At 47.5% G+C, this 144179-nt stretch overlaps 1 protein-coding gene across 4 annotated transcripts; it reads left to right on the forward strand.

Moving 5' to 3' along the window:
* Nucleotides 1–31626: 31626 nt before the first annotated feature.
* On the forward strand, nt 31627–97028 carry LOC146867851 (non-selective voltage-gated ion channel VDAC2). Of its 4 annotated transcripts, none has more exons than XM_085608557.1 (9): nt 31627–31807; nt 47598–47669; nt 60332–60381; nt 61255–61407; nt 61493–61545; nt 81949–82176; nt 83023–83173; nt 83678–83735; nt 96503–97028. In XM_085608557.1, the coding sequence occupies exons 2-9, from the start codon at nt 47603–47605 to the stop codon at nt 96592–96594; spliced, it is 852 nt and encodes a 283-aa protein (XP_085464683.1). In that variant the 5' UTR covers nt 31627–31807; nt 47598–47602; the 3' UTR covers nt 96595–97028. The 4 variants fall into 4 exon arrangements, with proteins under 4 accessions (XP_085464683.1, XP_085464680.1, XP_085464682.1 ...); XM_085608554.1 differs by lacking the exon at nt 31627–31807 and adding an exon at nt 31918–32016; XM_085608556.1 differs by lacking the exon at nt 31627–31807 and adding an exon at nt 32181–32249.
* The last annotated feature ends 47151 nt before the right edge of the window (nt 97029–144179 follow it).

Consider the following 144179-nt stretch of genomic DNA (forward strand, 5'->3'; position numbering starts at 1 on the left):
CCGGTCCAGGGAAGGCATGGCTTGGCAGTTCGGGCTGGACTGTTCCCATGAGGCACAGGGTCAGACTGATTTGCATATGGCCAAGTCTGAACTGGGGTGGCAGAGTGGGCTAAAGAACGTGATGGATCAAACCCAGATCTGTTGACTGGGTGAGAGTGTTTGATTGGTTCTGATGCTCCGTCCATCACCACCCTCTTTTGTACCGCTTTGTTTGCCATAAGTTGGCAGGGTATGCTCAGAGGTGAGTCCCTTGCTCACTTTGCCACTGGATTCAAGCAAGCCTGGCTGAAGACGGCTGAAATGCCAGAAACCGGTCCTAGGTAGCTTGTTTCCGGTCCAGGGAAGGCATGGCCTGGCAGTTCGGGCTGGACTGTTCCCATGAGGCACAGGGTCAGACTGATTTGCATATGGCCATGTCTGAACTGGGGTGGCAGAGTGGGCTAAAGAACGGTGATGGATCAAACCCAGATCTGTTGACTGGGTATGAGTGTTTGATTGGTTCTGATGCTCCGTCCATCACCACCCTCTTTTGTACCGCTTTGTTCGTCATAAGTTGGCAGGGTATGCTCAGACGTGAGTCCCTTGCTCACTTTGCCACTGGATTCAAGCAAGCCTGGCTGAAGACAGCTGAAATGAAAGAAACCGGTCCTAGGAAGCTTGTTTCCGGTCCAGAGAAGGCATGGCCTGGCAGTTCGGGCTGGACTGTTCCCATGAGGCACAGGGTCAGACTGATTTGCATATGGCCATGTCTGAACTGGGGTGGCAGAGTGGGCTAAAGAACGGTGATGGATCAAACCCAGATCTGTTGACTGGGTGTGAGTGTTTGATTGGTTCTGATGCTCCGTCCATCACCACCCTCTTTTGTACCGCTTTGTTCGCCATAAGTTGGCAGGGTATGCTCAGACGTGAGTCCCTTGCTCACTTTGCCACTGGATTCAAGCAAGCCTGGCTGAAGACGGCTGAAATGCCAGAAACCGGTCCTAGGAAGCTTGTTTCCGGTGCAGGGAAGGCATGGCTTGGCAGTTCGGGCTGGACTGTTTTCATGAGGCACAGGGTCAGACTGATTTGCATATGGCCATGTCTGAACTGGGGTGACAGAGTGGGCTAAAGAACGGTGATGGATCAAACCCAGATCTGTTGACTGGGTGTGAGTGTTTGATTGGTTCTGATGCTCCGTCCATCACCACCCTCTTTTGTACTGCTTTGTTCGCCATAAGTTGGCAGGGTATGCTCAGACGTGAGTCCCTTGCTCACTTTGCCACTGGATTCAAGCAAGCCTGGCTGAAGACGGCTGAAATGCCAGAAACCGGTCCTAGGAAGCTTGTGTCCGGTCCAGGGAAGGCATGGCTTGGCAGTTCGGGCTGGACTGTTCCCATGAGGCACAGGGTCAGACTGATTTGCATATGGCCATGTCTGAACTGGGGTGGCAGAGTGGGCTAAAGGACAGTGATGGATCAAACCCAGATTTGTTGACTGGGTGTGAGTGTTTGATTGGTTCTGATGCTCCGTCCATCACCACCCTCTTTTGTACTGCTTTGTTCGCCATAAGTTGGCAGGGTATGCTCAGACGTGAGTCCCTTGCTCACTTTGCCACTGGATTCAAGCAAGCCTGGCTGAAGACGGCTGAAATGCCAGAAACCGGTCCTAGGAAGCATGTTTCCTGTCCAGGGAAGGCATGGCTTGGCAGTTCGGGCTGGACTGTTCCCATGAGGCACAGGGTCAGACTGATTTGCATATGGCCAAGTCTGAACTGGGGTGGCAGAGTGGGCTAAAGAACGTGATGGATCAAACCCAGATCTGTTGACTGGGTGAGAGTGTTTGATTGGTTCTGATGCTCCGTCCATCACCACCCTCTTTTGTACCGCTTTGTTCGCCATAAGTTGGCAGGGTATGCTCAGACGTGAGTCCCTTGCTCACTTTGCCACTGGATTCAAGCAAGCCTGGCTGAAGACGGCTGAAATGCCAGAAACCGGTCCTAGGTAGCTTGTTTCCGGTCCAGGGATGAGCTCCTGTCTAAAATTGAATGATGACAAAACTGAGCTGATGATCCTGGGCACAGCCTCCCCCGTCTCCATAGAGCCGAGCTGGCCGTCAAGCATGGGAGTGGCTCCACCCTCTAGAGATAACATCAAAAGCTTAGGGGTCTGGCTCGACAAGTCTCTGAGCTTTAACACACAGGCCACTAAGATCTCAGCCACCTGTTTTGGCCTCCTCAGAGTGATCAAGAAAGTCCTTCCCCTCCTCTGCTTCGAGGCCAAACAGATAATTATACAAGGCCTTATCCAATCCCGCTTGGATTTTAATAACGCCTTATACCTAGGGGCCCCGGACTACACCCTACAGAAGCTCCAACGCACCCAAAACTGTGCTGCCAGAGCACTGTTGGGCATCCCCCAGAGGACCTCAGTGAGAACCAGCTTGAGGACCTTGCACTGGCTACCTATCAGGGACAGAGTAAGATTCAAATCGCTCTGCATTGCCCACCAGACTTTCTGGGAAACGGGCCCAGACATCAACCGACCCCTGATTTCTCCCTATAGGCCAAATAAATCCCTCCGGTCTTCTACAGCATTCCTGGCTGAGATCCCCAGAACTCGCAGAGTTAGAGCAGGAGGACGCTCCTTCTCGTATAACGTCTCCAAACTCTGGAACTCACTCCCTTTGCAGTTAAGAAACAACCCCAACCTGACCACTTTCCGTAAACAACTAAAAACCTTGCTGTTTAATGCTTAGCTAGTAACCTCAAGAGGGTCCCATCTGTCCCAGCGCCTGGACGCCTCAGGGCAGCTGTAGCGCTTAATAAATCTAATTTTCATTTCATTCATTTCATTTCATTCATTCAGGGAAGGCATGGCCTGGCAGTTCGGGCTGGACTGTTCCCATGAGGCACAGGGTCAGACTGATTTGCATATGGCCATGTCTGAACTGGGGTGGCAGAGTGGGCTAAAGAATGGTGATGGATCAAACCCAGATCTGTTGACTGGGTATGAGTGTTTGATTGGTTCTGATGCTCCGTCCATCACCACCCTCTTTTGTACCGCTTTGTTCGTCATAAGTTGGCAGGGTATGCTCAGACGTGAGTCCCTTGCTCACTTTGCCACTGGATTCAAGCAAGCCTGGCTGAAGACAGCTGAAATGCCAGAAACCGGTCCTAGGAAGCTTGTTTCCGGTCCAGAGAAGGCATGGCCTGGCAGTTCGGGCTGGACTGTTCCCATGAGGCACAGGGTCAGACTGATTTGCATATGGCCATGTCTGAACTGGGGTGGCAGAGTGGGCTAAAGAACGGTGATGGATCAAACCCAGATCTGTTGACTGGGTGTGAGTGTTTGATTGGTTCTGATGCTCCGTCCATCACCACCCTCTTTTGTACCGCTTTGTTCGCCATAAGTTGGCAGGGTATGCTCAGACGTGAGTCCCTTGCTCACTTTGCCACTGGATTCAAGCAAGCCTGGCTGAAGACGGCTGAAATGCCAGAAACCGGTCCTAGGAAGCTTGTTTCCGGTGCAGGGAAGGCATGGCTTGGCAGTTCGGGCTGGACTGTTTTCATGAGGCACAGGGTCAGACTGATTTGCATATGGCCATGTCTGAACTGGGGTGACAGAGTGGGCTAAAGAACGGTGATGGATCAAACCCAGATCTGTTGACTGGGTGTGAGTGTTTGATTGGTTCTGATGCTCCGTCAATCACCACCCACTTTTGTACTGCTTTGTTCGCCATAAGTTGGCAGGGTATGCTCAGACGTGAGTCCCTTGCTCACTTTGCCACTGGATTCAAGCAAGCCTGGCTGAAGACGGCTGAAATGCCAGAAACCGGTCCTAGGAAGCTTGTGTCCGGTCCAGGGAAGGCATGGCTTGGCAGTTCGGGCTGGACTGTTCCCATGAGGCACAGGGTCAGACTGATTTGCATATGGCCATGTCTGAACTGGGGTGGCAGAGTGGGCTAAAGGACAGTGATGGATCAAACCCAGATTTGTTGACTGGGTGTGAGTGTTTGATTGGTTCTGATGCTCCGTCCATCACCACCCTCTTTTGTACCGCTTTGTTCGCCATAAGTTGGCAGGGTATGCTCAGATGTGAGTCCCTTGCTCACTTTGCCACTGGATTCAAGCAAGCCTGGCTGAAGACGGCTGAAATGCCAGAAACCGGTCCTAGGAAGCATGTTTCCGGTCCAGGGAAGGCATGGCTTGGCAGTTCGGGCTGGACTGTTCCCATGAGGCACAGGGTCAGACTGATTTGCATATGGCCAAGTCTGAACTGGGGTGGCAGAGTGGGCTAAAGAACGTGATGGATCAAACCCAGATCTGTTGACTGGGTGAGAGTGTTTGATTGGTTCTGATGCTCCGTCCATCACCACCCTCTTTTGTACCGCTTTGTTCGCCATAAGTTGGCAGGGTATGCTCAGACGTGAGTCCCTTGCTCACTTTGCCACTGGATTCAAGCAAGCCTGGCTGAAGACGGCTGAAATGCCAGAAACCGGTCCTAGGAAGCTTGTTTCCGGTCCAGGGAAGGCATGGTCTGGCAGTTCGGGCTGGACTGTTCCCATGAGGCACAGGGTCAGACTGATTTGCATATGGCCATGTCTGAACTGGGGTGGCAGAGTGGGCTAAAGAACGGTGATGGATCAAACCCAGATCTGTTGACTGGGTTTGAGTGTTTGATTGGTTCTGATGCTCCGTCCATCACCACCCTCTTTTGTACCGCTTTGTTCGCCATAAGTTGGCAGGGTATGCTCAGACGTGAGTCCCTTGCTCACTTTGCCACTGGATTCAAGCAAGCCTGGCTGAAGACGGCTGAAATGCCAGAAACCGGTCCTAGGAAGCTTGTTTCCGGTGCAGGGAAGGCATAGCTTGGCAGTTCGGGCTGGACTGATTTCATGAGGCACAGGGTCAGACTGATTTGCATATGGCCATGTCTGAACTGGGGTGATAGAGTGGGCTAAAGAACGGTGATGGATCAAACCCAGATCTGTTGATTGGGTGTGAGTGTTTGATTGGTTCTGATGCTCCGTCCATCACCACCCTCTTTTGTACCGCTTTGTTCGCCATAAGTTGGCAGGGTATGCTCAGACGTGAGTCCCTTGCTCACTTTGCCACTGGATTCAAGCAAGCCTGGCTGAAGACGGCTGAAATGCCAGAAACCGGTCCTAGGAAGCTTGTTTCCGGTCCAGGGAAGGCATGGCTTGACAGTTCGGGCTGGACTGTTCCCATGAGGCACAGGGTCAGACTGATTTGCATATGGCCATGTCTGTACTGGGGTGGCAGAGTGGGCTAAAGAAATGTGATGGATCATACCCAGATCTGTTGACTGGGTGTGAGTGTTTGATTGGTTCTGATGCTCCGTCCATCACCACCCTCTTTTGTACTGCTTTGTTCGCCATAAGTTGGCAGAGTATTCTCAGACGTGAGTCCCTTGCTCACTTTGCCACTGGATTCAAGCAAGCCTGGCTGAAGACGGCTGAAATGCCAGAAACCGGTCCTAGGAAGCTTGTTTCCGGTCCAGGGAAGGCATGGCTTGGCAGTTCGGGCTGGACTGTTCCCATGAGGCACAGGGTCAGACTGATTTGCATATGGCCATGTCTGAACTGGGGTGGCAGAGTGGGCTAAAGAACGGTGATGGATCAAACCCAGATCTGTTGACTGGGTGTGAGTGTTTGATTGGTTCTGATGCTCCGTCCATCACCACCCTCTTTTGTACCGCTTTGTTCGCCATAAGTTGGCAGGGTATGCTCAGACGCGAGTCCCTTGCTCACTTTGCCACTGGATTCAAGCAAGCCTGGCTGAAGACGGCTGAAATGCCAGAAACCGGACCTAGGAAGCTTGTTTCCGGTCCAGGGAAGGCATGGCTTGGCAGTTCGGGCTGGACTGTTGCCATGAGGCACAGGGTCAGACTGATTTGCATATGGCCTTGTCTGAACTGGGGTGGCAGAGTGGGCTAAAGAACAGTGATGGATCAAACCCAGATCTGTTGACTGGGTGTGAGTGTTTGATTGGTTCTGATGCTCCGTCCATCACCACCCTCTTTTGTACCGCTTTGTTCGCCATAAGTTGGCAGGGTATGCTCAGACGTGAGTCCCTTGCTCACTTTGCCACTGGATTCAAGTAAGCCTGGCTGAAGACGGCTGAAATGCCAGAAACCGGTCCCAGGAAGCTTGTTTCCGGTGCAGGGAAGGCATGGCTTGGCAGTTCGGGCTGGACTGTTTTCATGAGGCACAGGGTCAGACTGATTTGCATATGGCCATGTCTGAACTGGGGTGGCAGAGTGGGCTAAAAGACAGTGATGGATCAAACCCAGATTTGTTGACTGGGTGTGAGTGTTTGATTGGTTCTGATGCTCCGTCCATCACCACCCTCTATCGTACTGCTTTGTTAGCCATAAGTTGGCAGGGTATGCTCAGACGTGAGTCCCTTGCTCACTTTGCCACTGGATTCAAGCAAGCCTGGCTGAAGACGGCTGAAATGCCAGAAACCGGTCCAAGGAAGCTTGTTTCCGGTCCAGGGAAGGCATGGCTTGGCAGTTCGGGCTGGACTGTTCCCATGAGGCACAGGGTCAGACTGATTTGCATATGGCCATGTCTGAACTGGGGTGGCAGAGTGGGCTAAAGAACGGTGATGGATCAAACCCAGATCTGTTGACTGGGTGTGAGTGTTTGATTGGTTCTGATGCTCTGTCCATCACCACCCTCTTTTGTACCGCTTTGTTCGCCATAAGTTGGCAGGGTATGCTCAGACATGAGTCCCTTGCTCACTTTGCCACTGGATTCAAGCAAGCCTGGCTGAAGACGGCTGAAATGCCAGAAACCGGTCCTAGGAAGCTTGTTTCCGGTCCAGGGAAGGCATGGCTTGGCAGTTCGGGCTGGACTGTTCCCATGAGGCACAGGGTCAGACTGATTTGCATATGGCCTTGTCTGAACTGGGGTGGCAGAGTGGGCTAAAGAACGGTGATGGATCAAACCCAGATCTGTTGACTGGGTGTGAGTGTTTGATTGGTTCTGATGCTCCGTCCATCACCACCCTCTTTTGTACCGCTTTGTTCGTCATAAGTTGGCAGGGTATGCTCAGACGTGAGTCCCTTGCTCACTTTGCCACTGGATTCAAGTAAGCCTGGCTGAAGACGGCTGAAATGCCAGAAACCGGTACTAGGAAGCTTGTTTCTGGTGCAGGGAAGGCATGGCTTGGCAGTTCGGGCTGGACTGTTTTCATGAGGCACAGGGTCAGACTGATTTGCATATGGCCATGTCTGTACTGGGGTGGCAGAGTGGGCTAAAGAACGGTGATGGATCAAACCCAGATCTGTTGACTGGGTGTGAGTATTTGATTGGTTCTGATGCTCCGTCCATCACCACCCTCTTTTGTACTGCTTTCTTCGCCATAAATTGGCAGGGTATGCTCAGACGTGAGTCCCTTGCTCACTTTGCCACTGCATTCAAGCAAGCCTGGCTGAAGACGGCTGAAATGCCAGAAACCGGTCCTAGGAAGCTTGTGTCCGGTTCAGGAAAGGCATGGCTTGGCAGTTCGGGCTGGACTGTTCCCATGAGGCACAGGGTCAGGCTGATTTGCATATGGCCATGTCTGAACTGGGGTGGCAGAGTGGGCTAAAGGACAGTGTTGGATCAAACCCAGAATTGTTGACTGGGTGTGAGTGTTTGATTGGTTCTGATGCTCCGTCCATCACCACCCTCTTTTGTACCGCTTTGTTCGCCATAAGTTGGCAGGGTATGCTCAGACGTGAGTCCCTTGCTCACTTTGCCACTGGATTCAAGCAAGCCTGGCTGAAGACGGCTGAAATGCTAGAAACCGGTCCTAGGAAGCTTGTTTCCGGTCCAGGGAAAGCATTGCTTGGCAGTTCGGGCTGGACTGTTCCCATGAGGCACAGGGTCAGACTGATTTGCATATGGCCATGTCTGAACTGGGGTGGATCAAACCCAGATCTGTTGACTGGGTGTGAGTGTTTGATTGGTTCTGATGCTCCGTCCATCACCACCCTCTTTTGTACCGCTTTGTTCGCCATAAGTTGGCAGGATATGCGCAGACGTGAGTCCCTTGCTCACTTTGCCACTGGATTCAAGCAAGCCTGGCTGAAGACGGCTGAAATGCCAGAAACCGGTCCTAGGAAGCTTGTTTCCGGTCCAGGGAAGGCATGGCTTGGCAGTTCCGGCTGGACTGTTCCCATGAGGCACAGGGTCAGACTGATTTTCATATGGCCTTGTCTGAACTGGGGTGGCAGAGTGGGCTAAAGAACGGTGATGGATCAAACCCAGATCTGTTGACTGGGTGTGAGTGTTTGATTGGTTCTGATGCTCCGTCCATCACCACCCTCTTTTGTACCGCTTTGTTCGCCATAAGTTGGCAGGGTATGCTCAGACGTGAGTCCCTTGCTCACTTTGCCACTGGATTCAAGTAAGCCTGGCTGAAGACGGCTGAAATGCCAGAAACCGGTCCTAGGAAGCTTGTTTCCGGTGCAGGGAAGGCATGGCTTGGCAGTTCGGGCTGGACTGTTTTCATGAGGCACAGGGTCAGACTGATTTGCATATGGCCATGTCTGTACTGGGGTGGCAGAGTGGGCTAAAGAACGGTGATCGATCAAACCCAGATCTGTTGACTGGGTGTGAGTGTTTGAATGGTTCTGATGCTCCGTCCATCACCACCCTCTTTTGTACTGCTTTGTTCGCCATAAGTTGGCAGGGTATGCTGAGACGTGAGTCACTTGCTCACTTTGCCACTGGATTCAAGCAAGCCTGGCTGAAGACGGCTGAAATACCAGAAACCGGTCCTAGGAAGCTTGTTCCCGGTGCAGGGAAGGCATGGCTTGGCAGTTCGGGCTGGACTGTTTTCATGAGGCACAGGGTCAGACTGATTTGCATATGCCCATGTCTGAACTGGGGTGGCAGAGTGGGCTAAAGGACAGTGATGGATCAAACCCAGATTTGTTGACTGGGTGTGAGTGTTTGATTGGTTCTGATGCTCCGTCCATCACCACCCTCTTTTGTACCGCTTTGTTCGCCATAAGTTGGCAGGGTATGCTCAGACGTGAGTCCCTTGCTCTCTTTGCCACTGGTTTCAAGCAAGCCTGGCTGAAGACGGCTGAAATGCCAGAAACCGGTCCTAGGAAGCATGTTTCCGGTCCAGGGAAGGCATGGCTTGGCAGTTCGGGCTGGACTGTTCCCATGAGGCACAGGGTCAGACTGATTTGCATATGGCCAAGTCTGAACTGGGGTGGCAGAGTGGGCTAAAGAACGTGATGGATCAAACCCAGATCTGTTGACTGGGTGAGAGTGTTTGATTGGTTCTGATGCTCCGTCCATCACCACCCTCTTTTGTACCGCTTTGTTAGCCATAAGTTGGCAGGGTATGCACAGACGTGAGTCCCTTGCTCACTTTGCCATTGGATTCAAGCAAGCCTGGCTGAAGACGGCTGAAATGCCAGAAACCGGTCCTAGGAAGCTTGTTTCCAGTCCAGGGAAGGCATTGCTTGGCAGTTTGGGCAGGACTGTTCCCATGAGGCACAGGGTCAGACTGATTTGCATATGGCCATGTCTGAACTGGGGTGGCAGAGTGGGCTAAAGAACGGTGATGGATCAAACCCAGAATTGTTGACTGGGTGTGAGTGTTTGATTGGTTCTGATGCTCCGTCCATCACCACCCTCTTTTGTACCGCTTTGTTCGCCATAAGTTGGCAGGGTATGCTCAGACGTGAGTCCCTTGCTCACTTTGCCACTGGATTCAAGCAAGCCTGGCTGAAGACGGCTGAAATGCTAGAAACCGGTCCTAGGAAGCTTGTTTCCGGTCCAGGGAAAGCATTGCTTGGCAGTTCGGGCTGGACTGTTCCCATGAGGCACAGGGTCAGACTGATTTGCATATGGCCATGTCTGAACTGGGGTGGATCAAACCCAGATCTGTTGACTGGGTGTGAGTGTTTGATTGGTTCTGATGCTCCGTCCATCACCACCCTCTTTTGTACCGCTTTGTTCGCCATAAGTTGGCAGGATATGCGCAGACGTGAGTCCCTTGCTCACTTTGCCACTGGATTCAAGCAAGCCTGGCTGAAGACGGCTGAAATGCCAGAAACCGGTCCTAGGAAGCTTGTTTCCGGTCCAGGGAAGGCATGGCTTGGCAGTTCCGGCTGGACTGTTCCCATGAGGCACAGGGTCAGACTGATTTGCATATGGCCTTGTCTGAACTGGGGTGGCAGAGTGGGCTAAAGAACGGTGATGGATCAAACCCAGATCTGTTGACTGGGTGTGAGTGTTTGATTGGTTCTGATGCTCCGTCCATCACCACCCTCTTTTGTACCGCTTTGTTCGCCATAAGTTGGCAGGGTATGCTCAGACGTGAGTCCCTTGCTCACTTTGCCACTGGATTCAAGTAAGCCTGGCTGAAGACGGCTGAAATGCCAGAAACCGGTCCTAGGAAGCTTGTTTCCGGTGCAGGGAAGGCATGGCTTGGCAGTTCGGGCTGGACTGTTTTCATGAGGCACAGGGTCAGACTGATTTGCATATGGCCATGTCTGTACTGGGGTGGCAGAGTGGGCTAAAGAACGGTGATCGATCAAACCCAGATCTGTTGACTGGGTGTGAGTGTTTGATTGGTTCTGATGCTCCGTCCATCACCACCCTCTTTTGTACTGCTTTGTTCGCCATAAGTTGGCAGGGTATGCTGAGACGTGAGTCACTTGCTCACTTTGCCACTGGATTCAAGCAAGCCTGGCTGAAGACGGCTGAAATGCCAGAAACCGGTCCTAGGAAGCTTGTTTCCGGTGCAGGGAAGGCATGGCTTGGCAGTTCGGGCTGGACTGTTTTCATGAGGCACAGGGTCAGACTGATTTGCATATGGCCATGTCTGAACTGGGGTGGCAGAGTGGGCTAAAGGACAGTGATGGATCAAACCCAGATTTGTTGACTGGGTGTGAGTGTTTGATTGGTTCTGATGCTCCGTCCATCACCACCCTCTTTTGTACCGCTTTGTTCGCCATAAGTTGGCAGGGTATGCTCAGACGTGAGTCCCTTGCTCTCTTTGCCACTGGTTTCAAGCAAGCCTGGCTGAAGACGGCTGAAATGCCAGAAACCGGTCCTAGGAAGCATGTTTCCGGTCCAGGGAAGGCATGGCTTGGCAGTTCGGGCTGGACTGTTCCCATGAGGCACAGGGTCAGACTGATTTGCATATGGCCAAGTCTGAACTGGGGTGGCAGAGTGGGCTAAAGAACGTGATGGATCAAACCCAGATCTGTTGACTGGGTGAGAGTGTTTGATTGGTTCTGATGCTCCGTCCATCACCACCCTCTTTTGTACCGCTTTGTTAGCCATAAGTTGGCAGGGTATGCACAGACGTGAGTCCCTTGCTCACTTTGCCATTGGATTCAAGCAAGCCTGGCTGAAGACGGCTGAAATGCCAGAAACCGGTCCTAGGAAGCTTGTTTCCAGTCCAGGGAAGGCATTGCTTGGCAGTTTGGGCAGGACTGTTCCCATGAGGCACAGGGTCAGACTGATTTGCATATGGCCATGTCTGAACTGGGGTGGCAGAGTGGGCTAAAGAACGGTGATGGATCAAACCCAGATCTGTTGACTGGGTGTGAGTGTTTGATTGGTTCTGATGCTCCATCCATCACCACCCTCTTTTGTACCGCTTTGTTCGCCATAAGTTGGCAGGGTATGCTCAGACGTGAGTCCCTTGCTCACTTTGCCACTGGATTCAAGCAAGCCTGGCTGAAGACGGCTGAAATGCCAGAAACCGGTCCTAGGAAGCTTGTTTCCGGTCCAGGGAAGGCATGGCCTGGCAGTTCGGGCTGGACTGTTCCCATGAGGCACAGGGTCAGACTGATTTGCATATGGCCATGTCTGAACTGGGGTGGCAGAGTGGGCTAAAGAACGGTGATGGATCAAACCCAGATCTGTTGACTGGGTGTGAGTGTTTGATTGGTTCTGATGCTCCATCCATCACCACCCTCTTTTGTACCGCTTTGTTCGCCATAAGTTGGCAGGGTATGCTCAGACGTGAGTCCCTTGCTCACTTTGCCACTGGATTCAAGCAAGCCTGGCTGAAGACAGCTGAAATGCCAGAAACCGGTCCTAGGAAGCTTGTTTCCGGTCCAGAGAAGGCATGGCCTGGCAGTTCGGGCTGGACTGTTCCCATGAGGCACAGGGTCAGACTGATTTGCATATGGCCATGTCTGAACTGGGGTGGCAGAGTGGGCTAAAGAACGGTGATGGATCAAACCCAGATCTGTTGACTGGGTTTGAGTGTTTGATTGGTTCTGATGCTCCGTCCATCACCACCCTCTTTTGTACCGCTTTGTTCGCCATAAGTTGGCAGGGTATGCTCAGACGTGAGTCCCTTGCTCACTTTGCCACTGGATTCAAGCAAGCCTGGCTGAAGACGGCTGAAATGCCAGAAACCGGTCCTAGGAAGCTTGTTTCCGGTGCAGGGAAGGCATAGCTTGGCAGTTCGGGCTGGACTGATTTCATGAGGCACAGGGTCAGACTGATTTGCATATGGCCATGTCTGAACTGGGGTGATAGAGTGGGCTAAAGAACGGTGATGGATCAAACCCAGATCTGTTGACTGGGTGTGAGTGTTTGATTGGTTCTGATGCTCCGTCCATCACCACCCTCTTTTGTACCGCTTTGTTCGCCATAAGTTGGAAGGGTATGCTCAGACGTGAGTCCCTTGCTCACTTTGCCACTGGATTCAAGCAAGCCTGGCTGAAGACGGCTGAAATGCTAGAAACCGGTCCTAGGAAGCTTGTTTCCGGTCCAGGGAAAGCATTGCTTGGCAGTTCGGGCTGGACTGTTCCCATGAGGCACAGGGTCAGACTGATTTGCATATGGCCATGTCTGAACTGGGGTGGATCAAACCCAGATCTGTTGACTGGGTGTGAGTGTTTGATTGGTTCTGATGCTCCGTCCATCACCACCCTCTTTTGTACCGCTTTGTTCGCCATAAGTTGGCAGGGTATGCGCAGACGTGAGTCCCTTGCTCACTTTGCCACTGGATTCAAGCAAGCCTGGCTGAAGACGGCTGAAATGCCAGAAACCGGTCCTAGGAAGCTTGTTTCCGGTCCAGGGAAGGCATGGCTTGGCAGTTCCGGCTGGACTGTTCCCATGAGGCACAGGGTCAGACTGATTTGCATATGGCCTTGTCTGAACTGGGGTGGCAGAGTGGGCTAAAGAACGGTGATGGATCAAACCCAGATCTGTTGACTGGGTGTGAGTGTTTGATTGGTTCTGATGCTCCGTCCATCACCACCCTCTTTTGTACCGCTTTGTTCGCCATAAGTTGGCAGGGTATGCTCAGACGTGAGTCCCTTGCTCACTTTGCCACTGGATTCAAGTAAGCCTGGCTGAAGACGACTGAAATGCCAGAAACCGGTCCTAGGAAGCTTGTTTCCGGTGCAGGGAAGGCATGGCTTGGCAGTTCGGGCTGGACTGTTTTCATGAGGCACAGGGTCAGACTGATTTGCATATGGCCATGTCTGTACTGGGGTGGCAGAGTGGGCTAAAGAACGGTGATCGATCAAACCCAGATCTGTTGACTGGGTGTGAGTGTTTGATTGGTTCTGATGCTCCGTCCATCACCACCCTCTTTTGTACTGCTTTGTTCGCCATAAGTTGGCAGGGTATGCTGAGACGTGAGTCACTTGCTCACTTTGCCACTGGATTCAAGCAAGCCTGGCTGAAGACGGCTGAAATGCCAGAAACCGGTCCTAGGAAGCTTGTTTCCGGTGCAGGGAAGGCATGGCTTGGCAGTTCGGGCTGGACTGTTTTCATGAGGCACAGGGTCAGACTGATTTGCATATGGCCATGTCTGAACTGGGGTGGCAGAGTGGGCTAAAGGACAGTGATGGATCAAACCCAGATTTGTTGACTGGGTGTGAGTGTTTGATTGGTTCTGATGCTCCGTCCATCACCACCCTCTTTTGTACCGCTTTGTTCGCCATAAGTTGGCAGGGTATGCTCAGACGTGAGTCCCTTGCTCTCTTTGCCACTGGTTTCAAGCAAGCCTGGCTGAAGACGGCTGAAATGCCAGAAACCGGTCCTAGGAAGCATGTTTCCGGTCCAGGGAAGGCATGGCTTGGCAGTTCGGGCTGGACTGTTCCCATGAGGCACAGGGTCAGACTGATTTGCATATGGCCAAGTCTGAACTGGGGTGGCAGAGTGGGCTAAAGAACGTGATGGATCAAACCCAGATCTGTTGACTGGGTGAGAGTGTTTGATTGGTTCTGATGCTCCGTCCATCACCACCCTCTTTTGTACCGCTTTGTTAGCCATAAGTTGGCAGGGTATGCACAGACGTGAGTCCCTTGCTCACTTTGCCATTGGATTCAAGCAAGCCTGGCTGAAGACGGCTGAAATGCCAGAAACCGGTCCTAGGAAGCTTGTTTCCAGTCCAGGGAAGGCATTGCTTGGCAGTTTGGGCAGGACTGTTCCCATGAGGCACAGGGTCAGACTGATTTGCATATGGCCATGTCTGAACTGGGGTGGCAGAGTGGGCTAAAGAACGGTGATGGATCAAACCCAGATCTGTTGACTGGGTGTGAGTGTTTGATTGGTTCTGATGCTCCGTCCATCACCACCCTCTTTTGTACTGCTTTGTTCGCCATAAGTTGGCAGGGTATGCTCAGACGTGAGTCCCTTGCTCACTTTGCCACTGGATTCAAGCAAGCCTGGCTGAAGACGGCTGAAATGCCAGAAACCGGTCCTAGGAAGCTTGTTTCCGGTCCAGGGAAGGCATGGCCTGGCAGTTCGGGCTGGACTGTTCCCATGAGGCACAGGGTCAGACTGATTTGCATATGGCCATGTCTGAACTGGGGTGGCAGAGTGGGCTAAAGAACGGTGATGGATCAAACCCAGATCTGTTGACTGGGTGTGAGTGTTTGATTGGTTCTGATGCTCCGTCCATCACCACCCTCTTTTGTACCGCTTTGTTCGCCATAAGTTGGCAGGGTATGCTCAGACGTGAGTCCCTTGCTCACTTTGCCACTGGATTCAAGCAAGCCTGGCTGAAGACAGCTGAAATGCCAGAAACCGGTCCTAGGAAGCTTGTTTCCGGTCCAGAGAAGGCATGGCCTGGCAGTTCGGGCTGGACTGTTCCCATGAGGCACAGGGTCAGACTGATTTGCATATGGCCATGTCTGAACTGGGGTGGCAGAGTGGGCTAAAGAACGGTGATGGATCAAACCCAGATCTGTTGACTGGGTTTGAGTGTTTGATTGGTTCTGATGCTCCGTCCATCACCACCCTCTTTTGTACCGCTTTGTTCGCCATAAGTTGGCAGGGTATGCTCAGACGTGAGTCCCTTGCTCACTTTGCCACTGGATTCAAGCAAGCCTTGCTGAAGACGGCTGAAATGCCAGAAACCGGTCCTAGGAAGCTTGTTTCCGGTGCAGGGAAGGCATAGCTTGGCAGTTCGGGCTGGACTGATTTCATGAGGCACAGGGTCAGACTGATTTGCATATGGCCATGTCTGAACTGGGGTGATAGAGTGGGCTAAAGAACGGTGATGGATCAAACCCAGTTCTGTTGACTGGGTGTGAGTGTTTGATTGGTTCTGATGCTCCGTCCATCACCACCCTCTTTTGTACCGCTTTGTTCGCCATAAGTTGGCAGGGTATGCTCAGACGTGAGTCCCTTGCTCACTTTGCCACTGGATTCAAGCAAGCCTGGCTGAAGACGGCTGAAATGCCAGAAACCGGTCCTAGGAAGCTTGTTTCCGGTCCAGGGAAGGCATGGCTTGACAGTTCGGGCTGGACTGTTCCCATGAGGCACAGGGTCAGACTGATTTGCATATGGCCATGTCTGTACTGGGGTGGCAGAGTGGGCTAAAGAAAGGTGATGGATCAAACCCAGATCTGTTGACTGGGTGTGAGTGTTTGATTGGTTCTGATGCTCCGTCCATCACCACCCTCTTTTGTACTGCTTTGTTCGCCATAAGTTGGCAGGGTATGCTCAGACGTGAGTCCCTTGCTCACTTTGCCACTGGATTCAAGCAAGCCTGGCTGAAGACAGCTGAAATGCCAGAAACCGGTCCTAGGAAGCTTGTTTCCGGTCCAGAGAAGGCATGGCCTGACAGTTCGGGCTGGACTGTTCCCATGAGGCACAGGGTCAGACTGATTTGCATATGGCCATGTCTGAACTGGGGTGGCAGAGTGGGCTAAAGAACGGTGATGGATCAAACCCAGATCTGTTGACTGGGTTTGAGTGTTTGATTGGTTCTGATGCTCCGTCCATCACCACCCTCTTTTGTACCGCTTTGTTCGCCATAAGTTGGCAGGGTATGCTCAGACGTGAGTCCCTTGCTCACTTTGCCACTGGATTCAAGCAAGCCTTGCTGAAGACGGCTGAAATGCCAGAAACCGGTCCTAGGAAGCTTGTTTCCGGTGCAGGGAAGGCATAGCTTGGCAGTTCGGGCTGGACTGATTTCATGAGGCACAGGGTCAGACTGATTTGCATATGGCCATGTCTGAACTGGGGTGATAGAGTGGGCTAAAGAACGGTGATGGATCAAACCCAGTTCTGTTGACTGGGTGTGAGTGTTTGATTGGTTCTGATGCTCCGTCCATCACCACCCTCTTTTGTACCGCTTTGTTCGCCATAAGTTGGCAGGGTATGCTCAGACGTGAGTCCCTTGCTCACTTTGCCACTGGATTCAAGCAAGCCTGGCTGAAGACGGCTGAAATGCCAGAAACCGGTCCTAGGAAGCTTGTTTCCGGTCCAGGGAAGGCATGGCTTGACAGTTCGGGCTGGACTGTTCCCATGAGGCACAGGGTCAGACTGATTTGCATATGGCCATGTCTGTACTGGGGTGGCAGAGTGGGCTAAAGAAAGGTGATGGATCAAACCCAGATCTGTTGACTGGGTGTGAGTGTTTGATTGGTTCTGATGCTCCGTCCATCACCACCCTCTTTTGTACTGCTTTGTTCGCCATAAGTTGGCAGGGTATTCTCAGACGTGAGTCCCTTGCTCACTTTGCCACTGGATTTAAGCAAGCCTGGCTGAAGACGGCTGAAATGCCAGAAACCGGTCCTAGGAAGCTTGTTTCCGGTCCAGGGAAGGCATGGCTTGGCAGTTCGGGCTGGACTGTTGCCATGAGGCACAGGGTCAGACTGATTTGCATATGGCCTTGTCTGAACTGGGGTGGCAGAGTGGGCTAAAGAACAGTGATGGATCAAACCCAGATCTGTTGACTGGGTGTGAGTGTTTGATTGGTTCTGATGCTCCGTCCATCACCACCCTCTTTTGTACCGCTTTGTTCGCCATAAGTTGGCAGGGTATGCTCAGACGTGAGTCCCTTGCTTACTTTGCCACTGGATTCAAGTAAGCCTGGCTGAAGACGGCTGAAATGCCAGAAACCGGTCCCAGGAAGCTTGTTTCCGGTGCAGGGAAGGCATGGCTTGGCAGTTCGGGCTGGACTGTTTTCATGAGGCACAGGGTCAGACTGATTTGCAGATGGCCATGTCTGAACTGGGGTGGCAGAGTGGGCTAAAGGACAGTGATGGATCAAACCCAGATTTGTTGACTGGGTGTGAGTGTTTGATTGGTTCTGATGCTCCGTCCATCACCACCCTCTTTTGTACTGCTTTGTTAGCCATAAGTTGGCAGGGTATGCTCAGACGTGAGTCCCTTGCTCACTTTGCCACTGGATTCAAGCAAGCCTGGCTGAAGACGGCTGAAATGCCAGAAACCGGTCCAAGGAAGCTTGTTTCCGGTCCAGGGAAGGCATGGCTTGGCAGTTCGGGCTGGACTGTTCCCATGAGGCACAGGGTCAGACTGATTTGCATATGGCCATGTCTGAACTGGGGTGGCAGAGTGGGCTAAAGAACGGTGATGGATCAAACCCAGATCTGTTGACTGGGTGTAAGTGTTTGATTGGTTCTGATGCTCTGTCCATCACCACCCTCTTTTGTACCGCTTTGTTCGCCATAAGTTGGCAGGGTATGCTCAGACATGAGTCCCTTGCTCACTTTGCCACTGGATTCAAGCAAGCCTGGCTGAAGGCGGCTGAAATGCCAGAAACCGGTCCTAGGAAGCTTGTTTCCGGTCCAGGGAAGGCATGGCTTGGCAGTTCAGGCTGGACTGTTCCCATGAGGCACAGGGTCAGACTGATTTGCATATGGCCTTGTCTGAACTGGGGTGGCAGAGTGGGCTAAAGAACGGTGATGGATCAAACCCAGATCTGTTGACTGGGTGTGAGTGTTTGATTGGTTCTGATGCTCCGTCCATCACCACCCTCTTTTGTACCGCTTTGTTCGCCATAAGTTGGCAGGGTATGCTCAGACGTGAGTCCCTTGCTCACTTTGCCACTGGATTCAAGTAAGCCTGGCTGAAGACGGCTGAAATGCCAGAAACCGGTCCTAGAAAGCTTGTTTCCGGTGCAGGGAAGGCATGGCTTGGCAGTTCGGGCTGGACTGTTTTCATGAGGCACAGGGTCAGACTGATTTGCATATGGCCATGTCTGTACTGGGGTGGCAGAGTGGGCTAAAGAACGGTGATGGATCAAACCCAGATCTGTTGACTGGGTGTGAGTATTTGATTGGTTCTGATGCTCCGTCCATCACCACCCTCTTTTGTACTGCTTTCTTCGCCATAAGTTGGCAGGGTATGCTCAGACGTGAGTCCCTTGCTCACTTTGCCACTGCATTCAAGCAAGCCTGGCTGAAGACGGCTGAAATGCCAGAAACCGGTCCTAGGAAGCTTGAGTCCGGTCCAGGGAAGGCATGGCTTGGCAGTTCGGGCTGGACTGTTCCCATGAGGCACAGGGTCAGACTGATTTGCATATGGCCATGTCTGAACTGGGGTGGCAGAGTGGGCTAAAGGACAGTGTTGGATCAAACCCAGAATTGTTGACTGGGTGTGAGTGTTTGATTGGTTCTGATGCTCCGTCCATCACCACCCTCTTTTGTACCGCTTTGTTCGCCATAAGTTGGCAGGGTATGCTCAGACGTGAGTCCCTTGCTCACTTTGCCACTGGATTCAAGCAAGCCTTGCTGAAGACGGCTGAAATGCCAGAAACCGGTCCTAGGAAGCTTGTTTCCGGTGCAGGGAAGGCATAGCTTGGCAGTTCGGGCTGGACTGATTTCATGAGGCACAGGGTCAGACTGATTTGCATATGGCCATGTCTGAACTGGGGTGATAGAGTGGGCTAAAGAACGGTGATGGATCAAACCCAGTTCTGTTGACTGGGTGTGAGTGTTTGATTGGTTCTGATGCTCCGTCCATCACCACCCTCTTTTGTACCGCTTTGTTCGCCATAAGTTGGCAGGGTATGCTCAGACGTGAGTCCCTTGCTCACTTTGCCACTGGATTCAAGCAAGCCTGGCTGAAGACGGCTGAAATGCCAGAAACCGGTCCTAGGAAGCTTGTTTCCGGTCCAGGGAAGGCATGGCTTGACAGTTCGGGCTGGACTGTTCCCATGAGGCACAGGGTCAGACTGATTTGCATATGGCCATGTCTGTACTGGGGTGGCAGAGTGGGCTAAAGAAAGGTGATGGATCAAACCCAGATCTGTTGACTGGGTGTGAGTGTTTGATTGGTTCTGATGCTCCGTCCATCACCACCCTCTTTTGTACTGCTTTGTTCGCCATAAGTTGGCAGGGTATTCTCAGACGTGAGTCCCTTGCTCACTTTGCCACTGGATTTAAGCAAGCCTGGCTGAAGACGGCTGAAATGCCAGAAACCGGTCCTAGGAAGCTTGTTTCCGGTCCAGGGAAGGCATGGCTTGGCAGTTCGGGCTGGACTGTTGCCATGAGGCACAGGGTCAGACTGATTTGCATATGGCCTTGTCTGAACTGGGGTGGCAGAGTGGGCTAAAGAACAGTGATGGATCAAACCCAGATCTGTTGACTGGGTGTGAGTGTTTGATTGGTTCTGATGCTCCGTCCATCACCACCCTCTTTTGTACCGCTTTGTTCGCCATAAGTTGGCAGGGTATGCTCAGACGTGAGTCCCTTGCTTACTTTGCCACTGGATTCAAGTAAGCCTGGCTGAAGACGGCTGAAATGCCAGAAACCGGTCCCAGGAAGCTTGTTTCCGGTGCAGGGAAGGCATGGCTTGGCAGTTCGGGCTGGACTGTTTTCATGAGGCACAGGGTCAGACTGATTTGCAGATGGCCATGTCTGAACTGGGGTGGCAGAGTGGGCTAAAGGACAGTGATGGATCAAACCCAGATTTGTTGACTGGGTGTGAGTGTTTGATTGGTTCTGATGCTCCGTCCATCACCACCCTCTTTTGTACTGCTTTGTTAGCCATAAGTTGGCAGGGTATGCTCAGACGTGAGTCCCTTGCTCACTTTGCCACTGGATTCAAGCAAGCCTGGCTGAAGACGGCTGAAATGCCAGAAACCGGTCCAAGGAAGCTTGTTTCCGGTCCAGGGAAGGCATGGCTTGGCAGTTCGGGCTGGACTGTTCCCATGAGGCACAGGGTCAGACTGATTTGCATATGGCCATGTCTGAACTGGGGTGGCAGAGTGGGCTAAAGAACGGTGATGGATCAAACCCAGATCTGTTGACTGGGTGTGAGTGTTTGATTGGTTCTGATGCTCTGTCCATCACCACCCTCTTTTGTACCGCTTTGTTCGCCATAAGTTGGCAGGGTATGCTCAGACATGAGTCCCTTGCTCACTTTGCCACTGGATTCAAGCAAGCCTGGCTGAAGGCGGCTGAAATGCCAGAAACCGGTCCTAGGAAGCTTGTTTCCGGTCCAGGGAAGGCATGGCTTGGCAGTTCAGGCTGGACTGTTCCCATGAGGCACAGGGTCAGACTGATTTGCATATGGCCTTGTCTGAACTGGGGTGGCAGAGTGGGCTAAAGAACGGTGATGGATCAAACCCAGATCTGTTGACTGGGTGTGAGTGTTTGATTGGTTCTGATGCTCCGTCCATCACCACCCTCTTTTGTACCGCTTTGTTCGCCATAAGTTGGCAGGGTATGCTCAGACGTGAGTCCCTTGCTCACTTTGCCACTGGATTCAAGTAAGCCTGGCTGAAGACGGCTGAAATGCCAGAAACCGGTCCTAGGAAGCTTGTTTCCGGTGCAGGGAAGGCATGGCTTGGCAGTTCGGGCTGGACTGTTTTCATGAGGCACAGGGTCAGACTGATTTGCATATGGCCATGTCTGTACTGGGGTGGCAGAGTGGGCTAAAGAACGGTGATGGATCAAACCCAGATCTGTTGACTGGGTGTGAGTATTTGATTGGTTCTGATGCTCCGTCCATCACCACCCTCTTTTGTACTGCTTTCTTCGCCATAAGTTGGCAGGGTATGCTCAGACGTGAGTCCCTTGCTCACTTTGCCACTGCATTCAAGCAAGCCTGGCTGAAGACGGCTGAAATGCCAGAAACCGGTCCTAGGAAGCTTGAGTCCGGTCCAGGGAAGGCATGGCTTGGCAGTTCGGGCTGGACTGTTCCCATGAGGCACAGGGTCAGACTGATTTGCATATGGCCATGTCTGAACTGGGGTGGCAGAGTGGGCTAAAGGACAGTGTTGGATCAAACCCAGAATTGTTGACTGGGTGTGAGTGTTTGATTGGTTCTGATGCTCCGTCCATCACCACCCTCTTTTGTACCGCTTTGTTCGCCATAAGTTGGCAGGGTATGCTCAGACGTGAGTCCCTTGCTCACTTTGCCACTGGATTCAAGCAAGCCTGGCTGAAGACGGCTGAAATGCCAGAAACCGGTCCTAGGAAGCATGTTTCCGGTCCAGGGAAGGCATGGCTTGGCAGTTCGGGCTGGACTGTTCCCATGAGGCACAGGGTCAGACTGATTTGCATATGGCCAAGTCTGAACTGGGGTGGCAGAGTGGGCTAAAGAACGTGATGGATCAAACCGAGATCTGTTGACTGGGTGAGAGTGTTTGATTGGTTCTGATGCTCCGTCCATCACCACCCTCTTTTGTACCGCTTTGTTCGCCATAAGTTGGCAGGGTATGCGCAGACGTGAGTCCCTTGCTCACTTTGCCACTGGATTCAAGCAAGCCTGGCTGAAGACGGCTGAAATGCCAGAAACCGGTCCTAGGAAGCTTGTTTCCGGTCCAGGGAAGGCATGGCTTGGCAGTTCCGGCTGGACTGTTCCCATGAGGCACAGGGTCAGACTGATTTGCATATGGCCTTGTCTGAACTGGGGTGGCAGAGTGGGCTAAAGAACGGTGATAGATCAAACCCAGATCTGTTGACTGGGTGTGAGTGTTTGATTGGTTCTGATGCTCCGTCCATCACCACCCTCTTTTGTACCGCTGTGTTCGCCATAAGTTGGCAGGGTATGCTCAGACGTGAGTCCCTTGCTCACTTTGCCACTGGATTCAAGTAAGCCTGGCTGAAGACGGCTGAAATGCCAGAAACCGGTCCTAGGAAGCTTGTTTCCGGTGCAGGGAAGGCATGGCTTGGCAGTTCGGGCTGGACTGTTTTCATGAGGCACAGGGTCAGACTGATTTGCATATGGCCATGTCTGTACTGGGGTGGCAGAGTGGGCTAAAGAACGGTGATCGATCAAACCCAGATCTGTTGACTGGGTGTGAGTGTTTGATTGGTTCTGATGCTCCGTCCATCACCACCCTCTTTTGTACTGCTTTGTTCGCCATAAGTTGGCAGGGTATGCTGAGACGTGAGACACTTGCTCACTTTGCCACTGGATTCAAGCAAGCCTGGCTGAAGACGGCTGAAATGCCAGAAACCGGTCCTAGGAAGCTTGTTTCCGGTGCAGGGAAGGCATGGCTTGGCAGTTCGGGCTGGACTGTTTCCATGAGGCACAGGGTCAGACTGATTTGCATATGGCCATGTCTGAACTGGGGTGGCAGAGTGGGCTAAAGGACAGTGATGGATCAAACCCAGATTTGTTGACTGGGTGTGAGTGTTTGATTGGTTCTGATGCTCCGTCCATCACCACCCTCTTTTGTACCGCTTTGTTCGCCATAAGTTGGCAGGGTATGCTCAGACGTGAGTCCCTTGCTCTCTTTGCCACTGGTTTCAAGCAAGCCTGGCTGAAGACGGCTGAAATGCCAGAAACCGGTCCTAGGAAGCATGTTTCCGGTCCAGGGAAGGCATGGCTTGGCAGTTCGGGCTGGACTGTTCCCATGAGGCACAGGGTCAGACTGATTTGCATACGGCCAAGTCTGAACTGGGGTGGCAGAGTGGGCTAAAGAACGTGATGGATCGAACCCAGATCTGTTGACTGGGTGAGAGTGTTTGATTGGTTCTGATGCTCCGTCCATCACCACCCTCTTTTGTACCGCTTTGTTAGCCATAAGTTGGCAGGGTATGCACAGACGTGAGTCCCTTGCTCACTTTGCCATTGGATTCAAGCAAGCCTGGCTGAAGACGGCTGAAATGCCAGAAACCGGTCCTAGGAAGCTTGTTTCCGGTCCAGGGAAGGCATTGCTTGGCAGTTTGGGCAGGACTGTTCCCATGAGGCACAGGGTCAGACTGATTTGCATATGGCCATGTCTGAACTGGGGTGGCAGAGTGGGCTAAAGAACGGTGATGGATCAAACCCAGATCTGTTGACTGGGTGTGAGTGTTTGATTGGTTCTGATGCTCCGTCCATCACCACCCTCTTTTGTACCGCTTTGTTCGCCATAAGTTGGCAGGGTATGCTCAGACGTGAGTCCCTTGCTCACTTTGCCACTGGATTCAAGCAAGCCTGGCTGAAGACGGCTGAAATGCCAGAAACCGGTCCTAGGAAGCTTGTTTCCGGTCCAGGGAAGGCATGGCCTGGCAGTTCGGGCTGGACTGTTCCCATGAGGCACAGGGTCAGACTGATTTGCATATGGCCATGTCTGAACTGGGGTGGCAGAGTGGGCTAAAGAACGGTGATGGATCAAACCCAGATCTGTTGACTGGGTGTGAATGTTTGATTGGTTCTGATGCTCGGTCCATCACCACCCTCTTTTGTACCGCTTTGTTCGCCATAAGTTGGCAGGGTATGCTCAGACGTGAGTCCCTTGCTCACTTTGCCACTGGATTCAAGCAAGCCTGGCTGAAGACGGCTGAAATGCCAGAAACCGGTCCTAGGAAGCTTGTTTCCGGTCCAGGGAAGGCATGGCCTGGCAGTTCGGGCTGGACTGTTCCCATGAGGCACAGGGTCAGACTGATTTGCATACGGCCAAGTCTGAACTGGGGTGGCAGAGTGGGCTAAAGAACGTGATGGATCAAACCGAGATCTGTTGACTGGGTGAGAGTGTTTGATTGGTTCTGATGCTCCGTCCATCACCACCCTCTTTTGTACCGCTTTGTTCGCCATAAGTTGGCAGGGTATGCGCAGACGTGAGTCCCTTGCTCACTTTGCCACTGGATTCAAGCAAGCCTGGCTGAAGACGGCTGAAATGCCAGAAACCGGTCCTAGGAAGCTTGTTTCCGGTCCAGGGAAGGCATGGCTTGGCAGTTCCGGCTGGACTGTTCCCATGAGGCACAGGGTCAGACTGATTTGCATATGGCCTTGTCTGAACTGGGGTGGCAGAGTGGGCTAAAGAACGGTGATAGATCAAACCCAGATCTGTTGACTGGGTGTGAGTGTTTGATTGGTTCTGATGCTCCGTCCATCACCACCCTCTTTTGTACCGCTGTGTTCGCCATAAGTTGGCAGGGTATGCTCAGACGTGAGTCCCTTGCTCACTTTGCCACTGGATTCAAGTAAGCCTGGCTGAAGACGGCTGAAATGCCAGAAACCGGTCCTAGGAAGCTTGTTTCCGGTGCAGGGAAGGCATGGCTTGGCAGTTCGGGCTGGACTGTTTTCATGAGGCACAGGGTCAGACTGATTTGCATATGGCCATGTCTGTACTGGGGTGGCAGAGTGGGCTAAAGAACGGTGATCGATCAAACCCAGATCTGTTGACTGGGTGTGAGTGTTTGATTGGTTCTGATGCTCCGTCCATCACCACCCTCTTTTGTACTGCTTTGTTCGCCATAAGTTGGCAGGGTATGCTGAGACGTGAGACACTTGCTCACTTTGCCACTGGATTCAAGCAAGCCTGGCTGAAGACGGCTGAAATGCCAGAAACCGGTCCTAGGAAGCTTGTTTCCGGTGCAGGGAAGGCATGGCTTGGCAGTTCGGGCTGGACTGTTTCCATGAGGCACAGGGTCAGACTGATTTGCATATGGCCATGTCTGAACTGGGGTGGCAGAGTGGGCTAAAGGACAGTGATGGATCAAACCCAGATTTGTTGACTGGGTGTGAGTGTTTGATTGGTTCTGATGCTCCGTCCATCACCACCCTCTTTTGTACCGCTTTGTTCGCCATAAGTTGGCAGGGTATGCTCAGACGTGAGTCCCTTGCTCTCTTTGCCACTGGTTTCAAGCAAGCCTGGCTGAAGACGGCTGAAATGCCAGAAACCGGTCCTAGGAAGCATGTTTCCGGTCCAGGGAAGGCATGGCTTGGCAGTTCGGGCTGGACTGTTCCCATGAGGCACAGGGTCAGACTGATTTGCATACGGCCAAGTCTGAACTGGGGTGGCAGAGTGGGCTAAAGAACGTGATGGATCGAACCCAGATCTGTTGACTGGGTGAGAGTGTTTGATTGGTTCTGATGCTCCGTCCATCACCACCCTCTTTTGTACCGCTTTGTTAGCCATAAGTTGGCAGGGTATGCACAGACGTGAGTCCCTTGCTCACTTTGCCATTGGATTCAAGCAAGCCTGGCTGAAGACGGCTGAAATGCCAGAAACCGGTCCTAGGAAGCTTGTTTCCGGTCCAGGGAAGGCATTGCTTGGCAGTTTGGGCAGGACTGTTCCCATGAGGCACAGGGTCAGACTGATTTGCATATGGCCATGTCTGAACTGGGGTGGCAGAGTGGGCTAAAGAACGGTGATGGATCAAACCCAGATCTGTTGACTGGGTGTGAGTGTTTGATTGGTTCTGATGCTCCGTCCATCACCACCCTCTTTTGTACCGCTTTGTTCGCCATAAGTTGGCAGGGTATGCTCAGACGTGAGTCCCTTGCTCACTTTGCCACTGGATTCAAGCAAGCCTGGCTGAAGACGGCTGAAATGCCAGAAACCGGTCCTAGGAAGCTTGTTTCCGGTCCAGGGAAGGCATGGCCTGGCAGTTCGGGCTGGACTGTTCCCATGAGGCACAGGGTCAGACTGATTTGCATATGGCCATGTCTGAACTGGGGTGGCAGAGTGGGCTAAAGAACGGTGATGGATCAAACCCAGATCTGTTGACTGGGTGTGAATGTTTGATTGGTTCTGATGCTCGGTCCATCACCACCCTCTTTTGTACCGCTTTGTTCGCCATAAGTTGGCAGGGTATGCTCAGACGTGAGTCCCTTGCTCACTTTGCCACTGGATTCAAGCAAGCCTGGCTGAAGACAGCTGAAATGCCAGAAACCGGTCCTAGGAAGCTTGTTTCCTGTCCAGGGAAGGCATGGCCTTGCAGTTCGGGCTGGACTGTTCCCATGAGGCACAGGGTCAGACTGATTTGCATATGGCCATGTCTGAACTGGGGTGGCAGAGTGGGCTAAAGAACGGTGATGGATCAAACCCAGATCTGTTGACTGGGTGTGAGTGTTTGATTGGTTCTGATGCTCCGTCCATCACCACCCTCTTTTGTACCGCTTTGTTCGCCATAAGTTGGCAGGGTATGCTCAGACGTGAGTCCCTTGCTCACTTTGCCACTGGATTCAAGCAAGCCTGGCTGAAGACGGCTGAAATACCAGAAACAGGTCCTAGGAAGCTTGTTTCCGGTCCAGGGAAGGCATGGCTTGGCAGTTTGGGCTGGACTGTTCCCATGAGGCACAGGGTCAGACTGATTTGCATATGGCCATGACTGAACTGGGTGGCAGAGTGGGCTAAAGAACGGTGATTGATCAAACCCAGATTTGTTGACTGGGTGTGAGTGTTTGATTGGTTCTGATGCTCCGTCCATCACCACCCTCTTTTGTACCGCTTTGTTCGCCATAAGTTGGCAGGGTATGCTCAGACGTGAGTCCCTTGCTCACTTTGCCACTGGATTCAAGCAAGCCTGGCTGAAGACGGCTGAAATGCCAGAAACCGGTCCTAGGAAGCTTGTTTTCGTTCCAGGGAAGGCATGGCTTGGCAGTTCGGGCTGGACTGTTCCCATGAGGCACAGGGTCACACTGATTTGCATATGGCCATGTCTGAGCTGGGGTGGCAGAGTGGGCTAAAGAACGGTGATGGATCAAACCCAGATCTGTTGACTGGGTGTGAGTGTTTGATTGATTCTGATGCTCCGTCCATCACCACCCTCTTTTGTACCGCTTTGGATTGCTTATATTCATGATTGTCTCTTTGGCTCTTGGAGTATATGAGTACACAAGATTATTATTTTTTCTTTTCTTTGTGTTTGCGTTCCCTAACTTTTAATCTTTATTAATTTTCACGAATACCTCTATTTTAATTTTGACTTTTGTCTATCACTTTCTTTTCACTCTTTGGCCTCTAAGTAATACGGTTATGATGATATCATAATTTGGGTTTTTGGGTCTTTGTGACTTTACTGGTCTTCTCATTGGCACCTTTATTAAGATTCACTCACCTTGTCCTCATTGCACTGGTGTTTGCTGCAGATTTTTCACGAGGTGGTCCTACTTCTAGTATATAGCTGGTGTTGATTTTTGTCAATTGTTCTTATGAGTAATTTGTATATTTGTTTGTTGTAGCTCTGATGAAGTCTGAGGTTATAAACTTCTAGACAAAACATGTGTTGGCTCAACCTGTGGCTACCTGTTATATTGAAGGAACAAAGAACATTGTATTGGACACACATAAAAACGGAATAAATCTTCAAGAAAATGAATTAAGAAGATTTCAATACTATTACTTGGATTAATTACGTTCTTTTCTGTGAGTGTGGCTCAGGACTTTGACTTTTTGGTTTTCTATTTGAGTGTAGACTTGTCTACACTCTGTCAACAACGAGTGGCAGTCGTTGCTCAAATTCCTTGGAGCACTATCATAGATGAAATTAATATCATTGCTTGTTAATACTTAGTAGCATCGTGGTGCGCAGCCTATATACCACTACTGCCTTTCAGTTGCCTTGTTACCTATAGTGAGATGTTCCGCTTATTCTGATCAGACAGGTTCTTTTCTTTTTTGCTTTCTGTAGGTCCAATAGTTGATTGATCACATGGATATCTGGAATGGGAGAGCGATCTTTGGGACCACGCCGGACATCATCATAGTCGGATGTCAGCCGCCCAGGCTGGGGAGCTGATGTGGAGATGTGTCTATGGGGGGACGATGGTCAGACAAGGAACTACAGTTACATATCAACTGCTTGGAACTCCTGGCCGGATCCTTTGTGGTCAAATCCCTCCCCAGAGACAGAATGTTCTGTTGCATTCTGCTTCGGATGGACAACATCTTGGTGATCCAATACATCAATTGATTCGGAGGCACCTTATCAAGACACTTTCATATCTATGATTAAGCAATTCAGAAGCACCACAAATATTTAGTGATTGTGATCTGACAATGTCACAGATCAAATTTGTATCTATTTCAAACATTTGTATCTAACACTTGTTGTTACATGAATCACTGAACCAAAGTCTGTTGGTATAGATTAGCAAGCCACAATCTGTGATGACATCCATTTGCTGTTACTCAAAGAGCTGCTACGGGTGTTCATTGTAAACTTGAGGCTGACTGAAGCCTTTGCCTCTTCCTTTCGTTTCCATCCTAACTGGGGGTAACTTATGACAAGTTTAAGTTTCGGATACATCTGGGTATACACAGGTGACTGTGCTCTAGCCCATTCGGTCCTTGGGGCTCCAAGGACAGAATTGCTTATGTGCTTTGATCTTCAGATTGGAGAAGGCCTGGGCCCCTGACCTTCCTATTTTTTAAGAATTTCGAGCCTTGAAAAAGGTGTCAAAACGACAAAACACATGTCGGCTGTGAATATCATTTACTGACCTGCGTGTCAACAGATTGTGGCTTGTTGATCTATACCAACAGACTTTGGTTCAGTGATTCATGTAACAACAAGTGTTAGATACAAATGTTTGAAATAAATTAAAATTTGATCTGTGACATTGTCAGATTACATTCACTATATCTTTGTGGTGCTCTGGATTGCTTAATCATTTGTATATATGTGCTAGTTCTTGTTTCATATATTGTTTACACTATTGTGGTGGCATAGTGTTGATTAATTTGAGCACACTATACTCGTTTTTACATGTTACACTTACCCTAAACCTTACAGATGTGCTGGCAGTTCTAAGTTACCACTGCCATCGAATTTTTTCCTATTGGCCACACTTTCGCATCTGGTGAAGGATTTCTGGCATTACTGTCTTCAGAAACAGATTTTGGTGATGCTAGAGTGCCTACCAGGGGTACAGAATGCAGTACCGGACTGGAATTACAGGAACTATTTGGACAGCAGTGTTTGGCAGGTGAATCCCAAGATTTTCCAGGCATTGATGAACAGATGTGGTCCTTGCGATCTGGACCTTTTTGCATCTCAGTTGAACCATCAACTTCCATGTTATGTGCGCTGGAGACTGGACCCGGAAGCCATAGCGGTGGATGCCTTCCTCCAGGGCTGGGCAAAGGACCTCCCGTATTCTTTCCTACCATTCATGATTTCCAGGGTTCTGGCTCAGGTCAGATGACAGTCAGCCACCCTGGTGTTGGTCACACTGATATGGAAGTCACAGGCATGGTTCCTGACGCTGTTGGAATTGTCCAGGGACCTTAGAATTGCACTGGCCTCATCCCCTTCGCTTTTCTGAGACCCACAGGATTGCCTGAACCCCCTGGTCCTTGAAGGACGCCTCCCCCTGGGAAGACAAGCAACTTTTAGAGGATGCAGCAAGCTTTATCCAGCAGGCGTTGGCCTCAGGCACCATCAAGAGATATCGCTCGGCTTGGAGACAATGATATTGTTGGTGTGTGGAAACACATCTGGATCCCTTGGGGGCAGAGGTTACATACATCCTAAATTATTTGGCATGGTTGGTACATTCAGGGCTGGCATACCGTACCATTAATTATTTTAGGTCGGCCATAACAGCCGGACATAACACTATTGATAGCAAACCAGCAGTAGGAAAACCTCGAGTCTGTAAGCTGATGAGGGGTATCGGACTGTCTAGACCACCGGAGCCAAGATATTCAGGCCTATGGGATCTTAATGATGTCTTCCGGCTAATTCTTAAGTGTCAGAATAACGAATACTTGTCACGGAAGGAACTCTCTGCAAAATTGGCCATTTTACTTTGCCTCATTTCATGGAAAAGGGTGTCAGGTGTGAGGGCATTAGAACTGTGCTAGAATGTTCACACCGGAAGGAGTCACATTTACCCTTTCTAGAAGAACTCAGACTAATACCAGGTTGTTATCTTATCATTCATTCTCAGAACACCCTAAACTATGTGTAGTCAGATGCATTAAGGCATATGAGGAGATGACAGTGGACATTAGGCCGGCAGGTGAGAAACAACTTTTAATTGCCATGCAAAAAATGATTAAAGCAGTTTCATCTCTATCTATTGCCAGTGGGTAAGGTGGATCATGGCCGAAGCTGGTGCGAATGTGCATAAGTTCAGGGCCCACTCCACAAGAGGGGCAATAGAGTTTACGGCCATTCAGGTAGGTGGCAGACCATAAATGCTGCGAATTGGTAATCCAAGTTTACCTTCAAAAAGTTTTACTTCAAACCCATTTTGGGGGCCAACACTCTGGTAGTATGCTTTGAACATTCATAATCCTTGCCTCCGGTCCTGACATAGAATGAAAAATGTCCTAGCTAGCTGGATAGAAAATTTCAGTTCTATTAAGGACAAGGAGGTGAGGATTATCCCACCGGGGGACATCATGGAATGATCTCTGGACCCACCCAGGAACACTTCATTATCACTGAGTAATGGGATTAGTATGCGTTTATCTAATTAAAGGATTATGGATATGAACATGTTTTTCTCGAAAATTCGATAGAATATTGATATAGATATCATGGTTGTGATTGAAATCAGATTATGGTACAAAGCATTGGATAAAGGGTGTTACCTCTCTGTTGTAGAAAATTATCAGAAATTCGACTAGGAAAAGCGTTCAAGGTTGACTTACTTCAGTGAAGAAGAACAGGAAGGGACGTCATAATGTTATATACACCGGGATAATCCGTGATTGGCTATGGTTGGAGGATGTGGTCAGACGGCTAGATTGCCGACTTTGGTGTTGGAAACCAAGGTTCGAGCCTCAGGGTTATGTCCACATCCTGTGATTCTGGGCAAATCACTTAATCTCCCTGTGCCTTAATGTGTCCTTGTGTAACGTAACCGGTGTTCATGTAAAAATACCTTCGGGTCGAGTTTGCGTAATATAAATCTGCATTAAAAAAAAATTGCTACTCATGCCACTGTGGTTCATGGGATATGTAGTCCGCTGTTTTTTTTAATTGGTTCTTTAAAGTCTGCTAATTTAATAAAGTGAAGAAAGAAATACATAGTCCTCGCCTCCTTGTCCTTAATAGAATTGAAGAAATGTTTCATTCCTCATTCGTTATATTGCCAAGTTTTACGTAATACTCCAACACAAACATCTCACTTTTCACCTAAACCCATCCAGCGATGGTAGTTGCACAGAATGATCCAAAAGGTAAGACTACGGAAGAAGTCACGCCCAATAACGAAAACTTAGCAACAGGCTCCCACTACCAAGGTCACGTCTTTTCCCAAACTAATATGGCCGCCTCCGTGCTTCAAAGAGGCTGTTTCTCGGTGCAGCTCACAGGTGCACCTTAACGTCACACAAACCAGAACTCCCTGTACGAAGATAGACGGTCCATCACATAGGATCTACGCGACATTTGCAACGCATAAGACGCTATCAGTATCCAAGCAAGTGTGGTTATCAAAACACGTATGTATGGAATAATTCTTTTTACCCACGTATCATGGCCGCCACGAGTAAGACTATGCGCGAAAAATCGTATCCAGCATGCGCGTTTCTTCTCTATGTTGCGTTACACGACCAGTTAACGTGCCCACCCCTTGACGTCACTATCAAAGCACGCCAAACTGTGAGGGACCCGGAAAGCCCCATTCTGTTTCTCAGTCGCTGCCTGATAGGTGAGTATACGTAGAAATGGAGATTAACTGGGTGGGGGTCCTAGCAACAGGGATCTCGGACACTGTTACGCTAATTGAAGTCTTTAAAAAGGTAAAATAAATCCGCGAATCTGGCAGTTTAAAGACAGCCTTGGCCGGGGTCCTGCGGAGCGTAGTGACGGTGGCGCAGGGGCGGGCGCTTTCTCCTTCACTTCGCCCTCCAGTCGCCCGCACGCAGCTCATCTCGAGACCTGGTAATTTGGGCTAGTAGAGGGTTTTCAGGGACACGAAGCACGACAGCAGGATTAGGGTGTCCCCGGGTGTATACATAGACCCATTATTTTATAGATTAAGTTGAGAACAGTTATGCTTTCGCTGGAAATTCTCGTGGACTATCAGGGAATCAAATCCAGGCACTCTGGGCCTGGGTCACTCTAGTCTACCCTTTATGGTCTGTTAACTGTGGTGTTGGGGCGTAGCCCAGGGTTTTGGGTAAAAATAAAAAAGGCCGGTTCCCATACCGCGCCTGGTCGTCAGATTGGTAGAGTTGCAGGGCCCATTTCGAAGCGGAATTCCCCCCACACGTGCGGAAGGGAAAAATCAAGGAGAATAAAAGAAGCGGTGGTTGTCTACGTCTAGTACAAAGAGACAAAACTATTTGCATGTTGCACTGTTCAATGCGTGTATTCATTGTAATGCATTGTAGGATTTCTAAAAATTGTATTAACTACTCTACGCCGTAGGTCGGGATTTTTTTAAATGGTGTTAGACTCTCAAATGGCTTTAAGTGGTACTTGTAACTACCGCATCGTTTGCGTCATGCGTTTGTGAGTGCTGTAAAACAAACTCATTTATTTAATTAACAAATGTTTATTGGCTGACAATATAGTAATTAGGAACATGTAGTACATATAGCTATGACAAAAAAAATGGAATTCTTACTAAAAATGTAATATTTGAAAGTACATTGAGTAAAAATCGTTTTTAACTCCTGAATGAAGTCCTTTCATTTCATACATTGTTTCATCCGTCCTAGGTTTTAATATTTTCGACACATACTTTTTGTCTTAGCTCTTTTATCGCACGCGTTTTGATACTTAATTGCACTTGTCTTGTGTAACTTTTTTTCTTAAATCGGTCGCTAATTTGATGAACCATACTTTTCCAAACGCATACTTTTATCACAGTATTATTGCGCCTCCAATTTTACAACTCGACTGTGCTTGTTCTCGTGCAGATAATTTTCTAAAACGTTTGATAAATCAGAAATGCCGTAGGGGGCAGTTAATTGTACAGAGGCTGCTACGAAACTACATTCGACAGAACGCATACTATTTTCATATTTCCTTTTCATTGCCCTCCCCCGGGATGGAGTTAACCAGGGCGGAGCAGGCCTCTCCCCGAGGTCTAGCTTGTACATACCAGTCATTCTAGAGCACACTGACTTGTTACCAGGAAGCTGTCACCCGTTCATCTGTAACTCAGTCCGGCTGTGCTTCTTCCACCTATCTACCCAGCATTTGAATCTCAAGTTAAAAAAAAAACACTGGGGCATATAATCGAGAGATATATCGCCGCGTTTTCGGCACACAGTGGCGATTTTATCTCAATATTAGCAAGGCGTTGCTAACGTGCATTAGCGCATGTTAGCGCCCGAATCTGCAACGCATATCATGACAGCGATGGATATGGCTAATGAGATGCAAAGTAGGCGTTCCCTCCTAGTACATGTGACATGATCGCAAAACCAACATCGTGGTATTAATGCTTCCCCTGAAGAGCAAAGCGATGACAAAAGGCGCGCTAAGCCCACATTATCGCATGATTCTAACGCCTGAATAAAACCAGACTTAGCATTATTGCCTATGGGAGGTGGATTGTATGGTTAAGTGCACACTCCCCTATTAACAAGCTTTTCATTTCATTAGTGCTGTGAAATCATTGCTGGAGTTCCCACGCTAATGATCATTATCGCAGTCTATCGCTGGATTGTACTTCGCCTGTTAGCAAAGCGTTAGTAATACGCCGCTAACATGGCGATGTAATTCAGCAGTAGAGGGAGATAATGAAAAAGTGCTAATCACGATTTGCGATATTTATCGCATGTTCTTGATGATATGGCCCATTGTCTTTTTAGCTAGCCTATACTGGAGTGCTCACACGTTAGTAGGACTGACGAAAGCCTCTATGGTTTGCCCTAATTCCACAGTTGGTTGCTTATATCTGCAAATCATGCATGCAACTCAAACTGTACCTACCAGATTTGTATGAATTATTTGCTGCTACAATCTTACACTTGTTACGCCTTTTTAATGAATATAATTTAGCGGCAACTCGTACATTTAAGGTGTTTGCATCATGTATCCTTGGCCACCTTTTTAACACTTTTGGTTTTTCCATTTAACCTATATGCAGTTTACTGAAATACATGAGTGCGAAAGACAGGCTTTTGTAGAGCACGCCAGTGTTTACTATATGGGCTCGGCTTCAAAAGCCCACCCTGCAGTGAATCCCGTGATCTGTCATGCTTTAAACTGTACACACTGGTCAGCTTGTAATCGAACCTTTGACCGCCAATTGGATTATATTCTTTAAACTTCTTGGCATTGATGTCTCATATCTGGCTCTGAACAATCAGTATCTATCCAGTTTTGGGCCGTCAGTGTGGAATTATTTCCCACCTAGTGCTTTAAATGGACAGGTACTCAGTACAAGCACCTCTTTAAATTGGAGGCGGGAGTACTTGCACTTCGTAGTAGGGTTTCAAAACTTATAACTAGTGTACATGCTCGTCTGATTTACAGACAGGTACTCTGGGATGCTTGGTGCCTACACTTATATTTACATTTCAAGGACTGCTCCCATCAGAATGGAGATGACGAACTTGAGATGCACTCTGTCGAGGTGCCGCGTGCCGACTTATTTGTACTGACTGGAGTGCCCCGCACTGTAGTTTCCTATCACTTCATTTTATACGTTAAGATTCAAAGCTTTGCCCCGGGGAACGGAGTTAGAGGTCTGCCATAATGTAATAAGTGCGCTCCAAACATTTCTTTTCAGCAGTTTCCACATATTGCTGAGGCGTGGCCCTTGCTTTCTAGTAGTGCTGAAGACCCAGCACACTTTTTTGCAATTATCACACTTTTCCTTACTATGTTTTTGAAAAGTGAATAATCTTTCATCTGCTAACTTATGTTAGTGGTCATGTCCTAACAGTACAATGTATGGAGTCAGCCCGTGTAGGTAGTTGTAAAATACAAGGTGCATTTGTTGAATGAGTGTCTTTTCTTAAATACTTTCACATTGTATAGTGTCTGTATTGCTGTTTAAAAGTTAACTGTTCACTGAAATTTAATTCTTAACTACCCCTCAACATGAAGCATTTCTTCATGGCGTGGCGCTTTTTTTTTAGTAAAATAAACAAGGTGGGTTGTTAACTCTCTATTCTGTGCAGTCCTGCAATTTATGGAGCTTGAGGCCAGAGCTCCTTCAGGCAGCCCCTGTACAGCACAGCCCCTTTGCAATGGTAATTGCATTGTTGGCTTTCAAAGGAAAGGCTAGTTCTGCTGATGTTGTTCATGCGGTTTGCAACTCTGGGATGCTGTTTGTCCATCAGTTATTGGGTAATTTTTTCTTTTTTTGTGATTTTTCGAGCTATTGCAGAACTACTATCTCCCATTAGGAATTGCTTTTTGCTTAAACCAACTTAAGTTTGCAGCAGTGCACACTTCTATTTTGTTTGGTGTTGAGCATTGGAAAGGCCTTGTTTTATCACTGCTTGTAAGTGGAAAAAGCTTTTTCAGAGGTCCCAAATGTTGGCATATACTGTTCAGCCTGTGCAGAGCATATGAAAGCTTTGCAAGAGGACGCGAAGCCTCCTGGTATAGGATTTTGGTGCTGTTAGGCTGTCGCAACTTTAGCAAGACTTTTTAGTTCAATGTGTGAATCCCTCCTAGGGAAACTAGAATTCAGGGTTGGTGTTGATGTCTGATGAGATATATATATATATATATATATATATATATATATATATATATATATATATATATATATATATATATATATATATATATATATATATATATATATATATATATATATATATATATATATATATTCATTCAGGCTCGTGGTACCAAAACAAAATACCAGCACTCACGGGAACAGTGTCCTCAGTTTATTGAAGGACAAACCTCACGACAAAACGCGTTTCGGCTGCCGCCTTTGTCAATTGTGATCGGCGTGCGCGTTAGGTAAACATAAATACTTTACACATGTAATTGAAATGAACATAGGACTTCCATCAGTCATAGAATGGCAGCCATTATTAAACATGCAAAGTCTACCGCTTTCTTAGCATATACTGTTGTAAACATGCAAAGTCTACCGCTTTCTTAGCATATACTGTTGTGTTCGAACTAAAACATCCCGCCCTGGATGGGCGGGATGTTTTAGTTTGAACGCAACAGTATATGCTAAGAAAGCGGTAGACTTTGCATTTCAATGACGTGTAAAGTATTTGTTTACCTAACCCGCACGCCGATCACAATTGACAAAGGCGGCAGCCGAAACGCGTTTTGTCGTGAGGTTTGTCCTTCAATAAACTGATGACACTGTTCCCGTGAGTGCTGGTATTTTGTTTTGGTATCACGAGCCTGATTTAAACACGCGGTGTCCGTCACCGCTCTGAGAGCACCCGACCGAGAGTGAAGAGAAAAAGACGGAGCCCTGAGCTACGCGTTTCGGCTAAACAGCCTTGTTCACACGATGGGAATGCACACAATTGTCACCATTTTGTACACTGATCGTTATTCAGTTGTTGCAACATTACGAGGTTGTCTACATCACTTATATTCAAATCCAAGTCTAAGGCAGCACTTGTCCCGCTCGATTGATTGCGGGATCTTATTGGTTTCAATAGATGCCATTTTTTCAGTTTCAGTTTGCGAATGAATTTTTTCGCCGTTGTGATTCGGGCTGAAATGTGTTCGTATACCTATTTGGGATTAAACCTGTTGTTTAAGTGCAGAGGAGATGTGTGATACGTATCATGTACCTTATATTTTCCACGTTACATATGGGAGGTGATCCTATGGAACTATTTTCTCTTGGTGCGAGTTATCTAAACAAATGCAAAAAATCTTTATCACACAACTTTATTGAAAATGAAATGTAAATTTATGCATATATGGTATATACAAAATACATAGGATATGATGCAAGATATGTGGACATCCATAGGACATATGCAGTATAACCATTTCAATATGGCTGCGATATTTTCACCTGAGTTTATTTTCACCGAGAGGCTGTCCTTTGTGTTTACTACCCCATGAATGACGATCAGTGTACAAAATGGTGACAATTGTGTGCATTTCCATCGTGTGAACAAGGCTGTTTAGCCGAAACGCGTAGCGTGGAAATAAACGTCCTATTTATCATTTACTCTGGAGCCTGAGAGTGTATTATTATCGCATATTGACGGACTGAATATTGGAATACCGGGTGCTCTTCTGGTGTATACACCACCCTCCACGGGTCCAAGGTCTCGCAAGGAGCGATCTTGGTTGTATGTATATATGTGTGTGTGTGTATATATGTGTGTGTGTGTGTATATATATGTGTATATATATATATGTATATATATATATATATATATATATATATATATATATTCACTGAAAAAACCATAGGTTTCACACACGTTATAGTTAGGAATTAGCATTTAAAAAACCTTGCAAATTCACTGAAAAAACCATAGGTTTTCACACAAGTTATAGTTAGCGGATATTTTACTGATAAAAAACCATTGAAATTCCCCCGTTATAATTAGTGCAGGCAACTATAACTCACGCGACCGCAATCCTCTGCTGATGACATATGTGTCTTTATGAAAAAAAAATATTTGTAATATATGTATAGCTAAAAATTTATGGAAGAAGACATGGGTAAATAAGTGTCTAAATACAGTATTAGCATCAGCAGAGGATTGCGGTCGCGTGAGTTATAGTTGCCTGCACTAACTATAACGGGGGAATTTCAATGGTTTTTTATCAGTAAAATATCCGCTAACTAGAACTTGTGTGAAACCTATGGTTTTTTCAGTGAATTTGCAAGGTTTTTTAAATGCTAATTCCTAACTATAACGTGTGTGAAACCTATGGTTTTTTCAGTGAATTTGTACGTTTTTTTAAATGCTAAGTTACTTTACGCCATTCGTGGCGTGCGCGCCCACTTAACGCAGTTTTTTCAGTGAATTTGTACGTTTTTTTAAATGCTAAGTTACTTTACGCCATTCGTGGCGTGCGCGCCCACTTTACGCAGTTAGTGCCGTGCACGCACGGTGGGCACGCGGTGCGCTACGCGCACCGCGTGCCCACGTTACGCTGGATGGGCCATGTACGCACGATGCGCTTCGCGCACCGTGCGCACATGGAGGACATATTATGCGCTTCGTTGTGAAAGGTAATGTGGGATTATTTATGATTATAAATATGCCATGCACAAATGGTGCCCTTCGGGGAGCATTTGCGCACGGGGTGTGGAGAGTGTGGATATTTTATTTTTTTTTTACTTTTTTTTACCGTACGCGTACGGTAAGCGTAAACGGCGATTTTTCAAAAAAAAAATTTGAATTTTTGCCCTTGGGGGTTCTTTGGGGACACCATCAAGGCTAGGTGGTTGGGAGCAGTCTAAACAGCCCCTTTACATGTTTTTTGCCTTTGTATTTCCTCCCCCCCTCAGAGTGCGAGATAGAAAATGGCGGCCGCCGCTTCCTGGTTTCGACCGATTCGAATGTTTAGTAAGATCTAACAGCCAATCAGAATCGCGCTCGCGCACGGCACCGTACGCGTACGGTAAGCTTACCGTAAGCGCACCGTAAGCTGCCACAGATGTATATATTGATTTAAAGGCTATTTTCTCAGGATCTACTGAACAGATGTACACCAAACCTACAAAAGGCACTTCCTTGACCTGTAGACTACCTCTCTGCCAAATTTCAAGTAACTCTGTTCAGCCGTTCGGTCTGTAGCTGTGTCTAAAGGTCCTATGGAAAAATGCATGGGGAAAAACGCGTTTTGGGACCCCCCTTTTTTCTCAGCCCCCGCTTGACGAATCCCCCCGAGACTTTCAGGGTAGGAGCGGAGCATAGCGCCCCACCTATTTTGAAAATTTTGCGAGGATTCGTCGACCGGCGCCAAAGTTATTCCAAATAGAATGTTGCGGATTTCCTATGGAAAAGTGGTCCTAACTATAACTATCTACTGGCGGTCGCCAGTAGATAATATATGTGTGTGTGTATATATATATATATATATATATATATATATATATATATATATATATACATTTTTTTTTTCTTTTTCAGGTCTTGCTTGTGTGAGCATGCACCCTCGCTTGTGAGACTCGTGTTCTATAATGGGCTTGGAACCCACCAATTGCTTACCATTTGTTTGCAGCGTTTTACTTATCTTTGCTGCCTTTTAAATTGGGCAGTGCTTGTCAGGCGTCAGTACTTTATTTTCTTTCAGTGGCACATGTACCATGCAAAGATTAATTAACTTGAATTAGCATCCCTCCGCTGGCAATCTGCTCCTCGTGTTGAAATTCAGCTATTTTGCATTATTTATTTATATATATTTTTTTTAACTCTGACTTGGTTAACGCTGGCTTTCAGTGCAGTTTTTCCCTTGCCACCACCCTGTTTCTTCTCCTTTCACCTACCACCCTCCTGCCCGTCTGATTTTCGTCCCTCCTCCCTCTGGCAGTAGTAAAAAAAAAAAAAACAATGCCTTTTATGTTTTGGGTTTTAAAACATAAGTGAAAAGTGCAGTACCGGAAGCTGTTCCTAGAGGTCCCTAGTGAGCAAGGCACCAGCACTGCTTGTCTAGGTGCAGCACCTCAAGCTTGTTTTAGAGGTCCCTACTGAGCATCATAAACTTTGAAGATGTGGTAAATCTACCCTACCCATAATGCATTGCATGCAAGACAATACCACAACTACAGTCAAATAGCTATGTCCATATATACAATTAGTAGCCTTGAAATGTGACAAAAGAATTATATTGATTCCGGGTTAGGTTGTACTCTATGTGGAGCTGATAAAGGGAAATTTATAGAAGGTCTAATATAAATGTGAGATGTGATGGGTGCAGTACCTCAAGCTGCTACTAGAGGTCCCTAGTGAGCTAGGCATCGGCGCAGCCAGTACTGCAAGCTGCTCCTAGAGGTCCCTAGTAAGGAAGGCACCAGCACTGCCACTACCACAAGCTGCTCATAGATGTCCCTAGTGAGCGTCAAACTTATGGTCACATACATTACTCCCATAATGCATTGCATGCAAGAAGATACCACGAGTACATTCAAATAGCTATATCCATATATACAATTAGTAGCTTTGAAATCTGACAAAATAATTATTTTATTAATTCCGGATTAGGTTATACTCTGGCACTGATGAAGGGAAATTTATAGAACTAATATAAATGAGATGTGTAGGCGCAGTACTGCAAGCTGCGCCTAGAGGTCCCTAGTGACCATCAAACTTTGAAGATATGGTAAATACTCCCTACCCATGATGCATTGCATGCAAGACAGTATATTCAATATATACAATCAGTAGCTTTGGAAATGTGACAAAATAATTATTTTATTCCGGATTAGGTTGTGCTCCATGTGGAGCTGATGAAGGGAAATTTATAGAAGGTCTAATATAAATGTGAGATGTGCTAGCGAGTAAAGTAACCATTGCCAGCCATGTTTAGGACCAAGTGAGTGTCCTGTCTGAAGGCCTTTAAGAAAACAGTGCCTTGAGGCTGTAATTAAAACCTAGGGTGTAAAAACACATGTAATAGGGGGTGTCCTCATGAGAGGCTACAAAAAGAGAGAAGACAGTACTAAGGAGGGACTGCAAAGCCCAATGAAAAGCCACCATTTACAAAGGACAGGAGCCAATTAAAAAGTTGGGTGGTAAGTAGGCAGAGCTTTATGCACATATCCTGAATACAGCATGTCTCGAAGAGATAGTGCGAGCGCTGCCTAGGCGAGACCTAGAGTGATAAAGCCACCAGTGCTGACTGCTTCATATCACTTAAATAAAAAAAAATAAAAATAAAAAAAAAAAAATCCCATTACTCGCCCCCACCAGATTGCCAATAGCTCGCTCATAGGTGAGACCTATTGGCTTTGCCAATGCTAGTCTTGGACTTCCCGATACGATGTTGCACAACACAATTATTCAGTGACTTTCCCTAGGCAGTAATGGAATTAAGCCTCCTTCCCTTATGTGCTTTAATGTTGGGTGGTTGGTGAATGGTGGCTGTACTGCTGTAACTTCCAGTATAAAGTTGTCAGAAAAGGTTGCAGCAGATAACTGTCTTATTTATTTATTATTTTTTTCCTCCGGGTCATTCTAATGCGTACAAAGGAATGGCTGCCCTGGGTTGGCACAGTCCTGGTACAAATAGCGAAAACAATCCCTTATACTGTTTAGAGCCTTAAGTTGCGCTATCTCCAACTAAATAATGCCTAATGAGAACTTAAGTGGAAAGCTAAAGTTGGATGTGCCTATCAAAAAAAGTAGGAGGCTTGGTTACGTTTATTCACTTTTGTTCTATTACACCACACTGTCTTTTAGTCAATTCAAAATATATTGAGTGCTTAGACAGTGGAGTGGGGTTGCGGGAGAACATAATCAAACAATTTCTATGCAGAGACTGAGGTAGTAAGTGGGCAGAGATGAGGTCTTGAAAGTAAAATTGGGGGTGTGAACGGGAGGCATTTGAAGTAACATTTGAACACAGGAAGGAGGTGCACAATCTATTTCAACATACTGCTAAGGGGAAGAAGACCTATTGAAAGCAATATTCGGATATCAGTGAAGGTGAATTTAAAGCAGTATTGGAGTTCTTGGATTGGTCTTCAGCTGATGCTTTTTTCCCCAACCTTTTCTGTAATACAAGCTACTTATTTTCTATGAAAATTATCCCAATTTACTAATATTATTGGTTTGGTAATAGTGACCACATTGGTCAAGATCAAGTTGGTGGCCACCCCATGCAAGATTGTCAGCAGTGATTTGCTCAGTGCAACAGGCAGGCCTTGTTAGCAATACATAACCATCGCCGCAAAGCCCCTGGCACCAAGGTAAATGAGTATTAACTAAGTCTACCTATTGCAGCAATTCACTCTTAATGAGTTTAAAGTATTTTTTTCAACCATTTTTCTTAAAACCTGATACAAAATATTGGAGTTAAAAAAATGCATAGATTTTCATCTTGAACACACGCTTTTTAATTTAGTATAAATATATGAATTCCACCAAGGAGAATCTCCTGTATTAGCAGGAGACCTACCTACAGGGAGTACAAGAGCTACCAGTAGCTCACAAGTTACTTGTTGGAGAAGCCTGTCATAGACTGATCTTCTCTCAGTCTGGAATGGCCTGGCCTAACCACCTTGTGATCCAGATCTGGCACATGTATCTTTGGATTGCTGCTCTGGTGAGGCACCAATGCTTTGACCTTGTTGAGGGCCGTTGTCAAATTTCTGATCAATTGCAGGCTGCTGAGCAGGGAAAATTAGTCTTTTTTTACACTAGGAATTTGTGGATCAACAGGAGACCGCAGTAGAAAGCTGTACAATTTAAATGAGGGTAGACTTCGCAACTGCAAGTGGAGAACAGTAGGAGTTATTGAAACGTTGGGCGCACAGCTGCTTGGGTTGTCCCCTCTCACTGTCCTGTAACCTAGAACCCACTCTTGGCATACAAGCATCACCGTGGCTAAACTTCATTATATCCTGAAGTTGTTGAGGTTTTCCTTATTTCAGCAGCACATGGAGTGCGCAAAAAACTCAGCACTAGACTGAACGAGAGAGACTCTTCCTGCAAAAAAATCGCAGAAAAGACTGTCCTTTGGATGTCAGGATGAATGGTTGTTGTGTCGGAAGTGTTGTTGTGCTACTACCCCAATAATCTTCGTAGCCCTTAAAAAATCCTACTGGAATGTTTTTGTTTTGAAAAGACTGGAAACCACAGTTGTACAATTGCGTAACTTTTTTAAAGTAATACTTACGCTGCCAAGTCTTGATCCCTATGCCTTGACTGTTTTACGTTTAACAATACGTTCTGGATGGGCTTACACTTCTAGTGAAACCTCAAGCCTGTCATTGTATTGCTCCACCTTGCGCCCTAGTTCATTACATATTGTCCTCATCAGTGGATGCCAACTTGCAACTGACACTTTTTTGTCACCTATCAGATGGAATATGCCAGGGGTATGGAATTTTATAAAATATCTGCCTGTAATGGGATAGGATGCTCCATGAATCTTATAATGGTTACAAAAAAAAATCCACTTGTTGCCTTTTGGTTCCATGCATTAGGGTGACAGTTTATGGCAACATTTTTATTGAAGCAGACATCTGGAAATAGTCGTTATCACTATGCTCGGCCTCGCATTATACTGGGTTGGTGTTTTAGCAGTACCCAATTTTTTTTTTTCTTTGTTTATCTTTCTGCAAGTCTAGATACTGGAGCAGAAACTATCAATAAGTGATAGTACCAGGGTTGAAATGTCCTTTTGAGTCTGTGGGTGGCTACAAATGTGCACTTGTAATGGTTTTTTTGCCAACTCTTCTCACACTGGGACACGTTGGAAATGTACTCCACGCAAGGGGAGAAGTAAATACTTTTTCCAGAGTGGTGGTATAAAGGGGTTGTATTGAAAATAAACTTACAAACGCTCAGCAGATTCTCACATGAGCAAACATAAACATGCATATTTGCTCATGCAAAAACGCAGTTCACAAGGGAGTCCGGTTTCTAGGCCTCCTGTAAATACTTTTGAATTCATGAGCAGTAAATCTACACTAATGTGAGGATATACTATGGGAACTGGGAACTTTGTGACCCTTAAATAATTGGGCCCCTAAGCATCTCGATTTTATGAAATATTTTTTATCTATACACCTTCTGAGTGACAGTCTACTTTTTCACAAGGAGCACATCGGCACACAAAGTAGGTAACTTCAGTTCCATGGACGAATATGGCAATGTGTATTTTTTGCAAAATGCATATTGACAAACCATAAGCTTGGCAAATCCGCAGCCCAGACTGCTTCTTTGCCAGTACTTGTTCATTTTCATGTTTCCCATGAACTTGCCAAAACTGTTTTTAAACTAATTTTCCTTTATTACTTTGGGATTACTACTATGAATCCTACATTTTACAAAATAATGCCTCACAAAAATTGAACCTAAAATTGCCCAGTTTAGCAAAACGTTTTTCTTCTAGTTATTTTTGTGTGTTTTTTATTTTGAAAAAAAAGGAATCCTCATTCTTGCTTTCAGACTTCTGCAAATGCTTGCATTTAATCTAAGTAACAATAGGCTCCTTTGGAATTCTTCTCATTAAATTGTCCTCATTCATACGTACTCATTCACTCCAATGTATCCCTGTATGTAAATAATGGAATCCTAAATGTATTACCTTGCCAGTAATATAAAAATAACTTTATTTATTGCAAAATAAATGCTATTCCATGGATAGAAAGAACACAATTAAATCTTTAACCTATATCTATCCAAAACTGTTTGAGGGTTGTTTTTAACACTGTAATTGTATAGGCATTACATAAGAATAAGAATTCCAAAGGGAACAGCCTATTATTTGTCTAAACCCAGTTCCCTTTGTTGTTTTTGAAGGGGGTCTCTCTCCTTTTTGTTTGAATGCATTTAATCTAAGAGCATTATAGGTAGCCTCAAATTGTTAGTTTAAAATGTGTACGCATTTTTATACTGAAACCACTTTCAGTAGCGCAAGTTGAGCTCACAGCAGTTCCTTACAGCTCTGAATCTATTAAGAGTTGGCATTAGTGAACCATAACTATACATTCTAACTCCATGAACATATGCATGCGAATCTTACCTCCACTGCAGGCAGTGCTTTCACTGATCCATAATGTGGTACTGTGAATTTAGTTTGGAGGGGGGGGGGGGACTTTTCCAAACGACAAAATGGTCAGCTTTCTTCCTCTTCATGTTTTCTCTCTCTCCTGGAGCATGGACGCATTACTTGTCTTTAACCTGCTCACTTTCTAAGATGTTACTTTTTTATTGTGTTTAAGCCCTGTACCAGAATGAGTGTTTTTCATCCATCTCCCTTGTGTTCTTCTCCCCCTGTGTGTTCCACCCACTGACCCTCCACCCGCCTTCGCCCTGTTGTCGGTGTGGCCGCCCGCCTTGTTGTCGGTGTGGCCGGTCGCCCTGTCGTCGGTTTGCAACCCACCCGTCGTTGCTCTGTCGCCTCCCTCCACCTGCCGTCTGTCGCCCCCCACTGCACTGTTTGTTGCCCTGTCTGCGCTCTATTGCTGTGCAATATTACAAAGACGTAACTGCATAGCTGAGACCTTTTGGCTTTGCCAATGCTTGTGTTCCCCCGTGGTGACAAGTGAGTTCACTCACATCTTTAAACACTACTGCCACGCATAAAGTAAGAAATATTTTTATAATCACATTACTTATTTTTTAATCAAGTCCTAGTACTGTTATACTCTCGAACTTGAGTCCTAGTTCAGCACAGACTGCCCTTGCTGTAGGGTGTTGACGTCCAAGGGGGGCCTATTGGCACTTATCATATGAAACGTTCTCCTCCGGGTGTTGAAGCTTAATTCGAAGCATTTACTTCTGGTTCAGAGTTCACTGTAGTCCCTTTGTTGTACCTGTTACCATGACCACCCAGTTCTTTGTGATGCACAAGTGTTCTATGCCAGAATTCTCTTCCGTCCTCTCAACTGCCATGGCTACTTGGTCTGCTGTTTGACCAAAGGCATCGACTTTCAAAGGACAGTGAAAAGACCAGATATTTGATGACGTAGATCGAATTGATTTGACTTTAATGCTAGGGAGAGGATATGATGTCTAAAACTTCTAATCCCGAATGTCCTGTGAAGGTTACAGATCCTGTGAAGGTTACAGGTCCTGTGAAGATTACAGGTCCGGCGAAGATTACAGGTATGGTGGACTCATGGGAATGTGAGCTCTGTATGACTGGAATCTAAACTTTGGATTGGTCTTTACGCACCCCCTGGGTATGTTTTGCTAACCTTAAGATCGAGTTTGCTGCCCAGGATGAAAAAGAAAATGTTGGAGAAAGGCCATAGTAGTAAGTGCTAAGTATAACTTTTCACAAAAGTACTTTTTTCAAGTTTTAGTGGTGTATCTGGTGCCTAAACACCTAACGGTGGGCATCTTCCGGTTGCTTGAAGAGTTTGTATGTATGTGCTCGGGACAGGTGTACCTCGGAGGTTCATGACCAATCAGGATAGCGAAGATTAGGCCACTCAGTAGCTTAGCCTAAGCATGGTGTGAGTAAAAAGAAAGCGAGAGGCTCCCGTGGAACGTAACAGAAGGGAAAGATGCAAGAAGTTTTGCCTGGACGTAATGATGGAGTTGATATCTTCTTGAGTCCGTATTTGAATGCTTTTATTAGTGCTTGGGCTGCATCCTTTTCTCTTTTCATGTAGCACCAATGTGCTAGATCAGCTGATCATTACGTTTTAACTTGGTACACAGTACGTTTTTTTTTGCCTGTACATTGTCGTGCTTTTTTCCTATTAAACCACAATACTTTTATGTAGCCCGAACACTTTTGTCATGGAGGTTGTTTTTGAGAGGGTGAAAATACACTAATCCATCTTTAAAACACTCCCAGGCTTGCTTTAATTTCCTTATTTTTGCTATGGCATTTTTCCATTTCTAAAGAAATGGAATACAGCATTATGACCCTCTTTATTTCCAGTGAACGTGAGCCATATGTAATGTAACGGCATGTGCATATTGGTCATTGTCATTGGTATTCCCTCACTGTGCTTATTGGGTGTATGAGTTAGTGCCCCTCACACTTGTAAGGAAGGGTTCATTCATAGACTGGATTGTGATTCAACTAGTGATCTCAGAAGTGTGTGCGCCCTTTCCTCAGCCAGTGCTGGTTTCGCATTCATAGACTTTGAGTGAGCTCTTGTTGTCTGGAGTGATACAGAGCGCTTTGCCAAGGCGTGTTTTGATAGATTAGGTCAATAAACCTATCTATTGTTTAGTCTGGTGGGTGTTATTGGATGCCGATTGTCATCTGCTAGCTAATATTGTGTATATTGGATTTACGAGTAATACCAGACGTTGAGACCAGTGCATGTGGTAATACTAGAGGTCAGTGAATGTGTAATTGAGATGCACGGGGGGGGTAGAGAACGACCTGCAGAAGAGGGCACATAATATGGAATGCCCGTTAACCATCAGCTACATTCTAGACGACTGGTGTTGACCATAGGGTATACATATATCAAGACACCTCTTTTGGATTTGTGCTGAATAGACTTTTTAGATTGTGCCTGGAACTCCTGGCTCGTTCCGCGGACATGACTGTGGCCACTTAGCTTTTTGTCTTTCGGTGTAAATGACTGTATTTTGTGTTTTCACAAGCACAGTGGTAAGGCAGTTCTCATATTTTTATAGACACGTCACTACTGCTCTCATTGCGCATCAGTTTTGGCAAGGTACTTGTGATATTGCTGTTTCAATATCTTTGTCTTGTTTCTTCCAGATATAATGGCTGTTCCACCATGTTATGCTGACCTTGGCAAGTGCGCCAGAGATACGTTCAACAAGGGATACGGCAAGTTTCGATCTTCAAATAAATGCATGATTTGATCTTCAAATAAATGCATGATTTTGAATGTGAAGCACACCATTTATCAATCTCCGCATGCAGCGAGGTCGAAGGACATTGTCCGGAAACGTGACCTATTAAAGAGCATAGTCATTTTGGAAGAAATGACGACAAAACAAGGCAGTTCAACAGTATTGTGCAATGCTTCACTGGGGTTTGGACGAGGTCTCTGTTGGCAGGTTATCACTCAAGGGCTGTTGGTACACTGTATATAGGAGAGGGTTTTGGCATTTCTTTTGAACATTTGTTTGCATAAGTGTACACAATTTTGTTTTAATATTGCAAGGTTCAGTGTGCCATGTCACTCACTTGGCAAGCTTTTGTGCGACATGCATATCTTCAGCATGTCGTGTGTATTACAACTTTAGGGTGGGTTTGTGTGGTGTTGCTGTTATTGAGGGCCTCGAGCACTGACTAGGGCATTGTAGCAGCTACTGTCTGTGCACTAGATTAAATCTTGAGGAGGCGATGAGTGCTAAAACTTGAAAGTATGCTCTACACCTGATAAGGAGCTAAGGAAGTAGAGTTTTTCCACAGTTAAATTAATTTTCCAGTGAGGACTTCGAGTTCCCCTATAATTGCTGCAGAACATCTGGCATTCTTCACTTATGCCAAGCATTGGAATTTGTGCTATTTTGTCCTAGCTCCTTTAGTCATATGCGTAGGATGTTCAGTATCAATGGGCTGATCCTTTGTAGGTGCATTAATAGAGCGGGCATGGCAGGGGCATTACTCCTGCACTTTGTCAGCCTCATGACACCTCGTCCATTTTCTCTACATTGTGAGTCTTCTTCCTCAGTCCCCTAAACAACTGGTGATCCCACTTACCCCCCGCCCCCACTCACTTTTCCACAGCCTCTTCTGTTGTACTATAAATCACACATTCACCGAAATATATCAACGAATGAGACGGGATCCGGAAATGTTTTAGTATAGGAATTAAATATACTCTAGCAAATTTATCTTGCACGTGAAAGGTGGGAGGGTCATCTGTGGGAACGGTTGTATCAATCTGAAAGAACGTTACATATGGTACGCAACTAATTCTTATAATGGGCTGCAGATTCTGTAAATATTACCAGCCCATTGAAAAGGAGTGAGGTTTGAGAACCACACCAGGAGTTACAGCGGGGATTGGAGCATTCTCCTGCCAAACACTTAACAGACAGTCCTTGCTCTTTGGGACACTGCAACCATGTTGACTCGGAGGATGCTCTCAAGACCAAGTGCCAGCAATGCAGTTTGTTTGGAAATAGACACCCCTAAGCAGAGAACAGTTGTTCCAATGTAGAATGAACCTGAAGAACTTCAAGGCCAATTGTGCCTGCCAGTTTGTGGCAATGTTTCAATGACTTGGACAACCAGCTGGAAAATGATTGTTTTTCACACTGACTTCCCAAGCTGAAAGCCCTAAATATCTGCCAACATATTATAGCCTACTCTTAAGGGTTGCATCCAGTGGATGGGTAGGCCTTAGAAAGGAGTTTCTCCTCTTTGGATAGATGGGGTGGGGCATCACACATTAACCCCTTCTATGCCCATCACAAGATAGTCTCGTCATGGAGCGCGGGTGCGCTGTGCCCATGACGAGACTATCTCGTCATGGACCCCGCCCGCTAATGAAAGGCCCGGCACAGGAGGGGGAAAGGGCGGGGCACTCAAGGGGTTAACTGAAGTAAAAGAGAACCAGCAACTGTGTCCTGCACAGTTTGTATTTTGGATAATATAACCACGGGGTTTGTCCTAACCTTCCTCCAACATCTGGACAAAGAAGCATCGAACTATACAAGGATAGTGGCCTTAACCATAGGACACAATCAATTAAATCCAATTCTGTGGTATATATTTAGTCCCTTTCTATTTACACTTGTTCACATTAAAGCACATACCAGCTCTGGTTCCAATCAGAACAATTAGTATATTCTTTAAATTTTTCTCTAATTTATATAGACACAAAACAATTCATACATTATATAAATTAGATGCAGTAAAGAATTATAACAATACACAATATGCAACATAAACACAGAAGAATTACATACCATCAATTGCACATACTAATACACCTAATCATATAGTCCCTCCTAACCCAAACTAGGAGTTTCGTGTTTGCAACACTTCATTTTTTTAAAACCTATTGTAATAAACATGTAACAATATGATAGTCTAAAAAAAAAATAAAGTCTTATTAACCTGCAGAAGCCTTTCACCATAGTACATTGATTATATTACTCCATCTATTGAGTGATAGTTTTGAAATACGATGTTAGAAACTTTCATGCTCTCCCCCGCCCTAACAAATATGTAGTTATTAAACGGAGGCACCTCAGTGGTTATGGGCACCCACTCGGTGGCCTAGGTTATTTTTACACATGGAACAATGTTGTACTTTGACTCAAACACCAGGTTTGTCCAGTGCACACCCTGGACTCATGTTTTTCAAGGTCCTTTAATTTATGATAATGAAAACGAGCACTGGTAAATGTATTGGGTTTCACCTATGTAATACGCAGTTTTTTGTAAGTTGTAGCTGTACAATAGAAGTTACAGAGTCTGTTAAAGTGTTGTCTTGTTTATGTACAAAAAGGCAACCTCTTGTGCTGTTACTAGTGGTATAGTGCGGGTAAGTAATAGCAACAGTTTGAGAAATGAAAGCGGGAGATAATATAATTGATGTAATAGCAATTTTATCTGTTTAGAGGAGTTCTGACAACTTTTGGCCCGAGTGCCACTGCACCTGCTGCACCATTGACATCATGGCCTTGGTGCCTGCTAAATAACTACATTGGTGACTGCTTATTTAGCAATATTCTGCATTTAGTGGGGTCCCTAGACCTTTTGGCCCCGGTGCCACTGCACCTGCTGCATCATTCAGATCAAGCTGCTTTTAACTGCAAGATAACTGCCTGTATAGTAGTAAAATATAGCAATATTGGGTGTCGTGTGGTGCCTAGAGCTTTTGAGCCCAGTGCTAATGCACCTGCTGCACCATTCAGATAATGACCCTATTGCCTGAAAGATAACTGCACTTGTGACTGCCTGTTTAGTTGTAAAATATAGCAATAATCTGTTTTTAGTGGGGTGCCTGGAGCTTCTGATCGCGGTGCCATTGCACCCGCTGCACTAATAAAATAACCCTAGCCCTTACTAGATTACTGCACTTGTGACTGCCTGTTTAGTGGTCACATAGGACAATGTTAGGTGTTTAGAGGAGTTCTGATGACTTTTGGGCCTGGTGCCACTGCACCATTGAAATAATGACCCTAGTGCCTGAAAGATTCCTGCACTGGTGACTGCCTGTTTAAAATAGGCAGATAAAGTTGAAAAAAATCAATCCGATAATGCCTACAAAGTGCAAAGAAAGGTACCGAGGCATGAATGGAAAATGCCACAAACGTTCTAAGGTTAAAGCATCTGCTTTACTCGGCTAAATAATTTTTACAAGCACCGCGCAAGCGAAATCTAAAAAGGAGGCAAAATGAAATAAAACAATTGTCTCGGAGCACATAATTTGGTTCAGTGGGGAAGTCTGGGGGACTGATCCCACATTTTCTTGTTTCACGTTGTGCAACTCCGCCACTACATTGTTGTTTATTTCTTTCTCTGGCTGTACATCAATCAGTTAATGCTTTGTATTTAGTTCTTGGTGCGGTTGGTGGGTGGCGCATATAAATCACATAGAGGCTGTTTGTTTTGGGCTCTAGGATCCAAGAGAACCTTGAGCTGAGCCAGAGCCATTCATCTGGCTCGAGTTTGGCCTGAGCAATCAATGGCTCGCCCACCTTTATCACATAATGACAAGGGTAGAAAGGCATGGGAAGGATATGATTTGACTTTCCTCTGCTGCAGCAGGTGTACCAACACTACATTCAGAAGTCCTTGTTTCAGGGAGTGGACTATGACTGGATGTACTCTCCCCCTGCTGTGCCTTCACATGATTGTTGGTTTAAAGTCCTGTTTTCTTATCACATACTTACTGCCAGTGTTTAGTTTGATTTAAGTACATCCTTAAAAAAAAACTTGTTTATCCAAGAGCACACAATTTGTCACAAGGGGAGGCTAGTGTTAATAATGGTTATGTAGTTCCCATCTTGCTCATTACACAACTCTGGTGTGTTGGTCTGATGGTAAGACTGACTACTCTTATCAAAGAAATGACACTTTTGTGCAACCTGCCCTGAACTTTACCACTTTGACAAAATATGCTGATTCTAAACTAAAGCCTTGTTTAAACAGTGTCCGAGTGCCGTGCTGCAAACTTCCCACTGTGCCTTGTCCAGCGGTGGCAGTAGGGTGTTTGTGTCTGCTCAATTCAGTGAATTGGACACCATTTTGTGGTGGGTGTCCTGTATTGGCAAGCAAAATCCACATTGATGTCAATAGCATGTTCCATTAATAAACTGTCTTAGAGAAGTATGGCTTTTAATAGAAAAGTCCTAGCTTGACAACAGGGAACACTATAGGAATGATACATTTGATCATTATTCACTTTATTTTGACAATTAAAGATAAGATGGTCTGCTTACCAAGTACTGTTATTGTACTTGGTAGTACATAGTATCCCCTCAGAAGAGTATCCCCTCAGAAGTTGGAATGCAGTTTTTCCTGCTGCAGTCCCATTTTGGAATTTGTAGCCTAAATGTATCTCTGTAGCATGTGCACAACTCTTCTAAACTATTCTGAGTATTTCATTCAGCCCGATGTTGATAACATTTCAAAATAAAATAACCTATTTTGTATCCCTCTCCTTCACCCCCACAAATTCACAATCTCCAATCTGTTAAACTCGACCTATCTAATTTTTTGTGTTTTTGGGGTGACCTCGAATATTCGGGCCAAAAGTACCTACGTGAAGTTATATTCCCAGTTGACTACTGCAAATCCTTCTAGCTTAAACTGGCACTTGTGTGACACTTAATAGCTAAAATGTGATCACTGGTTCATATTGAATCCTCTATTACGTACAATACAGCATACTCTGGTGCTGGCTGTACTGGTGACTGGAAAGCCATTTGGAATGGACCAGTGATGGCTTAAACAAAAACAATGATGAATGTCCTACCCTGATAATCCTTGACCCCCTTTATTTGTTATGTTATGCATAGTTGTAGAGCGCCACTATCACCAGGGAAGGTTATCCTGGTGCTCTTCTCTGTAAGCCATGCTCTGGGCTAGTAGTTTATTTAGTTGCGTAAATGTTGACTGACCAAATGCAAACCTGTTTGATTGAAATTTCTCTTTAGGGGAAAATCTCAATCAATCATAGCATTTGTATAGCGCGCTACTCACCCGGAAGGGTCTCAAGGCGCTTGGGGGTAGGGGTCCGCTACTGCTCAAACAGCCAGGTCTTGAGTTGTCTCCTGAAGGCGAGGTGGTCCTGGGTCAGCCGGAGGTGGATGGGGAGGGAGTTCCAGGTCTTGGCCGCTAGGTAAGGAGAAGGATCTGCCTCCGGCGGTGGCTCTTCGGAAGCGTGGTACGATTGCGAGGGCGAGGCTGGTAGACCGTAGCTGGCGGGTGGGCGTGTAGAAGGTCAGGCGGTCGTTGAGGTACTTGGGGCCCAGGTCGTGGAGAGACTTGTGGGTGAGGAGCTTGAACGTGATCCTCTTGTCAACGGGGAGCCAGTGCAGGTCCATCAGGTGGCCGGAGATGTGGCTGCGTCGGGGGATGTCCAGAATGAGTCGGGAGGAGGCGTTCTGGATGCGTTGGAGTCTTTTCTGTAGCTTGGCTGTGGTTCCGGCGTAGAGGGTGTTTCCGTAGTCCAGTCGGCTGGTGACGAGGGCCTGGGTGACCGTCTTCCTGGTTTCGGTCGGGATCCATCGGAAGATCTTGCGAAGGGTGTGAAAGCATGATGAGGATACGGCGTTGACTTGTCTGGTCATCGAGAGGGAGGAGTCCAGGATGAAGCCCAGGTTGCGTGCGTGGTCTGTTGGCTTGGGGGTGGTGCCCAGGGCTGGGGGCCACCAGGAGTCGTTCCAGGCGGAGGGTGATGGTCCCAGGATGAGGACTTCCGTCTTGTCTGAGTTCAGTTTCAGGCTGTTCTTCATCCGCTCAGCGACGTCTTTCATCCCTTCGTGTAGGCTGGTTCTGGGGTCTCTGGTGAGGGAGAGGATCAGCTGGGTGTCGTCGGCGTAGGAGATGATGTTGAGGTGGTGTTGGCGTGCGATGGCGGCTAGAGGTCTCATGTAGACGTTGAAGAGGGTGGGGCTGAGTGATGATCCTTGCGGGACTCCACAGATGACTTTGGTGGCCTCGGATCGAAACGGGGGGAGGCGGACTCTGTTCTTTCGGCGAGGAATGAGATTATCCACTTCAGTGCCTTCTCTTGGATGCCGGTGTTGTCGAGGCGTTGGACTAGGGTGCGGTGGCAGACAGTGTCGAATGCTGCGGAGAGGTCCAGGAGGATGAGTGCCGCTGTTTCCCCATTGTCGAGCAGGGCTCTGATGTCGGTGGCCGCGATGAGGGCGGTCTCGGTGCTGTGGTTGGCTCTGAAACCGGACTGCGATGGGTCGAGGGATCCGTTCGTCTCGGAAGGCGGCAAGCTGTTTGACGATCTTCTCGATGACTTTGGCGGGGAAAGGGAGGAGTGAGATGGGTCGGAAGTTTTTGAGGTCAGTGGGGTCCGCTGTTGGTTTCTTCAGTAGGGCGCTGAGCTCGGCATGCTTCCAGCTCTCCGGGAAGCTGGCGGTGTTGAAGGAGGTGTTGATGATGTCCCGGAGTTGGGGTGCGATGGTGGAGTCGGCCTTGTTGAAGACGTGGTGGGGGCAGGGGTCGGTTGTAGAGCCGGAGTGGATGGTGTTCATCGTGTGGGCTGTGTGTTCGGTGGTCACCGTGGTCCAGGTGCGGAGGGTGGCGGTGGGGTTCGTTGGTTCGGTGGTTGGGTGCGTGGATGGTGCGCCGAAACTGTTGTGGATGTCGGCAATCTTGCGGTGGAACAACGAGGCGAGGGAGTCGCAGAGATCTTGTGAAGGGGTGATGTCGTTGTTGCCGGTGCTGGGGTTGGAGAACTCCTTGACGATGCTGAAGAGTTCCTTGCTGTCGTGGGCGTTGTTGTCCAGTCGCTCCTTCAGTGATTTCTTCTTAGTGGTGCAGATGAGCTGGTGGTGTTTGCGGGTGGCGTGTTTGAAGGCGGTCATGTTGTCAGTGGTCCGGTCGTGGAGCCAGGCTTTCTCGAGGGTGCTGCAGGTCTTCTTGGAGTCCTTGAGTTCGTCTATGAACCAGGGGGCTTTCTTGCTTCTGGGTCTGCTGGGAGGGTTCTTCAATGGTGCGAGGTCATCGGCGCAGGCGGTCAGCCACTGCGTGAAGTTGCGGGCTGCTTCGTTGGCGTCTGATGTGCTGGCAGGTGGGTTCTGGCTGAGGGAGGTGGTGAGCTGGTCGGCGGTGATCTTGCTCCAGCTCCTGTGAGGAACCTGTTGCGGGTGGTGGTGGGTTGTGGTTTTTCTGAATCTGAAGTGGACGCAGCTGTGGTCGGTCCGGTGGAGTGGCTGAAGCTGATGTGCTTGCTGGATGAGAAGACTGGATCAAGCGTGTGGCCGGTGTAGTGGGTGTGGGAGTTGACCAGTTGCTTGAGGCCGAGGTTGGCGAGGTTGTCCAGCAGGGTGGCGGTGTTGCGGTCTTGTTGTTCTCCAGGTGGAAGTTGAGGTCCCCTAGGAGGATGTAGTCGGCGGAGGGGAGGGCGTGTGGGCTGATGGAAGTCCGTGATGTCTTCGCCGAATTGCGTGCGTGGTCCCGGGGGTCGGTAGATGAGGGTCTTCTTTGGGTCGGTGTGAATCTGGAAGTGGAGGTGTTCGGCGGTGGCAAGGGTGTCGTCGGCGTCGGTCGTGATGCGGATGGTGTTCTTGTGGACTATGGCGATGCCTCCTCCGGTCTGGTTGACGCGGTCCCTCCTGATGATCTTGTATCCATCCGGGATGGCGATGTCAGGGGCTGAGGAGGCGTTCATCCATGTTTCAGTGAGGAAGGCGATGTCTGGTGATGTTGTGTCGAGGAGGTTCCAGAGTTCTACGGCGTGTCTGTGGACGGAGCGGGTGTTGAGCAGGATGCACTTGAGGTCGCTGCTGGAGTTTGGCTTGGCGGGCGTGGTGCAGGTTCAGAGGCAGGAGAACTTGCAGGTTGTGCAGGTGAAGGGTCCGTGAATGCGTCTTGGGGCGGCTCGGCAGCAGGTGGGGTTTCGGCCGGCATTGAGTGCGTTGAGGGCTGCGGCGTCGTAGGTCTGTCGGGTCGACTTGCATCGCTGGGGACCAGGGGTCCTGGCACTGGGCGCGGTCGGGCTTGCCTTTGGCGCGCCTTCGGCGCAATATCTGCGCGCCCGCTGCGCGGTTGCCATTTATGGCGAAGAGGGAGGGAGGAGCAGCTGGGAGGCGGGAGGGCACAAAACGAAAAGGGGGCGTGGCCGCTTGGGCGGCGGAGCGGGGCGGGCAGGCACAGGGGGACTGAATAACAAGCAAAGCCAATACAACAACGTTCAGGGGACAGCAGTGACAACAGTCAAAAGGCAAAAAACAATTAGGAAACGAAACGGTTAAACACACACACGAAAAATACGGCGGAGGGGCAGGGAACAGCGAGGCAGGCACAACGAGGCTGCGGGCAGCTGCGAGGGGCACACACACAGCGGGTGGCCATGCGGCGCGGGGGTGTCCTGAGAACAGGTCACACTCACCTGCGCCGCATGGTCGCCATTTATGGCCAAGTGGGAGGGAGGGAGGAGCAGCTGGGAGGCGGGAGCGGGGAGGGCACAAAACGAAAAGGGGGCGTGGCCGCTTGGACGGCGGCGGGAAGTGGGGAGCGGGGCGGGCAGGCACAGGGGGACTGAATAACAAGCTATCCAAACTTCTATGCGCTGTCCCCTCATTAGCCCTCATCAGAGTGGTGCATTGTCAGTTCTGTGGTATAGAGCTACTATACGCACATCAAAGTGTACCCCTTCCACTTAGTATGACGGCAACCAAAGCAAAAACCTGTTTGGTTGATTGTATTCACTACAGAGAGGTATGGCTTGGTAGTTTGTGCTGCAGTACCTAGGAATAGGGTCCTAATTTGCCATTTATGGTCCCAGTGTGCACAGTGAAGAAAAACATGAAATGTAGTAATTTCCAGTGTAATTACTAGTGGTTGAAATTACTTTTGCTCTCTACTTACCAGTTTGTTTTTCATCAAATACCTTGGCACAGTAAAGGATGATTGTGAATGGTTTGGACCACATTGTACAACATAGGGAGATCTACATCTGGGCATTTATATAAGCAGTTAACCAACTTATCCTCAGCTGGACACAAATTCCCAGGCAAAAGGTGCAGTGGTTACTAAGTGTAGAAAGCTGGTTCTGTTTATACTATACCAAAAAGAGTTATGGTGTGCAGAGTCCAATGAGTCCCGAAAGGTGTTGCAAAGGTTAAAGGAGAGAATACCTTATACTCAGTTTAATGGTAGCTGGGCTGAGCAGTTAGACCTTTAAGAGGGTAATGTGAATGCATTTGGTGTACATATTCATACAAGGCAGGAACGCGCACTCTTCATGACTGACTCAGGACACTATTTGTAGAAAAATATAGCTTTAATTATTTTTATTTTTAGGAACCAAGTTGAACTCAGTTATAGGTTAGTAGATTTGTATGCAATACTTTCAAATTGCTGGTAATAGGTTTGTATAGCATTTAGCAATAATTTGCTTGAGCATGAAATGCATTTCAATACAGAAAGATACTTTGTATTTAGGATCACACTTAGTACAATACAGTGTGAGACCGATGCAATCCTATGGGGAGAAAACAGCTGAGTAACTTGCAGGTAATTTTTGAGTATGTCTTCAACGGTTTTTGTCAACACTGGGCAAGGGTCGGACCAGGGTAGGTACTGAACCACCACCACCAGCAGCACTGGGGCAGCCGGGTGCAGCGGACACTGGGCCCAGTGTTATCCTGCAGGCACCTCGAAGAGGCACCAGTTGCAGTTAAATACCTGCGATTCAGGGACAAAATCCTTGGGGGTTAAGATCAGCACTGGAGGGGCCACCAAAGGGTTTTGGGGCTGCACCACTAGCGACACTGGACTGGCTGGGTGCAGAGTGCAAAGGAGGTGGGGGGGATTGAAACCAATGGAGATCCTCGGTTGGTGAAAACTGCTGCAGACTTGGTTACAAAGGTTGGATGGAGGAATCCCACGCCTGAGGTGGTAAGTTGGATAGTGGGGAATCCTGGGACAGTCTGTAGAGCACTCATAGGCTGGGGGCTGTGAGTGCAGGGGTGTCTTTAGGCATCTGGTTTCTCATCAAATCCAGTGGTGGGACCCTTCAGGTTGATGCTGCAGGCGTTGAGGGGAAGGTCAGGAGAGGTCGTGCAACGCCGAATCCAAGAACAGATCTCCTGGGAGAATTCAGTGGGTCGGTGGGCCAGCTGGACTCGGGCTGTAAGCGTCTGGTGCAGAGAGGTGCAAGTGTCGTGGGTCTGCCTGGATCTGGAGTCCTTGATGCTGGAGGAAGACAGGTTGGTAGGGCTGGGGAAAAGTCAGTAGTCTTCTCCACTGCTGCACAGCTCTTCAGTCCTTCGTAGATCTAATCTGAGTAGCAAGGTTCAGGGGAGCCCTTACATATTTAATTTAAAGGTGTTACTGAGATCGGGGTGGCATTAGTGAATGGCTCATCACCCCCTGGGGTGACTACACCCCTTGGGGGGGCCCCTCCCTTTGGGGATAGGGGCACATCCCTGTCCTATTGTGCCTAATTCTCCAATCCAAGATGGAGAATTTCTAACAAAGGGGTTCATCTCCGCTCCTAGCGACCTAGGGGTGTCCAGGCTAAGGTGGACACTCCTACTCTGCTTACCCATTTTCCTGCATGTCCTGCTGCCAAAACTGGGACCTGGACAGGGGGGCAGGCATCTCCACTTGATGGAGCTTCCCAACTCTGCAACATGAGAACCTTTTGAGGCTCACCGCAAAGTGTTGCTGTTGCTGCCAGGGAGAGGTGTGAAGCACTTCCACACAGATCAGGCTTTGTTTCTAGCTCCAAGACCACAAAGGTTCTCACCCCCTGAGGTCAGAAACCTGTCTGGTGCTGGCTGGCATGCAGGGACCAGCTGGCCAATACATTAGAATTGGCTATTTTTAATGGAGCTTCTCGAAGATGTCTTCTGAGTGCATTTTATAATAAATCCTATACTGGCATCAGTGTGGGTTTATTATGCTGAGCAGTTTGGTACCAAACATTTCAGCTTTCAGTAAAGTCATCATGGAGCGGTGTATTTAGTAATGACTAACTCGCAGCCCATGTACTCAGTATGGTTTCACTCAGTAACAATGTCTGTCAATAGCACACACTTTAGGGGCATATTGCTCTTGCAGCTATGCCCTCACATGTGGAATGGTGCACCCTGCCTTAGGGCTATGAGGCTTCTAGAGGGGTGACTTACCCATGCCATAGGCAGTGTTGGTGGGCCTGGCACACAGGGATGTGTCATTCCAAAGCTGTAGGATGCACACCAAATTACTCATGTTGTAAACTTTTAATGATGCTCAAAGGAGTAGAATTTTTGCGTGTCACCCTGGGATGCGCTCTGTCCATGCGCGTGACTAGAACTGAACAACGTACTGGAACCTCGTCTAGTCCTATCCCAGGATGCACAGCAATATGTGCTCACCAACAGATGGTTTAAACCATTTTATTACCTAGAGTTAAATCCATAATTCATTTTATCCAAATACATGTATACTTCCAGATTGTTACCACAAGTTCAACAAGTGCCTGTAATACCTTTTCTTCCAAACACATGGGGATTCGCTTTTCTTCTTGGTGTGATAAAAACTTGTTTAACCCAATGCATTTCGGGCAGAACCTGCCTTTCTTCAGGTGCAACTATAATACAATGAAAACACATTTATGAACGGTTATATAATGCGCCCCTCTGCAAGTGTGATTTAACTTCTATGTACATGCACCTATAACAAAGTGACCAAAATAAAACAAACGTGATTGTCCTTGGGTTTTGTTTTTGTTCTTGACCATATTATGCAATTCTGACCCAATACCACTTCACATTTTACATATCCACACCATCTAAATGATAGTATCAAGCACCATCTTACAATGCCTTATACACTTGAGCTTTCTCTACTAACATTTTAGCAATGGGTAAGCCACTTAATCTAGTAATTTTTTTTTACTGCGGGTGATTGCGTTTTGCATGTGCCCTTTTGATCCAAACCCTTACAGGCTTTTTACACTGAACGTATGGATCTTAATTAACGGAGTGTTTCTTGCATATCTTCTGTTAGGTGCTCAGTAAATTTTAATATAAAAAATCTATACTTGCCCTGCTAGAATTAGACCGACTGATGCAAATCAAACCTAGTCTGTGGCAACTCTGCATCCCACATGGGGGGAGGTGGGGGGTATTGTGAAGCAGTTCTGAGGGCTACATTGCTCACTGGGAAACAGTAGTCCAGTGGACAGTTCAATTCATATTCTTTTAGGAAGCAGACAAGGCATCATATAAAGTGCTTGTGTTAGTGCTGTGTATCGGTCAGTATCTCGAAGGAACTCTGGACTTAGCTTTATTCATGCGTTTTCAGTCTTTCCCCTAAGTATTTACAGTAATCTGGTCTGTGCTCTGTAGGTTTTGGACTGGTGAAGTTGGACGTGAAGACCAAGTCTGCGAGCGGAGTGGTGAGTTTTTCTGTGTTTCATCAAGTGGTGTTGCACCTGTAATGCTTCTATAAACGTGCAAGCCTCTTCCAGCTAGCTGTGGATGGAATTTATTTTAAGCACTATTTATGATTTGGAGGTGGGTGGGGGCTGCATGAGTCATTTCCTTGCGATGATAAAAGAAAATTTGGGACGCAGCATGCAATCAAAACTACATGTCAGCAATGTAGTTGAGCCCCAAGACATTAGAGCTGCTAGAGCGAACACTAAACTTACTGGTAGGTACCAAAACACTAGTCTGGTAAATTTTATACACTTTGACCAAAAGTTGTAGTCACAGATGGCAATCAAATAGCTATTCTAGTCGTAAATATATGAATTGGGGCAGTGACTTGAGCGGAGTGCATCGCTCTGGACTAGGTCAGTGAAGCTGCTTTAATCCTTTTTCTCACCTTTAACACCCCCTTAGCTTAGCTGGCGGGTGCTGCTCGTCCCTCACCCCTTCCTCCCAAAATCCTCAGCAGAGTGTTGCAAAGTAGCTGCTGTGTTTTTGGAATGAACTTTGCTATGGTGCTCATAGGACCTGAATGGGGTGACTGCTGTGGCTTAGTGCATGGAAAGTGGCTGCCTTTTCCTTGACTTTGGAGGCTGTACTTGGGCCAAGCAATTTTAGGTAGGAGACTCCTGCTATGTGGTTTTTTGGGGACCATGAAGTACATGTACTAAACTGTAGTGAAAGTGTTCGACCTAGTAGCGGAGATGCATTTGGTTTGACAGAACTATAGGTGGTTGTTATTGGGGCGGCTGTCAGGGACTTGTCCCTATCAATGCGCCGCTCCTGTACTGGCTTCCCTGTATTGGAAGTGCATTAAACATGCTTTTGATTTTTGTCAGGAATTTACAACATCTGGCTCTTCAAACACCGATACTGGGAAAGTTAATGGAAGCTTGGAAACAAAGTACAAATGGGCTGAGTATGGCCTGACCTTCACTGAGAAATGGAATACCGACAACACGTTGGGAACGGAGATCACAATTGAGGACCAGGTAACACACATTGGCTCTAACCATTATCTTTGGTCGATGCACAGTAGAAACCTGCTGTCTAAGCTCTGCCTCTATCATTTCACAGATTGCCAAAGGTTTGAAGCTCACGTTCGATACTACCTTCTCTCCAAATACTGGGTACGTTTTTGTTTTTTTTGTAAACTATCAGCACAAGCTTTGATGCAGCACCGTTGCCACCTACCTATGGTTTCCGTACATATGATCACACTTTGAGCTGTCCTTGTTGCAGTTTATCAGTGTGACACGCAGAACATGACTGTTTTGAGGTATGTCCTAAATTTCCAAACCTCTTGACTATCCTTTGAGGCTGCAGGGTTGCTGGAACCTTCATTTTTATTTTTTCATATGCTCTTCAATAGATGTATTGCTGTCTGTAGCAGGCCTGTCTCTCTTCACAGATTTGAGATGCAGGAGTGTATGAATGTCTATTTGATTAACTTCAGACGTTTTTAGGGTGTTTTTTTCCCCTCCTCACTGATATTCGCTTGTTTCTCCACTTCTCCAGGTGGAGAACCAATTGTCCATCTGCCTTGTACTTAAACGTTGAACCCCATACACACACACACACTCTTTGCCTTCCGCCTCTACTGTTCTGGCCTCTTTTTTTGCTGGTAATGGGACTCGAGCACTGGTTAGCAGTAGCAAAGTGCTATTTAATTTTCTTAAGTGCCTAGTAAATTGGTAATACGTGTACCCAGGGCCTGTAAATTAAATGCTGCTGGTGGGCCTGCAGCACTCATTGTGCCATCCACTTAAGTAGCCCTTTAAGAATGTCTGAGGCCTGTCAGAGCAGAACCTGCTTGGGCAGTTTACACTGGTCCTGTCACCCAGGCAAAATAAGTATTTTGCCAGGCACAAACCTTACCATTTTATACATGTCACCCCTAAGGTAGGACCTGGCAAACCAGAGAGCAGGGTGCAATGTATATAAAGGGCAGGAAATGTACTTTTAAGAAGTGTAATTTCCAATTGGGAAGCGAGAAACCCTTCACTTCTGGTGTCTCTGGACTCACAAATTAAATTTCAAACTTATGGTGAAGTCTGATTTTCAATTGCAATTGAAAAAATGACACTTATAAAGTTGGCCTTATCTTGCTTTAGCCATTTGGTGCCTGTAGCCTGTCTCTGATCACATGACTGGGTATAGTTGGTAGTTGAACCATGTGCATTTCTCCTAGACCGTCGCAGACAATAGGACCTTAGATGTCTGTGTTCTATCTCTGGCAGGATAGTACTGGAAGAACAGGGCACAGCCTCACCAACACCTGAATGAACTGTGTCCCCACACACATATGGCTGCCCCCGTAGTGAGTCTAGAGCCAGGGCAGGAAGGGAGAACATCTGTACACTTTAAATACATATCTTTGAAGTCTCCATCGTTTCAAAGCAATCACTGGTTATAAGAACTGGGCCTCTGATACCACCACTTCAGTACACTTCTGGACCTGTGGATACTTTGCCAGGAAAAGACTGCTGAAGCACCGTCCCTCTGCTAGACTGCACTCTGCTGGACTTCTTTGCTGTGCTTATCTGCTGCCTGCTACCTTCTTTCCCGGGTGAGGACTGGACCTGCATCCCTTTAACCCAGAACCCATAGTGACTCCAGTGGCTGGCTGGCTAGCTAGCTGGCTGGCCTCCTGATCTGAAACCTCGGACATAACCGGCTTCCAACCCTGCATCTGGACTTTGCCATCTGTGAGTCTACCCTGCCAAGTGGTGCTACCCCAGTTCTGGACCCTTGGAAGTGGGCTTAAGGTGCTTACCAGCGGAACCGACACATTGCCACTGCTGCGAGGATTGAACCCGCCGCAAAAGATTCAAGTTACTGCCATAACCCGCATTTTGGGACTGACGCCTCTTCTTCGGAGCCGCCTCTGCATGACTTTCACCAGCTCGGCTTCTCGCGTCTGTGGCAGCCTCAACTATTATTCCGAAACTCAACATCGCAGCTTCATTGCTCGCCAGAACGGACATATTGACTCAGCTGTGCATCGCAAGGCCTGTCGACGGGATAGTCTATTCTACAGGACCTCACACCGCAGCCTCGCCGCTTCTCGGAACCAACGCAATGCATCTTTGTCGTAGATCCACACAACGCTCCAAAACCAGGATTTAAGGTAGTCTTCAGTGGACCTAACTGGATCCTTGTAGCTGGGTCACGATTTATCGCGGTCTGTCTGACTTGAGTTTGTCCTGGTCCATCGAGGCCAGATATCCCCAATAGTGCTTTAAGCTTCATGCCACTATTTTTCACTATAAACCTTGAATAACTTCAGCTCTACTCGATGGAATTTTGTTGTTGTTGGTCTTTTTATTTAACTAAGTTCTGTTTATCTAACCTGGTTTGGGATACTTTTGAGGTTTTCACTGTTTTCCTTTCAAGTGTTGCACAAATACTCAACACATTGCTCTGTGCCAAACTGCCAGAGGGGTTGCCTGTCCTTCATCCTGTGTAGGATTGTGGTAGCTGCTTCACCAGTGTTTGTACCCCAGGCAACCTGTAACCCAATTTCTAACGGGAAGAATTGCTTAACCTGTTGAGTGCTCATGATGAGCTCAGCTAGTCATGAGTCACAGTGGCGCTGAGCTTGTCATAACGGCCGCGGCCCGCCCACGCTCGATTAATTCCCCGCCTGTGCGGGAGAATTAATCATGTCGAGCTGAGATCTTAACGAGCACAGCGGCACCGCGGGGGCAACTACCCCCGCAGGGAAGGGGTTAAAAGGAGTATAGTTTTGTTATGGATAGATGTTCTAATGGTGTCCTACATTGGTATATTTTTATTTCACATAATCATGCGTGTTTGACTGCTAGTTGCCCAACATTCTGTTTTTAGTCTGCAGTAATAAGTGGCCCACAAGGCTTAAGATTCTTTTTTCTGTGAGCAAAAATCCTTGAAAGCTGTTTTGCCTTTGAACGGAGTGCTGTTATTGTGATGTGAGATGGACAGTTTGTTTCAGGTGGGTCTAGTTTGTCGTGTAATTTTGCATTTTGACTGAGTTATAAATTATCAAAGAGCAGGAGGCCGTGTTTTCGTCTATTTTTCTTTCTTTGTTGCGAAATGTTTCTGTAGTATACATGTAAAAAGTGGTATTAAAATTTGCGTGTGAAATTTGCGAAGGGCTGGAGTTATTGATGTTTTGCTGGCGATCCATTATCCAACTAAAAGGAGTTAAATGTCTTGTCCTTGAATAAGTTCAGCTGCATAGAACCTTTTGTGTGGCATAGTTAGGGAGAAGGTGGTGGTGCTTTTAGCTTCATTCCACTATATTAAAAAATAGTGGTACTTCTGGAGCTCTTTTAGACAACTTAAGTTTGATGTAGTGAAGTCCATGCTTACACAATGCGCATATATCTTTGGATGTTCACCAAACGTCATTCTGGAATCGGATGAGAGTTTAACTTATTGGAGTGCACATGATGGGTATACAGAAAGCAGGTGGATTATGGTCAAACTCCAAAAGAAAGCATTTAAACAATTTGGAATTAACAGCAGGTCTTTATCCTAGCTAGAGTTTCAGACTTTGTTTACAAGGCAGAGCAGTATTCAGGGTGTGGAATTTGTCAAACTACTTATCCTAGAGGCAAAATGCAACTGAAATATACTTGCTTTAAAAAAAAAAAAAAAAAAAAAAAACTTGTCCCACCTATTAAGTCAATCATAAGGGCCAACACAGAAACCTTTGCCCAGTGTATAGCTTTAATATCTTATCTGTCTATGGGTGGGTAAGTTAATGTTTTTAGAAAGGTTTATATGTAGGTTGGTACCATTATGGTGATAAATGTATAAAGCTGTGTTGTTGCCATGATTGTGCCAGGAGTAGTCGGATGTGTACTACATGTTGACGTTGTGTACTTCATGTTGACGTTCTCGCGTAGGTCAATGTGGATGTGCTGCTGAAGGGGGAAACAACAAACCACTGAATGGCCCGGTACCATGCTATGCACGTGATGGTTCCAGGAGTGCTGTCTGTTATGTACTGGTGATATGATGAGGGGATCTGTTTGCGAAGATCGGTGTAAGTAGGGTTGTTGTTATGAGGCACAGGTTGAGGAATGCAACCTCCACAGTAAGATGACCAGATCCAACTACTGCTTTCTGATTCTACCTACGACATCCGAAACAGTAGACCAAGCTAATGCAGTGATTTATTAAAGGCATGGAAGAATGGCATACAGTGCCTTCCTGCTGGGGAGGGATACCCAAGCCCCGTGCCCTCTAGAACCTCCGATAAAAAGCAGCTGTCCATCTATCCCATCACTTAAGTGTCAGTGATTTCCCAAAAAGGACATACTGATATAGAAAGTAGCACGCATTAATACTTTGACTTAATATGGTCCTCTGAAACTAGATGAGGGTGCCATCCATACTCAGACTTTAGGGCAACATCAATAGATTCTTAAAGTAAGGAACGATGATGAGGAGGAACCAACCAATCTCATGGCCGTTCTTGGCATGTAGAACTCCAGAGGGACTGGAAAGTTTCCCTCACATGCCTCCTTTCTGATAGGATCACTCTGAGATGGAAGGTTCTTCTTTAAAGCCACCTGGATAAACCTGGATAATAAAGGAGGCTTAATCTGTCACTTTTTACTGTACAGGGAGCTTCAAAAAGCTCCCTCACAACCGAGGAGCTTGTCGTCAAAGGGAAGCTCGCTCATACCTTCTTCAGTACATATATGACACTATCCATTAGATTCAAAAAGTGTTTCCCCATCGCTATGAGAAGATGCTCTTAATGATGGCTAGAACAACACTCTGCTGTGAAAACAAGCACATGGAGGTCTTTTATAAGGGAAAAAATTAACCCCTCTCGTTAGTCCCTAATATTACTGAGGACGTTCACTTACGAAGAAGCGAATACATTCTAATATAGAATTTTTCAGTAAGTTTTTGCAATAGTAGAACAAATAGTGATAATGTAGGTGAGGACCAGTCAGACGAAAAAATGAAAAATAAATTTTTTTGAAATGGGACATTAAATTGTACTTTCTCGGTTAGTTGGTGATTGGAGAGCCTGAGGATAGGTCAGCACTTAATGCTTTTTTTCAACTACAATCTTTTCGGCTTTGCAATATGATTTTGAAGCAAATTATTTTTTTCCAGAGCATGATGATTGGTTTTTTTTTGCCATTTTTCTCACAGAAATGTATTTGGGTACATTGAAGCCATTTTGCTACAGGGTATAATATATTGATCCAGAATGCGAAAAGCTTGAATATGGTTGAATTCCATTCACCAGCCCCAATGATGACTGGAAAGGCATGTCTGCAACGAAGTCAAAGGCCAGTTGTAGTCCTGCCTTGGATCCGTAGTAGCACCGTCTCTGACGCAGTACCCATCAGACTGCACACACAAACCCACTGCTCAGAGACACAAGTCCACTGATCAAACACACTGCACAGAACGCACAAACCCTACACATTGGTGCAGATCAAATGAAACCCTGCACACACAACTCTACAGACGCAGACTTTTGGAGACACACACTCTGCTGAACACGTGCACACACAGCCATTAAGACACAGTACCCATACTACAGACTGTTTCCCTGGTAGGCGCACACACCCTTTCTGCAGACTCTCTCAGTATCATCTTTCAAACAAACCTAGGCCCTTCACGAATACTTAAGTACATGAAAGTAAATAAATAATCTTGGACGCAAGGTTTTCCAGTCCCCATCTGGAGTCTGTATGTTGGTCACAGGCATCGGATGCCTGGCAGGAGCAAATATGTAAGGGCATGTGTCTGAGGGGAAAGGATAAGCGCAAGTGCATTATGCGACACTAGTCATTAGTGTAGGAAGACTGATTAGGAGGGAAAGCGAGAAACGCCAACAGGCCTGTGGCAGGTATGGGAGACTGAGTGGGAGAAAAGACCCAACAGGAGGAGCATGAGGGCACATATCAGAGGCCCCTTGAAACTAATGGCTCAGGCAGGAGCACAGATATCATCCCCAGCAGGAGCATGGTGCAGCACGAGAGGCAAGCAGGAGGCTCTCATTAATGTCCATGGGGAGATCAAAGAAATTTGTCGGGGAGAGAACCCCTTTCAGCCCCCATCCTCTTACGGCTGCTTCTGAAGGTGTATTGTGCAAAACTGCATTGTCTGCTCCCACCTGCACAATGGCCTCTTGAACGGCGTGTGCTGGCTCGCGGCCAATGGCAACACAGTGCCTTGCTCTAAACAGACTCTCTCAGTAAGAATATAGCTACCTGGGGGATGGGTTTACGTATTTCCTCCGCCAATACCAGGCTAGAATCGTGGGCTTTCTAGCCTATTACTGACCTTGATTCTTTTCCCATGCAGACTGAATTTTGTTATTCCTTTGTGATTGGCTGTGAGCCCCAGAGTGCGACAGTTCTATCCTGCTTACAGTTAGTTCATATCTAATTGTCTGTTGGGCAAAATACATTAAATCTTCTTGCCCTTGAAAGAAACCAGCATGCCCCGGGCAATATGAATTCCACACTCTTGATTATTATTGTGATTATTATTTGTGCAGTGGCTTATATAAATCGCTTAGGAGGCTCCTAATCCTTGGAAATTTCAGATTTAGCCAAAAAAAAAGTTTTTTTGGGCTTCGAACCCAAAATCAGTTTGTGGGCAGAATAACTGTCTGGAAAGGCAAATGTATCTGCAGAACGGAATTCCAGAACTTTGAGTGATTACAGCGAGTGAAGACTGAAGGTTTGTGTTGGAAAGTGGGTTATTGGTAGGGGCAAATGTAGGTCTGCCACTGGCAATAAGGCCACTAACACATGATAGGACCCAGCATAGGTCTTAGAAAATTATTCCTATGCTCAACCCTTGGTAACGTGGCTGCAAGCAGACAGGCTTGACTTCAAAGACAGGTATGTAAAGCATTTAAAAACAACATTTCCGTAAATAATTAAGACGCAACGCAAAATAAAAATCCAACACCATCTTTTAAATGACACCAAAACGGAAAGAAATCCACTGTAGGGAACCAGAGATATGAATTTTTAAAGATTAGTCACTTTCTAGGGCTTAGAAACCAACAGTGCCCCTTTTAGTCATGTTGTTTTCTCTGACAGGGACACACCTTTAGAAACTGTTCTGGAGAATATCTCACCACTGTGTAGCCTTCTCCAGCAGGCTAGGTCCAGTTAGAACTCCTTCCTAAAGTTCTGCTTGCGGGTCCCAAAGTATCCAACACACAGTCCAAGGTTCTGGAATCTCCAAGAGGGTCCTTGAAAGTGTGAAACTTCAATTCCGCAATCCACTTGAACAAAACCCTTTCAAATCCACCGGTTCTCCAGGCTGGGGATTCTTTGTGGGGATGTCCAGGTGAGCTCTGTTAACCTGTAGCTTGCAGGGAGTCTACTTCTTAGTCCTTTTGTAGCAAGGTGATCCACAGGGCTGCAGTGTTCAGATGGTGCAGTTTTCAGAGGTCAGGCCTTAGAAGTCTTTGCACAGCAGAACTTCGCAGCAGGGCACGTCTTGCTTCAGTAAGTTTCAAGCAGCAGATCTGGAGGGCTCTGCCCCTCTCAGATACTTATTCAAAATTCTCTGGGTCAAGCCACAGGTCACCTCTGACCAATGAAAGCAGGGTAACTCCTCATAGTGATGACCACATCCTGCAGAGTGTGGCATTTTGTTGTCCCAGAGTGCATCATTCTTCCAAATCCATAATGGCTGATTTTCCAGCAAGGAGGGTAAGAGCTGGCTAAACACATCCCCTGGGTTGGCTTATTTCCATGGACTCTCCCCCCTACCATCTGCACATACCTTCCTTAAGATTAGCCCTGACTCCTGGTCAAGAGTGTCAGAGTGAAACTGAAACCCAGGCCTCCCCTCTGCCTTTGAAGAGCATAGTTTACGACTCCACCTCCTGGCCTGGCATACCTATAGACCAGCACACTGCCCTCCCAGCAGAGTGGTCCTTTATCACCTCTTCAAAGCAGCCTGGCTAATCCACTTAACTCTGACCAATCAGGGCACACCACTGGAAGGCTGAATTTGGACTACAAACAAAGTCTTAATTTGTATGTACACGTTAGGAGAAATTCAACAATATAATATTGTTGGATTTACTACTACCATTCTGGGAAGTCTTTGAATGGTCCGGCTAGTCCTCTCCTATCAATATTTATTAATCATTAACTTCCTACCATGTTAACCTATGGGCCATGGGGTTTGCAATGGGGAAAATGACTTGGACTAGTCTTCTAGCACCAGGGCTTGTAAAAACATATTTTATAAGTATTTCTACAGGACCCATCCCCCCCCCCCCCCCCCCCCCGTGCAACTAGGGGAGTCTTTAGGGGAGTCTTTAGGGGTTCTGAATCTGTAGAAATATTGCGGATTCTCCTTTTACTGTATTCCTAGCATCAAAGTCGAATTTGACCAGCAATTTACTGTTTCAAAGCAGTCTTTGCACCCAGTGCTGCTTTTAAACTGACCTCAGGCTTGCAGAAAAAGCTGCTGGCCTCTAAACTGCCATACCCCAGGGTACTGGGGACTTCAAGGTAGTTTCAATCCCCTGCCCTATTAGATGCTAGGGGCTTATGGGGTAGGTCATGCCAATTACAGGGGTACCCCACCATACCATAGTGTACCTAGTGTATGTTGGGTGTTTTAACTATATTCTAATGTGTTCCTTTCAGCTTGGCACTTGCCCTGGGCCTGGTTAGGCAGAGCCCAGGGTCAGTCAGTTACCACCAGTTCCAGTCAGCAAAAAGTTGTGGGGTGCCCAGGGCACAGGATGTCTTTGCAACAGTTTGTTTCAGGGAATTGGCTCAGTTTTGGGGTCCTCTGAAGCTAGTCCCTTTTTGCGAGCAGACTGACATTTCAGCTGAACCGGTATTACGATTGGATGCCAGATCCAGGAGCCCTAGGAGTGAATACATTCATTCAGAGTTGGACGGGGATCAACGGTTACGCATTTCCACCCTTCACAGTATAACTGAGTCCTTTAGAAAGTGAGAGAAGCGATGCTCATTTATACTGATAACCCCGGTTTGGACTTCCCAAGCACGGAACTTGCTTGAGACATTCCACTTTTCTTCCTCCTTCTATGGAAGGTCTGTTGAAAGACCTGGAGAGGACCGTCCTGTTGTACAGCTGGGACTTTGAAATATCTTGCATGGAAAGGCGATCTTCCCAGATGGGGCCCAGGAACTCCTTAGGAGCCGCTTCCTGCACTGCGACTTGAGGGCACTGCAATGCTCCACTTCACACCTCAACCGCGATGGTTGCCACAACCGAACCGCACCAGCGTGTCGGCCGCAACACAAAAGGTACTGTTTAAGAGTCTGACTCCCCTGACCGACGCAGTCAGATGGAACTGTTGGATTCTGTTTAGAGCCCCGGACAGATCTACCGACTTCAAGGAACTGCATTTTTTAAAGTTATTCATGCAAAGTGCATATTTTTTGGTCTCGCTGAGCCCAGCGCATGCGCTGGCTCGGAGAGACATTTTGGAGGCCAGTTTTCAAAGTGCTACTGGCTGGCCTAGTGCTTGCGTTCACGCGAGCGTGCACGCGCGAACCGCTAGCCTTCAGCAGCACTTTGAAAACTCGTGCTCTTTAGCTCGTGATCGTTTCAGAGCGGTCGCGATCACTCGCTTTTACGGCCGCGCGGCGTTACTTTTACTGCCGCGCGGCCAATGCTTGTTTTAAACCTTAAAAATACCACAAGTACCTTTTGGTGCAAAGCTGGAATGATTAAGCTTTGGTTGCGCGCAAGTCGCCGATTACCGGTGCATGCTCATGGAGCGAGCCTTAGCCAAGTCATAGCCATGCTTAGAATAGCGACACTGATCTCGTGCAGTAAAACGGGGTCTTTCACTGAATCCCAGCTCCCCGGAAGTAAGAGACAAATCATATTATATTGCGCCGGTGATTTTGACTGTCCCAGAGCAGGTGCTGCTTTCTGCCGGATCTTGCGTTTTAAAGTGTCTCTACTGCTAAGCATGTCCCGATCAATGAGATACATGTCCTTTTTGCGTTGGCTCTATAGCGGGACTCTCGTACAGTGTGACTGGTGAGTAGGGTCTCTGACGCTGCGCGTGCGCAGACAGGTTAATGATAACTTGAACAGCCTTTACATTACTCTGGTCCCTGGACCTGTAGGCCAGTAGTCACAAAATCTAAGATGCCTCCTCTGTGTAGACATGCCAACCCTCCCGATTCAGGCGGGAGACTACTGATTTCAAGGCTAGTCTCCTACCTCCCGATTCCTGCAAGCAAAAACCCGATTCCTCTGGGGTTTCAGCTGACGGGGCTTGTGCAACGTGCAAATTCTTCCAGGAATAGTCTGAGTGGAGATGCAGGGGTTCTAGACGGGGTGAAAAACTAACAAAGCCCCATTAACAAACGAATGGTCGTTTAAAGACCTGTGAAGTACTCTGGGGCGGCTGTGTGTCTGCGCCCGGGAAGCTGTTTCAGCCCGGAGTGCCACACACCGGGGGAGGGGGTGTATGCCCTGCCAGGCCAGTGCACAACACTTGCATCACACTCACTTCCTGCCATTGTGCTCCATGCTTCTGAAATGTAAGAAAAAAACTTGCAATTGCGTTTCAAATGTCCAGTCCTGCAGCATCACACTAACAAAGCCCATACATGACAGGAACCCGATTCAAGGCCCCATTCTCCCGATTTTATTTTTATTTAATTTTTTTTTTTTAATTTAATTATTTTTCCATCTCCCACTTTGCTCTTCTGAAATGTTGGCATGCATGTCTGTGTACAGTCACTTCATTGTCTAATCTTTGACCTGGAAAGGATAGTCAGCGCAGCATGTTTCAGCAGCAGACTGATATGATGAGTACTTGGTTCTTAACTTCTTATAGCGCTTGCAGGGTGTTTTTTTTCATAGAGAAACTCAGAAATTGTGCCACTGCCTTTCATGGTGGTCAAACTGCCGCTATAAATGAATGCGAAACTATAGAACACGTAATATCGCGATGTAGTGGTTTTCCATTAAAATTTTCATGTGTGACATAACAAAATAGATCCCACCTCAAGTTGTCTTTGACTCACAGGGACCCCAACGGTGGAAAGTTATTAGTGAATGGTGAAGAAAAACATATGTACTTTATTTTTGGGAGTATATAACCATCTTTCCTGGCTTCAAAAACCGCTCCCAGGTCCTCGCATCTCAGGTGTGAGTAACTCAGCCTTTACAATCTGTTATTTTGGACTTTCATCTACAATGGGGACCTCAAACATGCACGTACGGTACAGGTGTAGAGAAGAAACCAAGATTGAATATGCTCACGTCTGGACCTCTATGTTAACCCGACCCCTGTTCCCTTTACATTCTGTACCTATGGTATTTATCACGCAAACATCTGCTTGTCTTTTGCATTATGCTTTATATAAACATGTATTGCTTTAAGAGTAGAGGAAGCTAGGTTTGTGGTATTTGTTGTGCAATATAAATTAAGTAAATTCAAGTACCCCTGAACTTTCTCAATAGAGCATTCTTCTTTCAATCAGATGGGAGGCTTTTATGAAGTAGAGTGGAGTTTTTAGACTGCTTCGTTTGTGTAAAGGGTGATAGTTTACATGTCCTGTTTTTCTTGATTCACATATATCCAGGGCATTAAGTGGGGTGAAAAAAATTTGGGGGGGGGGTCTCAAAGTGCCGTAGCCAATGTAATTGAGGGCGTGGCTTAAACACGCAAGCTAAAAATCTGTGCTTAGCTTGGTGTGCCGCCCGACTTGTATTTTGCGGTTTGTCATTGCATCCAGATATATTACAACAAGTAACATCATACCTACAACAAGTCCCGACTATTGGCTTTGTCATTAGTGGTTGTTAGTTGCATAAGCTAAATAGGTAGCAACTGTGGCTTGTATATAATATTGAAAAAGCTTTGACTTAAAGCCCTGGTGCACCACGACAGTGTTGCTGCGCCTGAGTTTCAAAAAAGAGAAGGTAAATACAAAGAGAAAATGACTCTTTAAAGGATTTCCCTTCCCCTTCAAGGCTCTCCTGGCATGACGTCATGCCGTAACTTCTCCACAAGTGTAAAGTGAGCAGTGTAAGCACGGGCACATCCATGTGCCTGCTGTCACTGCAGTATGGAAAACAAGCATTGGCATAGCCAATAGGTCTCGCTTTTGGGACCTTATAAGTGTTTATCCATGCAACAGTTGATGTTGTTGCACCAAGGATATTGTGCTGCATAACTAAATACTTATAAGGTCCCAAAAGTGAGATCTATTGCCTATGCCAATGCTTGTTAAGTACTGTGTTGAATTTGTCGTTTTGGTCTAGTTTTGGATATTTAAAAATATTGGATATTTTTCTAAACTGGTGTGGTCTTTTTGTAGTGTCACTGTAGTACTGTGGGTTATGTGCAAATGCTTTACACACTGCCACTGAGATGAGCCTGTCTGCCCTTGCCAAGCTACCAAGGGGTGAGCAGCAGTTATTTTAGGAGTGAAACTCCCTTACCCTGACTAGGAAGAAGGTCCCCTACTTGGACAAAGGTACTACCTATGCCAACAGGTAGGCTCTGGTCTTGTAATGAAATAGCGATTCTCCAAATAAAATCACAAGAAAATCAAAATTTCATTAAAGTTAAGGAGGCTAACATCCCGCCCTCCCATCCTAATCTGGTGGCGAACTTTTTTCTTGATTATATACAAAATAACATAAATTGGTAAATAAAATATTTAGAAATTAATATATTTATTTGCGTGTGCAAGTGATTATCTTTGCATTGGAAAGATTTTATCGAAAGCTTAGTTTTAGATTGAGGCTATAACAATTCTTGAACTTTTCAGATAATACTCCGTGGCGCACAGTTCCTGTAAGGAGTTACCCAGTTGTCAGATGTTACACCGTTGCTGTATACTCCATCCTCGTTTAACAAGGGAGGGAATAAGTTTAGCATTTTAAAGAGCTCTGCATGAACTCTTCATTCTGTGTGGATGTTGTATTAGAGATTGCTTTTGTTTTATGATGTAATGTTCTTTCAAGTGCTGCATGGAGCGGCATTAAAGAAATAATGCATACTGGTGTCCGGTCTTGTAACGAAACTCAGGTTACCATTATCACCCACAATGCAACACAAGTCAATCAACTGGCAGTAGCATGAACACCACAGGGGAATCTAGAACAACTAGGAATTAAGTCTGTCCTGCTACAGTAAAAACACTTAAACAAAAAAGGGTTTACATGCCTCAAGCCCTAAGAAAAAAGTGGTGGGAGTGAGGGAGGAAGGAAGCCTACTCCTGCACACCAAAAATCTAATTATGTTCGAGGCATGTGGGCTGCTTAATTCATATCTGTGCATAGATCGCCGCCTAGTGTTAGGTCCGGATGATTGCATATTGTTGTCCTGGAAGAGTCTTTGAAGTATCACGAGATAGGTGGCTCCTCCCCTGGACTACAGTGCGCATGGGCATCCCCTCCATCCTTAGATTGTTTTTTTCCGCCATTGGGTTCGGATGTCCTAATCTTAGCTCTTTGAGTATTTAGGAAAACTTTATTTTTGTCAAGCCAAAAGGCTTTTAAACTCGTCGGTATTGTTTTACGTTCGGCGCCAAGTATTTTTCTACAGTTGATTCTCTAGAAAAACATCGAAGTTAGCCGTTTGCCCTTCGACGCCAGAGGCCCGATCGAGATAATCGATGGAAACATCAAATTACCTCTTTAAGCGTTGCCCTCTTTGCAACGCTAAGTATGCTCGCTTTGACGTGCACCCCGTGTGCAATAAATGCCTCTCTCCAACACATGACGAAGCCACCTGTATGGCGTGTTCCAGGTTCCGATCGAAGAAAACTCTTTGCATTCGTCGAGCAGCTCGGCTCAAGGCGCAGAAAGCGGCGCCAAACCCGGACAACATCTTTGGGACCGAAGATGAAGAAGTCGTGGACCTTGAAGTTCTGGAGGGACTATCGGATACGGATTCGGAGCGTGAATCCAACTATGATGCTGAAGACGAGCGTATCGTAGATGTCGAGGAAGATAATGCCGTCGATAAGGTAGGAGACGACGAAGAGGCCCTTGGGGCTGAGGGAGATGGCTCGGAAGATTAGCTAGGCCCACGTGTCGGTGCAGGGCCCGAAGAGGCACTCGATAAGGCTCAGGTCGAGGGACCGCCACACGGCCTTACCCGAGATGTTTCCTCTCGTTCTACAGCCCCGCTTCAAAGCCCGGCTTCGAACTACCCTACGGAGCCATCGGTCTCGAAAGCGCCATCATCCGGTCAAGGAAAACCGAAACTGAAGGCACAGGCACCGAAACCGAAAGAGAAAATGACTCTCAGCGGCGACAAGGCCTCGAAGCCGTCGGAGCCGAAGACACAAAAGACTGCACCTATGACCACGGTCAAGGTGGTCGACCCGAAAAAATCGGCGCTGACGATCGTCGATACGGGGAAAAAAGGGCAACTCTCAAGAGCCAAACCCTCCCAATCCTCGTGCCGAGAAACCAACGTCTGGTATGGGGCTCGATGCCACACCAAGGAAGGTCTCGAAGGACACCGTCCCCCTTCGTAAAGAAGACGTGTCGGAGTTGTTGTTACGCATCCAAGACCGGGCTTCGCTGCTCACCGCGACAACAGCCCCGCAGCCGAACACGGCCTGCACGGTTCAGACCGTGTCGACGCACATCAAGTTTGGATTACCACTGGCGGTGCGACCAAGGATGTTCGCACAGAAGGGTCCCGCACCGAAGAAAAGTATTGAAACGAACGCTGTAGAAGCGCCGAAAGTGGTGTCAATGGGACAAACAACTGTTGAAGTACCTCAAGAGGATGAGGAGCCGAGGCAGTTTATCTCTTCAGGGACTGGTAAACTTTCACTACATAAAAGAAAGATAGTGCCAGAGAAACCTATGAAACCATACAGAATTCCATTAAAGAAACCGAAAACCACATCACCAGTCCTTCTGAAACATGTTCAAGATTATGGACAGGAGCCTCACTCATTCTCACCCACACAGTCTGTGGATGCAGGGGATTATGGTGCTGATGATAGCACTTATCCATTGACCACTGACCCTGACGACCAAAACCAGCCTTGGGTGGACACTATTGGTGCGGGGGACCCACATACTGCTCCAGACACACAAGCGTATGAGGTGAAAACATCTCCAACTGAAGATGCTGCTGCCTTCGATGCATTAATTGAGAGAGCAGCTGAGAACCATGATGTACAGCTTCACACTGATCCTATTGACGATGATTTTCTGATGGATACCTTCTCTACCGCAGAAAGATCTGTTAAAACTCTGCCCATGCTCAAGGGTGTCCTAAAACAAGCTAATGACATTTTTAAGGAGCCCACGAGGGCAAGAGTACTGAACCCTAGGATTGAGAAAGTATAGGCCAGCTTCTGTGGACCCTACCTACATAAGAGGCCAGCTGCCTTTGGACTCGTTGGTGGTTTCCAATGCTCGGAAGAGGGCCAACTCACAGACAACGGGTGATGCTCCTCCCCCTGTCAAGGAGTCTAAGGTCTTAGAAACATCTGGAAAGAGTTGCTGCACAGGCAGCTAACATTTGGAGAATTGCCAACACTCAGGCGCTTCTTGCTAGGTATGACAGGGCACATTACGATACCCTAGAGACACTGCTACAGCACCTCCCAGATCAATATAAGGAAGGAGCAGAGTCACTGATTAGAGAAGGGAAGCTCATAAGCAACGCTTCCATTAAGTGCGCTCTTGACACAGCTGACACTGCAGCTAGGGCTATTAACACCAGCGTCATGTTACGACGACATGCTTGGTTAAGAATTTCCGGATTCAAACCAGAGATACAAACAACTATACTCAATCAACCTGTCAACCCGTCAACCCTCACTCCCTCTTTGGCCCAGAGGTTGACACCACCCTAGAGAAAATCAAAAAAGATAGAGACTGCAAAGTCTATGGGGGCTCTGCAATCACAGCAATTTAGGAGTGGGTCCTTTCGTCGCTCTACCAACAGGGGACCATCTAGAGGTCAGAACTCACAGCAGTCGCAGTACACTAAACAAGGTACGCAGACCAACTATAATAAAAACCACAGAGGTGGATACCGTGGCAACAACATCCAGGGTAGAGGCCGAGGAAACAGCTCCAGGTCCTCCGCCACCACCAAACAGTGACGCCTTGTCACTGCCCCCCGACCACATAACACCTGTCGGGGGGGAGACTCCCAACAGTTCCTGCCGGTCTGGAAATCCATCACCACAGACAGGTGGGTGAGAGAAATTGTCCAGTACGGTTATTGTCTAGAGCTCACATCCACTCCGCCAAACATACCACCAAGACACCGTCCTATGTCCGCAGAGCACTTGCACTTATTGCACCAGGAAGTGCTCAGTATGTTCCACAAAGGAGCCATAGAACTAGTGCCGGTACAAGACCAAGGATCAGGGGTGTACTCACTTTATTTTCTGATCCCCAAAAAGGACGGGTCTCTCAGACCCATACTGGACCTAAGACCTCTGAACCGTTATATTCTGTCAGAGCATTTTCACATGATCACCCTGCAGCAGGTGCTGCCGTTGCTCAGTCAGGGAGACTTTCTCGCAGCACTAGATCTAAAAGATGCGCATTTCCATATACCCATACACCCATCACACAGAAAATATCTCCGGTTCACTCTTCAAGATCAACATTACCAGTTCAAGGTCCTCCCTTTCGGAGTAACAACGGCACCAAGGGTGTTCAAGTGCCTAGCAACTGTGGCAGCACACTTAAGGAGACAGCACATACACGTCTATCCTTATCTGGACGACTGGCTTATCCAGGCAAAGTCCGCCGGGCAGTGTGCCAGCCACGTATCCCACACCATTCACCTTCTTCACAGCCTGGGATTCTCACTAAATTATCCAAAGTCCCACCTTCAACCTGCCCACGTACGGCAGTACCTAGGCGCGACCATAGACACTCTGGCGACCACGGCACATCCCAATTCCATGAGGATCCACAGCATACAGTTGCTAATAAAGCAGTTCAGACCTCAACACTCCCTACCGGCCCAAGTATTTATGCAGTTGATGGGCATGATGGCTTCCTGCATCTTCATAGTCCCGCACGCAAGATTACATATGCGCCTGCTTCAGGTGTGCTTAGCACGTCACTGGAATCAGGCTCAAGGACAGTTGAAAGACCTAGTGTTGGTCAGCGGTCGGGCATACAACTCTCTGCATTGGTGTAATCCACAAAACATTGCCAAGGGCCGACCGTTCCAAGAGCCTGTACCACAAATAGTACTGACGGCGGACGCGTCTCTCCAGGGATGGGGAGCTCATGTACTCCGTTACACAGTGCAGGGACTATGGCCAACACAGCAGAGGGGGATGCACATCAACCTTCTGGAACTAATGGCGATCTTCTTAGCAATGAAGGCATTCAAAGTCCACTTGTGCAACAAAGTCGTGTTGATCCGGACGGACAACATGACTGCCATGTACTACATACAGAAGCAGGGAGGAACACACTCTCCACAGTTATCTCACATAGCTCAGAGCATGTGGAAGTGGGCCATTCGGAGAAACATCTGCCACATGGCGGAACACCTCCCGGGCAAGGACAACCAAATGGCGGATCTGCTCAGCAGACACAGCCACCAGATGCACGAATGGGAAATACATCCATCAGTACTCCAACCGTACTTCCAGCAGTGGGGTCATCCAGAGATAGACCTCTTCGCCACAAGGGAAAACGCAAAATGCCAAAGCTTTGCCGGCAGGTTCCCGCATCCACAGTCGCAGGGCAATGCGATATGGATGAACTGGTCAGGCAGATTTGCGTACGCTTTTCCCCCAGCACCATTAATACCGCTAGTGGCACGCAAGCTACGGCAACACTCACTGATGCTCATCCTGGTTGCTCCCACGTGGGCACGCCAGCCATGGTACACCACGTTTCTAGAACTCTCCGTGGTACCGCATCAAAGACTGCGGCTGGCGCCCAGGCTTTTAACCCAGAGCCATGGCGCAATTCAGCACCCAGATCCGCAACAGCTAAGCCTAGCTATCTGGCTCCTGAGATCTTAGAATTTGGCTACCTCAACTTGCCTCCAGAATGTATGAATATCATCAGAGGCAAGACGACCCACGACCAGAGCCTGCTATGCGGCGAAGTGGAAAAGATTTGTCATTTATTGTAAAAATGACATCAATCCGCTGGATGCATCAACTCAAAACCTTATCTGTTACACTTATACAGATGCAATCTAGCATACAATTCCATCCGTATACATTTAACCGCACTGGCAGCTTACCTTCAGAACAGGCAGCACTTCTCACTGTTCAGAGTGCCTGCCATCAAAGCCTTCTTGGAGGGACTCAAACGAGTGATTCCTCCTACGCACCCACCTTCACCAATCTGGAACCTGAATGTGGTCCTCACCAGACTAATGGGACCACCTTTTGAACCTCTACACTCCTGTGAGATTCAATTTCTAACCTGGATTCAATTTCTAACCTGGAAAGTGGCTTTCCTAGTAGCCATTACTTCATTGCGAAGTTAGTGAACTCCAGGCACTAACCATTCAAGAGCCATTTATACAGGTTCATGCAAACAGGGTCGTACTACGCACCAACCCTACTTTCATGCCCAAGGTGATATCACAGTTCCATATGAACCAATCCATAGAACTACCAGTGTTTTATCCTAATCCTGAGAATGTAGCAGAGAGAATGCTCCACACACTTGATGTCAAGAGAGCTCTCATGTACTATATTGACAGAACACAAAATTTCAGAAAGACAAAACAACTGTTTGTTGCCTTTTCTCCACAGCACAAAGGCAACCCCATTTCCAAGGCAGGAATAGCTAGGTGGATCGTTAAGTGTATACAAATTTGCTATCAAAAAGCTAAGCGCACACGAACGATTCCTCCAAGAGCCCACTCCAACCGAAAGTTAGGGGCCTCCATGGCTTTCCTAGGGAATATTCCTTTACAGGAGATATGTAGAGCAGCCACATGGTCCACTATACATACATTTACAAAACACTACTGTGTAGATGTACACTCAAGACAGCAGGCAGCTGTAGGACAGGCTGTTCTCAAAACTCTTTTTCAGACTGCTGCAGCTGGCACGGACAGCCGCCGCTAAATGGAGGGACTGCTATATAATCTATGCACAGATATGAATTCAGCAGCCCACATACCTCGAACCGAATATGCTACTTACCAGTATGCATCTGTTCTTGGCATGTAGGGCTGCTGACATTCATATCGCCCACCCTCCTCCCCGGCGCCTGTGGCAGCTGCAGCATTCAGTTCTTACTAGTTAGCATGGTCATCATTTACTGTATTCCACTCCATTTTTGCCACAATGGCGAAAAACAATCTAAGGATGGCGGGGATGCCCATGCGCTCTGTAGTCCAGGGGAGGAGCCACCTATCTCGTGATACTTCGAAGACTCTTCCAGGACAACAATATGCAATCATCCGGACCCAACACTAGGCGGCGATCTATGCACAGATATGAATGTCAGCAGCCCTACATGCCAAGAACAGATGCATACTGGTAAGTAGCATATTCGCTCCAAATGTTATTGGTTGCATGAACATACACTAGCTACAGTTCTTGAGAAATGAAACTAATTGGTCCCACAGAAAACTAGATATTTTTAGAAAAAAAAAATATTAGCATCATCCCCCATGAATGTGTCCATGTGTAACGCAACTGGTGCTTATGTAAAGCTCTCTCAAGCCTTCGGGTCAAGTTTGCACTATATAAAACTAAGGGGGGAAAAAAGCATCAGTCTGCGCATGTTCAAGAACATATTGCCACAGCAGCCAGGGTATCGTTTGTCCGTTCCATTAGCCCCCGAAAAGCAGAAAATTACCCACACTTTTGAAAGCTGGGACTTCATTCATGAAGTGTAACTTAGTTAAGTGAGGCAATGTCAAGTAAGCTACATATTGTATAAATTGTATGCATAGTTTTTTATTTTTTTTTATTGATCATGCATCACACCTACAGGCCATCTTTAATGAAATAAAGATTTACTTGGCATTTTATTTAGAGAATCGCTATTCTCTTGCATCATTTTCCTTGCTCTTGAGTACTCAAAATAGTGCAGCACTGTTCCATGAGACTTTCTTGTGCCAGCCCCCCCCCCCCCCCCCCTTTCCATATCCCAATCAACCAGCTGGTAGGTTATACTGCCACAGTGCCTTGTGACATATTGAACCCTGAAATTTGTTGTTGGAAATACTTGTCTCCTTTCACATTGTCATTTACAAGCTAGAGAATAATTTTATTGTAGTCTACAGTTAATTGACCCCCGCTGAGGCAATTGAATAACTGTCTTAACACCATTCAGTGGGTGATATGCAACTCACCAGTCGGGATTCCAAAGATGCTTTTAAGATTAGTGACAGCAAATGCTGAAACTTCAGTGTGAAGTATTTTGTGAAATATTTGGAAGAGGAACCTTCCTGGTTACATAGTTTTGCCTACATTTTTGCCTGCACGCGTCTAGGGGCTAATGTATGTTATAAAAGTCATAATGGGCCATTATTTCTTGTATTTACCATTTCACAGAATATTTAGCCACTGTTTCATGGCATGTCTTTATTATTTTAGGAAGAAGAGTGCCAAGGTGAAGACCGCTTATAAGCGCGAGTATGTGAACCTCGGCTGTGATGTGGACTTCGATTTTGCTGGCCCTGCAATCCATGGTTCCGCTGTTTTTGGCTATGAAGGCTGGTTAGCTGGATACCAGATGACTTTTGATAGTGCCAAATCTAAGCTCTCCAAGAATAACTTTTCTGTTGGATATAAAACCGGTGACTTCCAGCTGCACACCACTGTGTAAGTTCATCTGAGACTTGCCCTTTAAAGGTTGGTCCTAGGGAAAAGCAAATGAAACTGTTAGAATTATCGGAGTTCTCAAACATAGCCTTACAGTGATTGCAGAGCGGACTGACTTGGCTCCATAAATTCTGAACGTTAATTGCAATAATGTCCTTTTTAGAGACCGGTTTTGACTTTGCAGCTGGATAAGGTCGAGCTGTGTACAGTAATAAAACATTTACGGCTCGAACTGCAGAGGTTGTCATGACTGGTATAAGCCTGCTCTGTAATGGCAGATCCGCAGCAGGCATTAGACGAATTGTGCTGATAGTCCGTGAGCTTGCACCTATACAGACCTCTTCGCTTAGATTTACCTCACCAATACTCTGGCAAATTAACTGAACCGGTGTTTTTCTTTTCGCTTTATTGGTAACTGTCTCCTTTTGTTGAAATCTGTTTAGACTGCCTCCGTTTTAAAAGATGAGTGCGCCCTTTTCGAGGATGAACACTTTCCGTTCGGACAGCCTTATGTTTTTGGTAGATTGTTCCATCTTTGTCCTCACCTTGTTACCAGAATGGGGCTTGCCTGAGTTTCTGAAAATGTAATATTAAAGTAGGTGCATTGTGAGCTATTCAGTCCTACTGTTTGAACAGCCTTTACTTTTTGACTATTCTACAAGGTCATCCTCTTCAATATTGTAACTGAGTCAAGATGGAAAGTGTATTGGAAATGACTAGACGTCTTTGAATTCATTCACTTAGCTATCTCCAGTGGCCTACAAATGTATCCCTCTTATCAGAACAGATTCAATTCTCCATTTATCCAACAAAATTATTTGCTAATCTTTGAAACTTTTTTCACAGCAATGACGGGTCAGAGTTTGGGGGCTCCATTTACCAGAAAGTGAGTGACAATCTGGACACTGCCGTCAACCTGGCCTGGACAGCAGGCAATAACACTACTCGCTTTGGAGTAGCGGCCAAGTACCAGCTGGATCCGTCTGCTACCGTCTCTGTGAGTCTAATGTGCTTATTGGGGGAGGACTGACATAGTTAGTAGCTTCACTACAAACGCCCTCTGCAGTCACACTATTGAGACCAGTGCTTTGGCATGAACATAGGATGGATTTCCTCCAGTTTTCAAATGTTGTAGTGTGAGCTCCAAAATATTCACTCTGATGCTTTGGCTCCATATAAAGGACTTGAGAATCTGTGCTGCATTAAATTATAATGGCAGCCTGTGCCATAATTTATTGTTATTTGGGAACTTTTTAATTATTAAATTGGACCAATCTCTTTTTTTCTACTTTTTGGTGTGTATGCCTTCTGCATTAAATCTCCTGTGCAGTACGGAGGGGGATTCCTTGCTGCTATGTGTTTGCCGCCCCTAAAATCCTCCATTGTATGCTTGTCCTGACCTTCCCCAGTAAATTTCCTCATGCCCTTCCCTCCTCTTAGACCATCCTTTTCCCCTTTGTACACTGCTCTTTAATCTACTTCTTTTTCCATGGTCTTGCAGGTGAAAGTAAATAACTCCAGCCTAGTCGGTGTTGGTTACACCCAGACCCTGAGGCCTGGTAAGTGTTTTGTACATGAGTCACAGGCTGCGTCATGGATGTGATGAGAAGTTTGTGTTGGGTACATTCATACAAATAAGTTGGAGCCTGTCCCACGTGTTGGCGGAGGCACCTATTTCTTATATTTCATCAAAAAGAGCACAGTAAATATGCACTCAAACTGGCTTCCTGTGAGTGAACTCTGCACTTCCCTTTTCATATTTGTGTTCTATAAGCAGTTTGTTGAAAGAGCCTAAATGTTGTGCCTCACACTGCATATATAAAGTAAATCTTGAACGTTTGCTTCTCTCCCCAATACAAATTTGTATCCCCATACACATTTGAAAAGCAATACCCAGTTCCTACTCCAAAGTTCCCACTCTCATTCCTTGTAAATGCATCTTTTCCATCTCCCCCCTTCCACTCTCAATCTGCGTTCATCCACATGCAGAACCTTTGTCTTCCTAGCCTAGGCTGACATGCAGGAAGGGCACACCTTTTAACCTAGTCTCTCCTCCAAATTCCTTCACAGTGGGAGGTGCTCTTCACTATAAAGGCAGACCATTAATCTCATGGAGATCCTGGATGCTAAAATAAATCCCTCCTTTTGTAGTGGTAGTGTTTGTATTGGAATCCGCTCGCTATTGAATATTAGTGACTGAGTAGCAATAACCTTGATTTTGCTCTACAACTTATTTGGTCATATCTGGATTTGTAACCTCACAAGATACTATACAATCTAGAATGATCACAATTCCTGAAGTCTGGCGAGGGCAAGACTCACCAAGAGCACTGGAATGCTCTAGTTTCTCCACAAAGTCTGTCTCCACGCGTGGAACCAACACCTTCACTAGTTTCAATCTACAATGGACAGCTATGCCAGAACAGCCCAATGAGTTTCATTTGGATAAATGTTTTGGTTCCGTACATGAATCCCTTTGGGTGTGAGATGGGGAGGTGGATGACAGTTGAATTACTGCTGGCAGACCCTTCACCTGGTGCAGACCACTCCACTCGACGTCCACTCAAAGCTGGTTCCTCATTTGGATCCGGCTACTCGACTGCCCCAAACCCTACCTTTGGCGCAGACTACACTCGATCTAAGACCAGCGACTAGGAAGACGCCAACGCCCAATATTCTAACGCGGGCCTGACAAACTATTCCAGGCAAGGATATGATAGTTTTATCGAACTCTCAGATAAACCACCTTGACATTATGCTCACTAAGGACCGGACTATACACCACCATGCTGATGATGCCCAAGGTGAAGCTCCTCAAGATGGGGTTCATTTTCTAAGGTCAATTAGTCGGCATTGGTCTAAAAATCTGCCCAGACATTGGCCAGTCCTCATCTTACCCGGCGACAGCACTCCATCTCATTTGCTACAGTGATCAGGAGAGCGACATAAGTCGTAGACCTCATATTGCCAACTACAGAGGTCAAAACCAGTGTGCGTACTTAGTCCTCAATTCTGCACAAACAAACCTGGAGCCTCTTTTGCTCTTCAATGAGGCATTAACGGATGTGCTAGTAGGCACCTGGGCAAACTCAAGTAACCCCTCCCTCCCAGTTAGTAGGTACGTAGCAAGGCATCATAGACTGCTCCCAGGATCCCATATTTTCTATTTAAAACACCCACCCCAAGAGTTTAGTGGTGCAGGCATCGGCCAACTAAACCCAAATACCTTACCAACAACTCTCCTGGATGGAGAGTCTGAGCTAAAGGAAACATTCACAAAATGTGTTTTTCTTCCTCCAGCCTTTTCCTGAGCTCAGTGAATACATCGATCCTCATGGGCAGGTATTGCACACCCTGAGGGACAGTGGCAGATGTTTTGCCAGCTGTCTCGGATGACGTTCGAATCGCATTTCAAAGACTGATCTTGGACGATCAGGATGAGGCGGAATTTGCCGCCTGGCTTGGATACGTCAGACTGTCTTGGCTAAGGCTAGTCGGCATCCGGGTGGTAAGGCACCACACCTGGATGCGCTTTACAGGCTTCTCTTCAGACGTCCAGCAGTTTTTAACGGACATGCCATTTGAATGGTCTCGCCTGTTTAAAGAAAGGCAGACTCTGCCTTAGAAAGTAAAATTTTGTCTAGCTCTGCCTATACGCCAGTTGCCCCAGACCACTCTTGCCTATTGAGACTTTAGCAAGGGCTACCAGCGGAGGGGCCAATATGAACCTCAGCACCCCACCCAATAAAAGCTGTAGCAAAACTGCTTTGTTACTCAGTGGCACCAGATTTCCCAGTAGGCAGGCAAGGCACCTTTCTCCTCCCTGATTGGAGGAGCATAGCCTCCCCATCTGGCAGTCACAGAGATGGCTATCTGCAGTTTCAGGTAAGCCACAAGCATTTCCATTGTTCAGTGCTCCCTTTTGGCTAGACCAGTGCACCTCTGGTGTTCACAGAAGTGGCGGGGGTGGTCGCAGCTTATCTAGGAAGGTTGGAAATACCAGTCTTTCACATACCTTTACTACTTGTTGATGAAGGTGACGTCTCCTTGTTTCTGTTAAACATGCCAGACGACGGCTGACCTGTAGATATTGTTGGGTTTTTCCATCAGTGTGCTGAGGTCACACTGACTCATTCACAGAGGCTCCCATTTATCATGGCCATCTAGGGTACAGTGCTTTTCTGGGCCAGTACTCTGCCTCAATGAGTCCAGGACATTCAGGCTACAATCCCAATGTTCAGTCTTGGTCTCAGTTAGATAGGCTCTGAGACTTATTGGCCTCCTGTATCCTACTTCTGGACAACGCTATGTGGCACATGCAGGCTCTGCAGTGGGATGTGTAGTCTCAGTGGGCTTAGCACCAAGGCAATCTTTAGACTCCATCCAGATTTCTCCATCCAGGAGACTGCGAAAGACCTGCAGTGGTGGCTGCTTGGCTGCAGTTGAACCAGCGGCAGACCCCCTCGCCCTACTCCACCTAGAACAAACTGTTGTGACTGATGAATCATTAATCCATGATGGGTTGGGTATTCATCTGAGAGAGCTAAAGATTAATGGACTTCAGAAGCTCACTTCCACGCTGGAGTTGCAAACTATTCGCTTGGTACAGACTGTGTTCCTCCAAGGGGGAATTGGTACAGATGCTTGCAGAGAAAAAGACCACCATGTGGTACCAGGGGGCGGTGGGACTTGAGGCAGGAGGCTCGGTTTTTAGAAGTAGCTGAATGCTCAGGGCACAACCCTGATCTCACAATGCCTGTCAGTATCTTTGAACACCGATGCAGACCAACTCATCTGTTTACTTGCAGATCATGAATAGCAGTTGCACACTGATGTGGTACAGGATGTCTCCCAGCAATGAGGAGAACCCTGCCTCAGTCTATTTGCCTCCATAGAGAATGTGCAAAGTCAAAGCTTTTGCACGTTGGTGTTCCCAGGGCATACACCTCAAGAGACTCATTTAGCCCACACTGGGGCTCTGGACTCGTGTATGCCTTTCTGCCTCTTCCTCTCCAGCCCAGAGTACTGAAAAAGATCGAGAGTCTAGGCCCAAGTCATCATAGTGACCCATACTGGGCCAGGAGAGTGTGCTACCCGGAATTTCTGGCCATGAGCATTTGTCCTTTCAATTTGTCCCCCGATCCAACTGCGCCTTCAGGAAGAATCTCCTGGTGAAGCTCCAGTGCTGGGTCCTGCACCCGAGTTTAGACAACCTTCACCTCCCGACCAGCAACAGTTGATGCATTCAATCTTCCTGCTGAAGTGGTTGGTGTTATTTTGGCAGCCATGTGTCCTCTGCCAAAATGTTATATGCAGGATGCTGCGTGAGGAAGATTGTTGCTTGGTATTCCTCCTGTCATGATCAACTCTTGCAAGCAAGTTTATCTGGCGTTCAGTTTTGTCGTTCGCTGTCCCAGCAAGGCCTTGCTCTGACCACAGTTAAATGTTTTTCTGGCCATTCTATGTTTACTGGATCAACATTCGTTCTTCAAGGCATGTGTTATGGTGCACTTTCTGAAGTGGTTGACCCACATGTTCCTGCAATCGCAATTTCTGATGATGCAGTAGGATCTTAATTTGATTCTCACCTGTTGTGCACTCCTATTGAGCCCATTCAAAGTAATCTCTTCACCTGTTAACCATCAAGACCGTCTTCCTCATTGACAAATTGGCAGTTGAGTGGGTGAACTGCAGGATATACCGGTGGTGATAGGCGCTTTATAAGAACCATATAACCATATAACATATGTGTTCGAGGCATGTGGGCTGCTGAATTCATATCTGTGCATAGATCGCCGCCTAGTGTTGGGTCCGGATGTTTGCACGTTGTTGTCCTGGAAGAGTCTTCGAAGTATCCTTGGATAGGTGACTCCTCCCCTGGACTACAGTGCGCATGGGCATCCTCTCCATCCTCAGATTGTTTTTTTCCGCCATTGGGTTCGGATGTGCTATCTTAGCTCAAGTTAGGAAAAAATTTTTGTCGAGGCCACAAGGCCTTTAGTTCGCGTCGGTACTGTTTATCGATCGGTTTTCGATACTCTCTGTTAGTTTACTAACTTTCAGCACCGACTTTGTTCGCATTTACCTGCCCATCAACTACTTCGACGATGGAATCGAGGACGCCATTCAAAAGGTGTCCGGTATGTAATGCGAAGTACCCGGCTGACATCTTCGACGACGCGGACGACGTCGAAGAAGTAGAAGTCTTACCCTCCAGTCCCGTTTCCGACCAAGAACCCGGATCGGACGAGGCCGACGAGTCACTCTTCCACAGAGGTGAAGACGACACCGAGGTAGGAGACGACGAGGAGGCCTTAGGGGCCGAAGAGAGTAGCTCCGATGATGAACAAGGCCTACCTGTTCAAACCGAGAATTCACCAGTGCCACAGACTATGGCTCCGGTCGAGGGATCGCCTTCGGGCCTTACCCGAGACCTATCACGCAGTCCTTCGGCCCCGCCCTCGGGCCCGGCCTCGGACGTTCAGCGGCAGCCATTACCGCTTAAGCCAGCTGGTTTCCCTTCCACGAAACCGAAACCGAAAGCTGCTCAGGTTCCTACGAAACCGAAACTGAAAGTGGCGCTAGTCGGATCGAGGCCTTCAACACCTTCGACGCCGGCGCACCGTGTCGGCACCGACCGCACCAAGGGGGACTTCGGTGCCGAACTCGAGACGGGCGACATGGGAGTCGACAAACGGAAGAAGGCCATCGGCGCCGAAAAACCTGCTCGGTTACCGGCGTCGACGCCACCGACACCGAGGGCCGTCCCGCCTGCTACGCCTCGCAGCACTCCCTCGACGACACCGAAACCTCACGTGTCGAAGACGTCGACGGTGATCTCCGCACCTCGGCTCGATGCACCACGGGCGCAGAAGATATCTGCAGCCGCCTCGACGACCCTGGCGGGGGCCACGACCTCTAAGGCGCCCCGAGTACGGCCTGGCGCAATGCCAGGCTGCAAAACCAAGGCTGCCCTCCAGGACCAGTCGGGTTCAATCGATCCAGCGGTTTCGTCGGTGCCGACCAGCATTACCTTCGGCTTGCCTCCATCCACAATCCCGAAGGCGTTTCAACTCAGGACACAGGCCACCAAAACTGCGGTTACGCCTGTCGAGCCGTCTCCGTCACGCGTCATCGACGCCGACACTGGCAGGATGATTCTCCACGACCGAAGGATAACTTCGGAACCGCCATTGGAACCTTTCAGGATCCCGCTAAAGAGGAAGCTGCCTGTGGACACAGAACCTCTCCTGTATGAACCCTTTCATTCACCCTACCAGGATCCACACCGGGCCTCCCCCACACGCTCCGACACGGATGCATTGGAGGACTACATGGGTGAACAAGTCCCCTACCATGTGGACACGGACCCTGATGACCAGCAGGACCCTGACCAAACTTGGGGCGACCCTGCAGACCCCAGTGCACCTCTTGATGCACAGGACCCACAACTATATGGGGCAAAAACGTCACCCACAGAGGATACTGCGGCGTTCAACGCTCTGATTGAACGGGCGGCGAACAACCATAATGTACAGCTTCACTCTGATATCATCGAAGATGACTTTCTAATGGACACCTTTGCATCCTCAGAAAGACATGTAAAGACTCTGCCAATGTTGAAGGGGGTCCTTAAGCCAGCCACTGACATTTTCAGGGAACCCACCAGGGCACGAGTGATAAACCCCAGGATCGATAAGAAATACAGATCAGCACCTGGGGATCCTACTTACATCAGAGGACAATTACCACTCGACTCCATCGTTGTGGCGAATGCCCGCAAGAGGGCACACTCGCAGACAACGGGTGACGCTCCTCCCCCGGACAAGGAGTCCAAGGTGCTGGAGACCTCCGGCAAGCGAGTTGCCGCACAAGCTGCAAGCATATGGCGCATAGCTAACACTCAAGCGCTCCTCGCTCGCTACGATAGGGCGCACTATGACACAATGGAGCAACTCCTTCAACACCTCCCTGACCCCTACAAAGAAGGTGCAGAAATACTTATCAGAGAGGGACAGCTACTCACAAATGCTGCCATCAAATGTGCACTAGACGCTGCTGACACGGCTGCCAGGGCCATCAACACTAGCGTCATCCTACGACGTCACGCCTGGCTACGTATCTCAGGATTCAAGCCTGAGGTACAAAACAATATCCTTAATCAGCCCGTCAACCCCGACTTTTTGTTCGGGCCTGAGGTTGACGCCACCCTCGAGAAGATAAAAAAGGACACGGACACTGCAAAGTCCATGGGCGCCCTACAAACTCAGTCCTTTCGGAGCGGCTCCTTTCGTCGCCCCGGAAACAAGGGAGCAGGCAGAGGACAGGGGTCACAACAAACATATAACAAGGGTAATACGCAGACCACCTACGATAAGAACACCCGAGGTGGCTATCGTGGCTCCAGTACCAAGGGCAGAGGACGTGGCTACGGCAACACCAGGTCCTCCCCCAAGAACAAGCAGTGACGCCCTCTCCCTTCCTCCCGACCACATAACACCTGTCGGGGGAAGGCTACAACGGTTCCTGTCCACGTGGAACTCCATCACCACGGACAGGTGGGTCAAAGATATTATAAAATACGGTTACTGTCTGGAGTTAACTTCCACTCCACCCACAATACCACCAAGAAACCGTCCTATGTCCTCAGAGCACTTGACGCTCTTACAGCAAGAGGTAGAAAGTATGCTTCTAAAAGGCGCTATCGAGGTCGTACCCGTCCACGAGCGGGGCACGGGGGTTTACTCCCTCTACTTCTTAATTCCAAAAAAGGACGGGTCGCTCAGGCCTATATTAGACCTGAGACCCCTGAACCAGTACATTCTTTCGGAGCACTTTCACATGCTCACTCTACAGCAAGTCCTTCCGCTTCTCCAGCAGGGAGACTTCCTAGCATCACTGGACCTCAAGGATGCGTATTTTCACATACCCATCCACCCCTCACACAAAAAATACCTCAGGTTCACTGTTCAGGGGCAGCACTATCAGTTCAAAGTCCTTCCCTTCGGCGTGACAACAGCGCCCAGGGTTTTCACAAAGTGCCTAGCTACGGTGGCGGCACATTTACGGAGACAGCACATACACGTCTACCCCTACCTAGACGACTGGCTCGTTCAAGCGAGATCGGCCCAGCAATGTGCAAGCCACGTGTCCCGTACCATTCACCTTCTTCACAGTCTGGGATTCTCACTAAATTACCCAAAGTCTCATCTCCAGCCCGCACACGTACAACAGTACCTAGGTGCGACTATAGACACTCTGGCGGCCACAGCTCAGCCAAATTTAGTGAGGATCAACGGCATACAAGCGCTGATCTCCAAGTTCAGACCCAACCACTCGCTTCCAGCGCGAGTGTTTATGCAGTTGATAGGCATGATGGCCTCCTGCATCTTCATAGTCCCGCACGCGAGATTACATATGCGCCCACTTCAGGAGTGCCTAGCACGTCAGTGGAATCAGGCTCAAGGACAGTTGAAAGACCTAGTGTTGGTGAGCGGTCGGGCATACAACTCTCTGCATTGGTGGAATCCACAAAACCTTTGCAAGGGCCGACCGTTCCAAGAGCCTGTTCCACAAATAGTACTGACAGCGGACGCGTCTCTCCAGGGTTGGGGAGCTCATGTACTCCACTACACAGTGCAGGGACTATGGACGACACAACAGAAGAAGATGCACATCAACCTTCTGGAACTGATGGCAATCTTCCTGGCCATGAAGGCTTTCAAAGTACATCTGTGCAACAAGGTCGTGTTGATCCGGACGGACAACATGACCGCAATGTACTACATACAGAAGCAGGGAGGGACACACTCTCCACAGTTGTCTCATCTGGCTCAGAGCATGTGGAAGTGGGCCATTCAGAGGAACATGTTCCTCATGGCGGAACACCTCCCCGGCAAGGACAACCAGATGGCGGATCTGCTCAGCAGACACAGCCACCAGATGCACGAGTGGGAGTTACACCCATCGGTACTCCAACCGTACTTCCAGCAGTGGGGTCACCCAGAAATAGACCTATTCGCGACAAGCAAACGCAAAATGCCAAAGCTTCGCCGCCAGATTCCCACACCCGCAGTCGCAGGGCAATGCGATATGGATGAACTGGTCCGGCAAATTTGCGTACGCTTTTCCTCCAGCACCGTTGATACCGCTGGTGGCTCGCAAACTCCGACAACACTCCCTGACACTCGTCCTAGTTGCTCCCACGTGGGCACGCCAGCCGTGGTACACCACCTTCCTCGAACTTTCCGTGGTACCGCATCAAAGGCTGCGGATCAAACCCGCGCATTTGACGCAGAACCATGGAGAGGTTCAGCACCCAGATCCGCAACAGCTGAACCTGGCGATCTGGCTCCTGAAGTCCTAGAGTTTGGCTATCTCAATCTGCCACCTGACTGTATGGACATCATCAAGGAGGCCAGGAGACCCACTACAAGAGCTTGCTATGCAGCCAAATGGAAACGGTTCGTCATTTATTGCGGTAATAATGACATTAACCCGCTGGACGCATCCATCCACAACATCATATGTTACCTCTTACACCTATACCGATGCAATCTGGCGTACACCTCTATACGGGTCCATTTGACCGCAATATCAGCCTATCTGCAAACCAGGCAGCACCTCTCTCTCTTCAGAGTGCCTGCCATCAAAGCATTCTTGGAAGGACTCAAACGAGTCATTCCACCTAGTCACCCACCGGCTCCAATGTGGAACCTCAACTTGGTCCTCACACGCCTGATGGGTCCACCCTTTGAACCTCTACACTCATGCGAGATTCAATTCCTTACCTGGAAAGTAGCCTTCCTGGTAGCGATCACTTCCCTAAGAAGAGTTAGTGAACTCCAGGCACTAACCGTTCAAGAGCCATTTATTCAGGTTCACGCCAACAGGGTCGTACTACGTACCAACCCCAAATTCATGCCCAAGGTAATATCGCAGTTCCACATGAACCAGACTATTGAACTGCCCGTTTTCTTCCAAAACCCACAAACTGTTGCAGAGAGGGCATTACATACACTAGATGTACGGAGGGCCCTCATGTACTACATCGACAGGACTAAACCCTTCAGGAAGACAAAACAACTGTTCGTTGCCTTTGCCCCACACCACAAAGGTAACGCCATCTCCAAAGCAGGGATAGCCAGATGGATAGTTAAGTGTATTCAAATCTGTTATCAAAAGGCAAAACGCACATTAACTATTCCACCACGAGCCCACTCAACACGCAAGTTGGGGGCTTCCATGGCCTTCCTAGGAAACATTCCCCTGCATGATATATGCAGAGCAGCCACATGGTCCACTACACACACATTTACAAAACACTATTGCGTAGATGTGCAGTCAAAACAGCAGGCAGCTGTAGGACAGGCTGTTCTCAAAACACTTTTTCAGACCGCTGCAGCTGGCACGGGTAGCCGCCGCCAATAGAGGGCACTGCTATGTATTCTATGCACAGATATGAATTCAGCAGCCCACATGCCTCGAACTGAATATGCTACTTACCAGTATGCATCTGTTCTTGGCATGTAGGGCTGCTGACATTCATATCGCCCTCCCTCCTCCCCGGCGCCTGTCGCAGCTGCAGCTCTCAGAATTATTGCAAGCATGGTCATCACTTTCTGTATCTACTCCATCACTGCCACAATGGCGAAAAACAATCTGAGGATGGAGAGGATGCCCATGCGCACTGTAGTCCAGGGGAGGAGTCACCTATCCAAGGATACTTCGAAGACTCTTCCAGGACAACAACGTGCAAACATCCGGACCCAACACTAGGCGGCGATCTATGCACAGATATGAATGTCAGCAGCCCTACATGCCAAGAACAGATGCATACTGGTAAGTAGCATATTCATTATGGTACTATAGTATACTTTGTTCTTGCCAAACTAGTTCTCCGGACAAAAGCAGCATTCAAGCTCATGGTAGCCACACCCTTACACAAAGGGCAATCGATCACCTTGCTGGCTTTCTATGCACCGCCTCTTCCCTCCAAGTAGGAAGAACTGCTCCACCATCTTGACCCAAAACAAGCCCTTATGTTCTACGTTGATAGATGGAATGATCAACTTTTTCAGCGTTTCTGTGGAGCCAACAAAGTAAGTGGTGCAAAAGAGAACATTCTCCCAATGAATTGTACTATAGATGAAAATCTGAGGTGGGCTAGCCAAAAAGCAACCCCCTGGAGGTTTGTGTCCTTGTTCCACCGGGGCAAAGGCTGCTACCGCTGCAGTGGTGCATATCAAACCAGTTTGGAACATCTTCCCCTGCTACGTGGGTGTCTCTATATATTAACTAACCATTGATACCTGGATAGCCAGGCCAGTCAGGGTATTTTGTTCAACGGACCCACCACCACAAGAGATGTGCTGCTTTGGTTTCTATTCACCATGTGAGGAATTTGCAGCTGAAAGGCTTTCTGAAACACAAGGTACTATGCTCGGTAACAGCTTTTCATCTAGAGACTAACTGAAGATTTGTCACCGACCAACCCTCTGTTTTCTGTGAAATGGACTTGTACTGTCCATTGATTAGTTTGTATCACTTAAACATCCCCACACTCCAATATTGATTTGTATGGACTTCATGTCCGTTGGCGAGGACAGATTTCTGAAAGAAACCTAGCAGTTAGCAGAGTGGCACATATTTAGTTCCCAGACGCCATATCCTAGCCAGATCTGTTGTGGAACTTTATGACCTGAGTGCAAGGGAGTTGCTAGGAAAGTTTCCAGATCTAGTCTGACACCTGGGGTTATTTACAAGGTGAGGTATCTGCAATTAGTCTCTACTAAGGTTGGCGCTACCGAAAGTAACTTGTTGTTCACCGTACAACTGCAGTCCATTACATGAAATATTAGATATATTGAAGTGAGTGGGATGGTGTAAAAAAACTGCTGCACTTGCTCAGTTTGTGGTATAAGATTCCAGGGCTGCTGTTGAGCTGTATTTGGTCTTGGTGCAAAAGAAAATTGAACTGCTGTTTGCTATGCTGCCCTGTTTGTGAGGGAGTCGCCGGGGGTTAAAATGTTAATTAACTTTGCATAGCGTGTGTGGAATTTGCATTACTGCTGTTTATGCTGTAGCTGTTCTTTCTCTACGTGAAGCTTATGCTGCTGCTCTTAGGAAGCATGAACTTACTGTGCCAGTGCTGCACCAGGTGGTTTTATGCTGTCCTGCTTAAAAGTGCTGTTCTTCATTCGAGTGAAGTGGGGCTGGGGTAGAGAATTTAAGACAGAGGGGAGTTTGCACTGCTGCATGTTGTTTTTAAAGTGCTGTCTGCATCCCACTAGCGCAATAGCTTAAGGGGAAGTTTGATTAGATTCTCCGGTCCTCTGCCTCCGAGACTGTTAAGGACTAGCAATGCCGTACTCTGGGTCCTGGTTCAAAATTCTGTGCATTATAGATTGGAACAAATGGTTTAATCTTTTCTAATGCACAAACACCTTTATGTAATCTGCCCTATGTCTTCATGCTTCCCACCCTAGAAGAGCTTAAATATCTGGCCCAAGCAGTGTCAGAGATCCAGGTTGGTTCACAATGCTTAACTTGAGCTTCAGTACAAGACACTTTGCACACTTCAGGTTCTGCCCTTTCCTCTTCGCGATAGTGCATACATATAAAACGCCTGAATTGTACGTGTCTAACTGCTTATTGTAGTTAAGGGTGAACAGATCCTTTCTTCCCCTTACCCCTGCAGTGCATCTCATAGAGTTCAGTGACTGAACTGCATGGAGCCAGGTCAGGCGGGCAACACCCATTGGACTCGCAGGGCTTCAGCCCCCCCCCCCCCCCCCCCCTCACAGGTCTTTAAAAGACCATTTGCATGCTAATGAGGCCTCGCTGTTTCACCCCTTCTAAGTGCCCCTGCAGCTCCACTCTGCCTATGGCTTAAATGATTCAGCCCCCCCCCCCGAAATTTTTTCTTAGCCCCCACTCCCCCTATGGTTGTAGCCTGTGTTAAAAGCAGCTATGCGGATACATGATTTCTACCACTTTTTTTCAGCACAGCTGACTGATCGGATGAAAAGGAAAGGAAGACCCTCCTTCTCCGTTATCCTCTAGAATAAATCTCTGTAAACGGCATTGCACGGGTTGTTGCTCTTAGTGTCCACACAAGTCATCCATCCCTGGTATAGCATTATTTGTGCGGCAGAGTCCAGCTGGCCCATAGACTTCTGTCATCGGGTTGGCAGCTTTGAAAACCAGCCGTAAGCTTGAATCGAGTCTCCCAGCGTTTGCTACTCCCTAGTCCTGGAGTCGTATTGACAGCTACGTTGTGATTTTAGGATTAAGTTTCTCTAATGGATGTCTCTTTGGTTTACAGGTGTGAAGCTCACACTCTCTGCACTCGTAGACGGAAAGAACTTCAATGCCGGAGGTCACAAGGTGGGGCTGGGCCTGGACTTGGATGCTTGAAGGGGCCCGCCATGACAGCAAGCCGATAGGAAAGCGACTTGATGAATTTGGCCTTAACGATGCATTTTTTGAAACACGACCGCAGCGTTTGCCTCGCTCCTGTGGATGGAACCGGAACAAGCTGTATTTTTATGTATTTAAACCATGGCCTGTTAGCTTGTTTCTAGTTGAATTGGTGGTTATCGGACCCTGGAAAAAGGCTGACCCTTCCCCCATTATTTAAATGTCTCGTACTGCACCTGCCCGCAGGAATGGATTAGACTTTTCTGAAATGTTGAACGGCGTGCACCCTTATTTTATTGTCTCCAATATTGAAGCAAACCAGATCATTGGATGTTTTGAAAAAAATACACTAATTGTTATATCACCTTTGTCCAAAATACTTTTGGTATCCTGCAAATGTACCACCTAGGAATAAAAAAATTACACCTGTACTGTGACTGCTTTATTAATGTAAGGACCCCCAATAGAGACACTGAGGGCTTGTTTTATATAGAACTATGCCGTACAATTCGGTGAGTCAAAGACGATGTGAATTGTGATGGCTGCTGTGGCAAGTAGTAGATTACTCTGAATACCCCCAAAGAGGTATAAACGCGCATTAGTCAAGAGGTAGCCTCCTAAACTGACCCGAGTGCTTGCTGGTAAGTGTGGAATTTCAGCGAGGGGGTCGTTAGAGGTATTTGGTGTGACCAGAAGTGTAGTCCTCTGCTCTTATGTCCTTGGACCTATGAATGTAATGCGAGATGGAGGAGCGAGAGCATGCATGCCTTTTGGATTCATTTAGGTTTGTAGAATGCGCTGGTGTAGATCAGATGTTCGAACACGCCTGCCATCTGGTGTTGACCTTTGAATAAAACAATCTTGTCTTGTCTCTGCCCCCCCCCCCCCCCCCCCCCCCCCCCCCCCCACCCCCGGGAATGAGTGCTTTTGGCTTCAACGTGATTCTTCCCCCGAAACCGATACTGAGTGCACCTCGTGCTGTTCTTTTCCACAATTCGGACGCGTTTTTGAGTGCTCTCTAACATAGGTGATTTTTCAACTCCAGAGGACTGGGTACACTAAGAACTTCCTCCGTAGCACTGAGCAAACCATACAGCATGAGCATAAGGTATCAATGACTCGTTCGGAAGGGGGGGGGGGGGGGCAAGGCAAGCGCTCATTTGGGCTTAATTTAAACAAATTCCGTTTGTAAGGCTGGATCTGTAACCTCCGTCTAGCAAGGCGCACTGAGTGTGCCCGTTCAACTTTTTCACCCTTTCGATTTAAAAAGTACTATTTGACACTGGATAGAAGGTAGGTGTGCTTCGCCATCATGCAGTGCTAAGTCTGCTGCTGTTGCCATAGATGCTGGGGAGATGTGGTCAGTAGACAGTGTGGAACCATCAAGATGCTCGCAAGGACAACATGACCATTACATCTCTGTGGTGGACTCTGGCTATGGAGATCAAGCTTCAACGGTATGGCCACAGACCCCCCAGGATGAGACAACACCTACTTTACTCACTCGACATTGAGGACTGGCCCGGCATCATTCGGCCTAGTTAATCACAAAAGATCGTCCGCACGAGTCCCGACCCTCCGGTATATTAAAGCGCAGCCTAAAACTCCATGACTTAAACAGGAGGCCCCTCGATGGCAAAAGAAAGCCAATGAGGTCCATAATTTGAGTCGATGTATATCGCAACCAAAAGCCCCAGGCATTGAAGGAGGCTGGACAAGTGCTGACGGAACCCTCGCATCTGAAACTGGGCACATGAAGAGGAATTATTAGATATATCCGTGCCATATCTGCTGACCCTTGCGAACAGCCATTTAAATTGATCTGCAAACCGGTCACTGTTTGGTGCAAGCACCTACACTTTGGCCACTATTGGGGAAAAGCATAAGCTGTAATTTCAGGAGGGTATTTCTCTTGGGGGGGGGGGGGGGGGGGAAGAGACACATGTCTAGAGATCCATTGCCTCCCTGTCAAGTTCCCGTAAAGGTTAAAAAAATAGGAGGATGATGCTGGTTACTGATATAGGGTCGACCCCCAGGATCAGGAACCTTTGGAATCAGTCTAAATTCTTCTCTGCTTGATAGAATATTGACATCGTACTGTCGTCCTCACTCTGACAGTTATGTGCCATCACATTACGAATTGAAGAACGGGTAGTTTTTTTTTTTTTTTAGAACCTCTTCCAACAAGCACTGGGAAATCCTGGACGTCTCGTTTTGGAACTTTTGGTGATGCTTTACTGTGTCCGTTTTTTCCCTGACATTGCTGTATCGTGAAAAAATAACGCATTGTTTCGCATGTGCTCGCATGCATTGGAGTGCATGTGTACCAACAGAATGACACATGCACCATTTTACTGATCCAGTTGTGCACGCCTCTTGGATAGGTGAATAAAATAAACCGTTTTTTTTGTGTGCGAAAGCTTAAATATGTATTTTTTTAAAGAAAGCATTGGCAAAGCTAACCCGTTTGTGCCTTCTATCATGCTCCTGAAGTCTGAAACAACTTGCCCTGAGACATCAGACCCTCCTTGGTAATGGAGTTCTGAAAGAAACTGAAGACTTTGTTCTTTACCTAGCCCTGGCGATGGTTTGGCCCACATAGGTCCTGCTCCAGGGTACCCTACTAGGTGAGCTATGCGCTATACAAATATATAAAACATAACCTAGGTCTCGCCTTCAAAAGCTATTGGCTTTGTCCGTTTTTTATGCTATGTTCAGCAGCAAGGCCGAAAGGAAGGAAAAAAGTCCTATGATGTGGCATAGCGCTTCTTTTGTAATTAACTTTCAGCCATGCACAGTGGCCTTCGGTGCTGTACAACATGGCGTAAGAAAACAATTGACTGACGGTAGCTGCCCTTCAGAGTATTTCACTTGTGATGTACAGCAGCACGGCTGTGATCACTGCAGAAATAGTAGGTCGTCACTGTATTTTATTGCCTTTCATGTTATGAGGTGAGGTACATTGGATAGCGGATGGTGAGTTTAGAACCGAATACGAAGAGCTTTGTAGTACCTTCTGTCAAACGTGGATAAACCCTTCTTCGCATCTCTTGCCTTAATTACACTGGAACATAGCTGGCGTAGTTGTAGAGCGCACCGTTCACTCGCTAGGGCTTTAATGGTGATGAGCATGTTTCTTGTTATCTGATTAGGTGCTTCTCCTTTTATCCTTCGCAGAAGGATGAAAGGCTGAGCGGGCCCAGTTGGATTTGAGCCCATGACGTCAGATTCTATGGTTAGTTCACTGAGTCACCAGACATAACTTCTCTTAAAGACACTGCTTAAATATTTCTGGAATGCCCCTAGAAAATAAAGCATCGGCTCTTTACTTTCAGTCCTAGGACAAGTTCTTGAAACGGTCTAATTTGCGTTATGGACAAAAAAGTAAATACTTTTGCTATACGAACGGATGCAACTCCAAGGAGCAGAAAAGGGATTTACAGAAAGTGTATTGTGAAAACTAGCATCTCAAATTTGAGTGGCTGTACATGGACCAGTGTGGTGTGATGAGTCTTTTCGAAATCTGAAGACCGATTTGGTGGATACATGTAATGGGAACAACAAGGCAGAGTGATTTTCACACATTTACTTAATGAAAAATAAAAATGTGAGGCATAAGGGCATAACACGAGTCCCAGAATCTCTAATTTCTGGTCATTTATCAAAGCTGTGATTAGATTGATCTAATCTCGGCTTTGTTGGTTTTAATTGCACCAAAGAAAAGCAGGCTTCCTCTAATTGTTGGTCAGTGGGGTTGTTTTTATTGTACAGTGCGACTGAGCAGGCAGTGTATGTAGGTTCGGTAATCCTGATTAGGTGCCATCGCTCTGTTTTCACTGGTCAAGCTAACTTAGGCACAGCACTAAATAGTAGATTTGTCAATGAGGCCCGTGTTCAGGCAGCAGAAAGCCACCACTACTTAGAGGAACAATAGAAAAGGAGTTTGCACTTGATGGGTGAAAATCCTATACCATAAACCAGTTAAACACAGTTGTGTATGGCTACATAATGAGATGCATGGCTGCTTATAGGCTTTTATAGCAAGAAACCGTAACAGGTATTTAGAGAAACCGATTGGCTGATACTTCAACCAGTAGATTATCCTGTGGTGTGTGCAGTTTTCCAACCACCAGGCGCTCCGGCTCGGTCTACCTTGTTTGTCACCGTCTGTGGTTTCCTACCCAGTGTGATCTCCAGGGCTGCTGCCTGGCCCGGCACTTGCTCTGGGAGCAGCTTTAGGCTACCATCTTCCTGCTCCAGTGGGTGGTGCGCACTTTCAATTAGCACAGGACGTTCATACCAAACGCGACAGATTATCTTGTTACAACCGCAGCAGTCAGGACGAGGAATTTTCACGTTTGAAGACCTGCCTCTTGACTCACCATGCCCAATTGTGTGCCTTGTATCTATTGGCTCTGTGCAGTGGTGTATTTATGAACCTTCTAAGCTGCTGTCCTCTCAACTTACCCACAAGTCTGCTGACTGTCTTTATTTTTGTGAACCCTCTCCCCTTCCACCCCTTTCCGAGCACTGAAAGAGAAAAGCAGTCAAACACCCTGGTACAATTTCTGCTGTGGCCTCTTGCATGACCGCCATATTCTGCACTTTGATTTCTTCACGTACACACATTCACTGCCACCTTCATTGTACAGAGCAGGAGGGATGAGGGCAAGCAACGCAGAAGGAACGTGTATACTTCAAAGTGTGATCAATGTAATGACACACCCTGGGCAAGTAAACAGTACTTCAGTCATGCTTGGATGACACACACTCGGACGAGGCAGTGAAGCCCAAAGGTGCTGACCAAAGAGAAGCAAGGAAATGAGTGATGATTAAGCCAAACAGTGGTAGGCTGTGAGCCACCTGTAAGTAAGAATGTTTCACAAGCTACAGTGCATGCTCGGTCTCGGTGGATGTGTAAAAAGGCCACAGGGTTAAAGGAGGAGCTAATATAGGAGACATTAGGGGCAGGGTGGGGACATTGCCTTCCATAAGGAAGAGTGCCACACGGTAGGCCGGGAAGAGAAGCACACATGTATGGAGCACAATGCTGGAAAGAGACCCCTAAGGATGAGGGGTAAATGCATCTGAATATGCCAAGAATACTGGTTGGTGGGGGGGGGGGGGGGGTGAGCACAGGAGGGAAAGAACACTGAGCAAAAATTAGTTGAGGGAAACGAAGGATAGGAGGTGGGAATTCGGGGGGGGCAAAGGAAAAGGAGAGCTAAAGAGAAAAATGAGCCCCCCCCCCCCCTATTCCTTAAGTCAGTACTGGAAATTCTGATGGATACATCTGCCAGTGGATTCCTCACCTTGTGAATATCCCCTGCGCCAGCATTCCACGGAACTTTTCTTCCCCAGCATTCCACGTCGACGTGGGCGACGTCACAATACATCGGCTCCGCACGCGACTCCGTGCGACGTCATCGGAGCCATAAGAAGCCCACGTCGGCGTGATGACGTCAGTTCCCCTTTTTCCGCGCCGTCGACGCGCAACGGTTTTTTCCCAGTGCTCTCTAGATACTTTGTAGTCTAGTGGTGTATTCTTGTTAAAATCGGTATGTCTTCGACGAGGAAGTCGGGCTTTAAGCCCTGTAGGGAGTGCGGAGGCCTGATGTCCATGACGGATCCGCATCAGAATTGTTTATGGTGTCTCTCCTCTGATCATGATGTGGATGAGTGCGGGTGCTGTAGGAGCATGAATCCTAAAGCACTGAAGGAGAGGAAGACCACTCTTCATGAAGATCGGTGAGGAGAAGAGAGGGAGGAAAAAGGAGAAGTCCAGGCGGGAGTCTTCGACTTCGAGGTCGTCGAAGTCGAAGAAGCACCATAAGAAGAGGAAGCATTCTTCTCGGCGTCGGTCCTCGAAGTCTAAGAGGTCGAGGTCGGCTTCGCCTCGTCGACGTCAGAGCAAGGTCTTGTCTCCTTCGCCTTCTCCGGATAAGTCTTCGAAGTCTCCCTCTCCGAAGCGGCCTCTGGCTCGTTCCCCGACGCCGTCGCCGGCGCCGTCCAAGGCTTCGACTCCGGGTCGGGTGGAATCTGATGTGGAGCAGGAGCAGGAAGAGTCTGTCCCGGTGCCTGATGACTCCGCTGTTCCGGTGGAGGATTCGGAGGAGCCGACGCCGGTGGCTCCACAGGAGGATACAGGGGCAGTTCCTTATCCCCAATTCCCGGCTCCAGGTACGGATCCTTCGGGATTTCTGAATGCCATGTATGGCATTTTTCAGAGAGCATCCTTCCCATCCGGAGCACCAGCAGGTCCCGTGGGTCCGATGGCATTTTCTCTGGGAGTGCCGCAGCAATACGCTCAGGCTCCTTTTCTGCCTTTTATGCCGATGGCGCTTTCTTGGCAGTTTCCGGCGCCGGTTGGGAATCCGGCTCGACCTCGGATGGATGGTCAATCTTCGGAGCCTTCTTTGACGCCGAGGCCGGCTCCATCGACGCCGCATCCGGCGCCGTCGACTCCACCTGTAGCGACGCCGATGCCTTTGGCTCCACCGACGCCGCGTACGACGTCGACGACGCCGGCTCCCCGGAATCGATCGAGGCGTGAGGCCCAAAGGGTTTTGGAGGAGGAAAGATTTCGTGCTGAGGTGGAAGAAGGTGAGGTCGACTCTTCTTCGGATGAGTTTGGAGGTATAGAGGTAGCAAGTGGTTTGGATACCACCCCGGAGTGGGAGCATGCTTCTTCAAGGTCTTCTCCACCACAGGAATTGGCGCCCTACCATGTTGTGATCAAGAAGGCCGCGGAGTTGTTAGATCTGCAGCTGCCCTCTGTGGAGTACAAGTCCAATCTGCTCACAGAGGTGTTGCACTCCCCGACGTCGGCTTCGGAGCCTTTGCTACCTTTCAATGAGGCTCTCTTGGAACCAGTGTTGGAGGTGTGGAAGAAGCCTCTATCAGCTCCAGCAGTTTGCAGGCAGGTGGCAAGGAGATACAGGGTTGCGCCAGGAGACCCGGATTTTTTATCCGCGCATCCTTCTCCGGAGAGCCTAGTGGTGCAGGCTTCATGTTCTAAACATGCTTCGGGTGCTTTCCCCCAATCTCCTGCTGATAGGGAGTCAAAGAAAGTTGATCAGGCGGCCAAAAAGTCTTTCTCCTCAGGAAGTATGGCGTTGAAGTCATCAAATGCTACGTGCTTGCTGGGGCGTTATGTTCATGCCCTGATGGACTCTATAAAAACTCTGGCCCCTAAGTTACCTGAGGGGGATAAGTCGTCCTTCATGGAGGTTGTGGCGGACACTCAGGCAGCTGCCAGGCAGGTGATCCAGTCTGGGCTGGATACGGCGGACTCTGTGGCGAGGATTATGGGGTCGTCCATTGCCGCAAGGAGACAAGCTTGGCTCCGTTCCTCAGGGTTTTCTGCAGATGTCCAGGCCACGCTGGTGGATCTGCCCTTTGATGGACAAAAGTTGTTTGGGGAGAAGGCAGATTCTGCTCTTCAACGTTTTAAGGACAGTAGGTTAACGGCGAAGTCCTTGGGTCTGCAGGTTCCTGTGAGAGGTTCAACTTTCCGTAAGGCTAGGGGATTCGGAAGGTCATCCTTTCGCTCCTTCCGACAGCCACAACAACAACAGCAGCAACAACAGCAGCAAAATCCCCTCTATCGTTCCTATAGAGGGAAGCAAAGGGGTCGGAGAGGTTCTGGTCGTAACCCCTCTTCTTCCTCCTCCTCCTCTGCTCCAAATGAGGCTTCAGGGAAGCAGCCCTAGATCCCCCATCCCGGATCATGTAAGACCTGTGGGGGGTCGGGTGTCCTACTTTCTACGGGGTTGGAAATCTGTTACAACCGACCTTTGGGTTTTGAACCTCGTAGAGACTGGGTACGCCCTTCCCTTTCGGGAGTTTCCTCCCCCTTACCCTCCTTGCCAAGGTTATTGCTCGGAGGACCACCTGCTTCTCCTGCAGAAAGAAGTTCAAGCTTTGTTTCAGAAGGGCGCAATAGAGGTGGTTCCGGAGCAGGAAAGGGGTCAGGGATGCTACTCCCGGTATTTCCTGATCCCCAAGAAGGACGGCAGATTGCGTCCGATTCTGGACCTCAGAATCTTGAATTTTTACCTGAAACAGGAGAAGTTCAAGATGCTGACCCTTGCGCAGGTTCTTCAAGCGTTGCAGCAAGGAGACTGGATGGTGTCGCTCGACTTGCAGGACGCGTACTTCCATGTCCCAATCCTGAAGTCGCACAGGAAGTATCTCCGTTTTACGGTTGGGTCGCAGCATTATCAGTTTGCGGTCCTCCCGTTTGGTCTTACTACTGCACCTCGAGTCTTCACAAAGGTGATGGCAGTGGTGGCTGCTCATCTCAGGAGGTCGGGGATTCCGGTTTTCCCCTACCTGGACGACTGGCTTCTGAAGGCAGAGTCCCCAGAGATGGTGCAGCGTCATCTGCAGGTGACAACTCAGCTGTTATTCGACTTGGGTTTTTCGATCAATGTGCCCAAGTCTCACCTGGTGCCCTCTCAACGCAACCTGTTTATAGGGGCAGTACTGGACACTACTGTGTGTCGAGCATTCCCTCCTCCTCAAAGGATTCTCGACATTCAGGAGATGGTCCCTTTATTCCACAGTGGAGCGGTTGTTCCAGTTCTGAAGGTCCTTCGCCTGCTCGGTCTATTCGCTTCCTGCATTCTGTTGGTCAACCATGCACGCTGGCACATGAGGGCGCTCCAGTGGTGCCTCCGCAAGCAGTGGTATCAGCACAACGGGGATCTCGGGGAGTCGATCAAGATCTCCGGAGAAGCTGCAGCGGATCTGTCTTGGTGGAGCGTGGAGGGCAATCTGTCCCAAGGAAAGCCTTTCCATCTACCTCCATCGGTGGCCACAGTGATAACTGATGCCTCCACCCTAGGGTGGGGGGCTCATCTGGGGGATCTGGAGATCAAGGGTCTTTGGTCTCCAGAGGAGAGGTTGTTTCATATCAACCTTCTGGAATTGCGGGCGATTCGTTTGGCACTCAAGGCCTTTCTCCCTTCCCTTCGCGGTCAGTCAGTTCAAGTCCTGACGGACAACACGACCGCGATGTGGTATATAAACAAACAGGGAGGGGTAGGGTCTCTTTGTCTCTGCACAGAGGCCCTGCGGCTGTGGTCCTGGGCTCAGGACCATCGGATTTGTCTGATGGCAAATCATCTGGCCGGGGTGCTGAACGTGCGTGCGGACAGTCTCAGTCGGCAGTTCTCCGCCGACCACGAGTGGAGGCTCCATCCGGAGGTGGTTCGTCACGTCTTTCGGACGTGGGGGACTCCTTGGGTGGACCTGTTTGCCACTTTCGAGAACGCGCACTGCCTGTCATTCTGCAGTCTCCAGTATCCGATGCAGGGGGCGTTGGGGGACGCGTTTCAGTTGAGTTGGGGCTCACGACTCCTTTACGCGTTTCCTCCCATACCCTTGATTCCTCGGGTTCTGAGGAAGATTCGCCAAGACCGGGCCCAAGTCATATTGGTCGCCCCGGATTGGCCAAGAAGGGTGTGGTACACAGATCTTCTCCACCTCTCCTCGTGCCCTCCGCTCCGTCTCCCTCTGAGGGCAGACCTCCTCTCGCAGTCGGAGGGGCAGGTTCTACACCCCCACCTCCAGAGCTTACACCTTCATGCCTGGAGATTGAACGGGGCAACCTGAGTTCCTTCTCTCTCCCACCTGATGTGGTGGACGTTATTTTATCGGCCAGGCGACACTCCACCAAGTCCATATACTCCTACAGGTGGTCTAAGTTTGTAAAGTGGTGTGGAGAGAGGTCCATTGACCCTTTAAAGGCTCATCTTTCTGATGTGCTTCAGTTTGCTCTTTCCTTGGCTCAGCAGGGCTGTGCGGTGGCCACGGTTAAGGGCTACCTTTCGGCCTTGTCGGCATTTCTGTGCCTTCCAGATCAACCTTCGTTATTTAAATCTCCGGTTGTTCTGAGGTTCATCAAGGGCCTTACAAACATGTTTCCTCCCACTCCATTTGTAATGCCTCAGTGGGACCTTAATCTTGTCTTAACCTTTTTAATGGGGTCCCCATTTGAGCCTCTTCATAATTGTCCTTTGAGGCTGTTGTCCTTTAAGGTGGTCTTTCTTGTAGCCATAACCTCGGCAAGGAGGGTAAGTGAGCTTCAAGCTCTTAGTTCCAAACCTCCTTTTCTTACCTTACATGCTGAAAGGATGGTTCTCAGGACCAGGGCTGCTTTCCTGCCAAAAGTTGTTACTCCTTTCCATTTGGGGCAGTCTATTACCCTCCCTGTTTTTTATCCACCCCCTCATCCTTCCAAAGAAGAAGAAAGACTCCATCGCCTTGACCCGAAGAGGGCTATGAGTTTTTATTTGGACAGGACCAAGGACTTTCGTGTTGATGACCAGCTTTTTATTGGCTACGTTGGTCGTTCTAAAGGTAGAGCGGTGCACAAGCGCACGCTGTCAAGGTGGATTATACTGACCATCAAGATCTGCTACGCCTTGGCTGGTAAGACTCCTCCTGAGGGTATTCGTGCTCACTCTACTAGAGCTAAGTCTTCAACATCTGCTCTGGCCCGGGGTGTTCCTGTGGCAGATATTTGTAAGGCCGCGACTTGGGCCTCCCTCCATACTTTCGCAAAGCATTATTGCTTGGACTCTGAGATGAGGAGGGAGGGCCAATTCGCGCGCTCTGTCTTGCAAGACTTTCTGGTATAGGAAGGTGGACACCCTCCTCCGGGAGTGGGGACTGCTGTGGGAATCTATTCACAAGGTGAGGAATCCACTGGCAGATGTATCCATCAGAAGAACAAGTTACTTACCTTCGGTAACGCTTTTTCTGGTGGATACAGTATCTGCCTGTGGATTCCTCACCAACCCACCCGCCTCCCCGTTGTCCACCTTTTGTATACCATGAAATTGGTCTTGTTTGAAATGCTTATATTTTCTCTTGTACATTTGTAGGTAATGCTTGTTTGATTAGCATTCCTTTGTTTTGTATGCTATGTATATGTATTGGTTTTTCTATATACTGTGTATACTTGGGATTGTCGTTGGTTCACCTGTTCGCCTCGAAGGCACGGAAAAAATGGGTGGAACTGACGTCATCACGCCGACGTGGGCTTCTTATGGCTCCGATGACGTCGCACGGAGTCGCGTGCGGAGCCGATGTATTGTGACGTCGCCCACGTCGACGTGGAATGCTGGGGAAGAAAAGTTCCGTGGAATGCTGGCGCAGGGGATATTCACAAGGTGAGGAATCCACAGGCAGATACTGTATCCACCAGAAAAAGCGTTACCGAAGGTAAGTAACTTGTTCAATAGTCCGCCAACTGGTGAATCTAAAGATGCTGTCCTTTAGGGGTGGGGCAAAAACAAGATGGGAAAGCGGGGAGAACGAAAACAATTGGGCAAACAAGTGGCAAAGTGAACCAGTGACAAGCAACGGGTGGGCTGTAAGCCCCCGTAAGTGCTTGGTAAGCCTCACAATATATCTTCTGCAACCAGATTGCTTGTGCTCTCTGATGGTCATGACCTGTAAAGACCAACCATTCTTGTCTAGGTTTGATTCTATTGCATAGCTATACTGAGAACCTTAATGATCCTTATAAAATGCTGGTGGCCACACCAAGCCTCAATAGGAAGTTCAAGTCTGTCCGCATGATCTCTTTATCGGACACCATATCACTGACTCATTCATTCAAACCAGGGATGAGGCATACCCTCCAAGATATAGAAAGTACAAAGTTGGATGGAGTAGGCAAACTAGTAGCTGTAAGTGCTGCATTGCAGTGGTGTATTGCCAACTATTTAGCCTGTTGGCAAGATGAGATTTACACCAATTGAAGATATTACTGAAACTACAGCTGGATGTCACCCTGAAAAGGGCTTGACGGATTATCCAGGAGCTCAATGAAAATTCCAGCACTAGCTGTGTTGAAAGCTGCCAATAAAGCTTCTTGTCTGTACTGGTGTTTTATTACTCGTCATGTTTGGTTAGGGTGTTAGAGGGTTTCACTCAAACATCTCAGTAGTCTACCCAGGGATGGTGAGCACCTCTTCGGACCATAGATTAATAAAATGTTAGAGATGATCAAAAAAAGCAAGGATTTTGAGCGTCCTAAGCAAACCACTGAAATCGACTTTTCACCTTGGTCAAATGAGACTTTCACCTAGTGGTGCAACAGCCAGTCTACTCTGGCTTACAATCCGCTGCACCCTTTTTAAGCAGAAACCAAAAAAGTGTTACAAACCAGGACAGTTCACTCTTGAATCATTCGGCAGTAGTGATCACTCAACCTGCTGATGCCTAACATAGAAGTGCCTCTGCAACAAGGCGAGGACTGTCCACGAATACCCCCAACCATAACAGCTAGGAATGCTGATATTACACCCTCCTCAATTGGAGGTCATAACCTCAGACATGTGACATAGACAGACTATTGTCTTGAGTTAATATGGTGCCACCTAGTCATCTGCCAAAGCATCACAAAACTGGCATCTACTGCTGTTATTGGAACTGGTGGCTACATTACTGACCTCAAAGGCAGGGCAGCGTTGGAGGACGCGGACACCAGCAGATCCAACAACTGTTTTCTTACTCTTCAAATCTGCTACCTAAGCTCCTTAGTTTCCCCTCCATTGACTCCTTGAGGCAAGTTGGGGCAGGATTGTGTATTGCCTTTCTAACAGGCGTTCTATTACTTGGAACCAGTAGATACTTCAAATTGTTCAGTTTGGTTATGCCCTCCCCTTTTCTGGATGCTCCTCCACATGTTCCACTAGTTTCCCAACTTTTGGCAAACCATACCAATATTCTCTCCTAAGAAGTGCAGATGTTGCTAACCAAGGGCGCAATAGAGCTCAGACCTGAGATGATGAGAGAAACGTGGAGTTACTGCCAATACATTCCTGTGCCCAGGGGTATGGGGAGAGATTTATGGCCACATGCTCTTGAACGTCTTCCTCAGGAAAGAGAAATTGGAGATCTAGATGCTCGCTCAGGTCATTTCTCTGAGGACTGTATGGTGACCCTGTGCTTGTAGCATGCATAGTTCCTGTTGGATTGCCAAACTGGCACATGGAACTACCTTGCTTTGTTGTTTGAACAATTACTAATTCACTTTTCAGGCCCTTTAGCCCTACTAAAGCCACTCACTTGTTCACAAAGGTCATGTCGGTGGTTGCAGCCCATATTTAAAGGACAGGGATTCACATATTTTGTACCTGACTGGCTGCTAATGGCAAGCTTGCTTCAGCTAGTCCGAGACAACTTTCAGATAATTGTCACCGCTGTCCTCCCTGGGAGTCTTAACGAGCCAAAATTCCGTCTTTAACCTGTGCAAAGGATTACCTTTGGGATTGTTCTGGCCACAGTAGTGTTGAAAGCCTGTCTCCTTGTAATGAGGGACATGCAGGCTATGATCCTGATGTTTTGGGAAACTGTCTCTCTTCCAGTCTTGGTTGTTCTGTGAGTGTAGGGTTTTACGCATCCTGCTGTTGCCGCATGACCTTTTGACATGGGCAGGCTCTAAAGTGGACTTTGCCTTCAATGGGCCCACATGGGGTGCCTTTCAAACATCCTCTCTAGTTCAGAAGAAGCAGCTCAGAACCTTCAGTGGTGTATGATGGACCGTCTTGCAGTAGGCTATTTCACCAAATCACAAGCTCTGTGTAGGGATGGATGGATTCTCCCTTGGGTAGGGAAGTTCACTAGGACAATGTAGAGGTCTGAGGTATCGGTTTTCTGGTGGACCAGCTCTACAATATCAATCTATTGTCGGTAATGTTTGTTTGGCCTGGTGGTACAGGTATAGACGGAAAACAACAACCATGTTGGTTCTGCAACAAGCAGCATGGTCGTGCTCTTTGGATGCTCTGGTGGTGGCTGACTTTAAGGTATTTCTCTGGAGGTCAATCACCTGGCAGGATGCCTCCTCATGACAGACAAGCTTAGCAGTTGTCACCAGCCAGGAGTGGTGTCTGCACCCAAAGGTGGTTCAGGATATCTTTCTGTGGTGGGGTATCCCTTTGGTAGATTTTTATTATCCCCCAAAATATGCACTGTCTTGCCTTTGGTGCTGTGGAGACGTTTTTAGTATTAAGTTGAACTCTCGCCTACTTTACACCTTCCCACTTTTGTGTTGATCTTGTGGGTACTGAAGAGAATTGGGCAGGACGAAGCCCAGCCCAATCCGATTGTGTCTGACTGGACATGCAAGATGTGGTAGTCTGAGCTCCTTAATCTGAGCATTTTCGCTACACTTCGGCTACCTGATTGGGAGCTGTGTCGACAACAGAGCAGGGTGTTTCACTTCATGCAAGGAGATTGAGCTGAACTAAGAGGCTTTGATCATCCTCTGCATATGATGAATGTTATTTTGGTTGTTTGCCCTCTTTCCACCAAGACTCCGTATTCTGGTTGTTTGGGTGGAGCATTTTTAAAAATGATTATCAACTGGTGTGAGGAAAAAACAGTTATTCCCTTACAGGTGAGGGTGTCTGATGTGTACTTGTTTGTATTAACTTTAGCCTACCAACACTTTGCTGTGTGCATAGTGGAGGATTATTTGACAGCCATTTTGGCCTGCCTTTATCTACTGGATTACTCTTCTTTATTCATTAAGTCTTGACCTTTCTGTGCTCTCTTTAGGCTTCTTCACAGTGCTGCTCTAGATCTTCTGACCATTATTTTTTTTTTCTCATCTCAATCACTTCTGCGAGCTGCAAGCGTTGTCAAATCAGCTCCGTACGTCACCATCTTACCTGACAAATTGCTACATAGGGATCCATGTATCCAATTCTTTTAAAGGTGGTGTCCCCGTTCCATGTAGAGTCCATCACGCTCCAAGAGTAGGGGCTGCTTCACTGGTTAGATCCTAAGCGTGCTTAGTTTTTATATTGATAGGACTAAGGTGTACCATATCAAACAAAGAAAAGCAGCCCAGAAGAGAATCTTAACCTGTTGGATTCCTCTGCATAATAATGTTATGCCTTTGCTAAAAGGGACACCCCTTAGGGTTCATTTCACTGAAAGACAATGGACTACTGCTTTAGCTCAGTGTTCTGATTTTGGGCATCTGACGTAGATATTAGTCCATACTTTCACCAAGCACTACAGTCACAATTCTCAAGTCTGCAGAAGGCCATTTTGCCTGCTTTATTTCTGCAGACTCCAGCTGTAAAGTCCTCTTCTTATACTCTCCTCCTTGTAGTCTGGTAATGATTCACAAGTGGGGGAACCTAAGGTTAAAAGTAAACGTTAGAAGAACAAGTTACTTTTCTTTGGTAGAACTCTTTCCAATGGATGCTCCGTCTAACCATAGATTGCTCACTGCACTGCTTGCTTTCCTTCCTGTTCTGTGGAGTTGACTTTTATGACTTGATAAGGTTTGATGTTAGATTTCACAAAATCATTTTTATTAATCTAGTGATGCTCAGCATCTGAGGACAGAGACATTCTAATGATTAAATTGACATTTGAGCGCAGTGATGGCTTCTATATGTGGCTCATTGTCATGACATCCAGAGGTGAAAGGAGTTGTGACGAAGACTGATGACTTCGCCTAACATTGTGGAGAAGCTATTGCAAAGAAGTTTTCTGGGTCGATTCTGCTGTTTGGGAGTTTCCCAAATGTAAGTAACTTTATCCTATGGAAGGATTAAAAAGCGTGGTTCCACGCAGCTTACATTCTCATTGCAGGGCTCTGTAGTTATAGGGATACCATTTGAAACTGTTCTTTTCTTGCCCTTTTCAGTACCTCTCCTGGAAAGTGTTGTTCTTCACTGTCATCGCTTCACTAAGTAGAGTTGGTGTCGGTTGACACTGCGATCCTGAGATTCCTATGAACAATGTACTGTTAGGCTTATATCCATATACTGTTATGCTTATATCTTGATTTTCAACCTCCTTTCCAAGTCAGTCGACTTGATGTTTTTTTTCTCCTGTGCTGCAAGTCCACATTGAAAGAACCATACAAACTTAAAGATATTAGAAGGGCTGTTATGTTTTATTCATCCAAATAATGATAGCCTTCCAAGCAGTGCGCTCATATCATCCATTCTGTGTATCTACCCACGAGTCGTGTTTAATTAGAAAGCCAATTCCGAATTTATTATTCAATCCAATTTTTCAACACAAAGGTACATTATCCTAGTTATCCAGCCAAAGCATTTTGTCCTACGCAGACATCAGGGCTTCTAATCTCATGATAATCATAAGACTAAATTCCATGCCATGCGCCCATCCTCCTCCTAGTCAATGATGACGGTGTACGAAAGAAGGACAGTGTTAGAGACGTGCTAGAAGGAAGCGTGGACGTAATTGACATTTGCAATAAACCAAGATTGATACTAGAAGGATGGGCGCACGACATGGAATTTAAAGTCATATGTTTATCATGATATTGGAAGCCCTGATGTCTGCGTAGGACAAAATGCGTTGGCTGGATACATTGGACACTGTACCTTTGTGTGAAAAAAAAAAAGGATTGAATAATAAATTCAGAATTTGCTTTCTAATTAGGACTCCCTTGGGATTTTCTTGGTTGGATACACAGAAAATGGAAAATATATGAGCACACTGCTGAACGCTATCCTTATTTGAATGAATCACATGCTCCTTTTGTATAGATTGTAGTTATTGTTGGTGGCCCAGTGGCGGTGGGACCACAAAGTAGAGCGTGATCAGAACTTTGAGAATAAGTCCCAGAACAGACATCTGTGCACACTTTGCTTGCCATCCTCACCGCCAGTTTGTGTATAATTGACTTATGTTTTATGTAGACCACAGTAATCCCGTTATATGTACAACAATTTTGTTGCCTTTTCACCATCTTGGTATCCCCAGTCTCTTTTGGGTATTGCAGGCCACATTGTCAAGTGCCTTCAACTGTTATGCTAAAGCTAAACCTGCAGTGCATGCTACCCCTACCGCTCATTCTACTCTAAAAAACGAATCCACAATTCCATTCCCCCGCAACAGGCCATTAGCAAACATTTGTCTCTGTAGAGCATCAATATTTGTATTTTCATCTGTGATTTGTGGATTGAATTACGGCTAACGACTGTTTGTCTTCTTTTTTATGTGTCTGTGTTTATGTCCAACCAGAATAAACTCTGTTCCTCCCACGCACGAGGGATACCAGGTGACACGTGTATATAGATTTTTACACATTTTACCTTTTTTCACACTTAGCACCTCAGGTTAGGGTGGGCCTTAGCGCGCCCATACCGCCGGGGTCTACACTTATAGGTCCCAAAGAATGCCCGTTTAAATTACAAACACATAGGCAGAAACATGTTGCCCACCTCTTAAGTGGACCCTGCTGAACAATTTATTCAGCGTTTCGCCCCCCACCTTGTTTTTACTGTGTCCGATTGGCTACTAATAAAATTATTTTTTGGACACAATCGTGATACTTTTAACTTATCCAGTATTAGGGGTGTCTTTCATAGATTCACATGCCTGAATCATTCCCCGTCGTCGAGACGGGAGCCTCCGGTACATAAAAAAATAATGTCCTATAGACATACATAGAGAAAAATAGGCCTAAGGGCCTCCCCTTAGCAGCCTATCCTAGTCCTTATGTAAAAAGGACCAAACTCTTAGAGTCAGCCAATCAGCTATCACCTCCCTCTAGAACCTTCCTGGCAGGAGCCTCAGTCCCTCAGATTTTCTACCGCACGTTGTGCTAGGGAGTCTCCAGCCTGAGTTCTCCTCAGGATTTCTTTCAAACCAGATTGTTCACTTTTTTGGGACTTTCTACTTCAAGGATTGAACGCAGACCACTTCAGGCCTCTTGTTACTGCAGTGAGTGTTTATTTCTTCTACAACTCCTGGCATGTCTGAATCCCAGAAGAAAGCCCTTTTCAGGGCTTGCTCTTCATGTGAGAAGAAGAGGCTTCATGTGGACGACAAGCATGACCTCTGCTTGTATTGCCTGTATCCGGACCACGTCCCTAAGGACTGTAAAATATGTAGGTCTTTTCCTCACAAGACCTTGAGAGACAGAGGGTCGTCTCCTTATCTGGCTGGACAGGCTCAAGGACAGGGAGAGTGTGGTGTCCTCAGAGGCAAGCTTTTCCGGAGCCTCTGAAGTCTCCCTGAAGAGGCCGAGAGTGACGTCTCCTGGCCCCTCAGACGCTCCTCCTATGAAGACACACAAGAAGTCTTCAGAGGCAAGATCTGCAAAGTCTTCAGTGTCTGGCAAGGACTCTCTGACTTTTAAGAAGCCTACCCTGTCGGCCAGCCAAATTGCGATGCCTTCAGCGCAAAAAAAGGCGCCAGGTCATGTCTCCACAGCGACGACGACCGTGTCCACAACGACAGCGTTGTCAGTCTTCTCGTCGACGACGACCACCCCCTCATCGTCGTCAGCAGGTACTCCTATTTCGTCTATTATACTGTTAAAACCGTCGGCGGCGGCTAAGTCATCGTCGACGACGAAGATTGTCCCGTCGACGAAGACATCGTCGATGAGGAGTCCACCGTCGACGGAAGAGTCGACGACGAAGACTACGACGAAGACGACGCCGAAGACGACGACGACGGCGTCGACTAAGACGTCGACTAAGATGTCGACGAAGGCGTCGATGACGGCGTCGACGACGAGGGCGTCGACGACGACGGCGTCCGACTGAGTCGACGACGACGAGGGCGTCGAAGACGGAGCCGCCGTCGTCGTCCATGGGGAAATCCGAACTGGTAGGAATGTCAGCAAGGAAGACAGCAGGGGTTCCTGTAGAGGCATCGGCATCTGGCAAACTGTCCAGACCGCAGATTACACCGGAAACGACATCTCCAAGTAAGGTGCAAACCAATTTGCCTATGGAGATTCTTCAGAGTGAGGAGTCGGAAGAAGAGCTCTTTGATCAGGCTACTTCCCCGTCTGAGCTGTACGTCAAATGTCAAAGCACGGACGAGGAACAGGAGGAGATGAGCGGGCAGGAACGCCCCGTCCAGGAACAGGTTCGCACGGAGGTCACCCCGATGGTATGTCTTCCCCTGTCGATAGTTAATGACCTCAAATTCCTTATCCGGGACTACAAGCAACGTTTCCCGGAGTCGCCAGCGCTGGACACTGGGGGCCCAGTGCCTACTACAATTCCATCAACGACAGCCCCAAAACAATCACGACCAGCGACTCAGGTCTGCCACGAGAAACCGCCACCTCAGGTGATAGTCATCGGATGAGGAGGCTGAGGAGATGGAAGAGGGGAAGGTCCAGGAAGACCGGACGGACCAGGATGAGGAGGAGGAGTATGTGGCATCCTCCCCACCTTCCCCACAACCGCGCCAAGCTGATTCACCGCCAGTGGATATTGGCGGTTTTCATAAGATAGTTGAACGAGCAGCGACGCGGTTTCATATGGTCATGGAATCAACGGAGACTGAGTGCTTCTTGCATGACTTTAAGGAGCAGACGAAGAAGTCGACGAAGTCAATCCCTATCATTGACTTTCTCTGGGACCAGGGAAAGAAATTAATGCGGACGCCGGCTTCCGTACCTGCGGTTGTTCCACGCCTGGACAAGAAGTACAAAGCTCCATCCACGGCACCGGCTTGCCTTAATGGGCACCCGAAACCGGATTCGGTTGTGACCCAGGCGGCCCAGAAAAATTCTCGTAATCCTTTCTCCCCTCTGTCAGCCCCACCGGACAAGGAAGGCAGGAAATTGGACACAATTGGCAAGAGGTTTTCAACCACTTCGGCAATGACCATTAAAGTGGCCAACTCCATAGCCCTGTTAGGGCGTTATAACCGCCAACTTTGGGAGGATATAGCCCCATATTTAGCAGAACTACCAAGCGCAGTTCAGGAGGAAGTCAAGGCACTACTTTCGGAGGGCCAAACCTCGGCGGCCGAAATCATTGACTGTGCCATAGACGTGGCCATGACAGGCTTTCGTCAACTGGCTGGGGCTGCAGTCCTGCGCCGACAGGGATGGCTGAAGGCAACATCGTTCAGGCAGGAAGTGCAGACGAAGGTACTGGACATGCCCTTCGACGGACAACATCTTTTCGGAGAAAAAATTGATGAGGCGCTCCAAGCTATCAAGAAGGACACTGACACTGCTAGAGCGCTTGGAACCTTGCAGGCGAGGAATCGGTCCTTTCGGGGCAACAAATCTAGAGGCCAGTCCTCCTACAGAGGATCCGACCAAAATAGGTCTTCATATTCCTTCCAGAATAAGACCCAGTACCAGCAGAAGCAGCAACAAGGTCGACAGTCTTCGTATGGACGGTCTAACTTCAGGGGTAAGAACCAGAAGAAGGGCACCGGCGGACGCCAGTGACCAGTTATTCCAGCCAGTCCACATACCATCTCCCTCATTAAAAACTGGAGGAAAATTGACCCATTTCCTGGAAAATTGGCGCCTCATCACCACGGATCGCTGGGTACTCCAACTCCTAAGATTCGGCCATTCCCTAGAATTTACCACCATCCCACCTGCAACCCCTCCCCGCAGGTTCCCACACAAACATCTGCGACTGCTACTCCGGGAAATATCGGAGATGTTGAAGAAAGGAGCGATCGAGCGAGTTCCATCGGCTCAGAGGGAGAAAAGATTCTATACCCGCTTCTTTCTGATACGCAAGAAAGAAAAGAAGTGGAGGCCCATTCTAGATCTCAGGGCACTCGACTCTTTCCTGAAGAGTCAGTCGTTCAGGATGGTGACGCTCCAAGAAATTCTAGGCATTCTAGAAAAAGGAGATTTCATGACATCTTTGGATCTTCAAGATGCCTACTATCACATCCCGATTCTCAGGAGGCACAGGAAGTTTCTACGTTTCGAGGTGGCAGGACAGCACTACCAATTCAAGGTCCTGCCTTTTGGCCTCAAATCCGCTCCGCGGATTTTCACCAAGTGCCTTTCTCCTGTGGCAGCTTTCCTGCGTCAAATGGGTCACCAAGTCTTCCCCTACCTAGACGACTGGCTGGTAAAGGCACCCACAGCTGCAGGCGCAACCAAATCCTCCAACGCCTGTACCAATCTTTTCCAACATCTAGGATTGACTCTCAATCTCCAGAAATCCTATATGTCCCCAACAAGAAGCATCACCTTCCTAGGGGCGACCTTGAATACGGAATGCGCGAGGGCATTTCCTTCGGAAGAACGAAAAAACAAGATAATATCGCTGGCCACGGCGGTGGCATCAAGGAAGTCCCTAAGAGTTCGCACCTTCAAATCACTCCTGGGAATGATGTCTTCCTGTATTCTCCTCATCCCTCACTGCAGGCTTCGGATGCGTCCATTGCAAGAAGCCCTCGCGAACCAGTGGACTCAGAGTACGGGTTCGTTCGAAGACATTGTGAGGATAACACCGCGAATATCCAAAAGCCTCGAATGGTGGAAAGATTACAGGAATCTGTCTACGGGACTGCCGTTCCTGCTTCCAGCAGCGCCACTTGTGATCACCACCGATGCATCTCTGGCGGGCTGGGGAGCTGTCCTTCAGGACCTCAGAGTGAGTGGCAAATGGTCAGATCAGGAGCAACACCTCCATATCAATCTTCTGGAGTTGAGGGCTGTGTATCTAGCGCTGCAAGCCTTCTTACCGCGCATCCAGAGCTCCCAGGTGCTCGTCAGAACGGACAACACCACGACGATGCACTACCTGAACAAACAGGGAGGAACGCGTTCGCTTACTCTATCACGCGAATCGCAAAAGTTCTGGAACTGGCTGGTTCTCCATGGGATTACTCTCAGAGCGGACTATGTCCCGGGCAAGGACAACACCATTGCAGACGCCCTAAGCAGACAGAAATCACTCTCCCACGAATGGGAGCTCGACGAGAATTCGCTAGCACATGTATTCTCAGAATGGGGAGTCCCAGGAATCGACCTGTTTGCCACCAGGGAGAACGCCAAATGCACAAGCTACGCAAGCTGGCATCCCCAACCAGGGTCGCTCGGAAATGCCTTTTCCATAGGCTGGTTCAGCGTATTTGCGTACGCTTTTCCGCCGTTCCCGATGATTTCCAGAGTCCTCAGGAAGATGAAGGGGGAGCCTTGTACCCTGATCCTAATTGCCCCGTTCTGGCCGAGGCAGCACTGGTTCTCGGACCTTCATCGCCTCTCCATCAGGACACCGATTCGTCTCAAACAACACCCGAACCTGCTGTCGATGTCCAACGGGCAGGTGCAATTCCCGAACCTGCAATCGCTCAAGTTATCGGCCTGGCTCCTGAGCACAGAGAGTTCTGCCATTTAAACATCCCGCAGGACGCAGGGACGTGCTAGCTAAAGCGAGGGCGGACAGTACCAACAAAACCTACTCTCTCAAATGGAAGCGCTTCTGCGTCTGGTGTTTAGAGAAAGGCCTGAGACCACTCCATATCACACCTGAACAGATATTGCCATATCTACTACACTTGGCACAGTCGGGATTGGCGCATGCATCCATAAAGGTGCATCTGGCGGCAATTTCACGTTTTACCAGGACTTACAAAGGCCCGTCTCTCTGGTCCAGTAGGCTTATCAAACAGTTCCTCAAGGGGCTATATAGGTCCTTCCCAAGACCTCGACGGGTCCCACCGACGTGGCACCTCAACTTGGTCCTCAACCAACTCTTGAAGCACCCTTTTGAGCCCATTCATCGAGCTTCCATCAAGTACATCTCATGGAAAACGGCTCTGTTGCTCGCTCTAACATCTGCCAGGAGGGTCAGCGAGCTGCAAGCTCTCTCCATTCAGGAACCCTTCATGCAGTTCAAACAGGACAGGGTGGTACTGAGGACGAATCCCAAGTTCATACCGAAAGTGCCTTCAGACTTTCACCTCAACGAGCCGGTGGTTCTACGGTCCTTCTTTGCAAACCCTACCACGGCAGCAGAAAGGACACTCCACTCTCTGGATCTCAAAAGGTGTCTTAAGTTTTACATAGACAAAACAAAGAGCTTCAGGAAGTCATCACAACTATTTGTGGCCTACAGTAGGCCAAGGTTGGGTATGCCTCTAACAAAACAGAGCATTTCAAGGTGGATCTCTTCGGCAATAGCATTCTGCCATGACGGGGCCGGACGGCCTTTGAGAGACAGGGTGGAAGCGCACTCCACCAGAGCGATGTCCACATCAGCAGCGCTGTTCGCTGGAGTGCCGATTTTGGACCTCTGCAGAGCGGCGACGTGGAAGTCACCGCACACCTTCTCCAGACACTACTGCCTTGATGCCGAACTTACGAAGGATGCGGCAGTGGGCCAGGCGGTGCTTCGCCATCTATTCCAGTGAGGTGAGCCTTCCAACATCCCGCCATCCTGGTATGCACATTCTTTACTGAGTTACTGTTTTGACGTATGCCAATGTTTCAAACTGATATGATAATAGTTGTATTATCTCAAATATCTTTATGGCATGTTACATCAGAAATGTGCATAATGTATTGCTAACTACTCTGATTCAGGCATGTGAATCTATGAAAGACACCCCTAATACTGGATAAGAAACGCGTTACTTACCTGTAACAGCAGTTATCCAGTATTGGTGTCTTTCATAGATTCACATGCAACCCTCCCGCCTCCCCTGGAAGGACTCACATCTCTCTCTAACTATATTACGCCTACCTAGCTTGGTGCGTACGAAAATCTGAGGGACTGAGGCTCCTGCCAGGAAGGTTCTAGAGGGAGGTGATAGCTGATTGGCTGACTCTAAGAGTTTGGTCCTTTTTACATAAGGACTAGGATAGGCTGCTAAGGGGAGGCCCTTAGGCCTATTTTTCTCTATGTATGTCTATAGGACATTACTTTTTTATGTACCGGAGGCTCCCGTCTCGACGACGGGGAATGATTCAGGCATGTGAATCTATGAAAGACACCAATACTGGATAACTGCTGTTACAGGTAAGTAACGCGTTTCATTCACTCATTCACTATTCACCACACACGAATAACCAGCTCCGCAGTAATTCTGGCATTGTAGCACACCAGGGTGGCACTCTGCATCTCCTGGTGGGGCCCAATGATGAAGCATGTCACCAACCGGGTTGGTGAGTGAGGGCTTTTTAAAGATCCAACTCGGATTCTTCTGTCATGCTCTAAATTTATTGTTTGCAATGCATACTCTTCTGTTCATATGATCAGATTATAAGAAGTACACAGGAGGCGGATACAACTATGATATCTCCGTCCTTCAAGACCGAACTAGGCCACCCCTCTTCAAAGTCACATATCACCTGCTGTGTTTGAGAAAGCTTCAGAGATTGGACATTTCAGTCTCTAGCCTGTCGACGTCAGCCTCAAAACTTGACATTTCAGTAAATATTGTTTGAGTTTGCGTAATCTGAACAGCTACTTTGATAGAACAAGCATTTGCAATGCAATAGGTCTCGCATTCTTTAGAGTTAGAGCTATTGGCGTTGTAAATGAGAATGTATTTTATCTGTTTGTTTTGGTTTAGAGTGTAGTGGATGTATGAATAGAGACACAGCTGCAGTACTGTATAGAGGACTTAGAATGAGGAATTACTAGCGGGACCAGGGAAGTAGCTGCTGCCCTGTTTACCGAATTTAGAATGAGGAATTACTGATGAGACCAGAGAAGCAGGTAGCAGCACTGTGTAGAGGAGTTAGAATGAGGGATTACTGATGGGGCCAAAGATGCATCTGCAGCACTGCCTAGAGGACTTAGAATGAGGAATTACCGACAGGACCAGAGAAGCAGCTGGTCCAACAGAAAAGCTCACCCTAAGACAAGAAATCCAGCTGTTAAGACCTATACCACTGGCAGATAGTGGAAAGACACTGAAACTAACTATTCGATGCACAGAGAAGCAGGCCTGGTGATTATATTGTACTTTTTAATGAACAGTTATCTGTGCTGAGATTAGAAAACCTGTCTTACCTTATGGCAAACACAGTCTGTTTATATGCAGCTGGGCCAGGTCTGGGACCTCGTCGCTGGTAGAGAGAGGTCTGGGATGCTGAGACTGGGGAGAGAGAAATGAAGAGAGCAGACTAAAGAGGTGGGGGGAGGGGTAACAGACAGGAGCAAGAAGAGGGGGGACGGAGATAAGAGGCAGTTGTGCTGAGTGCATTGGAAGGGGGTAGAAGTATGTGTATAGGAGAGATTTAACAGCCTGGGGAGAGAGGCTGCAGGAAACATTGGACCGTGTGGCCTAAGAGGCAGAGGGAACTTGAAGAAAGAAGGAGGGACAGCAACAAAGGACCATGAGGGAGAAGAGATGTAGCGGTTTGGAGGGACAGAGGCTGCAAGGAGCCATGAGGTGGAGTCATTGACAGCCTGGAGAGAGAGTGGTTACAGGAACTATGCGGTTTTAGCGCTGGAGGAGGGGGGAAGGAGAGAGGACAGCAAGGGCCATGAGGGGGAGAAATGTAGCAGCGTGGAGGAAGAGAGGCTGCAGGAAACATGAGGCTGTGGAACGGTAGGCAGGGGGGAATTTGAGAAAACAGCAAGAGACCATGCAACAGCCTCGGTGGGAAAGAGGCTGCAGGGGCAAGAGGAATTTGAAGAGAGAACGGGAGAGAATGGCAAGGGGCCATGAGGGTAGAGTAGGCCACAAGACGGAGGGCAAGTTGATGTGGAGGTTGGGTGGGTGAGAGAAAGAAAAAAACACGAAAGCAGAGCCTGCAAATGAGACAGCAAACACTGAAGAAGTGGAAGCGAGGATGGGGGTTACTATGTTAGAGATTAAAGATGAGAGAAGCCAGGTAAGGAGTTGGATATTGCGGCAGGGACTAAACACGCTTTAAACTACAGAGAGTAAGTGAAACACAAGAGGCGTTATATGCGTAGCTCAAGGCATTTGCAAAATAGTTTAATGTGGGCCAGGGCTCAATGTTTCGTGTGTTTTAGAAAAAAATGGCGTTGAGGGACATGCTGTTGAATCAATTTTGACATAAATGAGCAAACCTTATAGTTTATTCAGCAGCTGAAGATTAAAAGGCTCCTAATGCAGCGTTTGATATATATATTTTTGTGTTACAGCTCTGAGTCCACGGGTTTTGGCGATGAGAGGGCTTTTTGATAAAGGTAAATTACTTCATCAAGATCAGTGTTGTCTCTGCTTTAATGATTCCACTTCCACCATGTTCAACTTAATAGCAGAACAAGCAGCGTGGCCACACACACACAAACAAATACCCACTGCTTCCCTTTCGTAAGTTTCTGTGGAGCCTGCATTTCTGCTGGAGAGCGGAAGCAATGGCAGGAGCAAAGGAAACATTTTTTCAAAAAAGTCACCACACTGAGCTCCGTAGTGCAGCCACCTACATTAAACACTAGCTGCTCACCTTTAATACGTTTCTGCTTAGTCTGCCTTTGTGCCTGGAGTGCGGAAGCAACATCGGGTGCAAAGCAACCATTTATTTTGTTTAAAACGTCACCACGCTCAGCTCCATAGTGCAGCTAGCTACATTAAACACCAGCTGCTCACCATTAATACGTTTCTGCTTAGTCTGCCTTTGTGCCTGGAGTGCGGAAGCAACATCAGGTGCAAAGCAACCGTTTTTTTTTTAAATGTCACCACGCTCAGCTCTATAGTGCAGTCACCTACATTAAACACCTGCTGCTCACCTTTAATAGGTTTGTGCGGAGACTGCACCTGTGTCCGAGGATGGTGGGAGGGCAGAAGGAAAATGGATCAAAGCGACCATTTTTTGTTTTTAGGTCTCGCCTGAGCCAGCGCATGCGCTGCTCTGTCGAGACATTTAGTAAGTGGGCTTTTAAAAGTCCGACCACGCGCTTTTGCTGGCCTCAAGCTTGCGGTTATGCGCGCAAGTACGCGCAGAGCCGCCAGCGGGCTTTGTCATGGCTCATTAAGCCTTACAGCGCGCAAATCACTTTTATTTCTCTGCTCCTCCACCCCCTGCTCTCACTACCCCCTCCCTCCTCGTCAGTTACCTGGCTACAGCTTGTTTTTTAAACTATCAGCACGAGGCGCACGCTTGCTTGTTTGTTTTGTTTTGATGCGCCTCCTTCCCCAGAAGCAATTGGCACTGTTATCCGTTGGACAACAAATACATTCTGGCATGAAAAGAGAACCCTAACTCGACATAAGTTATTTTTATTTTTTTTACTGCGCATGTGTGCATCAGTACAAAACATTGTAAGGCAACAGCAACCAGCCAAGAACTGGGGTGCCCGCCGAGGCATCTAAGCACACATCCAGTATTATAGCGCCTAATTCACCTCACCTACCTATCTCCGCTAACTCTTCCCTCCTCACCGCGTCTCTCCCGCCAACCATTTCCTCCCAGTCTCCAAACAACACTGACCGTTTCCTGTTTGCTATGTTCTTGTGCAATTCCAATTGTCAGATGTCAAAAGCTGCGCAGCGTTTTTTTAATACTTATCTTCTGATAACATTGAATCCGAATTACAGGAAGAGGGCGTACACTCTGAAAACAAAGGAAGTGCGGCCTAGTTAGCGATAGCTTCATCTAGCGAATAGGGGCCGCTTGCCTGCCAATAAGAACAATTCCTAATACATTCCAAGCACGTTTCTTGTTAGCGGCTCCGGGCCTTTTAAGTTTGAAAAACGGGACCCTTTCACTGTTTTTCAGGGTAACACGCATTTTTTCTTCATTTTTTTTCTGTGATGTTAACACTCAAGTTGTGTAATGACCTGCCATTAAAATGATACCCGGTTATAGCTGTTCCTAGGGTGCACAAACATACTTGGAGCCCAATTCAGAGGTGCACAGTACAAGAGCCACAGGAATACTGCCCCCAAAATTACAATTGCCAGCCTCTGTACCATGCAATTGCGGTACAGAGGGAGAGGATGTGGCCTAGATTCTGGGCAAATCACTTAATCTCCCTGCGCCTAACAAAAACATCTGCCTGCTCGCGGTCGCTTTCACTTTGCCAGACATGCGCCTCGGGAGCAGCCAGTTCAGTTGGGGCAGGTAAGACGCAAACCGTACTCTTTCTAACCTTTTAGGGAACACGTTAACTGTTAAGATGGACCGTATTCCCGCAGCGTCGTACGTTTTTGGGGCCCACATTGTAACATGTTGGCCTAGTGAGCATGTTCCTATGTGGATACGTGTTGTTTGTCTGCTTCCTCCTGTTTGTTCAGATGTGATGGCCAATACAGGGATACCGCTGTTCATTTCATGATGAGGGATCTTATTCTACGTGATATCTTCGTTTGGTTTCTGGAACACTGGGCTTGCATATACAAATACATTGCTTTTTTTTTTTTTAGTTTGCAAAGCACATGCATGCTTTTATTCATTCTGTGTTCGGCATGCAGTGCATTTTTCTGTCGTTTTGTTAGTCTTTGTGGGATATCCACAGCTGTATTTGCTTTTTGGTAAATGCCTTATTTGTAGGCTTCGTTATAACTTTACACATTTTTGTATTACCACTGAATTGGCTGAAAAGTCACATTTAAAATATATATTTTAATAACAGATGGCATTAACAGATCTAAATCGAGTCGATTTAATAGCATTTGTTCCCGTTTTAGCCATAGTACCTGTTTGGGGCTGAATACAAATTGCCTTCGCTTCTACTGTGCTGACGTACATGCCACCAGGTGTTAGCTAGTGCTAAAGGCATGCTCAGTAAGACAAACAAGCGAGCCCAAATCATCCGCACATGCAGTGTGCATTCATTGATTTATTTCTTGATACGTTGTATCTCACTTTTGGGACCTTATAAGTATTTAGTTATGCAGCAAAATATCCTTGGTGCAACAACATCAACTGTTGCAGGGCTAAACACATATAAGGTCCCAAAGGCGAGAGCTGTTGGCTATGCCAATGCTTGTTTTTAAAGTCACCATTTTCTGCTCTGTAGTGGAGCCACCTTCATAAAACACCCGCTGCTTGCCTTTAATAAGTTTCTGAGGAGCCTGCATCTGTGTCGCAGGGTGGTGGGAGGGCAGAAGGCAAGACTGAAGCAAAGCATCAATTTTTTTTAAAATTCATTTAAAGTCAGCATACTCAGCTCTATAGTGCAGCCACCTACCTGAAACACCAGCTGCTTGCCTGTTATAAGTTTCTGCAGAGCTCAGACAAGCAAATGAGGTTGTTTTCTGGGGAGCACGTAACGCGGGCAGTCTACACTGTAATATGTGAAAATCTCGTGTTTGCGAAGTGAGTGCCATTAATTACATTAAAGCAGTGCAGCCACATGCAAACAAATATCATTAGAAAGAAATACAATGCCTTAGTAAAAAAATAAAACCAAAAATGCAATGGAGTATGCATACAAGGAAAAAGCTATTACTTAAAGCGGTGGGAAGGCATTATGCCTTTGACTAAACCCGGCCGTACCTTGATGTTTGCATGTGCAGCATTTGTGTTGGAGGGGAGAAGCAGGGACGGGCACACCCTCTGTTTAAAGAAAAATCTGCTTTCGTGTTGGTGAGTTGTGGGGGGACAGACGAGAGCAAAGCCATTAAAAAAAAATTCTTTTTTAAAAAGCCACCACACTGAGCTCCGTAGTGCAGCCACCTACATTAAACACCCGCTTCTCACCTTTAATACGTTTCTGCTTAGGCTGCTTTGTGCCGGAGGGGTAAGCAACAACAGGAGCAAGGCAACCATTATATTAAACAAGCACGGCTGCTAAAGTGAAAGGGACCGCGCTGTGTTTAATTAGTAAGCTGATCCATGACGAGACGACGAGGAATGAAGCTGCCACCCTGCGCACCGCTGCTCGCTCCAGAGAGCAAAATGCCGTGGAAGTGAACCTTTGGAGAAGAGGTGGGACATGCACCCGCCTTTGGCCATTTGCGTGCTTTCATTATTGAAAGACACACGCAAAGGCCAATCCAATCTGTGGGAGGAGTCAGACCCACATGGAGAAGTTTGGAGTGCATTTGGAGTACTCACTAGAAGCCTCCCATAGGGCAGCGCATGCCCGCTGCGCTAGGCTCGACCTAAAAAAGGAGTCCTGTTTTCTAGACTTTGCAATTTCGTAATGCACTCCAAAGCATCGAGTTCATCAGCAGTGACCATGAAGCATATGTTATATGTAAAATTATAAACGTGCTTAAAACCCATGCCACACGTCACTCCCACCTTGAGTGAAAATTGTCCTAGTTGACAATCTTTTGGCCTGTCTTTATTGCATATTAGTACTAGTAACCGTATACATTTGCATTACTTTATAAACTAATATGTTGTCAAAAAGAAGTGCTAAGTACCCAAGTGTCCAACGATATGGGCTTCGAGAATAAAAAAATAGCTTAATGGAAATACTTTGTTTGAAGTGTGTCTTATTCCTTAGACCATCATGTTCTTATGGTATTATTCCTCAGTGAATAATCGAGCACTGAATTGTGTACTTGGTGTACGTTTTAAAAATAATAAATTCTTAGCAGAAATGATCAGTTGCACAATGGTCTTCATGTTTGAGATTCATATTTGAACACATCTTCATTCTATATAGAGCAAGAGATGGGCTAGCTGTGAGTTTCTTACAGCTCCAGCCAAACCTCCCTCCTGAAGCTGTTCCTGACTGTTGTAGGCCGTTTGCATCACTGTAGCATCAAGCCCTGTGCCTGCACCAAGTCCCAACACCCAATCAGCTAAAATCCCTTGCTTGTGTCTGCTGCAGCCTCTTGACTTTACCTGTGAAAATGAGGGATGGAACCTTCCTTGGCTCTGTTTTTAAAGTTGACTTTCTTTTGATATTACATGTTAATACTTTACAAATGTATGCTGCAAGATAGGCCATTGTTTGCAGGGTGTATGCTTGGCTGGTGTACAGTGGTTGCTAGTTCAGACTGTGAAGTGTCCACATTCCCTAGTATCAGTAGGATTGACTGCCAGATTGTTGAGATGGTGCTGAACTCTTCAGTACACCTACACTGCGCAAACCCCAATTACAGCACCATGTACCCTGATTCTTGGTGTCTTCCAGCACAACAATTTTGAAAGGCTATACATTTGAAGCATTATGAGGGCCATTTTCAGTTTGCAATAGGAATCGGGCTTAGCATGAATATTCTTAGCCGTTTTGCTTTTCTTCCTATAGCAAAGCAAGGACCTAGAGGAACCATCTTGGAAATACCTGTTGCCTAAAAAGCTAGGAATGGGTGAAGACATCACACATAACGTTTCGGACACTTGTCAGGTAGCGAGCAGATGTATGCATAGGAAATGAATTGTTATCCTGTCAGGGTCCATCGATCTACATATTGGCTTACCATGTGTAATGATTCAAAAAGCACCCTGCATTTCTTCATGGTAGTTGAAATTGTTCGAGTAGCATACCTGTAAGGTGAACGATTTGCTGTGTTGTGTGGTAATTTGGGGACTAGTTACTCAGTTACTGAAGATTAACAACAGCCAAGGGCAGAGTGTCTCTTATGAAGCACATAAGATGAAACATGTTGAGTCTGAGATGTTTGGGGGAAGTCTGGAAGAAATGAATGTGCCCATTGGGGTGGGCTGGCAGAGACGAGGAACAGCGCTGTCATTGTAACTTAGAATGCATGGAGGCCACGTTCCATCTTTCCACTTGCATTAAAACACAACGGGGCATATTATCAAGGAGATGCGATAACTATCGCAAATCGAGCTTAGTACGATTTACTTTATCACTGGATTACATCGCCGTGTTAGCGACGTATTATCAATGTTTTGCTAACAGGCGATGTAATTCCAATGATAGAGGCCAATGATCAGGAATAGCGAGTGAAATCCAGCAATGATTTCACAGCGCTAAGGAGAAGCTTGCTGATAGGAGTGTGGACCTAACCTTGCAATCCACCTCCCATTATCAGTATGCCTAAGTCAATTTAAAAGCAGGCGTTACATTCCAGCGATAACCGCGGTTATTTTATCACTTCGCGGGTCTGCTGCATGGCTTGAAAATATCGCGAAGCCGTGTTAGCAAGGATTCCCATGTTGCTGTGCGCAGGAACGCCTACTTTGCATGTCATTAGCGATATTGATCGCTGACATGCAAAGTCGCAAGGAAACACGTGCTAACGCTTGTTAGCGTGTCCTTGTGAATAGGGTGATGTTTCCCTTGATAATATGCCTCTGCATGTTTTCAATATCTGAGGTCAACATCATCATAATTTTAACTCGTGCTTATTTTAAGTGCTCCTATACCTTAGGGTCGGGTTTACGCAAAATAGAACTGCTTAAAATAAATTGACGCTTGTACTGCCGAGTTTGTATATATAAATCCCGCCAGAACTTTATATTTTCACGTGCCCATGTTTTAATTGTGCTGTGTCTCTTTGAATGTATGCATTTTCTCTGCATAGTCTCTGCAGTCCCTGCGTGTGATTAATAATACTGCTCCTCAATCCTTTTCTTTCCCGCAGGAATGAGACTTTAATTTATGCTTATTTTAAGTGCTTTTATACCTATTGCGCCAAACACAACTGCTGAAAAAATGCTTAAGAAACTTGGACCACCAGATTGGAACTTTTTATTTTAACATGGACATGTTTTAGTTGTTCTGTGTCGATTTTGCTGTATGCTTTTTCTGGGCCTGCTCTCTCTAGTGCCTGCGTGTGTTCACCAGGCTCCTCGCTCCTTCCTCCCTCCATTGGAATGTTAATTGTATAATAAAGCTTAATTGGTTTGCCATTAGCCAGTACAACTAGTCACAACAAACTCCAGCTGGTTGTACATAGGGCTGCACATTCCTTTTTGCAGTTCATCTCCCAAGCTCAATTCCTTAAACTTAGTCAAAAAAGGTTCTCTATTTAAAAAAAATATGCTTGTGTGCTTTATCAGATACTTATTTAAAGTGCTCCTATACCTTTGGGTCAAGTTTGCCAGGAATGCAAGGACAAAAAGACTAGAAGACATTTTTTATGTTAATTCTTTTTTTAATAGGGCCATTCAGTTGTTCATAATGTCTTTGAGGTTATATATAAGGTAACAAGAAACACTTGTCTATTATAACTTTTCAACATGATGCACAACAGCCATGCTGCTCAACAGCATAGCTTAAAAACATTGGCAAAGCCAATGCCTCTGGCTAAACACTTTAAAGGTCCCAAAGGTGAGACCTATTGGCTATGCCAAGGCTTGTTTTTTAAATGCGTGTTTTCCACTGGTGGGGAGTTTGCGCCACCTCCTTGGAAAGACACACATTTATATATTTTATTTAAAAGCCACACTACACATGTGGCAACAATTAATTGATGTGCAGTGAAAGGCACAACACAGTTGACAGGTGAGCTTTCAGTTGGTAATTTCTTCATTTGGTTGTTAACCTGGTAATAAAATAAGTTGAAATCTTTGCCTAGGCAGTATTATATGGTGAAATCACAACATAATGAAGTAGTACTACCATGGTGATAGGGTGTGTTTTCACAGGGAGCAAACCTGTGCAAAAAGTTGCTAGGGATACTAAGTGAATGTTTGCTTCTTGAATGCAAAGTTAGATGTTTTTCTTTAGGATATTAGTTTTATACTGGCAAAGGTCCGGCAACTCAACCTACAATAAAATTTTGCATAAGCCATGACAAACGTATGCAGTGGTTTTGGGTATGTGGCAAGGTAAAGTAATACTGGGTCCTTTTTGTCTTTTGTTTAGTGTCTTCAGTAAATCAGATAAGTAATTTTGATTTTTACTGCTGCACACATCTCGTACACACACGCCCACTGACTTGATTTAGAACAATACTTCTGCCTTTACATAGGACAGTGTTTTAGAAGGACAGTTTTAGCCAGTAGCAAAAATGTTGCCTCTGTGGATGACTGCTGCCCAGGCCCTAACTTGGGTTACGGAGGACAGCTCTAAGGCAGGATCTGAAACCGAGACAGCAGTTACTGAGTCAGCATCTGAGAACGAGAAAATTGAGCAGAATGTGGAGGTGTTTTTTCAGTCCGTGGAATTCCGTCTGATGACACATCTTCCAGCGATTCTGAGGGACATGAAGATGGCAGTCGTGCTGTCCCTTCGCAAGCACAGTCTTGTTCAGCGGAGCATGTTAGACCAACCCAGAGAGCAGGGATGTGCAGCAGCATGCACAGACAAAGGTCTCTCTTGGCCCCCCTCCAATTCGGTTCAGTCTCAAACTCTGCCTTTTACTGGACATTGGATGTAAAGTTGATACAGCCAATTTTCTCCCAATTGACAATGTCAATCTCTTTTTCGATGTTGACTTCCTTGAGCAAATTGTGCAGCAAACGAATTTGCATGCTGAACAAAATGAGGGAGCACGGATGCACTCTAGGGCCTCATTCTAGGGCACACCAGTGGACTCCAACTTCACTTGAGTGGGCGTCCACTTGTGTGCACTTTTTGCACTCAAAATGGGGTCGGTATGCACACCATGCTTGCAGTCCTACTGTTCTACTCGCACATTTTGGATAACCCCCATTTTCACACCGTGCATGAGCAGAGATTGTTTTTTGCTATTGCAGCACATGCTGCATTTCATTGACAATTTTGCTGCATTGCCCCAGCACCATCCAGTTCATGACCAGTTGTTCAAAATGTAGCCTGTCCGCCAGGTTTCCAGATATTTATACTCCTAGAAAGACAATAACCATCGATGAGTCCTTGATCCCGTACAAAGGGCAGCTTGCAAGCAAAAGAGCTCGCTATGGCATAAAGTTGTGTATGCTGTGTAAGAGCTCTACTGGCTATGTGTACAGCTTGAGAGAGTATAAAGGGAAGCACTCCACTCTAAACCCTGTAGGTTGCCCTCCCAGTCACAGGAAAGTTATATGGGAGCTTGTCCAGCCACTCCTTCACAAAGGTTATAACATTTATGTAGACAATTTCTACAGGAGAAGTACTGTTCAGTGAGCTGTACAAAGCTGGAACTGGTGTACAGTTCATTGCCGCCACAAAGGATTCCTGCAGGAACTTGCTTGTAAGAAGCTCCAGAAATCCCAGAGCCCAGTGTTGCATTCCAATGAACTGCTTGCAGTCATGTTCTTTATTAGGTGTGGTGTGTACATGCTCACCACATTTCATGATGAGAGCACTTCCCCATCACGGTTAGGGTCAAATGGCGGAAATTCACAAGCCCACCTGTATACTTGATTACAATAAGCACATAGGCGGAGTGCCCATGAATGACCAGGCTCTTCAGCCATACAAATCAAGTCATAAAACTCACACTTGGTATAAGAAACTGTTTATCCACCTGATCCAGATGGAATCATACAATGCGTATGTTGTTTATAGTCAGACCACTAAAGGACTCATGTCTTTTCTTGACTTTCAATTGACCGTAATTGAAAGTCTTACTGTTACAGAAGCAGCAGCCACCATTTCATATTCTCTGGAAGACGTGGCAAGGCTGCTGGATTGACACTTTGCAGATTGCATTTCTGAAACAGCTAAAAAGACTCAACCATGTCATCGTTGTAGAGCCTGCTCTAAGCAAAGAAAGAAGTAGGAGAGTCGTGTTTACTGTCCGCAGTGCCAATCTCAGCCAGCCCTGTCTTTTCCTACTGGAAAAGACAGGGCTGGCTGTTGTACCATACAAAAGTGAACTATTGAGAAAATGACGGAGGTGGAGCTGCCATAGGGTAAACCTTTCAATGGCTGTGCATGGATACCTACCTTCCATGGGCCACTAATTCAATAGGCAAGCAGGCGTTGAATTTCTGAAACTTCTACTTGAGGAAATTATGGACTTGCCTATGGCCTACTTGACACCTTTATCCGCTATCAGAACATGGCGGATGTTCTGTTTGCAGTTTGACAAGTGCATTACAGTCCCGGCACTGCACATAATGGTGGACAGAACATAAGCGATGTTGTCACTGAGTATCCTTTGTGGCAAAAATGTAAAAGTCTTGATTAGATTTTAATGTTCTTTTAAGAGAACCTATGTATACAACACAGGGACCACCCTGATTGTCCAGGGGAACCAGAGTAAGTGTAATAAGTCAAACAAATGTCTTGTGGGACTCATTTACCTACACTTCTATTTGCTTTGAAAGTGTGCAAACTCAATTAGTTACCTTTGACTCTGTTCACTGCTTGCTCTATGTTGTTGTATATATATTTGTTCACTGTCTGATCCCTGCGTCGTCTGCTTCAATTTGGATACGTAATAAAATGTATAGTGTCCTTATACTAAAACTCTGAAAACAATCATCATACACGATATTGTGTCCTGTACACCTTTTCAATAACATTGTTTACTAAATGAGTTTTTATACTTTCAAAGCAAAAGTAGAAGTGTCGGTCAATGAGTCCCACAAGACATTTAATTGGCTTGTTATTTTAGGGAACTTAGGCAGTACTCCCCAGCATGTTTGCCAAGGTTTCAAAGGTAGATATACTCAGTTCGAGGAATATAGACCTCGAAAGCATTCTCAGACACCCCCAATTTGCATCTCCAGACTGTAAGGAGTTGGACTTAGTACAGTGAGTGAGCTAAAGGCACATGAAAGACACGTTATCTTGAGATTCATGTTGCTAGTGATGAAAGGCGTGAGTATAAGTTCACTTGGAAAGTATGCAGAATAAGTCAGGACTCTGATTAGGACAGAGACGTGAACAGGTAGGAAAAGCTTTGGCTAGGTGTGTTTTAACAGGGATATTGCATATAGAGAAGACAGATAGTAGAGATACACATGTCATCATTTCAAATTCACCTATGGATTGAAATCCCTTGGCTCCTCACTCACCCTAATACTGAATTACTCCCTCAACTCAACTAAGCATACGACTCCAAACCATGCAGAACACAGCAGGCAACCTACCTTAACATCACAACATGCACACACCCTGCACCTCAAACAGCTTCACTGACTTCCCATGATGCTCTTTTCAAACTTCTGAAACACACATTCAAAGCCTTGAACAGCACTGGTCCAGCATACCTCAATATGACCTCAGATTTCAGAAAGCTTTAAAAAAACCTTTGCTCAGCCAGACTCGTAGACATTCAATGCATAGGCAGCACCAGAACAAGGAAAATCAACTTCTCCTAATTGGTTCCAAAAGAGCAGAATGATGTCCCTCAACATATATGCAGCATCTCTAAAATTAGTACTCAGCCCTCAAGGCTCTTCCATTGGTGACAGGATATCCCCTTGTGTCATAGTGCGATTTACAAAAGAAATCGTAATATTACAGAGAACTCTGCACCCAACGCTACACATCTGAGTAAAATGTGTGTCCTGCTTGCCATGTTCATTCTCCGTTAGAACTTAGTTTATGTTCAGTTTACTGTGTGACAAGTGCATTACAGTCACAGCACTGCACATAACAGTGAATGTGACATATGCTATGTTATCAGTGACTACCCTATGTGTCACAAACTACAATTTATTGTAGTTTATGATGTTCTCGTTAGGGAACTTGGGCAGTATTTCCCAGCATGTTTGCCTTAGTTTCAAAGGTAGATCTGCTCACTCAGTTAAAGCAATGTGCGCCTCAGAAGGCAGTCTCGGACACCCCCAACTTGCAGCCACATACGGGAAGGAGTTGGATTTACCACAGTGAGTGCGCTAAAGACGCATGTAAGACATATCTTCCTGAGCCTCATGTGGCTGTCATAGGATCCATTAGTAAAGGTTCACTAGGCAAGTGTTCGGTAATGTTCAGAAAGGAGGCAGTTACTTAACAGGTGGTAAAAATGTAGTCAAACTGTTTTTTCATTTGTGAAGGTTGTGGATGTCTGTGTCTAGACATAATGTGTTTATAGAGGCTTGTTTGTAGTTGTTTGTATGCCATTTGGTTGATAACTGGTTGAAAGGTTGACTTGAATGGGAATTCCTTCCTGTGGAGTACAAATGTGATGGGCCCTTGATTGGCAGTGGTATGTTGATTTGAGTGCATTGATCTATTAGATTGGGGCGGTGTCCGGCTAAATGAAAGTCTTATGTGTGTTACTTGAATGGCCTGTGAATGAACCATAAAGAGGTTGGTGCCTTGATGTGGCTTTATGGTTCACCTTCATTAGTCTTGGATCCCTATATTCATATACTTTGATAAGTATTTGTACTTTGAAACTAGCATTTCTGGAGGTGCTAAAACCAACCAGTGTTAAGTAGTGGATTAACTGGAAACAATTATTACCAAATTCATATCTGTGGTGGTAAGGATACTCCGTAGCAATGGCAACAGATTATTCTTGCAGTGAAGATAATGGCCTGGCGGATGGACCACTGGTGTAAGTGGCGAAGATGACCCCATCTCTGGCTTGGTTGCACCCCTCCTATGTCCCGACTGATTAAGGGACATCTGCAGCTGACCCCTTTGTCCGCCATCCTAATTTAGTGGAGACATACAGGTCACTTTTCACTGCCTGTCACCACCTTGAAAACCTTGATGGTAAGGGACAGTGATTTTCTAATACTCTCCTTGCCATGGGAGATAACTTCCATGGTAAGAGGGGCATTTTTTCATTCCAAAAAGAAAACCTTGCTTTGGGATTTTGATTTTGAAAATGAAAAAAAATATAATTGATGGATGGCTCCATCATTTTAATGAAGTAGTGTGTCAAAAGTAAAAAGGCATTGACAGGAACTGCTGCGACGGAGGCTCCTATCAATGTTTTTTAATTGACCACAAGCTTGGCGGTCATTTTGAAATTTGGCGGGTGGAGCAGTCTCAGCATGACAGACATTAAGTATTCCGCCAGAGCGACAGTCTTCCTTGTCAGCCAAAATGTAAATATAGCCCTTATTAAGAACTCCTCGTTTTTTTGCAATGTGGGTAGGTGTGGATTTTAGGCACTAGCTCAGCTGGCAACTAGGCAAGCCTGCACATTTTTGAAAACTAGACAACCAGGGGAGTCAGGGTTGCATGAATTGCGTGACCCTCACCAGGTAATTTTACCTTGAAGCCCTTGCAAACTTCAATTTTTGGTAAGAAACACACGTTTTCCTCATATTTCTGTGACAGAAAGACCTGGAATCAGCGGGGAGTCACAGGTTTCCTACCACCCTGAGTTCCCACACCTCTTCCAATAAGAACAGTACCCCATTTGTGTGGGTGGACCTAGAGACAATGCCACAAAAGGCCCTAAATCGCTATGTTGAGAGGTAAGCAATTTGTTGTAGGTGCTGTAGTTAGGGCCATACTGTGGCGCAACCCATGCAAACCTACAAACCAAAGACATTTTTGAAAACTAGACAACCAGGAGATTTCAGGGTGGTGTGCCTTGTGTGGATCCCATTAAGTTTTCTTAACCACAATGCTCTGAAAACATCAAGCTTTGCCTGACATCACGCATTTTCCTTCAATTTCTGTGATAGAGACTTTCGGAATCTGCAGGAATCCCCAAAATTCCGACTAGTCTGTGTTACCCACTTGTGCATATAAAAAAGAAGCCCCAATTGTGTTGCTGGGCCTAGTGCCCACTACAGAAAGGGCTCAAACTAAGGTCAATGGGAGCCCTCACCTGGTTGTCTAAAATATCTCTGGTTTGCAGGTCTGTGCATGTCGTATAACTGTTGGAATTATGCAATTGAAGGTATTACGCATATTGAAGGGTGATAGATAATGGAACAGAAAATAGCCCTTGAAAATATTCTGGAATTGCCCTGACAGATTTCCCCCATTGCAAGTAATCAGTAGATTGGCAGGTTTGGTGCAATGTGAATGTTGCAGAGGCATGGGTATTCGGGGGTTATTCCTTTTTCACATTTTAGATATTATTGACCTTCTGATGCTAAAATATACTTCTGCTGATTTTGAATCTGTAGATTTACAGTTTGTTTTAGGCATGGCTATATTCCATTTCTACAATTACTTGCTATTTAACCAGCTGTTGTTATGGTGGTGACCTCCTTAGAGCACAGGTGGTGTGATTTACGAATATTACCAGACTTGGATAATCATGCATTGATTGAACTCTAATTCTCTTCATCAAACTGTACCTTGTTATCTTCCCTGGTGCTCCGGTGGAGAATGGCACTTCTTTTTCCTCAACTGACTTTGACCCAGAGCAAGAGAGAGAAAAACATAAAAAGGACAAAGAAAGGAGAAAGGGAAAGACAGGAAAACAGTGATAGGGGGAGAAATTAGGGATGAATAAGAGCCTGTACTAGTGAGATAAAGTACAGGAAGTTTCTGTGGTGGATGAAAGAAGCATGAATTTGAATTAAGAAAACACAGACTTGGTATTTGGCCACCCGATATTCGTAGCATTGGCTGTGGGTTTCTGGTCAAAACTCTGGGCCGTGGCACTTATTGTCTTACAAGTTTTTTTTGTTTTTTTTAATTTGTTTTTATTGGTTGTACAAAACAGTAAGTCAGGCATCATACAGCAGCAATGTAGAAGGGCATATAGACACGTGATATAACAGGGCCTATTTACCATCAGCACAGGATAATACTCTTTAACAATGTTAAACATCCACAAGTGTCTGCAAATGGCTATACAAGTCATTCTCGTGATCCTGGTATGTACAAAGTGGATGGCAAGTTATGAAAGCCTTCAGAATATAATATTATTAAAAACATCATAACAATAAAAACAATCTCCCCACCTCCCCTCCCTCCCCGCATGCTCGGCCTTTAACATTCAACAATGGTATTTACACAACATCCACTACCACGTGTGTGTGCATTTCGGCTTCAAAGTCTGCCGGGATGGAGCTGTATGATCCCGTTAATGTACCTAGCACCGCACACAGGTGGCATGGGGAGCCCAAGTGCCCCATATTCGCAGGTCAGACCCCCTTGCAATGACTCCAGTGTGTCCTAGTAAGACAAAATATCTATCGTGGCGTATTCTTCCAGCATTGCATACTAACTTAGTGAAATCAGTGGTTTCCTTAGGCCCCTAAATTCATCTCTTTGCAGTTCAATCCCTTCTGCTCTACCCCATTTCAACATTTCGGTATGCCAGTCCAGTAAGGACGGGGCTCTAGTGGCTTTCCAGCGTGTGGTTATGGCTCTCTTGGCCACAAGTAGCACTAAGTTTATTGTCTTACAAGTTAAGCACTACCGTAGTAACAGTGCTTATGAATAATAATGAAGAAATTACCAAAAATGTTCAAATTAGAGATAGTTATTTCAAATTTCTGCATGCTTCACTACATTTCACTTGGATATTTAACTTAAATAAGGAACTTTGCATCATCTCCGAGTTATTTGGTAAACTTCAAGGCTCTTATTGCAGCTGTTCTGTGGTTACTTTTTGTCCCTTTCAAGAGTTTTCGACTGTTTAATCTCCCAACCAGCAGTACCCTTTCAGTGTGAGCTCCCTCTCACATGGGCAGTGTGAGTTCCCTGCCAGGAGGGAGCGCTTTCATTCTAAGGACACATCCAGCAACACCTTGTCAGTGTGAACCAACTCCCAACAGTGCTCTAATAGTGAGTTCACTCTTACCCGTGCTGGAAGCGTTAACTACGCCCCTGAAGTGCCATGTCAACATCACCCAATCTCCTTTTCTAGCAGTTCCTATATAATGTGCCATTTCCAGATAGACTCAGACAGGGCGATCCACCCAGACATTCATTACAGTGTGGATTTCCACCAATCAAGTCCCTGTCTGTATGAGCTCACTTCTAGCAGAGTTATGGTAATGTAAGCTTCCTCCAACAGTGCTACAGTGCCCAGGCAGTGTGTATGTCCCTCAGAAGCACCTTTCAATTCTAAAGTACTATGTTCATATACACTACACCAGCTTTCAGTGTCTCAGTGTCCTTCCAGTTCTATAGGTACCAGCAGCGTAATTTTCCTCCTTCTATGCCCTGAAATGGCACAGATGGAGGGAGTTTACACTATTGGAGCCCCTTAGAAATGTGTAAAAGGCTCCAGCAATGTACCCTCCCTGTATCAATCAATCAATCAATCAATGACATTTATATAGCGCACTACTCACCCGTAGGGTCTCAAGGCGCTTGGGGGGGGGGGGGTGCCGCTACTGCTGGAACAGCCAGGTCTTGAGCTTCTTCCTGAAGGAGAGATGGTCTTGGGTCAAGCTCAGGTCAGTCGGGAGGGAGTTCCAGGTCTTGGCGGCCAGGTAGGAGAAGGACCTTCCTCCTGTAGTCGCTCTTCGGATGCGGGGGACGGCGGCGAGGGCGTGGCTGGCTGATCGGAGGTGGCGTTTGGGAGCGTAGAAGTTGATTCGGTTGTTGAGGTAGCTCGGGCCTTGATCGTGTAGGGCTTTGTGTGCGTGGGTGAGGAGACGGAAGGTGATTCTCTTGTTGACGGGGAGCCAGTGCAGGTTCCTCAGGTGTCCAGAGATGTGGCTGTTTCGTGGGATGTCGAGGATGAGTCTGGCTGAGGCGTTCTGGATCCGCTGGAGTCTCTTCTGGAGCTTGGCGGTGGTTCCGGCGTAGAGGGCGTTGCTGTAGTCCAGTCGGCTGGTGACGAGGGCCTGGGTGACTGTCTTCCTGGTCTCCGTGGGGATCCACCAGAAGATCTTCCGTAGCATGCGCAGGATGTTGAAGCATGACGAGGAGACGGCGTTGACTTGTCTGGTCATGGAGAGGGAGGAGTCCAGGATGAAGCCCAGGTTGCGTGCATGGTCCGTCGGTTTGGGTGCGGTGCCCAGGGCGGGGGGCCACCAGGAGTCGTCCCAGGCGGAGTGCGAGGGGCCCAAGATGAGGACCTCCGTCTTGTCTGAGTTCAGTTTCAGGCGGCTGGTCGTCATCCACTCGGCTACATCTTTTATCCCTTCGTGTAGGTTGGCTCTGGCGGCGGCGGGGTCGTTGGTCAGGGAGAGGATCAGCTGGGTGTCGTCAGCGTAGGAGATGATGTTGAGGTTGTTCTGGCGTGCGATGGCCGCGAGGGGGCTCATGTAGACGTTGAAGAGGGTGGGGCTCAGCGAGGATCCTTGAGGGACGCCGCAGATGACTTCGGTGGCCTCTGACTTGTACGGTAGTAGGCGGACTCTCTGTGTTCTTCCGTCGAGGAAGGAGACGATCCATTCCAGTGCCTTCTCCTGGATTCCGACATTGCTGAGGCGCTGCACTAGGGTGCGGTGGCAGACAGTGTCGAATGCCGCGGAGAGGTCTAGGAGGATGAGGGCCGCTGTTTCTCCGTTGTCCATCAGGGCCCGGATGTCGTCGGTGGCGGCGATGAGGGCGGTCTCGGTGCTGTGGTTGGCTCGGAAGCCAGACTGTGAGGGGTCGAGGGATCCATTCGTCTCGAGGAAGGCGGCAAGCTGTCTGTTGACGGTCTTCTCGATGACTTTTGCAGGAAACGGGAGGAGTGACATGGGGCGGTAGTTCTTGAGTTCGGTGGGGTCCGCTGTAGGTTTCTTGAGTAGAGCGCTGAGTTCGGCGTGCTTCCAGCTCTCAGGGAAGGTGGCGGTGTTGAAGGAGGTGTTGATAATGTCCCGCAGGTGGGGTGCGATGACAGCGTCGGCCTTGTTGAAGACGTGGTGAGGGCAGGGGTCGGTCGGAGATCCGGAGTGGACGGAGTTCATCATGCGGATGGTGTCTTCGGTGGTGGTCGGAGTCCAGGCGCGGAGGGTGGTGGTGGGCGGCGTTGCTGTGGTCGTGGCGTGCGTCGGTTGAATGCTGAAGCTGTTGTGTATGTCCGCGATCTTGTTGTGGAAGTAGGAGGCGAGGGAGTTGCAGAGGTCTTGCGATGGGGTGATGTCGTTGTTTCCGGCGTTGGGGTTGGAGAGCTCTTTCACGATGTTGAAGAGTTCCTTGCAGTTGGGTGCGTTGTTGTCCAGCCGGTCCTTGAATGCAGTTTTCTTGGCGGTGCGGATCAGTTGGTGGTGCTTCCGGGTGGCAAGCTTGAGAGTGGTCATGTTGTCCGGTGTTGGTTCCTTTCTCCAGGCTTTCTCGAGGGCTCGGCAATTCGTCTTGGAGCTCTTGAGTTCGTCGGTGAACCATGGGGCCTTCTTGCTGCCGGGTCTGCTGGGCGGGGTCCTCAGTGGGGCGAGTTCGTCCGCGCAGTTGCTGATCCACTTCGTGAGGTTGTCGGCGGCCTGGCTGGGGTTCGCTGAGCTGGCAGGAGGGTGCTGGCTCAGGGAAGCGGCGAGCTGGTCGGCTGTGATCTTGTTCCAGCTTCTTCGGGCAGCCTGTTGCTGGTGGTGGTGGATCGTCGTTCTTTTGAAGGTGAAGTGGATGCAGCTGTGGTCCGTCCAGTGGAGTCCTGTGGCGTGGCTGAAGGTGATGTCTTTGCTGGATGAGAAGATGGCGTCGAGTGTGTGTCCGGCGAGGTGGGTGGGGGTGGACACCAGCTGCTTGAGTCCGAGGTTGGCGAGGTTGTCGAGCAGGGTGGAGGTGTTGCGGTCGTTGTTGTTCTCCAGGTGGAAGTTGAGGTCCCCCAGGAGGATGTAGTCGGCGGAGCGGAGGGCATGCGGGCTGATGAAGTCGGTGATGTCCTCGCTGAATTGTGTGCGTGGTCCCGGGGGTCGGTAGATCAGGGTGCCTCTGAGGGTGGTCTTCGGGTCGGTGTGGATCTGGAAGTGCAGGTGTTCGGCGGTCGTTAAGGTGTCGTCGGTGCTGGTCGTGATGTGGATGGTGTTCTTGTGGATGACGGCGATGCCTCCTCCCATCTGGTTGGCGGTGCGGTCCCTCCGGGTGATCTTGTATCCCTCTGGGATGGCGATGTCGGGCGCTGAAGAGGCGTTCATCCATGTTTCCGTGAGGAAGGCGACGTCAGGAGCTGTGGTGTCGAGGAGGTTCCAGAGTTCGATGGCGTGTCTGTGGACGGAGCGGGTGTTGAGCAGGATGCACTTGAGGTGGTTGCTGCTGGTGTTCGGCTTGGCGGGTGCTGGAGTAGGGCAGGTCCGAATGCAGGTGAACTTGCAGGCGTGGCAGCTGAAGGGTCCGTGGGTGCGTCGTGGGGTGGCTCGGTGGCAACCTGGGATTCGGCCGGAGTTGAGAGCGATGAGGGTGGCGGCGGTGTACGTCAAGCGGGTGGGCAGGAGTCCTCGAGGGCCAGGGGTCCTGGCACTGGGCGTGGTCCAGGCGCGGACGGGCGCAGACGGGCTTACCTTTGGCGCGCCTTCGGCACACCCGCTGCGCGTGACCGCTGCGCGTTCGCACGGTCGCCATTTATGGCGAAGTGCGAGGGGGGGCGGAGCTGCTGGGAGGCGGGAGCGGGGAGGGTACAGAATGAAGAAAGGGGCGGGGTTTAGCGGCGGTGGCGGGAAGCGGGAGCGGGGAGGGAGGAGACGGGGCGAACAAGGACAACACGCAAGCAGGCAAAAAAGGGGGAAAAGGAAAACAATATACAATATACAGCAAGTACAATTAGGGACACAGTGGTACAATTAGGGACACAATTCAGCAGAAACAGTGGCGCAAGGCAGGATAGAGAGCACAGACCACGCTGCTCGAGGCAGGGGGCGTGGTCTCGCGGCGGCAGCCGGAGCACAGAGGCAGGTAGTTGGGGGGCACACGCAGCAGCTGGTGGCCGTGCGGCGCGGGCGGTGTCCTAAACTAGGTCACACTCACCTGCGTCGCACGGTCGCCATTTATGGCCAAGTGCGAGGGGGGGTGGAGCAGCTGGGAGGCGGGAGCGGGGAGGGTACAGAATGAAGAAAGGGGCGGGGTTTAGCGGCGGTGGCGGGAAGCGGGAGCGGGGAGGGAGGAGACGGGGCGAACAAGGACAACAGGCAAGCAGGCAAAAAAGGGGGAAAAGGAAAACAATATACAATATACAGCAAGTACAATTAGGGACACAGTGGTACAATTAGGGACACAATTCAGCAGAAACAGTGGCGCAAGGCAGGATAGAGAGCACAGACCACGCTGCTCGAGGCAGGGGGCGTGGTCTCGCGGCGGCAGCCGGAGCACAGAGGCAGGTAGTTGGGGGGCACACGCAGCAGCTGGTGGCCGTGCGGCGCGGGGGTGTCCTAAACTAGGTCACACTCACCTGCGTCGCACGGTCGCCATTTATGGCCAAGTGCGAGGGGGGGCGGAGCAGCTGGGAGGCGGGAGCGGGGAGGGTACAGAATGAAGAAAGGGGCGGGGTTTAGCGGCGGTGGCGGGGAGCGGGGAGGGAGGAGACGGGGCGAACAAGGACAACAGGCAAGCAGGCAAAAAAGGGGGAAAAGGAAAACAATATACAATATACAGCAAGTACAATTAGGGACACAGTGGTACAATTAGGGACACAATTCAGCAGAAACAGTGGCGCAAGGCAGGATAGAGAGCACAGACCACGCTGCTCGAGGCAGGGGGCGTGGTCTCGCGGCGGCAGCCGGAGCACAGAGGCAGGTAGTTGGGGGGCACACGCAGCAGCTGGTGGCCGTGCGGCGCGGGGGGTGTCCTAAACTAGGTCACTGTATCTGTATCTGTGCCCATTCAGTTAGAAGGGGCTCCAATAGTGTTAACGTCTTTCATCAGTAACATTTCAGTTTCAACTGATCCATCTATATAAGCTCCATTCTTCTATTACCATCAATGTTAACTTCCTTCATTTGGGTCTGTTTTCTTCTAAGAGGCCCCAGCAGGGTAAACTCCCTCCATCAGTGCACCTTCAGTTCTCAGGGATCCCAGCAGAGTAAATTGTCTCTATCAGTTCTCCCTTCAGTACTAGTGTGGTTCCATCGGCATAACCTTCCTCCTTCAGTTCACCTTCATTTCTAAGGCATCCCAGCTGAGAAAACTTCCTCCTGCAGTGCAAACGTCCTCCATCAGTGCAACTTCAGTTCTCAGGGATCCCAGCAGAGTAAATTTTCTCTATCATGTCTCTGTTCATTTCTAAGGTGATCCCAGCAGCATAGAGATCCTCCATCAGTGCACCTTCAGTTTTTAGGGGCCGCAGCCAAGTAATGTTCCTCGATCACTGCCCCATCAGTTCAAAGGGGCTACTGAGCAGAATATATTTGCACTATCAGTTATCTCTTTAGTTTTAAGGGGGTCCCAGCAACCATAAATTTACTTCTAAGGTGCTCCTGAAGTGTAAACTCACTCCACCAGTGCCTCTTCAGGTCTTTGGATCCAGCAGTGTAATCTCCCTCCATAATTTCTAAATTGTTCTTGCAGCGTAAACTTTCTCCATCAGTGCACATTCAGTTCTAAGGGGTCCCAGCAAGTAAACCTGCTCTTTCAATACTCCCTTTAGTACTAAGGGTGATTGTAGTAGCATACAAATCCTCCATCTGTGCCCCCTCAGTTCTTAGCAACTCCGGCAGCATAAACGTCCTCCATCTGTGCCCTTTCAGTTCTTAGTGGCTCCGGCAGTGTCAACTTCCTCCATCAGTGCCCAGTATGTTCAAAGGGGGTTGTCTGGCAGTAAACACTTCCTACATAAGTGCCACCTCGGTTCCCCTTTAAATCAAGATATGTTATAAACATTTGATATAACAAAGCTTACATTAACAATGCATACATGATTAGAACCGTGAAAATAAGAAATCCTGCCCTAAAACTGAGCCCTTGTATAATAAAGCCTGCAGAGCGGTGAAAGGTGAGCTCTTTGCTGCCATTAAATCACAGGCAGAGATTACCAAATTTAGAGCGCATTATAGGGTAGAAATCACAAATGCAAAACAGTTGTGGAAAGGTTTGCTATGGTCGGATTTGTACGATGCCTTGGTTAATAGGGACACCAGAGATTTTTAGAAAACTGCAGCCGTGGCTTTCATGGGGAACAAACCTGCGCTTGAGTTTTGTATCCAACCAGAAGAGTGGGATACTCGTTTTAGCCACCTGTACACAGACAAGCATAGGATGGAAAATGATAGAGACATCTTAGATGTTAGTGTGGCTGTATTTGAATCTACCGACCTGCATTTTTCTCTCAGTGAGACTGAAAAAGCAATTAGCTCTTGTGTTTCTGGATGTGCTACTTGACCCGACAAAATACCAAATGACCTATGTAAAGAAAATTTAGATATTTGAGGGTCCATATATCAACCTACTCTC

Source organism: Triturus cristatus, chromosome 1_2 (assembly GCF_964204655.1).
Source record: "Triturus cristatus chromosome 1_2, aTriCri1.1, whole genome shotgun sequence".
NCBI classification, from domain to species: Eukaryota; Metazoa; Chordata; class Amphibia; order Caudata; family Salamandridae; genus Triturus; species Triturus cristatus.

What these genes read in the sequence shown, in the direction of transcription:
- LOC146867851 (XM_085608557.1), top strand. Translation starts at nt 47,603, where the DNA reads ATGGCTGTTCCACCATGTTATGCTGACCTTGGCAAGTGCGCCAGAGAT. An exon ending in TTCCAGCTGCACACCACTGT is followed by an intron (nt 82,177 to 83,022) that starts GTAAGTTCATCT and finishes CTTTTTTCACAG; the next exon opens with CAATGACGGGTCAGAGTTTG. An exon ending in CACCCAGACCCTGAGGCCTG is followed by an intron (nt 83,736 to 96,502) that starts GTAAGTGTTTTG and finishes TTTGGTTTACAG; the next exon opens with GTGTGAAGCTCACACTCTCT.